The sequence below is a fragment of the Anolis carolinensis genome, chromosome 1 (genome assembly GCF_035594765.1).
Source record: "Anolis carolinensis isolate JA03-04 chromosome 1, rAnoCar3.1.pri, whole genome shotgun sequence".
NCBI classification, from domain to species: Eukaryota; Metazoa; Chordata; class Lepidosauria; order Squamata; family Dactyloidae; genus Anolis; species Anolis carolinensis.
Genome location: NC_085841.1, coordinates 117,936,844 through 118,081,022, shown reverse-complemented (window position 1 = coordinate 118,081,022; position 144,179 = coordinate 117,936,844). Strand labels below are relative to the sequence as shown.

The window sequence follows — 144,179 nt, the reverse complement described above, 5'->3', positions numbered from 1 at the left end:
TTCTGTATTACAGCATGTCTTTGGTACTCAAACTCAGCCAACATGGCTGTTGTGCTTCCCCGAGACAGCAGCCATACAAAAATGTTTAGGGAGGGGGGCAATACACCTGCAGTCTAGTAGTTGGCATTGCCCATGCTATTTTCACCAAACAATCAATGAAGAGTTCCATGCTGTATCTTCAATTATCCTATTGTTCGCTTAAGCATTAATTATCCTAGACATAGTGATCCTGGTTCATTTCATTAAGTAGAACATCTTTCAGATGTGAAGCCAGAAACAGAAGTGAAAGAAACAAGAAAAGGGGGGGGGGGGGGGAATATGCTGTAGTGATTAAGAAAAGTCTCCATCTGTAACTGTGACCTTTGCAGTCAGAAATGACTCAGTGGTCCAAAACATTAAGAAATCAATTGATAGATAAAAGCCCACACAAGTGAAATGGCAGCATATTGGCTTGATAACATGACTCAAATATGCATATGACTACAAACACGGGAAAAGACTGGACAAGAGTAGGTTTCATGCTTGACATTAAATCATGTTATGGAATCCTTGAGCTCAGGAAAGTCTGTTTTGATTATTAGTCACAGAATCTCACAGTCAGTGGCCAGTAGCATGTGCCATCACAGCAAGGGTTTTCAGAGTCCTGATGCCCAGCTCAGAACAGGGGCATCTCCCAATTAATGAAGAGCTTCCTAGTAACAACAAGCAGCAAGGTGTCTCTAATAATGGCAGGCCCTCATAATTGGAAGAAAAGAAACATCAGTACTTGTATATACAGTAGAGTCTCACTTATCCAATGTTCTGGATTATCCAACACATTTTTGTAGTCAATGTTTTCAATATATCGTGATATTTTGGTGCTAAATTTGTAAATACAATAATTACTACATAGCATTAATGTGTAATGAACTACTTTTTCTGTCAGATTTGTTGTATAACATGATGTTTTGGTGCTTAATTTGTAAAATCATAACCTATTTTGATGTTTAATAGGCTTTTTCTTAATCTCTCCTTATTATCCAACATATTCACTTATCCAACGTTCTGCCAACCCATTTATGTTGGATAAGTGAGACTCTACTGTATATCAACCAGACATATGAGCTCTAGAATTGCATGCTGACCCTTTGGATTCATGTCTCTGTCTCACTGATCAAGCTTTTTGTTTCTTTCCTATATGTCCAAGTCACTTGTTGTTCTTCCAAAAAGTATTTTATGATCCTTTTTCTGAAAAGAAATTAAGAATGAGTCTCTTTTCTCAGGATGGTTCACATTCACATATAAGAGTCAGATTTTGGGAACTCTGCTACCAAAATTAGGTGTTCTTTTTTCTACCCAAGATGGATTACCTGCAACAATAAATCTAAGTTTATTTTTTAACCTTACAAGAGCATCATATGCATTTTCATATCATTTTTTCTGGGGCCAATTCTACATGATCTTAATACCTTTTAATTTGTTCTGTCTACATGAACCTGGTTGACTTTGGTTTAGGATTTTTCTAATGGTAATTGTGCCGTCGCGCCTGGGGCTGTACTCTTAGTGAAAGAGGCATGGACGTGACATCTTTCCCCAGGGGATTGCTTCTTGCCCTCCTTTAGGGAAACTGGAACTCCCAAGGACCAAAACACTGTAGTTAACTCAAAAACTGGGTTTATTCTTCACAAAGGGGGTAAAAGAAAATATACATTACAGTCTTTGATTGTTTAAGTCCATGAAGCTTGTCCAAATCCCTCTTTCTCTGGCTGTGAATGCTGGAGCAAACTCAGCCTCAGTCCAACGACCTATATCTGAAGACAAGAGTCTTCCTCTGTTGCCAAAGGACTGATGTGAAGGCGCTTGAGACTCCTCAACGTTGTTCAGGTTGGCCCTGAACATGAAGTGTGAGTCCCAAGGGTAAGAACCTCAGAATTGGTGCTGAGAGGTAACTTTTGAAGGGCTTTTTGAGCCAAGCCTCTCTTTCACGTCCATCCGATAGAGAACTTGCTGATGGAATGAAAAGGAGGAAACACAGTCCTACTCCAGGAAGAGGTGGAGCCAAACAGTTTTGCTGAGTGAGCAATGTAACAGGTACAAACAACATTGATTGACAGATATAAATAACCAATCCAACTACATTTACAGGGTAAGGGCAAAATCAGGCATGATACAACAATTCAAATCTTGAAACTTATAGTTTGACATATAGATGGCGCCACTCGCGCCGTCACAGTAATGATATTTTAATCTGGCTCATTTGAGTGAATAAATGCCACAATAGTTTAAAGCAGCCATCTTTGCTCTACAGTTTCTGTCATCCTTGACCACAGCCATTGCAGCATGGAGATAATATAAATTATAGTCCAACATATTTGGAAGGTGCCAGACAGAAGGTCATGTTTGCTGGAGGTGGTTTATAGCATTGTTTTTAAAGTACTCTATATGGGGCACCAGCAATTGGTTTTTCTCATTTTGCCAGGGACAGGTACCATATTTATGCCATATCATTATAGCATTCACACCATTCTTGGAAACTCTCCATAGACAAAGAGCTGATAGCTTGCAGTCTGCCACTGATCCAAAGACTGCCAAGTTTGAGTAAAAGTAAAGGTTTCCCCTGATGTTAAGTCCAGTCATAACCGACTCTGGGGGTTGGTGCTCATCTCCATTTTTAAGCCGAAGAGCCGGCGTTGTCCATAGACATCTCCAAGGTCATGTGGCCGGCAAGAGCATGGAGCGTCATTACCTTCCCCCTATTGATCTACTCACATTTGCATGTTTTCGAACTGCTATGTTGGCAGGAACTGGGGCTAAAAGCAGGCGATCATTCCGTTCCTGGGATTTGAACCTGGGACCTTTTGGTCTGCAAGTTCAGCAGCTCAGCGCTTTAACACACTGTGCCACCAGGGGCCCCGTGTTTGAATAGCATTGGTTTAAATTAAGCATGTATATAACAAAGTAAACTTCCACTGAATTACGTTCAAAAATATGTGCTCTTGAGATAAGAAATTAAGATCTTCTCAATAATTAGGATTAATTTTGGCACATTAAATCCATTTGGTGAAGGGGGGAATTATGTACACTAAAAATAAATCCAGTTGAATTCAATGAGACCTTCTCTCACATAAATCTAGATAGGACTGTAATTTTAGTCAGCTATTTTCATCCAAGTATATACTTCTCCTCCGGTATGTTAATAGATAAATGTAACTTTTCTTCCTTGTTCAAGTTCAAACATTTTCGTAAAACCACTGTCACAAGAACTAAAAATACTACGGTGGGACTTAATGGCAAGTTGATCACTGTGTTTTAGATTAGGGTTTCCTTTATTACTGGTTTAGATGCAGAGGTCACTACGATGTCAGCTATTATTATACTTTGAGAAGTCTAAACTCTGTGCCTACACATGCAAAAATGACAAGTTTTTAATTATTTGTGTCTTACTTAAGAACAAAAGGTAAAGAAGTTCTTCAAAGCGGGGGGCCAGGTTTGTTTCTTAGGCCCTTTCCACACAGCTGTATAAAATCCCACATTATCTGCTTTGAACTGGGTTATATGGCAGTGTGGACTCAGATAATCCAGTTCAAAGCAGATATTGTGAATTATCTACTTTGATATTCTGGTTTATGTGGCTGTCCGGAAGGGCCCTTAGATTTCAGCTTCAGGAAACACACATAAACCCATATATCTCTATTTATCTCTATCTCTATCTCTGGGCCCTTTCAGACAGCCATATAAACCAGAATATCAAGGTAGATAATTCACAATATCTACTTTGAACTGGGTTATCTGAGTCCACACTGAGTCCATACACACACACACATATATAGTGTATACACGCAGAGAGCGCCAGTGAACAAAGTAGCTATTCAGCAGCACTGTGTGTGTGTGTGTGTACAACTTTCTATCATCGAGCAGTCTGGCAAACTAATTGTCCCCATATGTTTGGACTACATCGCCCAACATCCTTTCCAGCACACTCTATTGAAGGAAGGTTGGTCATAGACCAAAAATAATGGATGATAGTATTTATGAAGGGTGTTATATTTATGAAGGATGTTGAAGGCTATATCCACATTGCAAATGTAAAGCAGTTTGGCACTGCATTAACTGCTATGGCCCAATGCTATCGAATTCTGGAATCTGTAACTTTGAGAGATATCAGTCTGGAATCTCCTTTTTTGTAAATTGAATCCATTGGTTCACAACCTAGTCTTTGCAACAGAAGAAAAGAAGTTGCTCCAACCGTCACTCTTTATCTATTTGATGATGGTTATGATACCTCCTTGCAAATGTTTTTCCTTCACTGGGCTATACATATGCAACTTCTTTCACCATTCCTCATAAAGCTTGGTTCCCAAAATCTCCTCTGGATGTATTCCGGCATGTGCAGGGTTTTGATAAATGGTGATGCTTGGAACTGAACAGAGTAGTCCAGTTGAGAACAATATGGAAGTAGTACTGTTAATTCTCATGAACTAGAGATCATCAAATTATTTTGATAAGGAGAGTTTGGGCTAATTTCCCTCCACACACTGATATACTTTTCAAAAAGGAAGTTGAGAGCATATTGGGTTTTACTTGCAAAATTCACATTATCTGCCTTTAATTATATTAGTAGTAGTAGTAGTAGTAGTAGTATGACACAACAAACAAGATAGATATGCTCGATTTCGTTTCATAAAAGCACAAGTCGGACACTTCCCAAGCGTCTAGGACTGTGTGATGTATTTTCGGATGATGTGCGCAGATCCCAGTAGGGTGGCCTTTTGCAGTTGGCAGTTCGTAATTTTGTCAATGTCTATTGTTTCCAAATGCCTGCTGAGATCTTTTGACATGGCACCCAGTGTGCCCATCACCACCGGGACCACCTGCACTGGTTTCTGCCAGAGTCTTTGAAGTTCAATCTTGAGGTGCTGATAGCGGCTGAGTTTTTCCTGTTGTTTTTCGTCAATTCAACTGTCACCTGGTATGACAGTTTTTCTTTTCCACAACTGTGATGTCTGGTGTGTTGTGTTCCAGAACTTTGTCAGTCTGGATTCGGAAGTCCCACAGACTCTTTGCGTGTTCATTTTCCATTATCTTTGCAGGTTTGTGATCCCACCAGTTCTTTATGGCTGGGAGGTGGTATTTGAGGCATAGGTTCCAGTGAATCATTTGGGCCACATAGTTGTGCTTCTGTTTGTAGTCAGTCTGTGCGATTTTCTTACAACAGCTGAGGATATGATCCATTGTTTTGTCAGCTTCCTTGCACAGTCTGCATTTTGGGTCATCAGCTAATTTTTTTTGATCTTGGCCTTAATTGCATTTGTTCTGATGGCTTGCTCCTGGGCTGTAAGGATCAGGCCTTCTGTCTCCTTCTTTAGTGTCCCATTCATGAGCCACAGCCAGGTCTTCTCCTTATCAGCTTTTCCTTCAATTTTGTCAAGGAACTTTCCATGCAATGTTTTGCTGTGCCAGCTGTCAGCTCTAGTTTGTAGTGCAGTTTTCTTGTACTGGTTTTTTGTCTGCTGTGTTTTGAGGAGTTTCTGATTTGTGACTTCAATCAAAGCAGGTTCTTCACTTTGCTTTACATATTCTGCCAGAGCATGTTCTTCTTCTTTGACTGCTTGTTTTACTTGTAAGAGTCCTCTGCCACTTGATCTTCTAGGCAGATATAGCCGGTCAACATCACTGTGAGGGTGCAGTGAATGATGAATGGTCATGAGGTTTCTTGTTTTTCTGTCCAAATTGTCCAGTTCCGCCTGTGTCCAGTTTATAATGCCAGCAGTATATCTTATGACAGGTATGGCCCAGGTGTTTATGGCCTTGATGGTGTTGCCTCCATTGAGCTTGCTTTTGAGAATTTTTCTGACCCTTTGTGTGTATTCTTTGATGACCACAGTTTTTACATGTTCATGCTTGATGTTGTCCAGCTGTATTTATAGGTCTCTGGCTGGTGACACTTTATTGTTTGGCCATTAGGCATATTTATGCCCTCACTTTCAATGATTTTTCCCTTCTTCAATGCCATTGTTGAACATTTCTCCAAACCAAACTCCATGCTGATATCAGTGCTAAAGATTCTGACAGTGTTAGTCAGAGACTGGAATCAGTTTCAGATTTCCCATACAGCTTCAGGTCATCCATGTACATCAGATGTAAAATTTTGTGAGATTTCTTAGATGTTTGATAGCCGAGATTTGTTTTTTGTAAGATTGTTGGTAGAGGGATCATGGCAATAATGCAAAGCAAAGGGGACAATGAGTCTCCCTGGAAAATTCCTCTTCTGATATTGACAAGTCCATAGCTTTCATTCCCAACAGTTCAGTTTTCCAGTGATCCATCATGTTTTCAATAAAGGTGCCAACGTTTTTACTAATCCCGATAGCGTCCAGGCACTTGATGATCCAGTTGTGTGGGAGTGAGTCAAAGGCCTTTTTGTAGTCAATCCATGTCGTGTGAAGATTAGCTTTTCGGCTTTTACAGTTCTCCAGAATCATTTTGTCAATTAATAACTGGTCTTATGTGCCCCTGCTTTCCCCTGTTTGTTGCCTTTTGTGCCCGTTTGTTGCCTTTCTGTTCATCTGGCAAGATGATTTTTTCTTCAAGATAGTCTTGAATTCTGTCACCTATGATGCCAGTCAGTAGTTTCATTTCAGTTGTTATTTCCATCTGTTCCATTTTGTTCTGTGAGAATTTTCCTTCAAACTCCTTTATCCACCCAGTGTCTTTGTTGTAGTTCTTATCATTTTCCCAAAGTTCTTTCCAGAACTTCGTTGTTGCAGTTTTCTCTGGCTTTATGGTTACTGTGTCTGTTGTTTGGTTCAGACTCTGGTAAAACCGTCTTTGGTCTGATTGAAACAGTTGATTTTGTCTGTACTGAATGATTCTGGCTTCATATCTTTCAATTTTTCTAGCTGTTGCTCTAATTTGTTCTTTCACTATTTCCAAAGCTTCTTCTATTTTTCTGGTGTTCAGCCAGTACTTTCTGATCAGGTATTGCTTGATTTTGTCATTCTTCAATTTCTTCTCTTTCATATTTTTCAGGTTACTTGCATCTAATCTAAGATTTTTGAAAAATTATTATTATTATTATTATTATTATTATTACTATTCCCTGTCTGATTTTCCACCCTTCCAACCACAACTGTCACATCAAATATAGAACAAAAATATCTAGAAAACAAACCCACATTTATTCTTAGTCCACTCGATGACTAAAGCATTTTCTTAAGTACATTTCATCATTCCTGGCTACTTTCCTGGTTTAGCCTTTGACAAAGCTCTTGGAAAATAGGGTTCCAGTGTGGAGAACAGCCAAGCATTAGATAAGACATGAGGTGAACCGTTCCAGACAGCAAATTATAGGGTATCATGAAAAGGCAGTAATTTACTGAGCGTTTGATTTCATATTCCCTTCACCCTCATGGGCTAGTATCATTTGTACTTTCTACCGCAAATATTTAGATGTTTTAAATAATCTCAGAAGTCTAAATGAGATTACTGTCCTTTCTGCTTCTCACTCATGCATTTCAGGAATTCAAGGTCTAAAATGTGGTCCATCCGGGAGTGATTGGGTCTGAGATTAAAACATATTTATTGAGGTTATATTTTCTCCTCTGTCTTTCTCTTCCCACCCAACCCCCCTGTCTTTCTCTTACTTCACATCTCTATGTGGTTCTTAATGCCCAAATTTAGGAGGTACAGAGGAAAAACTGCAATAGAAAAGGAGAAGGCAAACTTTTCTTGCAATGTTGCTAAACTTTGAAACCCACACGCCCCGGTTCATTGTACACAAGCCCTCTGTATTTGATGTACAATGCTACTTCTGAAAGTGTTGGACAGAGTGAAGGACTCACGGACTACAAGCAGCTGGAGGAGCTGGTTGCAGCCCATGCCCCCTCTGAATCTCATCACTATTCTCTCCAGTGCTCAGCATCAGTATTTGCAGGCATATGGTCTTTAGACTGGAGAGTCCCTTTAAGTATTAGGTTAGCAGCTATTCATCATTGGAAGACCTCTTAACTATTTTGTTTTTGCTTTTTTCCTCCTTTAAAAATGGCATCCTCAACACAGAAAAAAGGAGTTCAATTTAAATTAAACTACATGGCAAAATGGAATGAAATAAAAAAGGATCTTGAACATTGGAAAAACCTAAATTTGTCACTATTGGGATGAATAGCGACAATAAAAATGAGTATACTACCAAAACTACTCTATTTATTTCAGAATATCCCAATAATAAGAAATATCAAAATATTCAAAGATTGGAATAAAGAGATAACTAAATTTATATTAAAGAACAAAAAACCCAGAATAAAATATACTACAATGATCATTCCAAAGATGAAAGGTGGATTCAGTCTCCCTGACTTCAAATTATATCACAAAGCTTGTGCTTTGGAATGGGTAAAAGACTGGGCAAATCTGAAAAAAAAAAATCTTGACACTGGAAAGGCATGACCTAAGAAAAGGGTGGCACGGTTAAATGTGGTATAGAAAAATTAAAGCAGAGAAGAATTTTGAGAACCACTTTATCAGATCAGCCCTGATAAAAGTTTGGGATAAATATAAAAGTTATTTTTATACAAAAACACCATTATGGCTGTCACCATTAGAAGCCAGACAAAGAAGGTTATTAGGCTGGAAAAATTGGCCTGCTTATAAAGAAATGTTAAATAGATCAAATATAAATCAAGGCTTACCCCAGCTGAGAGATCTAGAAGAAATACAGAAGAACAATAAAAAGACCTCTTGGTTCCAATATATACAAATCAAAGAATTTTATAATAAAGATAAAATAGTAGGCTTTAACTTAAACAAAGGATTTTGGGATAACTTACCCCAAATAGAGAAGAAGAATATAACAATAAACTAATAGAATGGGCAACTGAAACGGAGGTGATTAAAAACTCAATGTTACAATAGGCAAAGAATATACGGAGACTGAGAAAAATGAGTGAATGGGAGCTAATTTGGATGAGAAAAATGGACTGCATATGCTATAGACCTTAAAGAAAATTGGCTTAACATACTACATACATGGTATCTGACTCCCACAAAATTGGGCCTAATGTATAAAAATATAAATAACAAATGTTGGAGATGCTAAGAACAAGTAGGCTCCTACTTCCATGCAGAATGAAACAAAATTTTAAAATTAGATTTGGAATTGAAGCCAGAACATTACTTATTAGGGCTTTTTGACACACAGGATATCGTCGATCCAAATAAAGATAAACTTTTTACTTTCCTTATTATGGTAGCAAGGATCATACGTGCTAAATTTTGTAAATCAGAAAATATACCCTCTAAAGAATTATAGATAGACAAAATTATAGAGATAAAAGAGATGGATAAATTAACATTTTTAATTTTAAAAAAGTACCGGTAGAGCCGTTGAAGAAATGGACTGGACAGCTATTGGAGATTATATTAAAAATGAACATAAGTAAAGGAAGAAGAGAAAGAAAATGGAAGAGTGAAGAACGGAAGTCAACCCCCCCCCCCCCCTATTTTTCTTTTTTGTTTTTGTTTTTTGTTTTAAATTGTTTTTTCCCTGGCCTGTTGCCAGACCCCCTTCTTTCCCGGAAACCATTTAAACTCCTCTTCCCTCCCCAATCCTGCTCCCAACCCCATTCCCCCTCCCCATGACTACCTATGTCCCCACAATGCTCCCCTACCCACTTGCCTGTCCCGTTATATTCCCTCTAGAATTTTATTTGTGGTGTATTAAAAATTGCATCAATAAAAACTATTTTATAAAAAAAGAAGAAAGGAATAATCACCATCCTTCATTCTCAACCCTGTAATCTGAATGGTACATAGAAAAATACTTCCTCTACTGAATTTAATTCTTAGGCCTTGATATCACTGGACCAGTCAAATTGTGTCAGCCTTAAAAATGGAGCAAACATATCCAAGTAACTATTCTATTCAGAGCTTGTTTGCCTCCCCAGCCTCCCCCGCACACATATTTTTGGTGACAACTTTTATTCCCAAAAGAGCCAAAATCCAAGTGCTGATCTGTGAAGGCAACCCAGATTTTCACAGTACATAGTGCCAGCATTTATTACAATTTACTGCAAGGGGCAATGTTTGGACTAACTGTCTTCATATTGATATAACAAAGCCAGGGCACCATTGTGCATCTCTGTATGTACAGTACAACCTTCATATCCTTGGAACAGGTCTCAAGGTTTCACATGTTTTCTCAAGGGAGCCATGGTGGTGCAGTGGGTTAAACCCTTGTGCCGGCTGGACTGCCGATCTGAAAGTTGGATGCTGACCTGAAGGTTGCCAGTTTGAATCGTGAGACGGGGTGAGCTCCTGTCTGTCAGCTCTAATTTATGGGGACATGAGAGAAGCCTCCCAGCAGGATGGTAACACATCCAGGCATCCCCTGGGCAACGTCTCTGTAGACGGCCAATTCTCTCACACCAGAAGTGACTTGCAGTATGTTCTCAAGTCGCTTCTGACACAATAAAAAAATGTTTTCTCCAGGCATTTTTTAGGTCTTCTAGCATGCTTCACCAGAAATGGTTTATATCAAAAGGGTTAACTATTAACCATACACTGTAAGTCCAGGAATGTATTTCCCATGGGTATGGGAGCCATACTGTACTCCCCCAGAAGCCAGACACAAGATTTGTTTAGAAACTTACAATGTTCATGTTCATATCAAGTACCTATGTGTGCAAACATATATTGCTTTGCAAAAACATTGACTCCTCACTTTGATTTTCCAACATGTCATTGAATTGCAACCTTGAATTAACATGGATTTAATTGGATTTATTGCTGCTCAATGTAAGCAAGTTACTTGACACTATGAAAGTGTAAAATATTTATATTGTGACAGTTGTTGGTTACATAAGTATTCAGCTTCCTACCCTCCAGACTTGGTAAAAATACCTTGGCAGAATTTACAACTGTGAGACTTTATTAGCTTGACACGTCTGGATCTTGCAGTTTAGCCCCATTTTTCTTGGTACAATTTCTCCAGCTCTGTCAGGTTGGATGAAGACTGCTGCAAACAGCCACTTACAAGCCTTGCCATATATTCTCAATTTAAATGAAATCTGAACTTTTCCAAGGAATTCAGTTTTTTGTTTTATACAACTCCGGTGTCACTGGTTATTTGGAGTTAACTGTCCTGTCCCGGCCGCAGGTCTATTGCAAACTGAAATAAATCTCCCTCTACAATCATTCTGTATTTACCGCCATCCATTTTAGCCTCAATCCTGACCAGATTCCCAATCACTGCTGAATAAAAGCTTCCCCACAGTTCAATGCTGCCACCATCATGCATCACCATGTGGATAGTGTCCTCCAGGCAATAAGTGCTGTTGGCTTTGTGCCATATACACAAATTGAGCCCCTGGTGGCACAATGGGTTAAACCCTTGTGCTGGCAGGACTGCTGACCGACGGTTTGAATTTGGGAGAGCGGGTGAGCTCCCTCTGTTAGTTCCAGCTCCCCATGTGGGGACATGAGAGAAGCCTCCCACAAGGATGGTAAAACTTCAAAACACCTGGGAGTTCCCTGGGCAACGTCCTTGCAGACGGCCAATTCTCTCATAACAGAAACGAGCTAAAGTTTCTCAAGTTGCTCCTGACAAGAACAAAAAATCGGTCGAGAAAACCTTTGTCCATGTGTTTCCCAAATTCCAGACAAACCTTGATGTGGGTTTCTTTCAGCAATGGCTTTCTTCTTGTCATTTTTCCATAAAGCTCAGATTAGGGAACGTCTGGGTGATAGTTGCCCCATGGACATTTTCTCCCATCTAGCTGCAGATTCAGGGGCTTTACAGAAATCAAACTTAGTTTTGTGTTTCTGCACAACTGTTTAGATTAGTTCTCGTACAAACTCTGGGATGTTCTAGAAAGAGATGTCTTCTATCTGAGTTCATGTGGCATCATTTGACATGGAGGTGAACTGCATTCAACCCCTTATGTAACTTCCAGACAGTATAGTTAGACATATCACAGGAAAAGAAGTAAATACTTAAGCAGCCCACTAATGTTAGTTTGTTTTTTAAGTAACTTCTGTGACACAATATAAGTACATCATGAGTACATCAAATGGTAACCATGCCAATTAAAGTTATTTCAGTTTCTCAGATACACCATCTAATGAGAGATATTTTGAAATTAAAAATTCAACTAAAACCAGAATTCTTTTTGTTGGGTTTTACGGATTTAAAAAACCATGGAAGAATAATTGAGTATGTGATCACAGCTCACAGAATACCCTAAGGCCAGAAGTGGAAGGAAGTGGCTATTCCATCATAAGAAGACTGACTAATGATAGATTGATGATTATATCAAATTTGTGTTTTAATAAAATATATTTCTTTTAAAAAAATCTCTTTCCATTTCTAGTCATAACATAATAACAAAAATGGAAAAGTCAAAAGTGTACATGTATTGGTGCCAGATACAATAGTATCTAACATTCCCCATAGTTTCTTATTTTCACTTCTATATATATAAAAGGGTAATGAAATTTCGGCCTAGGACAAAACAACAAAACTACACATCCCAGAAACACTAAACTTGGCAGCACAACCCCTCATCCATGCCTCTACGTTCATACAACAAAAAGCTCCAGCTACTCCAGAAAACGGCTAGGCTTTGAGGCTGCAAGGCTATTCACTGCTATTCCACCTGGCCAACAAAGGATTCCCATAAGCCACAGCAACGCGTGGCCGGGCAAAGCTAGTATCTTATAATTTACATTATCACCTGAAGACAAGATGACATTCCTGTCTGCAGATAGAATAGAAAATTCTTCCACATGCTGCCTACAGACGATGGAAAAAATAATTCCCCACATCTGGAGGAGAACAGGTTAGAGAAGAATAGTGTGAAATATAGGGACGCAAATCCTCAACTATTTCCTACGCTTGCATGTGAGGATGAATACTTATGGTAATTTTCTCCCCTAATTATGGGTAGAAATGAATATTCTTCCTCGGGGATCTCTCTGTATCACAACATTTCCAAACAGTTGTGAAAAAAATATATATCTCCTGAGCAGAAAAACACACAGAATCTTTCCCCTTTAAAAACTGTTTTTTTTCCTGCACAAATCATGAGGTTTTGCACCAAAAAACACATTTTTACCACGTACCCTATATATTCCTGTATATGTTTAGAAATCTTAGGGGAGACTTATCCACAAGTCAATATGAGTACTGTACCTTTGCTAATTTTTTAAAAAGGGAACCATCCTCTCATCTGAGTGAGTGTAAAAGGAAAATACCAGCTGGCCCCATGAGTCGTCATTAGCATTTCTCTCTTTCTGTGGAATGGCCTTCAACCTATATGGGAGCCATATCAAAATTCATAATTTTGGCCTCAAAATCTGCCCTTGATTTGAACATGATTATATATGCTAATCATTGCTTTGCAGCATCTCAGGACATTTAAAGTACTTGGAGAAAATTGTGAAAAAATCTTACTGGTCTATTTTTCTCTCTGACAAGGTTTTCTATCAAGAAACCCAGGTTTTGGACTGATATTGAAAAATTATGAATACAGTATGACCCCCATATCTGTGTAACACGTAAATGCAATTTTACTTCCCACATCCAAGAAAATGTTCTAGGTCCTCTGGTGTAATTCTATGGCACACTTCCACCAGAGTTGCATTGGAAGATTTAGACATGTTAGAAAGGTGTTTTCTGTAGGCACTTTCTAAATCCGTCAGAAAGTAGAAATGCAAGAGAAGTGTTCCTTCTAGTCCTTTATTAGGTTCTCCAGAGTGATTCTTTGATATTCTTCCAACAGAGATTTTTCATTTCAAAATAATTTGCTATTATCTGAACTTTCACGTTTCCACAGTAAGTTCAGGTACACACCCCCCACAGCTATATGAGCAATATTGTATTCTTTCTATTCCTAGGGGACTATCACTTACACACAAAACAACTATATGTGACAGAAATATTGCACAAATATGCCAGGTTTTTTTCCTAAGCGGGGTACTTCTTTTTCCAGCAACAAAAGCAAACATGCTTCAGAACTTCTTGCAAAGGTCATATTGTGATTCATTGCTGCTACCGTGCTACTGCTGGAGACACTTGCATTGTCAAAACAAATCTTGGCAAGACACAGACAAGTCACGGTGGCTGCTGATGACATGGATATATCTTAATCCTGTCCCTGTAAAGAAAATCTGGAGAGAGAAATGTTTCCCCTACATTGAAAAAGATGTGATATTGAAACCATGCAAGTATAAAGGATTAAAAACAAAAAACAAAAACAAAATTGCAATACAAAAAATGTGATTTGACTGTATGTGATGTGATTTAAAAGACTCTTGTACCTGTAATACCAATGTGCACATTAAGGTGTGTTTTCACTCAATAGAGCCAGCATCATCAAACTTATGAGGTGCTAGCCTTAGGTGGCAAGTGTATAAACATAAGATGTCAAGGGGAAAATTAGAGTGCTGGAGTTAGGGGCATAGTACGCCTATAAAAGTGAAAAAGCCAATAAAATGCTATACTTTTTTCTGATAGAACGTGTCTCCCTACATCGGCCATCATGACTCTGTTGTCATCTTCTGTCAGAACAAATCTTGACAAATCTGCCAGAAGATGACCATAGAATTGTGTTGAAGGACCTAGAGATTTCAAGACAGAACATTTTGATCAAATTTGTGAATAATCTGCAAAAGTGAAACCTCAAATATGGAGGGCCAACTATAATGCGAGTAGACCAAAGTGCACAATTTCTTAGAGGGAGGGTGCTTACTTAGGCAATCCCTCGTTGTCTGAGTATACTGGCCTTCCAAGTTCTTGGAAGACGCCTGTGTGAGAGTTTTTTTAATGTGTGGAAATCTGTGCACGGTCGATCAACACACAGTCTTCACATAGTGAGTGTCCTGACCAGTAGCATGGTTAACATGACAATGGTGGCTTCTCAATCTGTTGTAGCCTTCTTCTGCCTTCACAGCCATTGTGACATTGTTATCTTCCACCTGATCCGCCGTTGAGGTCTTCAGATTGTGTTCGGTCTGGAACCTCCCCCCGCCCCCCGTCCCCGTCCCCAGGAGTGCATGACTCCAATGGTTAAGGCCTCAGGTTCATTGGAACATGCAAGCTCCCTCACCACAGCAAGGTGACAACCCATTGTGGGGGAGGCATCACTCTTCCACGAGGGACATTGTTCCATCTGATGCTCCACCTCTGCAGCCACCCAGGTTTCTGCTGCATGTCCCTGTGGTGCAGAAAGGTGATAGAATGCCTTCCTGCACTATGGAGCTCTGCAACATGCAGGGCAGAAGATTTTTCCCCTTCTAGAAGCTTTATTCTTCAGTAGCTTTCAGTGGTGCCAAATTTCAACAGCTTCTTTCCATAGCAGTTAGTGTTGATACTTTGCTTTTGGCAGCAGATGGGACTACAGAGACCTATGCTACCGACTATCACTTGGAGGGAAAGGAAATGTAAAAAGTACTATCTGTGACTAGCAAGCTGAGAACAAATATAAGAAATATAAGCACAATGACTATAACAGAAGTAATGATTCTGGCACAATACTCTTGTATGATTGGTTCATCTAACACCTGTAGCAGGTCAGGAAATCATCCACGCTCAAACATGCTTATTAATTACAGTAGAGTCTCGCTTATCGAACGTAAACGGGCCGGCAGAACGTTGGATAAGCGAATATGTTGGATAATAAGGAGAGATTAAGGAAAAGCATATTAAACATTAAATTAGGTTATGATTTTCCAAATTAAGCACCAAAACATCATGTTATACAACAAATTTGACAGAAAAAGTAGTTCAATGCACAGTAATGCTATGTAGTAATTACTGTATTTGCAAATTTAGCACCAAAATGTCACGATGTATTGAAAACATTGACTACAAAAATGAATTGGATAATTCAAAACGTTGGATAAGCGAGTGTTGGTTAAGTGAGACTCTGCTGTTTCAACAGCTTCACATTGGCATTTCCCTCTAAAAGGCTTCAGAAAGCTCCATTGTTTGTCTTGTAACACACTGACCAGCCACCTTTCCAAAAAGTACTTAAAATGTTGCTCGTTCACTTCACTAGCTAATAAAAAGTCACAAAGTCAGTTGCCAATGGAAGAGAAAAACATATCATAATAGGAATAGTAAAGCTGAGGATGTCCAAACATAATGCCACCAAAAGGTTTTAAAATATTAGGAGGAAATATATTTCAAATAGTGAAAAGTGATAGCAGCACTTAGAAAATGCTGGAATAACTGGTCACATACCCTCCAGGCTCCAGCTCTCCCAATTTGGTAGAGACAGTCCCCAATAATCCTCTGTCATCCTGCTTTTTTCATCTGCTCTTAAAATGTCCTGATTTCAATTTCATTCTCCCAGTTTTCTCCTTTAGCTTCATGTTATTAACATTGGTGCTAACTGAATTCAACATGCAAAAATGAATTTCTGCAGCCTCTTCTAGTCTGTTTTATTTCTCTTACTAGCTTTTACCATCTTGTCTACATTGCTATGTGACTTGGCCAGGTGGTAATATTGTTTGCCCCACAGGTTCCAATCTTATCTGTGAAATGTTGGAGGGTAGTTATTTATTTATTTATTTATTTGTTTGTTTATTTATTTATTTACAGCATTTATAATCTGCCCTTCTCACCCCAAGGGGACTCAGGGCGGATCACATTACACATATAGGCAAACATTCAATGCCTTGACATACAACAAAGACAAGACAAATGCAGGCTCTGAGCTGGTCTCGAACTCATGACCTCTTGGTCTCAGCTGGCTTGCTCACTAGCTTGCACCACAGCCCGGGCCAGTTTACCAGCTGTCAGGATTTCTGAGAGTTGAAGGCCAAAACATCTGGGGACCCACAGGTTGAGAACTACTGCTTTAAATGGAAGGAGGAAGCCTAAGACTATTCAAAAATAGGCTGTACTTAAGCAGTGGAAAACTCTGAACTGTGGAATAGGCACACAGTCTCTATATCTGTTCAGAGGCCAAACCCAGCTCTAAATCAAATCCTGTATTTATGTAGTTTGCTAACAAAAGTCAAAATGAAGTTTTTCAAATGTTTTGCTGAAATTAAGATAAATTACACTCACGACATTCCCATTGTCTACTAAGGTAACAATCCAACTGAAAGGAACCAATTTATTCTTGATATATCCATACTGGTTATATATATATATATATCTACAACTGTGGAAGTTCACTATTAGGTTTGCCCTATTATCTGCCAAAAACGCTATTATTGGTACAGTAGAGACTCACTTATCCAACGTAAACGGGCCGGCAGAACGTTGGATAAGCAAATATGTTGGATAACAAGGAGAGATTAAGGAGAAGCCTATTAAACATCAAATTAGATTATGATTTTACAAATTAAGCACCAAAACATCATGTTATACAACAAATTTGATAGAAAAAGTAGTTAAATACGCAGTAATGCTACGTAGTAATTACTGTATTTACGAATTTAGCACCAAAATATCACAATGTATTAAAAACATTGACTACAAAAATGCGTTGGATAATCCAGAATGTTGGATAAGTGAATGTTGGATAAGTGAGACGCTACTGTACTTGTGAAATATAGCCAAACTCCTTTGGCTATATTTGGCTCCTAGTAGCCTTTCAATAAAGACGGTGAGACTATGATTCCAGAAACCAAACCTTTTTCAGTATCAGCTGGATAGGAATCAGTCATTCAACTGAACTTTTCATCTCCCTCCCTCCTATCTTTATCAAAAGCCATCTACTGTTTCAGGAAGAATGAGGGAGAACGCCACAATCCTTCATTTTTCTACCTAGAAATTCATAGTTCAATCTAACCTGGTGTTGTAAAAGCGTGGGAGGAAGTGAATTAGAGCAAAATTAATAATTAAACAGTGAAAATTGATGTGCCAGCCTAATGTAACTATTCAAGACTGCACCCTTTCATATCATTTCACTTGAATAATTGATTTGCAGCAATTAGGTGGCTCACTTGAGTTTTATATCTCATTCTAAAGAGGGTTCTCCCTGCAAGGTATGCCTGTGTTAACGAAAAGAAGTCTAAGCATTTGGTTATATGAATAATGAATCAAAATAGTTATTAACAATTTACCACAGTTAATTAGGTATTTAAGGGTTAGGTGTTTCAAATCACTGCCTCACAAGCTTATGCCATTAATAATGAATGTTACATTAACAAAAGGGACTCTGTCTTGTCCATCACAAAAGGTTGAATACGAAGAGCCAACTCTTTCCATGGAGTTTGACATTAGCCCTTTGGTGACAATAAATAGGTTTGTGGCATGTACCATTCCAGGTAGCAGAATGGACTAAGATTTGCAATCTACATGAAGAAAATTAGTAGGTCAGAAAGAAAGCATGCAGGTGTGTTACGGTTAGATAGGCATGTGTGCAGTTTAACTCCATAACAGTCTCCACTTGCAGTTCAAAACAAAATATTTTTCTGCCATTTTATAAGGAAACTAGCTGTGCCCGGCCACGCGTTGCTGTGGCGAAGTCTGGTGGTATGGGAAATAAAGTATTGAGGAATTGGTGGTAGTTAAGGTAAAGGGTAAAGGTTTTCCCCAGACATTAAGTCCAGTCGTGTCTGACTCTGGGGGTTGGTGTTCATCTCCATTTCTAAGCCGAAGAGCCGGCGTTGTCCGTAGACTCCTCCAAAGTCATGTGGGATGACTGCATGGAGCGGCGTTACCTTCCCGCCGGAGCAGTACCTATTGATGCACTCACATTTGCATGTTTTTGAACAACTTCTGGGTTGTTAGCTGGGGCTAACACTGGGGGCTCTCTCCGCTCCCCCAATTCAAACCTGCGGCCTTTCGGTCCAGAAGTTCAGCAGCTCAGCGCTTTAACACGCTGCGCCATCAGGGGATATTATTTCCTAAAGGTTGTGAATATACAATATTTCTGATTGGTTTTTGTTTGTTTGTTGGAGGCAAGTATGAATGCTGCAATTAGGAAAAATGATTAGGATGTAATGGCCTTGCAGCTTTAAAGCCTGGCTGTTTCCTCCCTGAGTGAATTTTTTGTTGGGAGGTGTTAGCTGGCCCTGATTGTTTCCTGTCTGGAATTCCCTTGTTTTCAGAGTGGTGTTGTTTGCGATATTTTATGTGCTTCTGCTGTCTGTGGCCCTGAGAAAACAGAGGATTTTCCAGACTTTGATGATGGGAATACTTTGTTGGGAGGTGTTAGCTGGCCCTGATTGTTTCCTGTCTGGAATTCCCTTGTTTTTAGAGTGGTGTTGTTTGCGATATTTTATGTGCTTCTGCTCTCTGTGGCCCTGAGAAAACAGAGGATTTTCCAGACTTTGATGATGGGAATACTTTGTTGGGAGGTGTTAGCTGGCCCTGATTGTTTCCTGTCTGGAATTCCCCTGTTTATTTACTGTCCTGGTTTTAGAGATTATATTGTTCTGCATTATTCTATCCCAGTAATTATTTCATATTAAAGAAGAATCTCACTTATCCAACATTCGCTTATACAATGTTCTGGATTATCCAACGCAGTCTGCCTTTTCATAATCAATGTTTTTGTAGTCAGTGTTTTAAATTCATTGTGATATTTTAGTGGTAAATTTGTAAATACAGTACAGTAGAGTCTCACTTATCCAACATAAATGGGCCGGCAGAACGTTGGATAAGCAAATATGTTGGATAATGGGGAATTAAGGATAACCCTATTAAACATCAAATTAAGTTATGATTTTACAAATTAAGCACCAAAACATCATGTTAGACAACAAATTTGTCAGAAAAAGTAGTTCAGTACACAGTAATGCTATATAGTAATTACTGTATTTATGAATTTAGCACCAAAATATCACGATATATTGAAAGCATTGACTACAAAAATGTGTTGGATAATCCAGAACGTTGGATAAGCGAGTGGTGGATAAGTGAGACTCTACTGTAAATACTACATAGCATTACTGTGCATGGAACTACTTTTTCTGTCAAATTTGTTGTATAATATGTTTTGGTGCTTAATTTGTATAATGATGACCTAATTTGATGTTTAATTGGCTTTTCCTGAATCCCTTCTTATTATCCAACATATTCACTTATCCTATCGGCCTGTTTATGTTGGATAAGTGAGACTCTACTGTATATTTCTAATCTTATATTATCTGCTCAGAACTGGATTATATGAGGCCCCTTCTTCACAGCTGTATAAAATGCACACTGAAGTGGATTATATGGTAGTGTGGAGTCAAGATAATCCAGTGCAAAGCAGATAATATAAGATTATAAATGGGTTATATAGCTGTGTGGAAGGGCCTTGAGTCTACACTGCCATATAATCCAATGCAAATTAGATAATCTGTGGAAGAAGTCTAAGTGAGGCCTAAATCTGCCTGTCCCCGAACTGAAACCTGGCTGTCCCTTGGTTGCTAGGCAACCAAGTGGGCAGAGATTAGCCCTCTAAACTGGCAGCGATTGGATAAAAAAAATTATTGCTCTCCCTCTAATTAGGATTTTTCTTTTCTTTTTGTTGTATCAACCTTGAGGCATGGATGATGGGTTGTGTTGTCAAATTTTGAGGTTGGGGGGCCTGTACTTTTGTTGTTTTGTGAATTGCCGTGATGCCATCACTCTTTTATATATATAGAAAGGACTCCAGGCCCCCAACTTAACTTGCAACCCAAGCTGCTACTATAGGTGCAAGTTGGAAATTGCAAACTGATATGATCAGGAGCAAGGCTGGATTATCAACAGTAAAACTAGAAAAAATGCTTCATAGTCCTCCATAGCTAGGAGCCCCACATTGCTGCTGGCACCACACATGTATACATGTGCACATAAATGTCTTCTGGAATATTGCCAAGAAGCAACTCTCCCTATGTTGTCCATGGGCAAGTAGATTTCCCTACCACCTTGGCTTTGCTTCTCAGCTGTTGTATGCAGTGAGTTGGTGCTGCCATCTCTGAGACCCCTATATTTGCAAGGTCAACTGGGACAAAAGTGCTGTGGCTTCCTAGAACCACCTCTTCTCTTAGGCCTTACAGGCTCCAGTTCTGGACCCAGGGGGATTTCTCATGGCCTTGAAGCACAGCTAAATGCCATCTGCCATAGTACCAAGTTGAATTAAACCACAACAGGATGGTAAACTCCATTTAAATGCTACCATAACTGATAGCTGATAACTGCCATAGTGCTAGCCTAGATCTACAAAAGGAGACCCTGTTTTGCTCCAGGACACTACATACTTTAATCTGAGGGTTGTTGTGAGTTTTCTGGGCTGTATGGCCATGTTCCAGAAGCATTATCTCCTGACAGTTTGCCCACATCTATGCCAGGCATCCTCTGCGGATGCCTGCCATAGATGTGGGTGAAACGTCAGGAGAGAATGCTTCTGGAACATGGCCATACAGCCCAGAAAACTCACAGCAACCCAGTGATTCCGGCCATGAAAGCCTTTGACAATACACTTTGATCTTACTTTGACTAGACTAGTTGAGCCCAAGTAATGGAAGATTGTTCCTATAAAAGTCAAATATTCATGTTGATATGAAGGATCTTTTGAGATGCAAACTCATAAGAAAAACAAGAATCCTTTTTTTTCAGTGCCACTGATTAAAACTTCCTAAAGGGTATTAATTAATTAATTAATTCAATTTATATCCTTCCTTTCTCTTGCCAAGGAAACTTGCAAAACTGAAAGTAAGAGCTCAGCTAAAAGTATTCTATACACAACTTGACAAGTGTGATGAAACACCAGTTTAAATATATTCAAAACATAACTTATATTATACAAAATAAAATATCATATTATTTTAAACGCTATCCTACTACCATATATGACTAAAATCAATGAAAGACCTGCCTCAATAAAAAAAGTCTTCACCTAAAAGTGAAAAGAAAGTAGGGAAGGGACTCATTGGATCTGCTGTTAGGAGCAGCCACTGTCATTCTTCGCCAACCATTGCTGTGAAGGTGGCAGGACTAAGAGAAAGCACTCTCCCAAAGATTTTAGGACTCAATTCTGCTCATATAGGAAAATACAAAGATATAGCTAATTAGCAATTGCTGAGGGAGAGTATAAATTGGGTTACGCTGCTCCTTGGAAACTCTTGAGCAAGATACTCCATCTCTAGCATTTGATAAGCCACATTGGGCAAAACCAAATGTTCATCTCAGCGGATTCACCCAAGCAGTCAGCTCCCTCTCCTGGTGTAAATCCTTCCTCAAAAAGCAAGCAGTACTTTGCACTGTAAGGATGAAAATAGGTTCAGTAATTTCAAAGGAAGCCAGGTGTCATCTTTGCCCCCTTGCGTTTGCTGCACACAGCTTGACGTCCATGAGAAAAACAGACAGCTCTTTCCACCGGGAACTTTTTTAAATGAGTGTTCTTACCTTCCCCTCCTCCCATTGTTCAGCCACTTTTACCAGGTGAAGGAAGCACACAGCCTCTAATGAAGTGTCATGCTCCACTCGGTGACATTTAGCAGATGTGGCAAGCGGCTGCCCACATGAAATTAAAGAGAAAATAGACCCCAGGAATGAGTCATCATAACGTAAGATGGTATAAAATGATGATTCACCAGGGCTGGAGGAAAATGGTTTGCATTCTCAGTGGAATTCATTTGTTACTATCACAAATTTAACCGGATTGACTTTAAGACAGGGAAATGTGCAGAAGGGTCTCACAGCAGCTGTGTGTTAGGAGTGAAAGTAATGCCTTAGGGAAGGAGCTTTCAGAAACAAATGAGGTTTTTCCCCATATGGGGGTGGGAATCCTTGTGAAAAGTATTAGTTCCAAACCTGTGAAAGTAGTCAGGTAAGAACGAAGCTACAGCTGGGAAAGAGACTGTGCAATGTGGATGGAGATCTACTTTTCTACAAGCCTAGAGTTCCTGGTGAACAACTTGAAAAACAGTATGATCCTTATAGGGGATATGTTCCCAGATTTCACCTGGATATGTGAAACCGAAGATAATAATGGACTCTATTGAAATGAAGGACTTCAGCCCAATAATACCATAAGCCATGCTATAGGACCTAGAAACATGTCTAAAGAGGACATTATTTTGCTAGACATAGATAAATGAAACTGTGACTACTAGATCCATGAATATGGGAGTCATAGTGTACTCCTCATAAAACATACAGGAACAATAATGCAGGTCATTCCATGCCAGATGGTCTAAAAATTTTAAAGGTTCCCACCATCATCTCTCCAACTTTGTTCAAATTTTAGCTGTAGTATCAATCAGGTGTTAAACTACATTTCCCAAAATTTGATGTCTTTAACTACAATAGTTGCCGATCTAGACCACCTTATCTGACGGGTAGTCAGTCCACGTGCACACGACATTTAAGAAAATGCTATTTTTGGGGTCTAGTAAAATTGAAACTAAATGTATAAGAATAGCTAGTAAATTGAAATCATGTACAGTTTTTTTCTGCTGATTCAGATGAAATTAATTTTAACATTATGGATGCAAAATCCAGTCAAACAAGTTGACTCAAAGTGTGCATCAAAATGTGGCGTGACAAATTTTGACCAATGTTCAGACTGTCACAATTTCCATGCAAACAAAGATACGGACTTGAAATTTTGACCAAGCATTATGCTTGGGCTGGACATAATAGTGCCAAATTTGCAACTGCCCAGCATTTTATTTTATTATTTATTTACCACATTTGTAGCCTGCCTTTCTCAACCCCGAAGGGGACTCAAGGCGACTTACACAGGAACTTGTCCAGTACATATAAAACACATATCCAACATATTAAAATTTTACAAAATTAAAATTAAACTATAACATTAAAACCTAACAGTTAATTAAAATCTATAACCACCATGCAGGATCTCTTCAAATTTGGCACTATTGACACAAATGGTAAAATCTACCAGAGTTCAAAGCCAATTATTTATAAAGAGTCTATCTGAATATGCTTGTGAATAGTATCATCTGAAAGAGAAAGTTCTGCTCTACGAGACTGGTATGTTTTTGTTGTACAATGTGACAATTAGGTATCCATTTAATCAGGTCAACTTGTTATATTTTGTGCATTTACGCATTATACTTTATGCATCCTCATGGTCTTGCTAGTTATTGCATGGCTATTGGGTGTGGCTCCTATGACAATGGGGATGCTGGTTTCAATGTGATATATAACATACTTTGACCTGAGTAAATACTAATTGCCAAATTATTTTACAAGATAAGCAAAAAAGAATGTAATTCTTTATACACAGTAAACATATCCTACACATATCTCCATATATGTGTAGCATCTTTAGCATAAAAACATGTTTGGATCATACTCTGTAAAGAGCAGTTGCCGGTACTTCCAAAACTAAATCATACACATAACAAAACATCCGGTTCTGTGCATTCCTTCCCTATCTACTGAATGGACAGCCTCAGTTGCACTGACTATCCTTAGTGCCCTTTCCCTCGCTCTGCCTTCTACTGTTGCTTTCTAAGCCTGCAATTCCTGCCTTGAAGGCCTTCACCTCTTTGACTTATGGAGAACATGAAAGCAGAGGAAATAAACACAACATTGTCTCGCCATTCAGAGACCAGTGGCACTTAGAACCTAAAGTAATATTTGAATTATATTTACAAACCTGCAAAAAGATTCCAGACATCAAACTGGAACTCATTTGTTCTCTTCCGTATAAATAATAACATACGGCACGTATCAAATAATAAGACAACGTGGATACTTATGTCTGGAACATGGTAACTTTTGATAAAGGAGCCCAGGAGATGACAAACAACAGCTTGGAGATGTAATAATCCCACAGCGGTAGTTCAATTAGGAGAAGTCTCAGTCAGAAAGCCTGTAGTGCTTTGAAGTATGATGTAGCAAAAAACAAGATACAAAATTATAGCCCATGGAAGAAGGTCAATGGAATCATTTAGGTCAATCTTGTTCAAACAAAAAACTTATCTAGCCCAGAACCACTGCGGATAGTGTTGTGTAACCATATATGAAAAGCGTTTTTGTTGTCTTTATTAGTTTAGGGTTTGGCAAGTTTAAAAAGCAACAGCAGACTATTGTAAGAGACAGACAAACAGAGAGGACTAAGCAGATGTGACATAGGAGACCACTAAGAAAGCAAGGTGATATGGAACTTGAATAATGGCCAAGAGGAGGTACAAATTTTGAAGACAGCAATAGTTGTGAAAGGTGGAGGATAGGGAAAGGGTCATTTTTCTTCTATCCCAGGCCAATCTCCTTGGTGAGTGAGAGGTTTAGGTAGAGGAATTATGGGAGGAAAGGATTAAAACAGTGCTGTTGTTCTCATGGAAAATCTAAGCATTATACAGCTGATTTGAACTTGTTGGTGGGGGAAGGAGATAATTGTAATCACAAAGCCAGCACATCATGCTTGCTTCATCTGTCAGCTTTTACGAAAAGTCCCTTTATATTTGTCTAAACATTATTTTTTAAAATATTGTTGTTGTTTATTTATATAGCACCATCAATATACGTGCAGCCTTACAAATAAAACAACAAAAATACCTCCGGAGAAGATATCAGCCTTTCTCTCTCCCCATAGCATCCTCCAATAATTAACTATTCCACAAACCTGTAGAAGAGGGGAAACAGGATCATTCCTTAAACTCATTAGTGAAGGGATTAAGCAATGTTTAATTCCTTCTCTCTTTGAGTTGTTTCTATTCCAGTTAGTTGTAATATAACAACAAACAACAATCTGGGTCCTCTAGAAAGATTCCATTGAGTCACGATATGGATTCTTGCAACAATGAAGAACTGGTATTTGAGTTTGGTTGTGTTCTTTTTCACTCCCCCACCACTTTGTATTTTTGTGTCGTATTTTTTAGATTGCTTAAGGACACACATTTGCTTATTTTCTTTGATTCGAGAAAAAAGAGCTTCTGGGAGTTTTTCTGTATGAAAAATACGGAATTGATTATTTTAGTATATATGTTTTTGTAAAAGCGTAAGCTTGAGAAAAAAAATGCCTCATTGGAGCAAACTCCTTATCCGCAACCACAAGTTGGAAGTGGTATCTGAAAATTTCAGAAAACTTAATTTTACTCCTAAGAATATTCTTCTCTACTCATTTTTACTTCTGCATAATCATAATACAGGCAGTCTCTGGGTTACAAAGAAAATAGGTTTTATAGGTTTGTTCTTAAGTTGAATTTGCATGCAAGTCAAAACAAGTACTTTTTTGTTGTCTCATCCCTATTTGTAACTAGGAGTCATATGTAAGTTGGATTTTTTAAATTTGAGGACTACCTGTATACCAAAAGACTACCTTTGGAAAGAAGACAAATGAAATTGAGCTTTCACACCTGCTGGCTTTGGTTTTCCTCTCCAAAATGAAATGCTGGCCTACAAAATAATGCAACTGTGGTAACTTAGGCTGTTCTTTATTTTTTATTGCAGTTTCATTCAGAGATTCATTCTTCGGTTCAACTCCAAACCATGAGACAGAATTGCATTAAATGCCAACCCAGATTATGCCCTCACAATGCCATTAAGAGTAAAACACAGCAGACCCAATCTACATACAGTCAGCAAAGGCAGATGAGTGATGTAAATAAAGCTGCTTCCCTCCCCCTGAAAAAACATCCCATCATAGAAGTAGCACATTATTTTTCAGAGTTAGCAAACACTCTTTTAGAAGATTTTCCAACAACAATGACAAACAATCACAATGAGGCACATTTTCAATTCATTCCTTTTTTAACACATAGTACAAAATGGTATCAATGCATTTGTTAAAAGCAGATGTTCCCATCATTTGAGTGGATTCAATGCAACTGCTTCACCACTGCCCTCAGTACTTTGCTATTTAGCATGCCTTTCCGAACCCTTTTCCAGCTTGCCACACATTTACTAATGGTTATTATTTATTTCGATTTGTTATTGCGGGAACCCACATGGAAGTTATGGTTCTTCTGAGCCTGTTGTTATTGTAGCAAAATGCATACTCAATTCAGTAGAAAATGCTTGCCCGGCACAAAGGTTCACCACATCTGTAAGGCTTGATAGTTAGGAGCATCGTCCAGAAGAGCAAACAGTCCAGAGGCACACAAACATACCAGACAGCCAGTGTCATTGCTTCAACAGACAGTAATCTTGTTTTTTTGTTATTACACACCAAAAGCGATGGTTTTTTTATCATTTATTTAAAAGAAATCTAAATTTGTGATATTGTGGTTGATCACCCCATCCCATTAATTCAACATGTTTACATGAATAAAGTTTTGCAGTTAATTTGAAAATGAACACTTGGTTTCCACCTTTTTCCTAATTATTATAAGAACCTTGTATATGCCTAGTTACAACTTGATTTTAATCATATGTAGTTTTCAAATCCACCCTTATGAAACGCACCCTCTGCAAGAGTGTGCCCTAGTTACAAAATTGGGTAAAGATGATACATTTTCAAAACACATACTATGATAAAAGACACAGATGAACATTACTACCCTCAATGTCACTGTAGAACCAGCAGATCCATGCAAGCAACAAACAACCCAACAATTGTGCAGAGGACATCTTCATAAAACCCCACTGCATTGTGCATCAGTGCTTGTTCCACCTAGGTGCTGCTACTGGCCCCTGAGGAGACCTTTCAACAACAACAAACTCATCAGGGTTTCCAATTGCTTGATAGTGGAGTAAAAGATCCTGAATGGCACGCTCTTCAATCTAGAATGAGAAAGGAGGCAAAGGAAGGCACTGCTTGTGAAAATCTGCTATGGGACAGAGTAAAAATGTTGATTGAGCCTAGCTTAATGGGAGTCAACAGAATTTTCATTTACTCTGGAAATTTATGCACATTTTCACACACTTAAAAATACCCAAGAGAGATATTTATTTGTAATCCCACACTGGCCAACAGATTAAGCCATTAAGGAAGCAACACATAGTGACTACTAAACGATGGCAGAACAGAAGCCATTGACTACTGAGAATGAACCATTTGTTAGATCAGAGCTTTTAAAACATTTGTTGATAAGAAACCAGCATTTGCAAGACTTATTAATCAGGCTGATTTTCCTTTTTATGAAATACAGCAGAAGCATCTTCTATGGAATCCACTATAAACCACGGTACAACAGATTTGTGCAAATGTCTAAAACCACCACTATGTGACATTCAGAAAACTTTTGTTGCTGCCAAATGTTTTTTGACCCCAACATTGAGCATTTGTCATCGGGACCCACACTTTAAGAGGCAGTGAGTCAGATGACAAATGAAACCACCTCAGTGTAATCTAATCACAAACAATAGGTACATGAATAAGCACACCCCAGGAACAAACTTTTAGTAGGTTGTGTTAATTTTTTCCCAGTGGCTGGAACCAAAGGCAGGAGGGAAAGAATATGTGACACAGACACTGGTAAAATGAGGTCCTGTTGGGTTCCACTAGTATTCTGGTGTATCATGATGACAGAGAGTGGGGTGGTAAAGTCAACAGGTGAAAAGGAAAGGCTGTAACAAGCATAGATGCAGCAAGGAAAAGCAATAGGAAATGCAGAGGATAAAAAGCGAAGGCTGCTGGCTCCATGCAACGTATTCTTCCAAAGTTTGACAGGTGGTGTATGTATGTATGTGTGCGTATGTATGTAACCATGAGAACCTACCACTTTCTTTTCATGGCCATTCCACTGGCAAGGATTACCTCTGTGACCATAAGGAAAGTGGAACCACATCAGTAATGAACCACATGGACGAATAGGATTCCAGCCTTTATTACACAAAAGGGTTTTTGCTTACCTGGATCAAAGCTAAAGGCTTCTCTCTGCTACGGATAAGAGCAGCTTCTTGTTGGAGTTCTTCCTCTACAATTTCTGCAAATGTGATAGGTGTTGCAGCAGCTGGACTCATCAAGGATGCCGCTAACCAAGGGCTGTGAGAAAAGTCAGAAATGCAGGTTATCCTCATTTGGCAGAAAGCACTTTTCTACTCGTACTCTCAAAACAAAACTATAACTTACTTCTGGTTTTCTGGCTGTGCTGTCTCACATGGAGGCTCATTCTCTGCTATAAGAGCAGTGGCAGCTGTGCATCTAGAAACAAAAATATTAAAATAACCGATTAAATATATATCCTAAGGATATTAAAATACAATATACCAACATAGTGCCACTTAGTGAATGAAATGTATCATTGTAGTGTTTCGTTTCACATATTAAGAACTAATATTGTATATTATTTCCATAGCAGAATAAGCAGCTGTTTTAACTTTGGAAGACAGTAGTTAAGACAAATAAGGCAGCAGAATAGCAATTTCCACTGACATACATTCCAACTGTATTCATGTTATTTATTTATTTTTCATGTTCTTATTTTGATAAGCATTCAAGACATGTGTACTGATTGACCCATGTATGAAAAGCACGAGAATAGGATTGACAGCCAGTCCCCTTACTTAATTCATCAATATTCTACTTTTATCCCAGTAAGGCCACCAAGGCAGTTTACAATATGGATTAAAACAAGATATATCTAATCTTTAAATGGTAGAAATGATATTTTTACCACAAATTTTAAAAATCCAGCTAGAAAATATACAACATTTATAGATATAAATCATCTTCGCTACCTCACTAAAATGAAGTAATGAAGGAAAACCACACCTTTGCTCCTAAACTGGCAGGTTATTAACTTCCCTATGACATTTTATGAAAAATTGTATGTTTCTATTGTTTTTTCTGTACAGAAGTCCACTAGCACTACTGTTTTAAAGCTGAACTGCCTAGCTTTAAATGCTTGTTACTATATGGTTTTACAGATAATAGTAAGAACAAGAATAACAACTTTATTTTTGTATCCCGCCGCCATCTCCCTGAAGGGACCCAGGGCGGCCCACATGGGGACAAGCCCAATCAACACAGATTAAAAACACAGATCATTAAAAATTAACAACATTAGACTACATAAAACAACATCATTGACAATATCTGCAAGAGTAGTATTCTAATCAATAGCATTTAAGCTCTTTTACCTCAGGGTTTTCTGAGCTGGTGCATCCTCCATCATTTTAGCGTAAATTTTTCCAGAACTGGCCCCAGCAGCTTTTTTCCCCTCCATCAGGAGATCACGGAATGACTTTGGCAAAGCAGGCTGCCCTGGAGAGGCCCTTTAACAGAAAAAGGAATGAAGTCTCCAGCACTTGCATTTGTACCTTTTAGCACTGCATCCAAGTCACATTAAGTGACAATCTCGGTAATTTATTTACTCTAGTTAATTAAGATGGTACATCTATTTATTACCTTGCTGAGTATGTCATTTAATGTACGCGCTTAATTTATTGTGGGTAAATCACATTACCTGAATTCATTTAAATTCATATAATTTTCCACATTTAGCTAAATCGGTCTTTTAGGGGGAAGAAGATATACCACTTTATGACGAGTCTATATCAAATGTGAAAGCTACCTCTAATGCATTCACATTTGATACATCCTTTACTGCTCGGGGTTGATGAGTTGAGGGTTTTTTTTTTTTGTAACTGTCACATCCTTTATGTGCCAAAGATTATACCAAACCTGAAGACAGTTCTGGTACATGTGTATAAAATATTTGAAAAGCCAATCTTAATGAAAGCAGAGCCATTATCAGCAGCAATTCTGCAGTTTTAAAATGCCTTTCCTTCTTGAGGCCTCTGTCAAAATATAGACAAACATTAGGATATATTTTAAGGAAAAATTCCAATTTTCTGGTTTTTTAAATAATGGTAGGTATGCAAAACTACAGATGTAGCACATCTCAGCATTTTATCCACTAACAATGTTGTTGCTGATGTTGTTGTTGTTGTTGTGTGCCTTCAAGTCATTTTCAACATACAGCGACTGTATCACATGATGGATGGATGGATGGATGGATGGATAGATTAGTTCAGAGGAAGTCTGCACTTAAAATCTGAGGCTGAGAGCATGTAACCTGCCAAAATCACCTAATGAGCTTCCGTGGATGAATAGAGATTCAAACCCTGGTCTTCTGGAATCCTAATCTTGCATTCAAATCATTATACAGCACATGCTCTTCCCTAAGAATACTATCAAACTCTACAAAAAATTCAATACTTATGCAATACATACATTTAGTTTTACAAGTAATGTGGAATAAATGCCATTTATGAGACGTTAAATCTGATAAGTGAAATTGGCACTCAGGAAATTAATAGCACATCCAGACTGCCAAGATGAGGGAGAAATGGCAAGCATAAACACTAGGGAGTACACACGTAGGTGCATCTTGAAAGCTATATTAAAATTGAAGGCTATGTTAATCAATGAGGGATTATATCTATGTTCAGTTATTCTGTCTTCACCCCTCCATACTTTTAATGATATAAGATCATTTATTTCCACCAAACGAAGGTTTCTGGCAAAAAGACCCAAACATGGCTCAAGATATATTGAATCTACATGTCAACCAAAAAAGAAAAGTTCCAGAGGTCCCACACCCATCTGGCATTTTGTCTTGCCAGAGGAGCTGCTGAATTTCCAAGACAAGTATCTCGTTTCACTGCAAAACAAAAGTTTTGGAGACTGCCACACACTGCAAGCACGGAAACCTCAATCTGATGCCAAATGCATGCATAAGAGTTCATTTTAGACTTCTTAAGAGTAAGAATTATGCCATAACTCAACATGTTTCAGACAAGCCCAAAACCCTGTCTCTTCCTTTTAGCCAGTCAAGTAAAAAGTACTTAATAAAAACTGTAATAAGAAATTGTCATCAAGCCAGAAGTAGTAAAGTATACATTTCATAAGGGTCTTAAAATGCTAAAATAAATCCCATTATCCAAGTAGCAGGCTAAGCATATTCCTTTTAAAAGATATAGATTACATACTAATTGCTTAAAATGTTTGGTGTTGCCACTTTCTTTTTTTTTCAGCCAGAGGAATTTTGTGAAGGAAGTTAATAGTCATTTATGTCTACATAAAAAATATTGTATGGCCAAAGTATGAACAGACAATGTCAATAAACTGCAGTGGATAAACTGGTTATATGTGAGAGTAAAGTGATGCTCATTTGGATAAAAAAAAGACAAGAACAAAAATCAATAAAAAATCTTAATGAATCAAGGTTTTCTCCAAATTTTATTTTTCATTTATCCAACTATCCCCGACCACATTTTTGATTTCCTAGTCTAGATTCAAAAATAACCTCATTTAAAATTGTATACTTTACATTACATGAAATAAATTTTTGCTTCATTGTTTAAAACTAGAGAAGTACTACTATGAAATTTGTTTGTCAAATAGAAGGTTATTTCAACATGGACTTAACTGAAAAAATAATAATTTTCTAACAGCTCAATTTCCATAACTGCAGCATATTGATCCCTTTTTTTTTTTTTTTGGCAAAGAAGGCCCCCAGGAGCCATGATTCACCTTGTATAACAGATGACAAAGTCCCCCTGCACTGTTTAATATTTAAAATATATTAAAATGTTCCAAAACCAAAATTGATTTTCTGGCCACCTTGAGTTTTTTGTTCATTTCATTATATTTTGGCTCTCTGTGTGGCCTCCGGAAAATCACTGGGGCAGAACACCCACCAGTGGACATGCCAGACTTGCCCAATTCCTAAACAGTGACAAATAAAAGTATTACTCTAGTTCCAAAACTACAAAAAATTGAATATCATTGAATGTTTCTTTTAAAAGTAGTTTAACCAAAGCCAAGTTGTGGAACTTATAATTTCAAAAATTTCAATAAAAATCACACTGGACACTAGGGTACAAGTATTCTTTATAAATTAAGTAAAAATACAGAAATATTGTATCTATCATTCCAAGTTTTGTTTTACCACTCAATTTCTGATACAATTGTTTTTTCTTCCATGTTGGGTTCCTATCTCAGCCATTTAAAAGAAACGTTTTCATACTGCTCTTCAAATTAACTGAAAGTGGCTCAGGTTTGTTCAAATGGAAATTATCCAATTGTAAGAAGCCTGTCAGTGTCTCTCTAATAAAATACATCTACTACATCCAAGTTTATTTTATTCTGTTCTACTGTTAGCAATGATAAGTGGGAGGGGGGGGGACATTTCAAAATCATATAATGCATATTATGGAACGATGTGCATCATTACATTACACATATATTCTAACCCTTCTCTATTTCAACCGCCAGAAATGCTGATTTTTTAAAACTTTTGCAGCAACACTTTAAAATAATCCAAGTGAAGATGAAGACAGTTTTATTCAGACAGGCCCTTGAGTTTTAAATTATGTAGCTGTATAGTGTCAGCCTACCCTAAAGGCACCAGATTCCATCTGATCTTGGAAGTTAAAAGGGTCAGTCCTGGTGCAGTACCTCGATGGGAGACCACCAACAATACTGATTGATGTAGGCTATATTTCAGAGGACGAAACTGGCATAACAACTTCCGAGTATGCTTTGCCTAAGAAAATCCTAAGTATCTATGTGAAAAAATGCTATATCATGTCCGGGAAATACTGGCTTCTGTAAAAAACAATCACATGTGAATTTTGTATAGAATAAGTTCTAAACTAGTGGTTCTCAACCTAGGGTCCCCAGATGTTCTTGGTCTTCAACTCCCAGAAATCCTAACAGCTGGTAAACTGGCTGGGATTTCTGGGAGTTGTAGGCCAAAAACATCTGGGGACCCCAGGTTGAGAACCACTGTCCTAAACTGTGAAGATTCTTGTTAGTACAAAATTCTTCACGTCAGAATTTAACGAAAAAATGTAACGATTTTTTTACTTTTAAAAATATGTTTCCATTTGTACCTTGTGTGTGATTGCAATGAAAATGGCTATTGCTATGATGGGATAACTAAGAAAAAGTCAGCATAATGTTATTGTTTGGGTGTTGACCTAGGATCTTTTAAGAACAGGATTTGAATCCCCATTCAGCCATGGAAATCCACTGGGCAAGTCCCACTACCTCAGTCTCAGAGGAAAACAATGGCAAACCCCTTCTGAACAAATATTGCCAAGAAAATCCCATTATAGGTTTCTCTTAGTGTTGCCATAACTTGGAAATGACTTGAAAGCACTCAACAAGAAGCATTGGGAAAGTACTGTAATAAAAAACCTGCCACTATCGTACTTTTATTTTTTTAAAAAAAATCTATGGTATAACCAAACTCTGAATACTGGGCACACTCTGAGGTCTGGGTCTTTCACATAACAAAGGTACTATTGCAAAGGAGCGAATGCAAAAAATGGCATCAATTTGTGATAAGTTTGCCTTACGGCCTCCATGAGTCAGAAATTATATGAATCTTCACAACAACAACATAACACAGCTCAGAAAAAAGTAAAAAAAACTATGACTAACATCCAAGCAATAGGGACATATACAAGTAACTTATACAACCTCAGAAAACTGGACATATATTTCTCAATGTTGTCTACATCAAAATTTAGCAGTTCTCCACTTGGTTTTTTTTTTTTTAACTTACCTGGAAAGGACAAAGTCTGAACCTAAAACATTCTGCACGCAAATTATGCCCTTTGCCACTTCTGCTGTTAAGTCAAAATAAATGTGAGGCAATACTTTTAGGCTGAAACAAGGCCCATTTTAAAATTTAAAATATATTCCAATGTATACTAATATAATCAAAACCAAAACAACATACCAGATATTTCCAGGTTTTGTAGTCTTGGGGGATGTAGGCAGCACAACCATATCTGACACAAAATCTGGGCTACTGTCCTTTGCAGCCAGGGCAATAAGTTTCCTTTGCTTCTGAGAAAGTTTACTCCCATGAGGAGTAGGTCTACTAAAAACAGAAAAAAGTGAACTAGATGATCAAGCCAATTCTAGAATAGAGTATAAACCACATATTCTAAATTAACAAATGTAGAAGAATCACGTTTCTCAAATCTCCGTGAATTTTTTTTAAAAAGAAAGCCATTAAATGCTACACTGACCTATGATTTCACATTCATACAAGCAATGAACATTGATAATGAGGCAATGCAGATTTTATTTCATCAGCACCAGGTGCAAGAGAATTGACGTTTCAAAACAGTTATTTAAAAAAATGTTTGAATAGGCTTCAGGATATTAAATGTACAAATTACTTTAGCACAATTCACTCTTAAAACTTATTTTGTTAAATGTCATCTTTTACTAACCCTGAATTTATCTTTGGCAAGCTTCCACATTTTTGCATATTTTCTTCAATTTCCATGATAGTTCTTAAATCCATAGCAGGAGGGCTGGCAGGACTAAATGAAGAAAAAAATTATAACCTGTTACTTTTCAAGGCATCCATTTTTACTTATATTTCAGATGCCAAATACTACTAAAGCCTTCTATATCTTGCATACATTTTGAAACTGGATGTATAATTTATGTCCACTTCCTCAATTATGGCAAACCGCAAATAGAATGCTTTCAAACAAACTTTTTTTAAATTCAGGAAACACACACCAAGTATACATTTAGGTCTACTGTCAATGCTATACAAAATATGTTTAAACCCAGCATTTTAGTAAATATGAAGTTTGGTTATTTTTCTTTTAAAACCTACTGCAAATTAGATCCTTAGATGGCAAGTCCAACTTGCAATCTGTACACAGCTAAAGTTGTAATGATGTCTACTGCAGATGGGGGGTGGCAGTGAAGGGGAGGCAGCACACTCAGCACAGAACCAGATAACTGCTTCTAACACAATGATCACAACTACCACAACATTATCTGGCCATTTGGGTTTCCAGAAATCATGTTAACAACTAGTCATTTACAGGCAATGCCTTTTACATGGAAAGGAGGAAGCTCACATTCCAAAGGCTTGTCACACCACTTGAAAAAGGAAAATCATCCTGTGTATCAAGTCTTGCAGATTCTAATTTATTTTCAGTAAATGTTTGATAGTTTTACCTATTATATATATCAGATATACTTGAGTATAAGCCCACATGAATATAAGCCGAGGCACCTAATTTTACCATAAAAAACTGGGAAAACTTATTGACTTGATTGCCAAGGGTGGGCAATGCTGCAGCTACTGGTAAATTTCAAAGTAAAAATAGATACCAATAAAATTAGATCAATTGAGGCAACAGTAGGTTAAATGTTTTTGAATATTTGCCGTATTTCAAAGAAAAACAGTAAACTAGCTCTGTAAGTGGAAAAGTAGGGCCAACAAAAACAGTATGGTACAGTAGAGTCTTGGTTATCTGACTTCCACTCATCCGGCACTCCATATTATCTGACAGATCTTAGCGGCGAGAAGGGAGAGGGAAAAAGAGAGCGGATGAGTGAGTGAGAGAGGGAGGGAGGCAGACTGCAATGGCGACAGTGGAGGTAGAAGCAGGAGCCTGGCCACCTCTTCCAGGCTCCTCTTTTTGCTGCTGCTTTTTATTTATTTATTTATTTATTTATTTATTTATTTATTTATTTGACTTGTATACCGCTACTCCCAATTTGGCTTGGAGCGGTTTACAGAAGTAGATTAAAACAATACAATTAGCTTTAAAATATCAGTAAGGACAGACATAGCCCCAAGTTTTTCACCCATCGAAAGCTTGTCGGAAGAGAAAGGTTTTACAGGCTTTCCGAAAGGCAAGTAGGTCTCGGACAGTTTGAGTTTCAACTGACAAGGCATTCCATAAATAAGGGGCTACAATCGAGAAAGCTCTCTGCCTAGTAGAAGACAAATGATAAGTCCGGATATTAGGGACTTCCAGCAAATTTTGGTCTTCGGACCGAAGTAATCTCTGGGGTTGGTAGGGGGATAAGCGGGCCCTCAGGAATGCCGGCCCCAAACCATGTAAGGCCTTAAAGGTTAGTACTAGCACCTTGAAAGTAATCCGGTACTCAATCAGTAACCAGTGCACCTGTTGTAGAACTGGGGTGATACGCCACCTCGCTAGCACCCCGGCGAAAAGACGAGCCACCGCATTTTGCACCAGCTTCAGTTTCCGGATCACTGCCAAAGGAAGGCCAATGTAGAGGGCGTTACAGTAGTCAAGCCTCGAGATAACCGTCGCCTGGATCACCGTAGCCAGGTCGTCCCTAGATAAGTAGGGAGCCAGTCGCCTCTCTCCCTCACCTGCCCTCTTTTTTCTTCTCTCTCCTCCTCAATGAGACCCAGCCAGTGAATGAGAGAGGGAGGGAGGGAAGGCTGCAAAGGCAACAACCGCGTTAGATGCAGGAGCCTGGCCACCTCTTCCAGGCTCCTCTTTCTGCCTCCGCTGTCACCCTTGCAGCCTGCCCTCCCTTCCTCCCTCTCTCACTCACCTGCCTTCTTTTTCACTCTCCTTCCTACTCGCTAAGACCCGGCTAGTGAGGGAGGGAGGGAGGGCAGGCTGCAAAGGCGACAGCGGAGGCAGAAGCAGGAGCCTGGAAGAGACAGCCAGGCTCCTACTTCTGCCGGCGCTGCTGTCTTCACTGGCTTACTTTGCTCCCTCGCTCATCACCAGGCCAAGTCTTAGCAGCAAAGGCGGTGGTGGCAGTGGCGGCAGTGCAGCAGGACCAGGACCTAGCCTGGTGAGTGAGCAAGTGAACAAGGGAGGGCAGGTGAGTGAGGAGAGGCCTATCCCTCCCTATTATTCTACAGTTTCGCTTATCCAACATTCTGTCCGCCCGTGAAAATGAAGTAATGGCGCCGTTTGCTATTCTCTCCCAGCTCTTCTGTCCTCCCTCCCTCCTCCCGCCAGCGTGTGCGCTCTGGTCTTTTCGGACGGGTCTGGGTGGAGGGAGGGCAGGAGGGAGAGCCACAGAAAGGGGAGGGGGGCCCATTTTGTTAAAGACATCCCTGACTGAAGTAAAAGAAAAAAATGTGTAAAAAGTAGGAAATGCGGAAAGCTTCCCTGCACCCTTTTCTCCTCTGCCTCCTCCTCATCCACACTCTGGAGGACTTGCCTGATGTGGTTGAGTTGGCCTGTTTCAAGTGAGGCGAGAAGCAATGCCGCCTCCCCTGTCAGTACCCTCCTCCCTCGCGTTCAACAGTTTTAAAAGTTAGGTTGGGCTCCACGCGCTGCTGCATGAGCCTGTTAGTGACATAGCTATTCTAAGGGTGGGGGCTGCTCCATGCGTGCGCAGAGAGCAGTATTTGATTTTTGGGTTTTTTTTAGTAATTTCCAAATTGTTGGTTTTTTTTGGGTGTCTAAACACAGTCCAGATGACCATGTCTTTTGTGGCCAAGTTTCATGTGTTTTCGATGTTTAGTTTTGTTGTTTACCTTAAAGCAGAAACTAACATAATATTTTTATATATACAGATTTGCAAAAACCTGTAATCAGATGAAAGGAAAATTCATATATAAAATTAATGTATATAAATAGATAAATACAGATATATAGGTACATAGGTATTGCAAAGGCTTGCAGAGGGAAATATATCTGTAGGAGAGATTAACAAATATTTCAGGGGGAAATGCTTTTGTAAGATTAATGAATGGTTTGCAAAGACTTCAGGAGAAACATGCATATGCAGAAACATATTTATAGATCTATAAGGCTTGAAAAGGCCAGTGAACACTTCCAAGGGAACAAAAATGCACATACCAAAGTTAATACATTTAGATACACACAAAAAAGCAAGAAAATTGGGTGGGTTTGAAAAAGAGCCATACAAACAAGGGGGACATGAAATATATCTCCTTCCCTCCCTTTTGAGTGGAAAAGAAAACATGTTGTTAATGGAGATAAGAGGAGAGAGAAATATATCATATATTGCAAGCAATGGCCCCCAGGCTTCGCTGCCCAGCCTTCACCCCATTATAAGCCGAGGTAGACTTTTTCAGCTCAAAAAAGGGCTGGAAAACTCTGCTTTTCTTCGAATACAGTAGAACCCCGGTAGTCCGAGTTAAACGGGCGGACCTCAGCTCGGTCAACCCGGAACACTCAGATTACCAGGGTTCCTCTCCGTTCGGCCGCGGCTTAGATCCAGGGGAGCTTGCCGCTTCTCTGGGTCCAAGCACCCGCCCAACGGAGAGGAAACTTCTCCCTTCAGCGGGCATTTGGGCCAGCCATTAAGCGGGTGAAAGGGGAGGGCCGCAAAAGCCCTTCCCGTTCACCCGCCCGCCCAAGCCTCGGCTCCTTCGTCACGCTGGGGGCCGGCAGCACTGGCGCCCAGCGTGGCGAAGGAGCCGGCCATGCGTGTTGCTAGGTAGATAGCAAGCTACCTAGCAACACGCACAGGGCACTCGCCCCTTGGGAGGTGCCCCCTGCATGTTGCTAGGTAGCTTGCTATCTAACTAGCAACATGCAGGGGGCACCTCCCAAGGGGCGAGCACCCCGTGCGTGTTGCTAGGTAGCTTGCTATCTACCTAGCAACACACACACCTAGCCAGCCAGCGAGCAGGTGGCAAAGGAGCCGGCCGTGCGTGTTGCAAGGTAGATAGCAAGCTCGCCCCTTGGGAGGTGCCCCCTGTGTGTTGCTAGGTAGCTTGCTATCTACCTAGCAACATGCACACCTAGCCAGCCAGTGAGCATGTGAATGGGGAGGGCTTTTGTGGCCCTCCCCGTTCACCCGCTTGGATTGCATGAAGGCTCGGACGAGCGGGGTTATAACTGGGATCATGTAACATTTCTCAGGTGAAAAGAGGTTGCAAGCAGAAAAAGTTTAAGAAGCTCTGAATAAGATGATATACCTAAAAGATCCGCCAACCCAGTTGGAAGAGCCTGCAGAGGTGATTTTGTTATCAGGAATGCACTGTGGAAGTGATATTTTTTGTGCTGATGTTCCATCACATGTTTTCATGTCTTTGTTGGCATGTGGAAATGCACTGGAAACACCCATTTTCACCTGAAATCAAAACAGACTACCTTTAAAGAAGTGACATATACATTTAATAGACAAGAGAATAATGAAGCCCAATACTATATTTTATCTACATCAGCTAAGATCCAAAAGCACTAGTTTAAGCATCTCCAAATGTTTGCACACAATCAGAAAGGGGTCGTGTTTGCGCATTAACATGTTTCAAGTCCCACTAATTTAAGTGATGCTCTCCACTTTGATATACAGTAGAGTCTCGCTTATCCAACATTCTGGATTATCCAACGCATTTTTGTAGTCAATGTTTTCAATATATCATGATATTTTGGTGCTAAATTCGTAAATACAGTAATTACTACATAGCATTACTGCATATTGAGCTACTTTTCCTGTCAAATTTGTTGTATAACATGATGTTTTGGTAATTAATTTGTAAAATCATAACCTAATTTGATGTTTAATAGGCTTTTCCTTAATCTCTCCTTATTATCCAACATATTCGCTTATCCAACGTTCTACCGGCCCGTTTATGTTGGATAAGTGAGACTCTACTGTATATTATATTTCTTCAATTGTAAGATTCCACTGATTGTAATTCAATATCAACTGCAACAACAAAAATCAAACTTGTGATTCTACACACCCCATTTTTAGAGAGGTTTATACAGGAGAAAAAGTGTATTTTAGAAATGAAGAAATACATTAAGGCAATGACTCCATATTGCACAAAGATTAAGTAAGCAGAGAAGTACCATCATCACAATACATTGACCAAGTCTGTATACATTTCACACATATTACTGACACAGCACCACTAAAATTCAGAATACCCCCATACCACCTCACCAGATTCATATCTTACACAAGATAAGGCATTTTTATAAAAGAAAAAACTACTAGTTTGGTTCCTTTGTCTCTAAATAAAATAAAAGTTATGTATTATTTGATTAACAAGCACAGAGGCAAAAACAAATGATCCACCTGGCTCTAACCTCAATCTTGTCTGCATGGAATCCTGCTGTGAAGTCCGGAGACTGCAAATCTCTAGGACTGTTCGCTCCCACATAACTTCCTTCTGAATCAGACATCAGCATCTCAGGAAGAGATTCAACAGAATTGGTTTTGTCCAATTTCAGTATTCCTGCACATATAAGAGGGAAAGCATCATGAACAATCTTTTAAAAACAAAACTGATGCCATATTACAGCAATATAAAGGGGTTTATTTTGCAAAGAAAACTTGTTTGGGGGGAAGTGTGCTACCCATCTGCTTCATCCTGAAAGCTGCAGTCCTACATATGCTTGTATAAGTAATCGCCTCAATGTATGACTATTGAAAGAAAACCAGAATATGGACTTAGCCCAACAATTTGTGTCTCTTTCATGGCTAACTGCAGATTTTAGAGAATTTTGGATTTGCAGATAAGGTATGCACAACCTCTACTATATATCTTTCTATGAATATTTAGTTGCACTATCAACTGTGTCATTTTGTTCCCTTCTCCTCTCCCATCATTCATCCATTTGGATATGCTGCTACTTCTTGACTATCTGCATATCTTTACAGCTGTTTATGACTGTATCTATTTCCATGAATTGTGATAATATAGTCAAGCCACAGTAATGTTCAAGTTGCACAATGCAATAAAAGTATTTTCCATGTTGAAGTCTCAGTTTATTGTATTTCTTCATGGACTACCGACAACAAAGTCTTGAGCACAATAACAGAGGGAGGGAGGGAGGGAGGGAGGGAGGAGATTTTAGCAGCACTTATATATGCAATAGCTTGGTTAAGCAAACGGACAGTCTATTTTTTCTTCAAACTGAAATAGCTGTCAATGGCCTACAATACAATCTGCACAAAAGAAGTTATTCCGTCCCAACGAGCTTTTAAACTTTAAGCTTAGTTGCTATCTATCACCAGATGATGCAACCAATTTGCCACACTAGACAGTTAAACAATTGCCAGGTGTTGAGCTAGTGGTACCACAGTAACTATCATTACTACAGATCCCGGGTGCCCTAGAAGTTTTACACATTGAAAAATAGTAACACAAGAGCATTCACTGTATGACAATGTATGGACAGATGCATGCAGCCACTGTCCTTAATGTGTACAGAAGTTAGACCTTTCCCATATTTAGATTAATGTCTTCCAGAATTCATCCTGGTACCACAGAATTAACAGTAGTTAAGAACTATGTGTAATGAATCTAACCATTATAAAAGACTTTAAAAGCAATGCACAAATTGTCCTATCTATAAATCTGATTTGCCACTAACCTGTGGAGGATGGACTCTGGATAATATCTGACAGATTATATCCTCCTGAGCTGTCTGACCGTCTTCGTGGCTTCTTTTTAGCCTTTGCTTTGGCTTTTTTGAGAAGAGCTTCCCTGATTTAAATAAAAAACACATTTATTAAGACTTCACTTTACTTTTTGAATTGCGTATCTAAATATGACTACTTTTAATGTGATATTTTCTCCAAGATTAAAATAATCTTTTTCCTGACTTTTAAAATACATGTCTAATTGATGCCATGAATTAAAGATTACTTGTCATTCTAAGGTTATTTCATTGCTTATAGTAGCATAGAATCATAGAGTTGGAAGAGACCTCACGGGCCACCCAGTCCAACCCCCTGCCAAGAAGCAGGAAAAATCACATTCAAGCACCCCCGACAGAGGCCCATCCAGCTTCTGCTTAAAAGCCTCCAAAGAAGGGGCATCCACCACACTCCAGGACAGAGAGTTCCATTGCCAAACAGCTCTCACAATGAGGAAATTCTTCCTAATGTTCAGGTTGAATCTCCTTTCCTGTAGTTTGAAGCCATTGTTCCACGTTCTAATCTGCAGGGCAGCAGAAAACAAGCTTGCTCCCTCCTCCCTAAGACTTCCCCTCACATATTTATACATAGCTATCATGTCTCCGCTCAGCCTACTCTTCTGCAGGCTAAACATGCCCAGCTCTTTCAGTTGCTTCTCATAGGGCTTGTTCTCCAGACCCTTGATCATTTTAGTCGCCCTCCTCTGGACACTTTCCAGCTTGTCAACATCTCCCTTCAACTGCGGTGCCCAGAATTGGACACAGTATTCCAGATGTGGTCTGACCAAGGCAGAATAGAGGGGTAGCATGACTTCCCTGGATCTAGACACTAGACTCCTATTTATACAGGCCAAAATCCCATTTGCTTTTTTTGCTGCCGCATCACACTGTAGGCTCATGTTTAACTTGTTGTCCACGAGGACTCCAAGATCTTTTTCACACGTGCTGCTGTCAAGCCAGGCACCCCCCCCCCCATTCTGTATCTTTGCATTTCATTTTTTTCTGCCTAAGTGGAGTATCTTGCATTTGTCCATGTTGAACTTCATTTTGTTAGTTTCGGCCCATCTCTCTAATCTGTTAAGATCATTCTGAATTTTGCTCCTGTCTTCTGGTGTTGGCTACCCCTCCCAATTTGGTGTTGTCTGCAAACTTGATGATCACACTTTCTAACCCTTCATCTAAGCCATTAATAAAGATGTTGAACAGAACCGGGCCCAGGACAGAACCCTGTGGCACTCCACTTGTCACTTCTTTCCAGGATGAAGAGGACTCATTGGTGAGCACCCTTTGGGTTCATTCGCTTAACCATTTACAGATCCACCTAACCGTAGTTTTGCCTAGCTTGTTTGCCAGAAGGTCATGGGGGACCTTGTCGAAGGCCTTACTGAAATCCAGATATTCTTATTGTTCTGCAATTCTTGTAATGTCACACAGGAGTGAATATTCTGTGGCCCTTCAGGTTTTCACAGATTCCTACAGAGTTTTGAAGTGGGATTATAGAATGTACTGAGAATTTACAATTCCCAGAAAAAACACAGAACAAAACTTCCATGTCTCAAATACTGGTGCAAGAAGGGTATAATTGACAAAATTGAGGACTGCTTCTTTGCAGCATCCAGATAATTTCTTTAACACATCATGCTCTCTCAAAGCAAAAGACGCATTAACTACAACTATTAAAAAGACAGTAACTCTAATTTGTATAAGTCTGTTCTGTGCACACAAATCACCTTACTCTATTTATCAGAAGAAAAAGAATTCTTACTGAGAAGTGTGCTCTGTACTTAGTTCTTCCTTCAAAAAGACAAACGTCTCTCCCTCCTCAGGCTCCAAATAACTTATATCAGGGCCATCTTGATATGGAGTAATTACTCTTCTGACCATAGCAGGGATCTGCAACATCATAAATTCCTTTTTAAGCTGCACACTACGAAAGCCTTTATCCAAAAATCTGAAATCCAAAATGCTCAAAAATTCAAAACTACTGACATGCATAGCAAAGATAGCAACACATTTGTTTTCTAATGGTTCAATATACAAAAACTTTGTTTCATATGCAATTGTATTTAAAATTATCATCAGGTTATGTGTATAATGTGTGTAGGAAACATAAATGAATGTCATGTTTAGATTTGGGCCCATCACCAAGATATTTCATTATGTATATGGAAGTAGCCCAAAAATCTAAAGAAATCCAAAATTTCTAGTCCCAAGCATTTTGGATAAGGGACACTCAACCTACACTAGATTCAGATGCTCAAAGCTTCTATAATTTGAAGTTTCAGTCACAATTTAAAGTGTGGTAGGACAGAGAAGCTTTCCATGCAGCATTTTTAAAGGCACATATTTACATATATTATCTACTTCATAAAGACATTTGACAGAGAAAGGCACAAAAGCACCTCCACAAGCTTACATTTGCTAATTAAATGGAGAAAAAGCCACAAACTGTATTATGTTTTATTAATCCATTACATCAATTCAACTACACATCATTAATTTTTACAGCTGTATTAAATAAGGAAACACAGTAGGATATTCATTGTAGTGACTACAACTACTAAGAGAACAAAATGTCTCACTGACTAGACTTTGATTAGAAAAAAAACAGATCAAAGTATCCTGTATTTGTTATATTTCACAAACTGCCTTCAATTCCATTTTTGGGACAGATAAGTGAGGATGTAATGTTAGTACAAGCAAGAGCAGCAGCAATGATGATGATCAGGAGAAGGAGGATGAAAATGAATGACCCCTCAGAATCTTTACAGTTTAAAAATAAATTTTTAAAAGGTTTACACTTGCAAGACTCTCCTGGCATTTGCAGCTTCATTGGGACTATTCTTTAACATGTTTTTAGAAACATACAAAGACATAGCACTGCAAAATGGTTAGAAAACAGAATATCAAGAGGATTTTCCCCTCCATAAAAATAGAAGATAACTGATAGCACACTTCATGGGCTGTGCATCCAAACATGGGCCCAAGAATAAACATTTCACAATTCACATTAAAATTTGGGTTGTTTCAACAAATTCTGATAGAACTTACCGCTTTCCTGTAAGCATCAGAAAGGTCTTTCAGAACATCATCACTTAAAACATCCAGAGCCCTAAGACAAATAAGACATTAAATGCCAATTCAGTGTTAGGGATGGGCAGATCAATTTATTTTGGATGCGTTTCATTGCTCATTTTTCCAGTCATTAGTCCAACTCAGCCTGATTCCATCACCATTTTCTATTCTTATTTAAAGTTCGCACACAACATTGCTTGCATTTTTGTAAATACCTTTCCTCCTGTACACATTTTTGGTCATAATTTTCCAAATGCATACACGTTGCACGAGTATCTAAAAAGAGGCTTAGGACCTCTTCAGATGAGCAGGGGAAAAGCAGAGGAAAGTGAAGGGACCCATACTCCTTCTTCCCTACTGTCTTTTCCTGTCTTCTGGAATAGTCAGCCATCCTATGTCATTCCCCGTCATCTGGTGTGCTTTCCTCATTTCCTCCCCATTTTCTGCAGTCTTCTCTTCATTTTCAGGCACTGGCAAAACAAATTCCCACGGGCAGCCACTGGAAGTGGTTGTGCATCATAGGATGGCCTCTGTGGGACTTGGTTTCACCAGAACCTGAAAACGGAGGTCTTAAGGCAGCCATTTTCAATAGGAGCACCAATATTAAAATTAGTTACCACAGACTCTCTGCAATAAACCTTATGCAAAAAAAGCTCTTCCTTCAAATGGGTGCTCTGGCCCACATCCTCAAGTGCCCGAAATGAGAAATCGTACTTACCATGAAAGTTCATTCTGGGATAGCAGGAGGAGCAATCCACTACAACTGTGTTTCACCCCCATGCTCCAACGGGAATGGCAGGATCTAAGGTTCTTTTCCAGTGTAGTCATTAAGACCCTGCCCCATTTTCCAACAGCTATTATCAAGCCTTAACTAATGTTACCAATTGAGAACCAATTCTCTCTTCCAAGTGTTAACTAATTTTCATTTGTTTGTTTATTTGTGGGAGGGCCTGGATTGCTCCTCCTGCTATCCCAGAATGAACCTTCACTGCAAGTACAACTTCTCATCTTTGGGATGGCTAGGAGGCACAATCCACTACAACGGGGACTTACACACATTTGGAACCACTGCCTTGAAGCTGCTGTTTTTAAAATGGCAGTTGCATCTTTCTGAGAGAGGTATCGTTGCTACCACAATGTTCTTCTCCACTGTGGAGGCATTGCCTCACAGTTCCTGTTTTCAAGATGGCTGTTGTTTTCAAAATAACAGTTGGAACTTTTTGGGAGAGCTTTCATTGCTACTGCAGTGTTATTCATTGTAGAGGCATCACCTCTGAGCTCCAGTTTTAAAAATGGCTGTTTTCAAAATGACAGTTACAGCTTTTTTGGGAAATATATCATTGCTACTGCAATGTTCTTCTCCAATTTAGAGGCATCACCTCTGAGCTGTTTAATTCTTGTTTACGCTCATCCTCAGTGGCCCACTGAGGAGCAGTCAACGGGGCAGCTTGTTTCTTCAGCTGCCGCCATCCCTCGATCTACTTTTCAGCTATCGCTGGAACCAAAATACTTATTCCTCTTTCAATCTCTCAGCCTCCAAAGGTATTTCTGTTCTTTAAATCAATTTGTTAAGGAAGAGAGCAAAGCACGTCAGTTTTTTAAATGGCAGCTTTTTTCAAATGACAGTTGCAGCTTTTCTGGAAAGCTATCGTTGATACTGCAGTGTTCTTCTCCACTTTGGAGGCATCACTTCTGGTCTCCAGTTTTAAAAGTGGCTGCTGTTTTCAAAATGACAGTTGCAGCTTTCAGGAGAGATATCACTGCTACTGCAATGTTCTTCTCCATTTTTGAGGCATCTTCCTTGAGCTCCAGTTTTCAAAATGGCTGCTATTTTCAAAATGACAGTTGCAGCTTTTCGAGAGAGATATCATTGCTACTGCAATGTTCTTCTCCACTCTGGAGCCATTGCCTCTGAGCTCCAGTTTGCAAAATCGAGTTACAGCTTACCAGGAGACCTATCATTGCTTATATTTCCTAATTTCCCCCTTGTTATTTATCCTTTTAAGTTTGTCAGATTGGTTAGGCAGGATTGAAAAAACTGTTGGAAAAGGGGGTGGGGTCTTAATGGCTCAACTGAAAAAGAACATTGGATCCTGCCATTCTGGTTGGTGAAACCCAGTTGTAGTGGATTGCTCCTCCTAGCCATCCCGAGAATGGCTCCTACATGTTGTACATGCTCTGGCCCAAAAAGATGAGAAAGTGGCAAATTCTTCCGTTCTTTCCCAGGTATCAGCAAAGGAAAACGAACAGGTGGAAACTCTTCTTCTACTTTTAGTCACTGCCTTTGTGTCAGGTCCCTGTTTAATCACTGACCTGTGTACAATTCAACCCAGGGATTGGGGGGGGGGGGGGGGGAACAGGAGTATCTGATGCTTCTCTACAATCTGTTTGTACATATTATTTTCATATAGTATGGATTTTAATTATTCTTCCCTAAAGTATGCATTCTTTGAGTGAAGCTCTGTGCCACACAATTTAGGAAACTGTTTCTATTCTCATGTCTGTTCTATTTTCCTTGTTGGCATAAGAGATATTACTGTGACAAACTTGGAGAAATATTCATACTGAATGAATTTTTCATCCACTCTTACTCAGTGGAGGTACTATTCAGCTGTGCCCAAGTAAAGAGAAATGAAAGGCAATTATGGGACATTCTTCATTTTTAAAATTCAGATTCTAAAAAACACATGCTGTGTTTATAATGTAACTGAGAGAATAAAATTCTAAAGTGATGGAAGTAAACAGCGATTGCAAGGCTTAGATCATTAAATGCCCTAACAAGAAAACCTTTTCCCCAGGACCTAGCAACATGCAGGCAAAAAAATTCTGATGCTATAACAGTACACAAAATATGGTGCAGGTGTGTGAAATATATATATTTTTAAAAAACTAGCAATTGACAAGCATAAAGACTCTTCAGATATATGGTTAATGCAGCACTGAATGTTGAAGAGACACACAAAATAAAAGAATTTTGTCAATTTCCGCTCATCTAAGTCCTGCCAATTTCAGCTCTCTATTCTTCTGCTTTAGCAAAACTCTATCATACACACTCCACACATTAATTTGAACTTTTTTATTCAAGGTAGCCAAACTAGGAAACTGTCTGTATGAAGCACACAGAAAGAAAGCACAAGCAACTAGATGGGCCAAAAACAAATCGGACAAAGAATAATGAAAAGGACAAGAGATTTCAAGGAAAAAATAACAGGGAGAGGAAGAAACCATAAAAACATGTAATATGAAGCTGATATAGGAAAATGCTGAAGATTTCACACAGGAACCTTAGTCTTTGTGTATCCCAATTGCTAAAGATTAACCAATTTATATACTACTGTATATGCAAGACACTGCTACTTTTACAGAAGAACCTCAAAAGCCTTTTCCCAACCTCTGCTTTGAAAAATGCTTTAGAATCAGATATTAATACTTTACAAAATGAAATCCAGGAAATATATATAAGGGCAACTTTCCGGATTGCAGCATACTACAGCAAGGCCATGTAAAACCACAATACATTCTTACCTCATTTCGAGTATAGCTGCCATGTTCAGCACTATGAATTCTAAGCAAGACTGTTTCAGCTGTTCAGCATTATACATGGCAGAAAACTCCAGAAGCTCAGCAGCATTCTTTAAAGTAACTGAAATTGGAAACAAAGGAAGGCTATCAAGACAGCATGACAGAAAGCTAAGACTAAAGGAAAATAACATTCTCCACATACTGTCAACTATATATCACCAAGTGGGGTCTTAACAGCTGCACAGTGAAAAGTAAGATATAGAACCGAGAACAATGTATCTTTGTTCCGATTCTTAATCTTATAGACCAGGGCTTCTTAAACTTTTCCACTCGCGACCTGTTTTTGTCTGATAATTTTTTACATGACTCCAGGTATATATTTAAAATACGTTTAAAAAGCAAACATTTGCTGATAATAAATCAGCATTTGCAAGGCTTGCTAAACAGGCTGATTGTCCTTTTTATGAATTACAGCTGAAGCATTTGTTGCAGCATCCACTGTAAACACTGCACATTGTTGCTAACAGATTTGTGTAAATGTCTAAAACAGCTACTAAATGGCATTCAGAAACCATTTTTTTCATGACCCCAACATCAACCTAAGACAGTTGTTCTCAACCTGTGGGTCCTCAGATGTTTTGGCCTTCAGCTCCCACAAATCCTAACAGCTGGTAAAATGGCTGAGATTTCTGGGAGTTCTAGACCAAAACACCTGGAGACCCACAGGTTGAGAACCACTGACCTAAGAACCATATTTGGGGTCGGGACTCACAGATTAAGAAGCAGTGTTTTAGATGATGAACATCTTCAGCACAATTTGAGACATCCTAGGTATTTTAAGAATATACAAAATGTAATATTTTCTAAGAGATAATAGGAACAAGTAACATGTCTTCACATATTACAAAATGCTACGATATATTACAGCATCCTGAATAATATTTAGAGTAATATTGTGAAATAAGGTGTAACTCACGTTTTTCTGTAATGGCCACTTCACAGATTTCTTTCAGTCGTGACATAAGCAACTGGTCAGCTACCACAAGAACATTGCAGATGAACTCCACATTTTGAGATTCTGAAAATCATTGGGAAATTTTATCTAGAACAAGCTTTGTTTTCTTTTGAGTCAGTTCACTTCTCCCTAAATGGTTTAAAGTTTCCAATGTGCAAGTTTCTCCCCAAAATTAGTCTGCCTTCACTGTAAAGATCATACACACAAAATTATTTTGCTCCTTACTTTAGTTTTCTGCAGGCCTTTATAACATTTCTTTACAGCTTGTTTATTTTAACTTCTTTTTTTACCGTGGGTTGTATGTTGTATGTATGTCTATGTGTTAAATGTTTTGATACGGCTGATGGTCTAATCAATAAAACGTTATTTGATTTCTTTACTACTTCCAATATCTACCTCTACCCTTCAGTGGCAGGTCAGCCTCCTGCCTCCATGATTAGCTCTACATTTTAGCAACTAATCTAATTTCTAATGCACTTGCAGCATGCCATTATCTTGTCCACCTATTTTAATCCATTAAGCTGCCCCTTGGATATCAGCATTGTACTTTTTCCTTTCCTTTCCATACTTTATCTCAAATAATTCTCACCAAAGCTCATCTTCAAGCACTCCAAACCCAACTCTTCTATGAACTCCGCAAATGCCAAGGCCCTTACCCTTTACTGCAACAGCTTCATCAGTGTAAATATAATCCAGGATGACCTGAAGAATGTCTGAAGGGAATGGCATTTCCAGAGATGCACAGCGTGATGCCTAGAAGAAAGCAAGAACCAGCAGAAAATCCTTGTAAACCTTCAGGAAAGGGATCAGATAGTAAAACACAGCAATACCACACATACAATAGGATTATGATGAAGTAGTAGTAGCAATGGCAGCTGCTACTATTTTCAAATAAATTAAGATAATCAGTATAGAGTGCTTACTCTCCTGCAGTCTTCATATATAAATACATGCCTATGATATCATCTTGAAAACCAAGACATTAAGAAGTTCAGGGGAACATTTCACAAATTTCTGATAGCTGGGCAGCCTTTCTTCCTGGACAGCTGCTAGAAACACCTACATTTAATACTTCTGGAGGGATTTGAGGAAGGAGAATGATTCAAGGCATATCACCCACTCTCAAAGTAACCCATCTACAGTATCTCTTTGCATGATTCCTGAGCTAAAGCAAGAGAAGCCCAGAGGCAATGACTCAATTACACCAAATGGAGATATCTGATATAATTACCTACTTCCAAATGGAGTTGACTGGAATAAACAAAGGCAGGACAATGAATCAATCTCATTCTTTTATGCGAGCAGAACTAGTTGCTTATTGTAGACCTTTGCCTTAAAAGATATTTTACAAAGAAGGCTTGTTGCACCCTTTTTCTTTCACGCGAAGGCTAGAAAATAATCTGTTGATCCACATCCAGCATATTCTTGGTCTAGTTTACAAAGGTTTCTTTTAACCATTCTGATATTGGATGCATTGCCACTTTCTCAATATTACAAGTCCCAAGCAATTCGGTATTACAAAAAAAAGGATGTTGTTCGGAAATGCAAACTGCAATAATTTACATTATGGGGTGTTGTGTGATTTCCGGGCTGTATGGCCGTGTTCTAGCAGCTTTTTCTCCTGACGTTTCACCTGCATCTGTGGCTAGCATCTCCAGAAGATCTTCTGAAGATGCCAGCCGCAAATGCAGGCAAAATATTGGGAGAAAATGCTGCTAGAACACAGCTATATAGTTCGGAAGCCACATAACATCCCAGTGATTCCGGCTGTGAAAAGTCTTATCACCTGAAGTTTTCTCTAACCAAATCAAATCACTGAAGCATGTAATCAAATACTGTCTTCACTGACTGGAAAACACCACTCCTAGGAACTAGAGATATGAAAGTATCAATAACTGGCTGTGGCATTCCAGAGTTTTGGAAAGAGACTTTTCTGTTTACACAGAGATGTCAAAGATCTGGTTTGGAATATACTGGACACAAAGACACACTCCACTGGGTTGTTGTATGTCTTTCGGGCTGTGTGGCCATGTTCCAGAATGCTTCTGGAACATGGCCACACAGCCCGAAAGACATACAACAACCCTGTGATCCCGGCAATGAAAGCCTTCGACAACACACACTCCACTATTAAGCTCCAGCACCTTGAATCATAATATGTTCAATTAAAATTTCACCATCAACAACGAATGTGCAGTTAATGTTTCACTGTGTGCTACAAGGAACATACAACTTAGCTATGCTCAATTAAGAACATAAAAATATTTGTGCTCATTCTGCACTATCTTATCCATATCCTAGTCAGACTTTGGACTTCTGCTTTTATGATCTTAAATAGTTTTTTTAGTCCAACAGCAATTTCCCTTTTGTAATTAATTTCTTCCTCTACACAACTCTCAAGTAACTACTCCTACACAAATTAAAGAGGAAAAACAAAACCATATGTCCATATGTCATATTGATACACTTACCTCAATCCAGGAGTTGCTCAGCATGCTGTGAAAGTAGTCTGAAAAGGAGACAAACTTCATTTTGACATGCATTAAAAATACGTAACTATTAATAAAGTAACAAAAATACTATACAGTAGACCTACCAAGTCTTGCACAGAGAACACACTTGTGGCATGGGAATTCCTTTCCATCTATAGATTTCATGGTGACATCACAGAGGTATGAACTTTAAAAAGAAAGAAAGAATGCCCAATTTAAAGAGATAAATTGGTAAATAATAGATTGGTTAACCAAATGTACTCCTTATTATGCTTAACTTACCACTTTAAGAATTTTTTTAGGTACTGCAGAGGGCAGAGGGAGGCGCTAGATAGAGAAAGATAGGCTATTTTACAGTGAGAGAGGGGTTTGAAGGAGTAAAACCATTTCCTATGCTTTCCTGTTATTCCCTCCACTCATGTCACCATTGCGGGAAAAAACCCAAGTTTATGAAATAAGAAGCAGAAAGGGGGAATAACCAGTGAAAATGGGGAAAATTGTTTTCCTCCTTCAATTTGCCCTCTGTAAAATAAACTATTCTTATGTGTCTAGTGCCCCCTTTTGGCTTCCACCCAGATAATGGAAAAAGACTTTTATTTATTTTAAAGAATATTAGAACTATATAACTACAAAATGGACATTGTTCAACATGGTTCATGAAGGCAACCCAATTTGGAAGTCATGAAATAGAAGGCTAAGGGGCCCGCGCTGTGGCGCAGGCTGTTGAGCAACCAGCTGCAGCCAGTGCAACAAATCACTCTGACCAAGAGGTCATGAGTTCGAGGCCAGCTCGGAGCCCCGTGTTTGTCTTTGTCTTTGTTCTATGTTAAGGCATTGAATGTTTGCCTTATATGTGTAATGTGATCCGCCCTGAGTCCCCTTCGGGGTGAGAAGGGCAGAATATAAATACTGTAAATAAATAAATAAATAAATAAATAAATAAATGGTACAATCTTGATAAAAATTGTATTTATCTTGAATGCTCTGTAGAATAATACTAAGAGTGGATGAATAAAGTGTATCTTCCACTATCCAGATTGTACTTTCTGATGAGTAAGATGAGCAGAAAAACTGAGAGATGAATAACATGAGTTGAAAGAACAGGAATAAGGGTAAAGCAGACTACAAATAACTAGCATCAGTGATTCCTTGATCTTTGTGCATGAGTTCCAGTGAAACCTGTTTTATTACAAAGCCTAATGTAAGCTAAACACAAACAATTTTGGGAGAAAATAATTGTCTTCAGTGTAATATAGCTCAGAAGTTATATCCTTACATCTATCTGTATCTTCTAGCTCAAACATAATTTTGCATGCCTGATACAAAGTTCAGGAAAAGATCAAAATGTATAAAGAAGCTCTTATACATTTTATAAAGAAGATAAGGAAGAAGGAAGAAGTGAGGACAAGGGCCAAGACTACTTTTCTCTCACAATCTTTTAACCATGCACCTGGCTTTTTCGAACTCACCATTTTGCCTGGTTTAACTTTGGTTTATTTCCACTTTTTCTGTTAACAACATTAACCCTTCCATTTTCTATTCTGATTCCATCCAGCCTGAAACAAAATAAAGCTATTAATACATATACGGTGCTCAAAATGTATTATATTAATAAAAAATAGCTGCAACTTTAAGTATATCCCACTGCAAAATAAGAAGAGAGTAAAACAGACAAAAATCCTCAACGTCTTTTTTATTTTAAAATTGTAATACACCCACCATACATATTACAAACATATACACATATACATAAACAACCCGCCACCACAATACCATCACCTCTCAACCCACTGTCAATTACAATCAGTTATAATATTTTATCATATTTTACTAACCAACAAAGCATGAGGAAGACATCTGCCAATGTTTATCAGGAATTTTACTTATTTTTTCAAAGATGACCATGAACAGGGAAGGGAGTTTACTTTTGCAGTCTTTAAGAAATCCAACTCTCTTCACAAATGTCACAAAAAACTTTCACCACAAAACTCCTAAAATGCAATCAAAGATTCCTTGGAGCACATGACCAGAACATTCACAGCACTGGGTTTGACCTTTTCTATAATCCCCACCTCAAAAAAGTGCCAGACTATTTTATTGGCATTTTTGCTATGATTTAGGGATGAACAGTAAGTAGTTTGTAATTCACAAACTGCATTTCATAACGTAAGGTAAAGATTCCAGTTTAGGGCCTAAATCCTGTTGTAAGTTTTGGATGAAGTAGCCACACACACACCTAATCTAGATCAGCATTTATAATTATTGACTAACCATTCAACAGCAAATTAAATTGGTATACGCTATTCAGGATAAATCAACAGCATCCCAGAAAGAGTGTAGTTTTCCAAGCTACTGTTTGTATTCTAAAGCAAACATTTAGAAATAAACTCATATAGAATGACTTTGACAGTAAAGAAGAGTTATGCCCTTGTACCTTTTCAAAAAAAAAATCCTGCCATGCAATTGTGGCCATGTCAGTAGCTGCGAAGCCACATTCTTGAAATGTTTTTGCAAAGGTAGAGTCTTTCTTTTGTACCATGGACAAAAGCGCTTAACACAAGGCTTTTGGAACAAATACACAGAGATACATGTTGTGTATTTGTCCAAGTATGCGATTGACATACCTTGAACTTAAACTGCCAAGTCCAAATTTCTTTGCAGCAACCTGTAGCATTTTGATGAGATTTATTTCTTCTCCAACACCTTTACATTTCTTAGAAGCAGATTTTGGTTTACTTTTCTGTTTTTTGTTTGCTAGCTGCTCCTGGTTATTTCGGTAAACCTCAAATGCAGACTTACTATTATCATCCCCATGAAGAGTTATTGTATTCAAGTTTTTAATTAAGGTGTCTTCATTTTCTTCCAGTCTTTCTTTGTACACCATCTTGGGCCGGTGGCCATGAACAAGCAGATCACAAGAGTCTGTGTAAATGTATTGCAAAAGGTACATAAGCAAGTCTGGGTGAAGTTTTTCAACCACAAACAAATCACAACCAACATCATCTTCCTCTTTACGGTAAAAGTCAGTAGAATCCAGCCAACTGTGATCAGACGCAAAGAGTTTCCGGAAAAAATCAGAACGCATCGCCAAAATATACTTGTGTGCAGGGAAAGCCCTTGTGCCAACCTGGAAAGTCACATCATGGATGGTGTCCATAACTTCTGCTTCTCCCAACAACTTGCTAAAATCCTCAGGAAAGCTAGATGCTGACACGCTTGGAATTTCATACAAGCTGTAAGACAGAATTATATGGGTATGCATTTACTTTTAGGTTCTATCCTATTAAAAAGGTCCTCTCTTCTCAAATATCACAAGAAACATGAACTCATAAAACAATATGTTGTTTTTCTTGAGTTAACTAAAATACAAACTGGGCATTTATAAAACACATATTCAGAATACTCATGTACATGAAATCTTTGGAAAGAGGGGGCTTGGAGGAATTTAAGTGTCTTGGATAATGAATCTTGGACACTAACACCAGCAAGCTGCTAGCTCTAACGTAGCATATAGCCTTCAATTTGCAAAGTGTCAGCTACAAGAAATCAAGACCACCACCATAACTCACGTGCCAAACTTTAATGAGACAGGATTTTAACGGATGTGCCAAAAGGTACAAGTAAGAACAATTCCTTTAATACCAGCACTGATTTCTCTATCATTTTCAGATAAATTATTTTCCCAAGCAATTGAAACTTACCTTGTTTTTGGATCTGACTGTAAAATGGCAAAATTCAAACCATTGGGATCTGTGGCAACACTGACTGCTCTGTGAACAAAAGCAAGCTTCTCAAGTCGTATCCGTTCACATATATTGTTGGCATCGTAAGATGAAATGTCATTTGAGGAATTCTGAATGTTTGAAACTATCTCTGCTAAAGATAGAGGTTAAAATAATTAGATGACAAGCTGAAGAAGCAAACAGAAAACATTTTCTACAATAATCATCTGTTTCACTACAATTACAGATTTACTGCTTAACACATGATGTGCTTTCTCAATAGTATACCTAATCTCATAAGAAGATAAGAAAAGACCAACATTTGTTTTTTATGAAATGGTTTGCAAAACCACCATAGTTATTTTGCAGCATGATTTTCAAGATGACTATATTGTAGGAAAGTCAGGTTCCAGCAGAGACTTACCAGTGCTCATAAAATTGTAGTCTGACTGTTACAGCATATGAAATAATTTCTTCACAAATCACATTATTCAAAAAAGACCCCAAGACTGTAACAGAACGTAGGTTTATTTTGTACTGTCACACTCTCAACAACATTGTTTTAACAAAAAAAATCCTTATTCCTGAAAATGTTTGCATGCTACCTCAATGCAATAGATCAGTGGTTCTCGATTTGTAGGTCCCCAGGTGTTTAGGTCTACAACTCCCAGAAATCCCAGCCAGGTTACCAGCTGTTAGGATTTCTGAGAGTTGGAGGTCAAAACATCTGGAGTCTCACAGGTCGAGAACCACTGCACTAGATAGTACCAACTGCTAGTTAGCTTAACATGCAGAAACAGTGCACTTTTTCTCCCAGCTCCAACAAAAAGGCTGGAAAACATGGTCTGCAACAAAACAAGATAGTTTTCTACAAGTTCCTTGAAGAACGTGCACATGGGAATTTTTTACCTTTTGTTTACTTGAATAAGGTTACTTGATTTTATTTATTTGTATATCTTAACCTTTTGGGGAGTGGAGGGGTGGGTAAAAACTGTATGATCAGAGATTGAGACCCAGAGCCACTTAAGTGTATGCTCTCTGAAAGTGGTAGTTTTGTCAAAGTTATATATTTGTAGAAAATACATGCCAGCCAATATAATAAATGTAAGATATGCTCATTATGAAAATAGCTGACCTTTCTTTTCTGAGTTTTTATTTCCATCCACCCACTTTCCTTTGAATGCTTCACCATCCTGTGTAATGAACATCATTTCATTCCTATTTAGAGAGATATCAGACATGTAGACTTGGCGGCCATAGATCCACCGGCACTGCTTCATAGGATTGTTAGCAGATTTCCAGCAAAACACCTAAAATGTTAGTACAAAGTGGAGAAAGGAAGAGAGACCATTATAGGTTTACCCATATTTACAGTAACTGTCCTTCCTATGCTAGTAAGGTGCTTTAAACTAAATGTTTTCTGGACTTCATGGTTTGTTCAAATGCATGTGCATACAGATTTAAGCAACAACCAATTTACCTATCTATTTACTACCAAAAGTCTTATTTTTAAAATACAAACCTTAAAAACTAGATATATTCTGTTCACCTATGATCCTATTAATTATATATTTTTTTAAAAAATAGTAATGGGACCACAATTACCTTTCAATGGACCACTACCGAAACAATTCATTTGGCTATTTTAAAGACTTATTGTCTTATTGTTTGCCTTCAAATCATGTCCAACTTATGGTGACCGTAAGGACTATCACATGGTTTTCTTGGCAAGATTTGTTCAAATAGGGATTTTCTTTGCCTTTGTCTGGTTCTGAGAGAGTATTGACCTGTCCAAGGTCAACCAGTAGGTTTCCATGGCTGAGCTTGAGCCCTGGTCTCCAAAGTCATAAGGCGATACTCACCACATAGGTTCTCATTTTTAAGACCAAGAGATATAAATACTTTACAATAACCAAAGAAATTATTTTCCCTCATTCAATTTTTCTTTCCAAAAACCCTTTGAACAATTTTCTTAGAAACTTCATTTACAGTAGCACTACATATCTATGTACAGAGCCAGTCTTGTGTGCTTGCTTAAGAACTGGACTGCAGCTCAGGAAATCGGGGTTTGAATTTCCTCTTGACTTGGAAACCCACTAATGATAATGAGGATGTTGATGATGATGATGATGATGATAATAATAATAAACTTTATTTATATTCCACCCTATCTCCCCAGGGGGACTCCGGAAGAATTCCAACATACAAAAAGGCAAACATTCAATGCCTTAACAAAAAAAAACGTAGCGGCAAAATAACTGAGGATAACCCCACATGTAAGACGTAAAATTACAACCTAACATCAATAAATTAAACAAAACATAGGCAAACAAAATTATATAACGACATAAAACCGAAGCACGAGACATCTATATTGATTTATAGGGGCCAACCAAAGTTCACAAAATCATGTGGGTTGATTGTGTGGCCAGTGATCAACCACTGGGCCAATATGGACTAGCAGGGCCCAAATACAACAATAGTTCTCAATCAGAGGTCCGGTACTGATCTCTCATTATTGAATCCTCCTCCTCTCGATATGTTAATGAGCAATGATGAGTCTTCAGTTGTTTTTTGAAGGAGTGGGGGATAGTGCCATCTTTTTTTCTTTAGAGAGGGAGTTCCAGAGGTGGAGAGGGGGGCGATCATGGAGTAGGCCCTTTCCCTCATTCCCATCAGCCTCATTTAAGATGGGGGTGGGACCGAGAGCAGGGCCTCCTCCGCTGATCACAGTGCCCGAGCTGTTTGTAAGAGGAAATGCAATTGGCCAAACAGCCTGGGCCCAAGCCATTTAGGGCTTTAAAGGTAATGGTCAGCACTTTGTATTTAGCCTGGAAGCGGACCAGCAACCAGTTAAGGTGCTGCAACATGGGAGTGGATCTCTCCCTGTATGGGGCTCCCGTTAGTAATCTGGCTGCTGATCTCTGAACCAGTTGAAACTTCCAAACTATCTTCATAAGCAGCCCCACGTAGAGAGCACTGCAGTAGTCCAAATGGGATGTGACTAAGGTATGGACTACCATGGCCAGATCTGGCATCTCAAGGTATGGGCACAGCTAGTGAACAAGGTTTAATTTTGCAGAGGCACTCCTGGCAAAACCACTAGGTAAGTGACATTTTCTCAGCTGCAAAAGATAAATATTAAAGCCACCACCCCCCCCCCCCCACCCCACACACACATCACTCAGGAACATGTTTTGCTAAGAAAACCTAATGAAGGTTGCCATAAGTCAGAAATCACTTGAAGGCACATGACAAGAACAACGCACACAAAACTTGCAAGCATTACAGCTGCATATATATTTTAATGGTAAGTAAAACTTACCCTTCCAGCTTGATCCAGTGCAAGAATACAAATCCTCTGACCTCCATTTTCTTTAAGGTGTTGAGGATCCACTCTGTAATCTAAATATCCTCCACTGACAAGGACTTTTTTTAGATTTAGTTGCCTGAACAATGACGACAGAAAGCATCCTTATTTTCAGCAACATACATCTTTTTAAAGCTTTAATTTTACTGTTTTGTATCTAACTGCAAAACATTTTGGATGTTAAATGCCTGGGGGGAGGGGGCGGGGCAGAACATGACTCTAAAAAAGGATTTTCCCAGGACCTAAACAACCTTGGCATAAAATGCCCTTTAAAAACTGTTTTGGCGGGTCTGAGAACAAAACAATGTTTGATTTTTTAAGGCAGATGAGGGCTAATGAAAATGGCTTAACATCTCACAATTGTCCACATATGTTTTACAATAACAGAAATAACAAAAAAGTGGAAGGCCAACACAGATCCAAGAATCGTAACACATTATTACCCTTTGGCAATTAAAACTCCTGCAAACGCAAAACCTCATGTGTAGATTTCTCTGAAGAAAAGCACTCACTTGGAAGCAATCTTCTTGCACTGATAGTCAGTAAGCAAATAGGTATCTCCTCTTTCTGTAACACAAACTGTGGCACCATCGCTTGCAGTGACAAAAGACATAGTTATGTCCTTATGATGCAGAGCAGAGACTTGGCGAGGAGAAATTACACACTTCTCTCCATTAGGATCTGACAAATAACCTACAATGTAAAAGAACACCCTCGATGTCAGATTCATGAAGTTCTGAATTATTCTAATAACTCTTTTCTTATTAGAAGCGAAGCCAGGGGGGAAGTTTAGGTTGTTTAGCCAATGACAAAAAAATTATTTATCAACTTAGGCCAACATAAAAAGCTGCTTTATACTGAATTAGAGCATTGGTCCACCAGCCCAGCATTTTCTCTTTTGGTGAGCGGTGTTCCAGGGCCCTTCCTGCCTAGATCATGTCAAACAAAGAACACAACAAATATGCAGTAGGTGTAAATGCTGTAGATTTCTGAAATGCATTATTAAAAGACTAACACAATGGTTTGTTAAAGCATGATCACACCATGCCTTGCTTAGCATATGATTCTGAACCCAACTCATAGGAAGAAGCAAAATAAATATAGCTGTATTTATGAATAAAATTACTATTTTTTATTTGTACAGCATACTTGCTTGGGGACCCGGCGATGCCCGGGTCATTTGAGAATTGTATTATTTGTCTTTTAATGTTATGTATTCTGTTTGGAGTGGATGAAGTACAATTTCCAGAATTGTGGCTGAATCCTTCCCAAACCCTGCCAGTATTCTAAGTTGGCCATTTTGGGCGTGTGTACCAGGTGTGGGGCAGTACTCTCTGGATGGGGGTGAACTACTGCAATTTCCAGATTCCCGGGGCATTTGCCCCGAAATATCTATCAGTATCCACAGCAGGCAATATTCAGTCTGTTTGGTAAGTTTGGTCTAGATTCGTCATTGGCTGGGTTCAGTGGTCTTTGGATGGAGATGAAGTACAACTCCCAAAATCAAGGCCCTTTCCCAGAAACACCTGCAGTATGTTCAGTAGGTCATGAGGCTTCTCTGTGTGAAGTACGGTCCTAGTGCATTGTTGGTGGGGGTCAGTGTTTATCTGGCTGCAGGTGAACTATAACTCCCTTTTTCCCGAAGTTGTCCAATATGTTGTATTGGTTATGGGGGCTCTGTGTGCCAAGTGTGATGTTCATTCATTGCAGGTGAACTATAAATCCCAGTACCTACTACTCAACTTCCAGTCTAGTTCCCCTCCAAACCCAACAGTAGTCAAATCTGGGCATATCGGGTTTGCATGGCAACTTTGGCCAAGAGCCATCATTATTTGGGTTAATAGCATTCTGGGTGTAGGTGAACTACAACTCCTCTATATTCCCCAATATGAGTGACAGTGCTCTGACTTGATGCAGGGTGAACTACAACTTCCACCATGTGGAGTTAATCCCTAAACTCCTCCAGTAAGTTTAGTTGCAGCTCAGTTCTGCTCTGTTTTATATGCAGAGAGATTGGGGAAAAAAGGGCAGTGGGTGGGGCGGTGCAAATTCACAGCAATGGAGAACCCTGGGATGCCTGCCTATGGTGGAAGAAAAAGCAAAACCTAGGATGAAACGAAAGCATTCCTTGGGTGGTGGGCTGTAGTGTTTGGGAAGGACATTGGCAGGGGCTGGGCTGCATGTTCATGGTGCTCGCTGTAACCGCAATGTCAGTGGAAAAGAGTGACTTGCTAGATTTTTAACCCAGGAAAACATAGCCTGTTTGTGGAGGCCGGAGGCTGTCTGTGTGAGCAGACATCTGTGCCACATACACACATACGGGCTTTCGCTTTTATTATGGATTTAGATATACAGTGTTCCCTCACTTATCGCAGGGGCTACGTTCCAGGACCTCCCGCAATACGTGAAAATCCGTAAAGTAGGGACACTATATTTATTTTAATAAATATAGTGTCCCTCCCTCCCTCTCTGATTCAAAGCATACCTTTAGTAGGTAAAGTGAATTAATAGAATTGACTAGAGACAGACCCAGGGGAAATGACAGGGCTGTATAGCAGCAATATAATAAGAGGGAAGTTATCATAGAAGAGTGAGAGCACAATTTAAATATTTTCAGACTGTGCATCTTATGTTTAAATCACTTCTATAAACATGGCAATATTATGAATACTACCCTCCACCAAATTAAGTTCAGAAGTAAGATTCCCTCTCTGACCTAGTTGTCCACCATTCAACCCTATTGTGTACACTGCTTCTTTGGTCCACAGCACTGTATGAAACCTGCCAGCAGCCACACCAATCACCGTTCTTCCTTTAAGATTTTTGGCTTGAACCTGTATAAAAAAATACACAGATGCCAGATATGAATTAGTACATTCAGGATAATGCATATCTACAGCAGCACATGCTACAGTTTAGGGGAAGAAACCACATCTTATTAGGAATATACTAATATTTTCCATCACCAAGTTATTAAGGAGGACACATGGGGTCATGTAATGACACTCAAACCCAAGAATTTTCTTCTGAAATTCACCAAGGAATAATGCGACTTTTAGTCATGGGTGCCACACAAAAATCATTTAAATTGTCTTTACGGTGCTCTTATTGCTGAAAGCTGCTTTTAAAGCAATTTGCTGCCCTGCTACAAATCCTATGAATGCTTTATGTTTTTCATACTTTATATTTACCATCTGACAAGCTTCCTTTTAACACCTAAGCCAAAAGCCCCCAAATGCTGCTTGTTTAGCAATTGAGCCAAAGGCCGTTTTTGAAGTCCATGGTATGAAGAGCATGAAGTAGCTTTAGAGGATAGAATTTTAAGCCTTGAAATGATTTTCATTTAACTATAACTTACATATTTTTAAAATGCGAGGTAGTTAATATATTAAGATAAAATCTTAGGTACAATTATGTATTGCCCCATTCTTTATCACATTATTCAGAGAGCAAACAAGATCAGCAATTATCACTACTCATCCCCAGAAAATATTTTTCTACAGTCAGGGTTGTATTTTGTTTATTTGCTAAAACCTTTGGCCTGTTGGGGGTATTAATGTATCTGCTGCTTAGTTGAACCCTTGGCACATAAACCTAGCATGCAAAGCACACATATTTTATAGCACTCCCACACTGCCATTGCCATTTGTATAGATAATGCATGCATCTGCAGAAGAGAGATCTATGTGAATAGAACGGTACATATATAAGCCTTCATACAAGCCAGATACTTCATGTATTCGGCATGTTACATACTGCAGCCTCAATCATGTACACTGGTGAGCACACGAGAATGCAAACAGGTTACTCTCTCTTGAAATACCATGCACTAGTTATGCTTTGGAAGATTTATTGCTCAGCTTTATTACCTGTCTCAAGGAATCAACCAAAGCAAGAGTTTGATGACTCAACCCTTCTAAAAATAGTTCCTACTCCTTGGCTCAGACTGTCACAGGATGCCACATAATGCTCTTCAAAATTTACTCTTCTCAAATAAAGGACAGCACAGCAAAGTTATGAATAGGACTGAGGAAGACACAGCTGAATGGTTATCCGGCAACAAACAACCTGACACCACTTTTATGGAGCCGCAAATATTCCTTTATCAAGTGCAACAGATACCATCTAGTGATACTGAGGAATACACATACATGAGAGTGCATCCATATGCAAGGGCAAGTACACACATTTACAGGTATCCAGCTGTAGGTATGCCAAAACGAACCACTTACTAAAATGTTCATATTACCTGTCTTGGAACATTGCAGTTTGGAGGAGGAGGTAGAACCCCAAGTTGATGAAATGTATTGAGACCAAACGTGTACACACATCCATCTTCCGTCAAAACAAGTGTATGATCTTTAGCTGCTGCCACTTGAGAACACTGATGACCCAGCAAGCTCTCCACCAGCCTTGGAATCTAATGGAGATTAACAAAGAATTACATCTGTATCTCGGTCATGTGTCATTCAATTGCTGTATATACTTATGTATAAGTTGACCTCATATGTAAGTCAAGTGCAGGTTTGAGGTCAAGATTATACTCTGCCTAGGCATTTATAAAGGCCACCGCAAAGAGTAGAGGAGATTGGTGCTTCTTTCAGGTTCTTCTGGAAGGGAGAAAGATCTTGCCTTTTGCTACTCTACTTAGAGAAGAAGATGGTTTATTCACATTGACCCATGGATACGTAGACCCAGGTTTTTTTGGGTTGATTTTTTAATTAAAATTTCTAAACTTATACATAAGATTTTCTGGGGAGGCTCTCCTCTCGCTTCCACCCCCGTCACAAGCGCGGTTGGTGGGGACGAGAGAGAGGGCCTTCTCGGTGGTGGCCCTCCAGCTCTGGAACTCCCTCCCCAAGGAGATCACGCTGGCACCCATCTTGTCCATTTTTTGCAAAGAGCTAAAAACGTGGATGGTTCCATTGTGCTTTTGATTAGACGGTCACCAAGGAAACCTTGGCCCCAGTTATGAGCTATGACCTAAAGTCTTGTCCTTGTACTTTACTATTGTTACCTACCCAGAGTTATAGTGTTCTACTTTGTATGCCCTCTATCCCTAAATTTTCCCATCTGACATCTGTACTTTATCCATCAGCCCTGCCCTCACAATTGTGTTGCACTAGCCCACTCACCCGAGCCCAGAAGCTATTTAATATTCCATGCTCACTGGTTGTTGTTGATGACTGTTTTTATACTGTGCCATGTGTTTTGTGTTATATTGTTTTATTATGTTGTTTATGAATTTTGATGTGTCGCATTTTCACTATGTTGTGGGGATTTTCCCCATGTAAGCCACCCCGAGTCCCTTCGGGGAGGTGGAGGCGTGATACAAAAATAAAGTTGTTGTTGTTATTGTTATGATGATGATGATGATGATTATCATTATCATTATGAGTATATAAGGCAGGAACTTCACTATTCTAATAAAAGCAAATGCAAAGCTATGTTATAAAATGATACTTTATGCAAACTGCATGCAGTGTTGCTTTTAGACAGATCACAATAGTATATCTTTGTTTATACTGATCTTAAGCAAAATTCCTTTAAAATGTACTATATCTCCTCCAATCCAGGATGCTTTCAAGACACTTTAAAACAATAAAATAGTTCTTTCATTGCAACTGATTTTAAGGTGAGAGACAAGGTACAATAAATGTTTTAAGACTTGTTATTTGTGCAAAACACAGCTATTTTAAACACTAGCTAGGATTAATATTAATCAAGATTCACTTTTAACTAGTTTTCCAAGTTGGTTAAAAGTGAATCCTATTAACGAGTCATAATAATCATCAATATTCACACTACTATTAACCAAGAAATTAAAACGCCATTCATCAAAAATGAAAATACTATATCATACTCCCACTCTTTCAATCTGGTACAAAGACAGTATAATGAAGAGTATTTGCTGGTACTATGTCATAAGGTATGTGTGTAAAGATCTCCACAGGTACTCATGATTTTAAACCTTGTTAAAAACAGCACCTGCTTCCACTTAAACAATAATTGTTCCTAACACTGCATTGGAAGTAGCTTGTGAAATATTAATAAATTGCTCTTTAAAAAAAACTCAAATCCCCAATGGAAACAGCAGTGAGTCAGAGACTACTTCTGAAAACCAATTCTCTTTTTAAGAAGAGGCATTACTTTTGCCATACCAAGCAAGTCTGTTCATCACCATGACCCAAGCGTCCGCCTTGACCATGTCCACAGGTATAAACCTGTCCTTTCTGGGTTAGAAATACGGAGTGAAATTTACAGAGTACCACCTGAGGAGAGAAGAAAATAACGTAAATTCAGCTATGTTGACTAGTCTGTGGAGCATTCTATAAATACAAGGAATAGTACTCTTACCTTTTCCTCTAGATAGAACTTTTTTCTCTTAGCTGTGTTTGTTCTAGCCTACGTTATTCCAGAAACAAGCTTCAAGGGTAATTGTGTGCTAAAAATATTTAAGATATTTCCCTTTTCACCAATGAGAACATTGTAAACAATGTTTACGAAGGTTGAGGCAAGCTGTAAAAAAACAGTAAAGCTACAAAATCCGATGAGCCACAATTCATGACCCGTGAGTCCAATCTTGTGCTTTGGTTGCTAATTTTCAATTTCATATTTCTTTGACTGAAGCCTGATCATCTTTCCATTACCATCTGTAACGGATTTGACTTACTAGAGGAAAAGTTAGTGTGTGGCCTACTTTGAGAGGTTGGTTTGCGAGCAGCCATTTTATAAAAAAAGAACCAGGCAGACATTTTGTAGCTCCTTTCTAACAGAAGCTGGGGGAGGAGCTAGATAGTAGCTATTTGCATGAAGTGGCCTGATTGGCCAGATGCAAATAAACAGATGCTAAGGCACAAGAGAGGGGCGGAGCTTAAACATCCATTACAGTAGTTATTCCTGAACATTCTAGTCTGTTGGGAGTTGAGCTGGAAACAGTTTATTTATTTATTTATTTATTTACTATATTTATACCCCGCTCTTCTCAACCCCGAAGGGGACTCAGAGCGGCTTACAGATTATGGCAAAATTCAATGCCGCATTATACAACAAATAATAAATATAACATATCAAATTATAAAACAATTAAAACATATACATACAATAAAACATTAAAACATAGTTTTAAAGGAGCAGATGTTCCATCAGGCAATGAGACAAAACTGGTGTCGCAGTGCCAGCATTCACTCGAGAGGGCCCAGGTGAGTCAAGGACCATGGCCGGAAGAAAAAATGCCAGTATCTCTGTGCTGACCCCAGGATGCTGAAACGGAGGTGGGTCAAGATGGAGTCTGGCAGCACGAAGTGGCCAGAGTCCCCAGGAGCTGAGCCAGGGGCAGCAAGGGAAACAAACACTGCCCCTTCCCTCCAAGCCCCTGGTGATGGTACCTTCACTTCTTGCTTTGCCTGAGGCCCTGCAGGCGACATCCTTTTTATGCTCCAGCCTCTGAGCAGCAGGTGTTGCTTGCTGGCTTTGCAGAGTCAGGGACACAGTTCTGCCAGGAGTGAGTCCCCAGGAGCTGAGCCAGGGGCAGCAAGAGAAACAAACACTGCCCCTTCCCTCCAAGCCCCTGGTGATGGTACCTTCACTTCTTGCTTTGCCTGAGGCCCTGCAGGTGACGTCCTTTTTATGCTCCAGCCTCTGAGCAGCAGGTGTTGCTTGCTGGCTTTGCAGAGTCAGGGACTCAGTTCTGCCAGGAGTGAGTCCTCAGGAGCTGAGCCAGGGGCAGCAAGAGAAACAAACACTGCCCCTTCCCTCCAAGCCCCTGGTGATGGTACCTTCACTTCTTGCTTTTTTAGTTAAGGAGACCTCAGCTGATTCCTCAGTTAAGGAGACCTCAGCTGATTCCCTGGAGTTCAACGAGTGTGATAGCTGGGATAGCTATTGGTGATTTAGGCGATCCCTCATAGTTCGAGGATGATGGTCCTCCATTTCTTGGAAGACGCCTGTGTGTGATTTTTTTTAATGTGTGGAGGTTGATGCACGGCCGGTCAACACACAGTCTTCACAGAGTGAGGTCCCAGCAGTGGTGTGGTTAACACAACGAGAGTGGCTTCTCGGTCTGTTGCAGCCTTCTTCCACCTTCACAGCCATTGTAACATGTACCATGTTATCCTCCGCCTGCTCCGCCGTTGAGGTCTTTGGGTCTTCGGATTGTGCTTGGTCTGGATCCTCCCCTGTGGCCACTCCTGGGAGTGCATGACTCCAGTGGTTGTGCCCACAGGTTCATTGGCAAACGCAAGCCTCCTCACCACAGCAAGGTGATGGATCCTATTAGACTTTTAAGTGTCCTTAAAGAACTGGATTACACAGCCGATTCTCTACATAAACGAGTGGAAAATTGGAATAAAAATCAGATGAAACTTGAGTGGAAGAGAACTTTCAGAGCCATTTCATAAATAAGATCAATCTGCTTCACAAAGGGCTACCTCCCACAGAGGACACATTGAGGGAACTAGAAGCTTTCTGGCCATCTAGTGACAAACTTCTAGAACTTTTTGTGCCATTAGAAATGGAAGATCTGGAAAAGACTCTAGCTGCAGCAAGACCAACTACCTGCTCCCTTGACCCTCCCGGTTGGTTAAGGAGTGCTGGGAGGGACTACGAGATCCCTTAAGGAACATCATTAACAGCTCCTTGGAACAAGGAATTTTCCCAGAGTGTCTTAAAGAAGCAGTGGTTTACCCTCTTCTGAAAAAACCATGTCTAGACGCCGCCATACCTAGTTGTTTTTGAGCAAGGTGGTTGAACGAACAGTGGCATGACAGCTACAGCAATTCTTAGATGAGACTGCGGGCTTAGACCCCTTTCGATCAGGCTTTCGTTTAGGTCATGGGACAGAGACTGTCTTGGCAGCTATTACTGATGAAATTCGTTGTCAGACCGGGGCGGATCAGTGCTATTGGTACTCTTGGACCTTACAGCTGCATTCGACACCGTGGACCATGACTTGCTGATCCATTGATTGGCTATGTCTGGTATATGAGATTTAGCTCTAAAATGGTTCAATTCATTTCTCCGGGACCGGAGACAGAGGGTGGAGTGGTTAGGCCAAAGCTCTGACAGCTCCTGCCTTTGCTGTGGAGTTCCCCAGGGTGCTATCCTTTCGCCCCTGTTATTTAACATCTGCATCTGACCACTTGCTGGACTACTGCGGAGCTTTGGCATAGAGTGCTACCAGTATGCAGATGATACCCAGCTACTCTTGCGTCTCGAACCTGGGACAACTACGATTCCTGAGAGCTTTAAGCTGTGTTTGGAAGCAGTGATGAGTTGGCTGCGAGCGAGTAGACTAAAAGTGAATCCCGCAAAACTGAGATACTCTGGCCCGGCCAGCCACCAGAGTTAATCCAGTCACTACCTGATTTTGATGGGGAAGTTCTGGTTCCGTCTGCTACTGTTAAAAGCCTTGGGGTTGTGTTGGACTCATCACTGACAATGGAAGCCCAGATCACTGCCATAAATAAGCAGGCCTTTTTTCATCTTCGCCAGGCAAGGAAATTGGCATCCCACCTTTCAACAGAAGCATTGGCAATGGTAATCCATGCAACAGTCACCGCTAGGTTGGATTATTGTAACGCCTTATATGCCAGTCTTCCGAAGACAAAAACCCAGAAGATCCGAATGGTCCAAATTGCAGCGGCCAGGCTGCTAGCGGGATCATCTATAAGATCCCATATTACACCAATTCTGAAACAACTGCATTGGCTACCAATAGAACATCGGATCTCTTACAAGATACTGATCCTGACATTTAAAGCTCGAAAGCCAAGGACCATTATATCTTAGGGACCACCTCATTCCTTTCATTCATCAGTGGTCACCTCGATCCTCCCAGGAAAATCTCCTATACATACTGGGCCCTAGGGAGGTACACCTGGAAGCTACAAGGCATAGAGCCTTTTCAACCTATGCTCCAATTCTGTGGAACTCGTTGCCTCCATATGTTAGAGAAATGTCAGAATTGCGACCTTTTGTAAAAGTGCTCAAGACTTGGCTGTTTGGTTGTGCATTTAAGTAAATCAGATCTAATTTGCCAAATAGTCACTGTTAAATGTTTTTATATTGTGGAATGATATTTTAAATTGTAAGTCACTCGGAGCACCCTGGTGGAGAGTGACTAATTAAGAAATAAAGTGAAGTGAAGGTGACAATCCATCAAGGGGGTATTGGTGATAGCTGGTTAGCTAAGACCTCAGGAAGGACCAAATGTCCTAGTTTAGGTTTGAAAAGGCAGTTTAGTCAGGACTTCAGAGTTTGGTTCAAGTTTTAAAAGTCAGTTTTTGAAAGTGATTGTATTAAAGGCTTTTGGGAAGGAAAGGCCAAAAAATTTCATAAAGGAAAGTCACACAGAAATGTTTTGAAGTAATAACCTCTTAAGAAAGCATTCAAAAGCCATTTGGAATCCTTCAAGCATTTTGTACCATATTTATTTTCCTGAAAACCATCAAGCTTATGTGCCTCAAAAGAGTCAAATAAACAAATAGTTCCTGTTTCATTATAGAATAATTCTTAATCTCATCTCTAAGCCTCAGCATAAATAAAGCAAGGTTCCTCAAAAAGTGGCAGCAGAAATAAACTCCCCCTGCCTTATTGGTAAGTTCACAGGTGCCTAGTGTGTTACATTTAAGATGGTGGCAGAGGAAGGGTATTGAAATCCCCTCCCTGTCAGAAAAGTTTTGTGCCTCTTGTGTGTGTTGCACTATCAGTATTTAAGATACAAGCATACAATTGCAAAATAATTCGCTTCTCATTTCATAAACGGGCTGTGGCGCAGGCTGAAGAGCAAGCCAGCTGCATCCAGCTGCAATGAATCACTCTGACCAGGGGTCATGAGTTCGAGGCCCGCTCGGAGCCTATGTTTGTCTTGTCTTTGTTCTATGTTAAAAGGCATTGAATGTTTGCCTATATGTGTAATGTGATCCGCCCTGAGTCCCCTTCGGGGTGAGAAGGGCGGAATATAAATGCTGTAAATAAATAAATAAGTAAATAAATATTTCATACACATGTATATCCATGTAGTTTTGAAGCATATGGCAGGCTCACTGGACGATCATGACCCATTGGCTGTTGAGTTACCTACCATCCAATATTTGCTGGGATTCTTGCAAAGAATGCCCAACTACAGAGACCTTGGTTTGATAGAGCAAAGGTCTTACAAACACACACAGGATGATTCTACATAAAACAGTCATGTGTTCAGACATCACAAGTACAGAACACAACAGGAGAAACTGTTCTCAAGTCATGTGCTGAATGATGGAGATGGGAGTACTAGATCTAATCTAATGACCTTAAACCTATAAGTTGTTCGCTTCACTTAAGGGAAAGGGGAGTCTGTTCAGGAACGCTCTATAGAGTATTTTTTTTTCCATACAATATCAAGGATCACATACAAAAATGCCAAAGAAAATGTAATCGCAAACGAAGGAACAAGGAACACACTTTGTACTACCAATACTGAAGTATATTTATTAATGTCTCAATTACCTGTTTAATATAAATACCACTCCTGGGAAAAAGATCCACCAACTCAGGATGATGTTTACTCTGTTGACTGCCATGACCCAAAGTGAAATTTATATTGTTTCCCCAAGTGTAGACATCTGTAGGATCTGAGACAAAGGACACCCATTTATAACATCTAACCTATGCAAGCAACACATTATTTTAACATCACTTCTAATTTCTGCCTTCGCTCCATAGTCCAGAAAAATATCTGGCATATTCTGCATATTCCAGAAGACTATGAATCATCAGGGCATACAACCTAAAAAAATCTAAATGCATAAATACATTCTGTAGGCATTTTAACAGTTACATTTACATCCCACCTTTCCTCCAGTGAACGCAAACTAGTGTATATGAACCCTTTCCCTCTTAATTCATCTTCAGCACAACTCTGATTAATCAGCCACTTTGAGAGAGAGAGTAACATGCCCAAGATGACTAACTACAGACTTTGGCTCAGTGGGGGCTTGCACTTGAATCCCCCAAGTCCAACACTACAAACAACACATCAAACTGGCTTCCAATAAAGTAACAAATTAAGTGTCCCATACTTCCAACAGTATCAAGATGTACATCGTAGCAAATTATATTCCAGAGCAGTTATCACATATACACATGCAGAAATGTATATTTACACATATACAAGTATAAAAGGTAAAGGTTTCCCCTGATGTTAAGTCCAGTCGTGACCAACTCTGGGGGTAGGTGCTCATCTCCATTTCTAATCCGAAGAGCCGGCGTTTTCCATAAACATTTCCAGGTCATGTGGCCGGCATGACTGCATGGAGCGCAGTTACCTTCCCGCCGGAGTGGTACCTATTGATCTACTCACATTGGCATGTTTTCGAACTGCTAGGTTGGCAGGAGCTGGGGCTAACAGCGGGCACTCATTCCGCTCCCGGGATTCAAACCTGGGACCTTTTGGTCTGCAAGTTCAGCAGCTCAGTGCCTTAACACACTGTGCCACCAGGGGCCCCAATATACAAGTATAGGTGTGCGTATTTATACATATGTATAATACATGTGCACATACATAACCAAACTAAGCAGTATAGTTATACAAATGGACAACATTCTCTTCAAAAAGATATTTCTCATTTGCTAACCCAAGTGGTCTGAAAATGGGGAAAGGAGTCTCTGCCAGCTAATTACACTAATTGTCTTTGTGGATCTCCCCTGCATGCAGAGAAGTGGCTTAACCTACTATATAATATTTAATAGGATAAATGAGTTGTTGTGCTGTTCTGTGGCTTTAAATAATTTCTGATTTATGCTGATACTTAAGGCAGGACTTGTTCAGATAGTTCGCTTTTGCCTCCCTCTGAGGCTGAGAGTGTGCAACTTGTTCCAGGACACCCAGTGAGTTTCCATGGCTGAGCAGAGATTTGAACTCCAGAGTCAACATCCAATGCCCAAATCACAACACCAACATTGTTTCTCAGGGTGCATATATATACCCAGTAGATTTAGTGGAATGCATTTTCTACCACATGTATTTTCTTCACATACACACACAAGTTATGTTTACATGTTCAAACAGCTGAAATGAAAACCAATATATTGTATTACAACCTACCTGAATTTTTGAAAATGACATAGGAAGGTCTGTCCTTCATTACAAGATCCAGAGCAGACAAGCCTTCTTTATCCTGCACATACAAGTTCACGCCATGCTAAAAGGAAGAGAGAGAAAAGATAGAAAATATAATAGTCCTGTTTATATAAAGTCACAATTTTAAAATAATCTTCTGGTTGTGAATGATAAAAATGACCTACATGCCCTACAACTTACACTTTATAGCTGAAAAATTTTTTGACTATATAGGTGGAAAAGATATTGTTCCAGTTAAAGGACCTTTTCTTTGTGCATCTAGCTGAAAAATACAGATTTCCCCAGTTTTTATGTCCTGCTTCTTATGCTACTTTTAATTCCACTTTTATGGTTGTGTCAGTGGTCCTGTTTTATGCTATTAGCAATAGTTTTACATTCTGTATGTTAATTTTAAATATTCTCCTTGAGAAATGCATTAAAAAACATATATTGAAGGGCACGATACAAATATATGCTACCTTGCAAGAACTATTGTCAAGACCTGAATCCACGAATAAGAGAGAATCTTATTTCTGACTACACATGGGCTAGAAACATACAACAAAAGAGCATTGGAGGGGCTACAGAACCCGCAAAACACTTCTGGATAGAGTAAGGATGAATAAAACTGTGAATATTAAGTCTGTGAGTATCTTCCTTTACATATATTTACATCATAAATTCAAATAATGAAATAAACTCAAATAATTCATGAAAAAATCACCCAGTAGGTTTAATTCTATGACTCTCTTTACTTTTAAAAAGTTCTACAATGTGATGTTTCTCTATTAAAAAATTTTTCTAACTACTTAACACAAGTGGGTCAGTGAATGCATTTTGCAGTGCTCTACTGGAAAATACACCTTTAAACTGACAAAAGGGTATCATTAGGGAGTGCTATAATTCCTCTAAGCATCAAGAAAAGCAAGAACTCTCCATAACTGTGTGCCAAATCTTGAGCACAGTTGGAAAACAGTTTCTTCCAGTGTTTCTAAGATACATCACAACATGAATGAGCCCTCATCTCAACACTTCAGGTCAGAACAAGGGAAAAGATAAAATGACTTATTTTGACTACAATTGCTAAAATCCATCAACTAGGATTCATTTATTGTCCAAAAAGTAAGTTTTCCATATTCTAGAGAAAGCCAGGGCTATTTTCTTCCCAATCCCCCAACCAAATTACCCTTGATGTTATATAATGTTATTGACGAATAAATGTCAAACAATGAGATTTGTCTTAAATATTAATCGACAGAGCAATCTAGTTTGACTTTCATATTAGGTGAAAAGAGCTAATAAAAAGTACAAGTGGATGAAAGAATGATTGGATGGGATTTAGAAGCAATGTAAGGTTTTGCTTATTTATTTATTTATTTATTGCTAGCAACCAGATATAATACATTTGTATTGCATTAATAAAAATGGCAAAATACCAACCTTTAGTAATGACCATGCACAATCTATATGGCCATAGAAGATGCCACGATGCAAAGCTGTCCATCCTGATTCCTTATCTTTTGCTGACAAATCCACTCCATTTGTTTCTGCTAGCCAATCTAGCACTCCTTTCTTTCCACAAGAAGAGGCAAGATGGAGGGCATTCCTACCAAAGGTATCCTTGCTTGTTGCTGCATTATAGCAATGAGAAGTGAGGAAGGCCTTGATCTGGCCTTCACTTCCTCGGGTCACAACAGAAACAATGTCCAAAGCATGCTGCTGTGATCGACATTTCAGAGTGCAGTCTGGCATCAAAGAACTCATCTTACTCTTTACTGAACTGGTAAACCCTTCCAAAACACACCAAGGCAATCTGGTTTTGCCCCTTCCTCATAGGCAGTTTAAGCTTTCCAGGCCTTTCATTCAGTTTCAGATTGTAGCCATAGGAAACATTGTGCTGTTTAAGGCTTGACACTTAAAAAAATAAATATTTTTCATCAGTATAAACTTTGAGTTCAAGTCTTCATTCTTTTATAAAATATTATACTTTTGTCCAGAAAAATAAGATAGAAGGCAACCAAAGGAGTGGGGAGGGGGATTCCCCCTCCACACTATCTTGTTCTTTTAGATAGCCATAATTGCAAGAGAGACCTGGAAAAAAAGAAGTAGATACATCAAATTAGTAATTAGTTAAAATATCATTACTTTCAGCAATGTTGCAGACTTGTAAAACTATGTTTTCATAGAGAAGGAGATGAGATTACTAAGTTTACTATGTACGAAGCAGAATCTATATTCCATACACATTAAGAAGACAGCATATTGATACTCAATTTTCACGAAAACCAGACAGAAGCCCTCAGAGATGTAGGAGGAAGCTTAAAATATGTGACTAGAAAACTAAGGAATCCCAAAGACCTAAGAACATGAGGATGGGGGTTGGGTCTGTTGCACATCCCTTGTTTCTTCCCAATACATCAACCTGTCTTCCCTTACCTCCTGTCATTTTACTTGCACCGTATTAGTAGGAGCCACACTCAGAGACTTTATACCACAATATGATGGGACAAACTCAGATGAAATGGAAAATAATAAGATCTGAGCAAACATGTGTGTCCATCCTATTCATAAGCAATAGATTTCTGTCATATTTTCACTACATATATTATTACAAAACCACACTATATAGACGATATTCTTCTACAATTAGGGGCTAATGTCATGAAGCCTATTGTGATATAAAATCTGACTGTGTTTCTACAAAAGGTACATTCAAAACCTGTTTGCACTTTTGCCTCTATCTCTTTGAGAGGGATTTCATATATTGTTTAACTAGTCAGAATGTAAAAATACGTAGCTCCAGAGATAGGTCATTTGACTTTTAAGGCAACATGAACCCTAGTTTTCCTCTCTGGCCTCCTTACTTCAGCAAATCCATCTCAGCTGTTCATGCACAGACAAAAATTGACAATTACAGGTGAACACCTTGAGACAGCCCTAGATTTTCTGTCTAGATTTAACAAAAAATACTGTAAAATTGGGACATCTGAATTACATTGAAATTTATGGAGATTATAGTATGAAGTCTAATAGTATAACTAAATAATTTGTTTAGGACTCATGTCCATCAAAGCCTTGTCTGTCTTTCAGAGCCTCTTTTGAAACAAATTCTAGATGAAAACTTTACCATTTGTAGCTGATGGTCACATAAAGTGTCTATGCACATGTCCACATCCACAAATTAAAAAGGGACACAGAGTTCATTAGAATCCAGAATGATCATGTTTTTTCTTCCTGATTACCTTCTGCACCCTTTTTAAAATTTATCCAGCATCACACATAAATCTGGTTCTATTGTTTTTAACTACATATTTTTACTACACATTTAATATTCTTAACTTGTAAAATGGAGCAGATGCTTTATAATATCCATATTAGGTCTGAAATTAATGGCTGTCTTGATTAAAGTATGCACTGCTTTTCAATGTTCATAACAGGCAACATGCTAGTGCTAATAAGGCCGTCCTATCATTTCAACCTAAATCATTCAAACACTTGTGTTTGTCTTTATGAGTAAATTAGAAGATTAATCCAATTGAGGGGAGGTGGAATTCCTGTACAAAAAGGACATCCATCCGCTCAATTCAGCAGAACCACAACAGAGAGCAATTCAAGGAATTTGAGTTCTATGTCCTTCATGCAACTTTGTATCTTGACCAGTTCTATAGCAACTAGACGAGGTATCATATTTCTTCACATAGTCACCATTGCATAACAGTCGTACTTCCATAATTCCATATCACTGAGTCATAGCAGTTAAAGTATGCCAAACCGCCTTAAATATACAGTGTAGATTCACTCTCAGACTAAATCAAAATTACAGATAGTAGGCTAAGATAAGAGACATTAACTTGCAGCCATCTAGGCTGCAGTGGTATAGCAATACCTTTTGAAATTACATGGTATTCCCCATAGCAATGTCTCTGAGGAAGTCTAATATTGTGGAAGCTGTTTTCTATACAAAAAAATCCCAAAGTTTTAATACTGTAGTTTGCATTTTTTACTAATAGCAAATATTTTGTAAAGGTAACTGATCTAACTGCCATTCAAGTCCAAGTGCTAGTCATTATATTTTGAGTATATTTCAGACATTCAAGAATATGACCAGATTATTTTCTTCATTACCAAAAGTGCTAAGTCAACACATGCAAAGATCTTCTGAAAAGCAGAAAACCTCTTTGTTTTATTGTATTGGGGGGGGGGGGGGGGGGGGCATAAAATTTACTGCTTGTAATTGCCAACTACTGGAATATTATGTTAACAGGAGCCACTAAAATTATTAAATTCACAGAAGAGGTACAAAGAAGAGAAATTAGAGGCAGGTCAACTTTGGTCAGAGTTCTATTTTGGACCTTGTTCTAAACTGAAAGTAAGCTGCTGGCATCATGAAGCAATTTTGACTCAGCAGTTAGTTCTCTCTTATCTGTTACTTCACAAGCTGTGAAATAAAGATACACAAGTTCAACACCCAAGTATTCCCTGGATATCTATTTTAGGTAAGCCAGGTTGCATTTTGTTCACTGAAATTAGCATTAGGTCACTATATCACAGTAATATATCAACATAATTCTTAGAAAAATGTGCAAAATTAACAGTATGTAATTCTTATAATCAATAAATATGTTAGGTCCACTTATTATACGGGTTCATCTAATGTGGTTTCATTTATACACAAAAAGCTTTGAATACCAGAGAATAGCTCAGGAAGCCCAAGAAAATGCCTAGCGAAATGTTCTCAAACAGCAGTATAGTATACACTGGTAATCTTGACACAATACAGAATTTTTCCAGTCAATGTTTTCAAAGTAGAACAAATAAAAAGACTAAAAATAAAGTAACTAAATGAATTTTAATCATCCTTCCAACCTTAACAATGGTAAAACACTGGTGCGCAACAAAACATACCAACAGGCCTGAAATACAGGGCCGCTGTTGGGTGAAGCAGGAAATGCTTCTGCCCAAACAGGTATAAATCAGGTTCAATCACTACAACCTGTTTTCTTTACAACACAGGTGATTAAAAGCTTATTGTAAAATAAATTGATTGACCCTTTGCTTGATATCTTATAATTTCATGATACAACAGTTTTAAGATAGCAGAAAGAAGTAGTTTTGACTTTACAACCTCCATTTTATCCATATAATGTCAACTAGTAGATTTATTTAATGCAGTTAACCATCTCCATGGAAGAGGTCCCAGACAACAGAATGTCTGCATAGATACCTACTGTGGTCAATTTGCCTTGTATATATGTGGATGAAACAACTCACATTTGCACTAACTTCAATGAGATGGATGAGGCCATGTCACCATCTTCTTGTGGATACTTTTCAACATATGTCAAGCTGCCTATAAGATTGAAATCTGCAACCCAAATAATGCAATTTACCAGGCTAATCTTCTCAAATGTCAGGGGTCGCCTTATACGTCGAGTGCTGAAACTTCCGAGCCGGACTGAGAGTCAGGGAGGAGAGGCAAGGGAAACGAGGCAGAACCCAGGAGGAGAATGCCTTAATTGCTTTTGTTTCTTTCCGCTTCAGCAAAAACACCTGGAGGGCCGAAGTTTGCCCGTGCCTGTTCTATATTATAGAATTAATGCATTGGCCCCACTTTAACTGCCATGGTTTGATGCTATGGATTCATGTAAGTTGTAGTTTGGTGAGGGCCAGACCTCTCCAATGGCCTTGTCAATTCCACCTCCTCCAAAGCTTCACCTCGTTGTGCCAGGATCCTGTGGTGAAGACCTCTGGATCGGGGCGGCAGGGGCAGGGGCCGCCAGCGGGCCTCGCTAACTTTCTGGAGACATACCGGGCCAAAACCTCCTCCATGCTTTGCTGGAGAGGGCAGTGCCAGGAGGGGGCAGGGCAGGCCCTGGGTCATCCTCAGCTTGTCCTCCTGGAATAAGGATAGGGATGCTCACCCCATCCCAGGAGGAAACTAGACATGCGGTGATTGTCCTCCAATCCTCCTCCCGAATACTCCTCCCTCAATCTTTGGGCTGTCCTCTCAGCATTATGGAGGGCTCTCAACTACTGCATGCCTTCCTTGAGCCGTCCTCCCGGCTCAAGCACTGGGAGGAGGGGAGGACACACGATAGCTGAGAGTGATCCAGACAGCTCTCAGCTGCTGTGTGCCTTCCTCCCCCATCCTTTCTGCATAAGGGTGTGGCAGGCCACTGTGTCCTTATGCCGAGAGGACAGGGGAAATGAGGAGGGCCTGAGGTAAGTGCCCATGTATCATCTAGAACATAAGAGTTCCCTCTTCATCTCTCTAAAACACACCGTGTGCCTGAATGCATTAGACTAATATACTATCATGCTTCATGTTTCATAAGGTGTGATGTAATTCCCAATACTTGGTGCAGTCTGTCACTGACGTCCAGGTAACAGTTCCCATAAACAGAATTAATGGGTGAAATCAATCCAGCCAGATTTTTTGATCTCAAACCAATACATGGTATTGTGTCATGTACAATACCTAATACTAATAGCATCCTTAACTAAAAATCCATAATGGTCCAAAATTCAAAAACTTTTGCCACCAGGCATTTGCCACTAGCCTTCCTATCTACGTAGGACTGGCTAGAGAAGTCTATTCTTTATCAGCCCTTTATCATTCTTTATCTTTATTCTTGCATTGATTATTGCAGCCTGATACAAAAAGTCTATTTGTCCAGCCATACTTCATCATTCCCTCAATGCTTAAAAAACTTTCAGCTAGACAGAAGAAAGAGGACTGGACACACATAAAATGACTTTGTACAAAGAAGTTTCTTTCTCAAAGGCTTTGTTAATAAAGGTGTGCCTGTACAATTTTTAAGTCCTTTACCCCAGCTTGTTTACTGATCAGGCAAATAATGTGTGTTTCAAAGACCATTGTCCAAGCCTATCAACAGTAGTACTACAGTATATTCATTTATTTGTCCTGATGACACACTAGGAATTCTAAAGTCTGAATACTACACATTTAGGCTTTCCAGGTGTGTCTATTTAAAGTGTCAACAACTATGCAAAAGAATAACATAACCAGGCATTGACACAGGCTCTACCCCTCTTGACACCCAAATGTCTACGAACAACAGGAAAGGGGCAGAGAAGGGACAGTAAACAAAAGCTTTCTCACTAGAGCCCCGCAACAAGGAGCAGAATACTAAACAGTTTTCATCAATGTAAGTGCTTGTACTCTACAGCCCTCTGAAGCCATCTATAAGGCTATAGAGCTTATTATTAGTGCTATAGTTTATATGGCTTATGGACCAGAAGACAAAATATGAATCAAGATTAATGATGGTTAAGACAACTTCCCTGCTTCCTGTGTTCTGAGATACTTTCTACGTATCTCAGAAAATAAAAAGTACTGTATATCAAAGGTGGTCAACTTTATTCTGACATCACAGCAATGAAGAGCAAATTGTTAAATTGTATAGAATGTTTATCAGGGACATATATACATTTTGTAGTAAAAATTGAAACAAATCACAACTATTATTTTCCAGTAAAAATTAGATTTTCCCAGAAGAATGGGAAACTTCATATACTACTGTACATACAACATAAAAGCAAAGAGGTGGATAAGGTGATTCACCTGGAAGACGTTTACAGGAAGAAAATCATTCAGCCTTCCAGATGTTATTTGATAAAAGCATCCACCATTCCTTACTAGATATGATGGCTGGTGGGAGTGAGAATCCTACAACAGTTTGGAGGGTCGATTCACATCCTTGCATTCGACCCAGAAAAAGTGCATCACCTCCTCTATTAGAATATCATTTATTTATTCTGCAATACAGTATCCAGCACACAGAAAAGTGTTGACATGTTTTAATTATTGTGGCTAATAAGACAACTTATTAATTGGCAGGTCTGAACAATACTATGACAATATCAAACTCATTTACACAAAGATTTAAAGTAGGGCAGGCAACTACAGGTGCCTAAATATTGTTAGACCGGTAAATCCACCAGTTCTAGCCAGATGTGTACTTTGAACCATCCAAAAGCAATGGTGTCATTATTCTCAGGTTGATAATTTGAAGAATTTAAGCATTCAGGATAAAAGAAGCTCTGCCTGGTATTTTTAAAATTTTTGTGCATGAAACGAGGTTTGCGTACTGTGAACTATCTGAAAGCAAAGGTGTCGTTATTCTCAGGTTGACAATTTGAAGGTGCCAGTATCTCAGTCATCCAGGTGGACAATAATGACTTTTAGAGCATTTCAAAATTCAATATAAGGGAGGCTTGACCCATAATTTTATATATGGTATTTTTAATCGTTTTGTGAATGAAACAAGGCTTGCATACTGTGAACCATCAGAAACCAAAGCTGCCACTATCTCAGGTTTTCTTGGATCACTATTTACTGTTTTTCCTCCTCCTCCTGATATTTGCGGACATTACTTCTTGTCTTCCAGACATAATTCTACAAATTTCAACAAACTAGATGAAATGCAAATGTTAAACCCATATCACTATCAAATGAAATATAAAAGTTCAACTCATACAGCTCTACTTTCCCCAAACTGGCAGATCTGCACCTGTTGAATGTCTGCCTCCTACAGAGCTGTCCAATGCCCAGTTGAGAAGGAACATACATTTACACGAGTCTAATGCACCATCGAACCTAATGCACACCTCAAATTTCAAAATCCTGAAACCAAAAAAGTATTTGCTGCTAAACGTAATGTACAGCAGCAAAAGGTGCACTCTTTGTAATATGGTAATTACAGTATCTGCCTTAGAATTCCTTCTCTGAAAACAAAAGTGCTGGAATATCAAAGTTTCCAGAGATGGAAAGGAAAATCTTGGGGTGTATCTATGCTGTAGAATGAATCCACATTAACTTCATTGGTTCAATGCTATGGTTTCATGGGGGCTGTAGTTTGGGAACATGGAGGCTGCCAAAGAATGCTGATGCCTCACCAAACTAAAAATCCCAGCATTGCATAGCACTGAGCCATGGTCATTAAATTAAACATGACATCCCTCAAATTGGAGCTCCAGGTGCAACTCCTGAAATAGCTTCCCCCTTTGCTTTGGCTTAGAACTAAGATTGCCATATACAAATCTAAGTTTGTATACAAATCTAAGTTTGGGTAGGTAATTTAGCCAAAAAGGGTGACATTAGATCTGAGTAAATACGGTATTTCTCAGATACTACAATGCAGAGACTTCTGGAGAAATTCAGTGTTCCCTGCCTAAGAAAAGGGCAGTAAGCCTTGCTTATGTAAGCAATAGCTGACATCCTGTCTAGCATTTATGATGATGAAATCTAAAGCAGGACTTTTTAGACTAGACTAGATCTACACAGCTATATAATCCAGTTCAATGTAGTTAATCTGAATGGCTCAGTAGAACTGGAATTTCATTTAATTTATTATGTATTTGTATTTTCACTGTGTGTTGTATGGCATCGAATGGTTGCCATTTATGTTGCAAGCTGCCCTGTGTCCCCAAGAGGATCTGTGACGGGAATAAATAAAGTTGACTTGACTTTACTTGAAAGAAACATGCAGAACCAAATAAACACTGGCCATGGCTAAATGTTATGAAATTATGTAGTTTTGCAAGGTCTTGAACTTTCTCTGCCAAAGCCCAGGTTTTGCAGAACATTGAGCCATGGCCATTAAATTTGAAGTGACATCCCTCAAATAGGAGCTCCAGGTGTATCTGGGCCCTTCCAGACAGGGCCTATATCCCAGGATCTGATCCCAAATGTTCTACTTTAAACTGGATTATATGAGTCCACACTGTCAGATAATCTGGGATAAACAGAAAAGCTGGGATCAGATCCTGGAACTTAAGGCTGTTTAAAAGGGCCCTCTGAAACAGCTTCCCCTTTTGCTTTGACTCAGCACTAAGGGCCCTTCCAGACTGGCCCTATATCCCAGGATCTGATTCCAGGTTTTTTGTTTATCCCAGATTATCTGGTGGTGTGGACTCATATAATCCAGTTTAAACCAGAAAACTTGAGATCAGATCCTGGAATATAGGGCCTGTCTGGAAGGGCTCTAAGATTGCGCAAGTCAAATGGGCATCCTAATTTTGACAAAGTAATTTAGCCCAAAAAAGTGAGGTTTAGACTAGAGTTAATATGGAAACAATTTCGCCTCTCTGTGGACTTTGTACCTTCCTCAGCTTGGAGACTCATCTTTTTGGTCACCAGCATATCCTTAACAGCTGTTTATTTCTATCATGTGATGGCATCATCCAGATAATTATACAGCCAAGCTACATGAATGCTCAGGTTACACACTGGATTAAAAGTGCAGTATTTCTGATTCTGAAGTCTCAGTTTATTTTATTTCCCCAAATCCTTATACAGAAGAACCGAAGGATGGGAGGTGTACCTTCGTCAAAGGTACACTTACAGCAGTCCTGGGCAACCTTGGGTTCTCCAGCTGTTTTGGACTTCAACTCCCACCATTCCTAACAGCCCACTTGCTGTTAATTTTTCGGGCTGTATGGCCATGTTCCAGAAGCATTCTCTCCTGACGTTTCACCCACATCTATGGCAGGCATCCTCAGAGGTACTGAGGTGTTGGAAACTAGGCAAGTCAAGTTCATGTATCTGTAGAATGTTCAGGGTGGGAGAAAGAACTCTTGTCTGCCTGAGGCAAGTGTGAATGATGCAATTGGCCCGCTTGATTAGCACTGAATAGTCCAACAAAGGATTTCCCCAGGAAGGGAACAGCCAGGCGTTGAAGCTGCCAGGCTATTCAATGCTAAATAGATACCTACATAAAAACTCTAACCATCACCTAAGTTAAAAAAAAAAAAAAGCACAATTAAAGGCCTGACAGACCTTACCAAAAAATCTGCGAACCTCACCTCCTCTAAGGTGAACACAACCACCCAAACTGGGCTCTACAGGTCAATGGATACTCCACCACAGACATCAAAAGAGTTGCAAAACCAAGAACAAGCCACAAGAGTAAAGACAAAGATCCACACAGAGGAAAAGTGTTCTTACCATATATCAAGGGAACCACTGACCGCACAGGGAAGCTGATGAAGAAACACAACATACAAATTATCTACAGACCCACTAAAAATTCAACAAATGCTACGTTCAGCAAAGGACAAGAGGGATCCTCTCGCATCTGCAGGACTCTACCGTATACCACACAGCTGTGGACAAGTCTATATAGGGACCACCAAATGCAGCATTGTGCAAACACGAATCAAGGAACATGAAAGACACTGCAGACTAATCCAACTTGAGAAGTCGGCCATAGCAGAGCACTTGATAAACCAATCTGGACATAGCCTATTATTTGAGAACACAGAAATGCTGGGCCACTTTAACAACCACCATGTCAGACTACACAGAAAAACCACTGAAATCCACAAGCATGTGGACAATTTCAACAGAAAAAAGGAAACCATGAAAATTAACAAAATCTGGCTACCAGTATTTAAAAAAAACTATAAAATCAGGACAGTAAATAAAGAGCAACACTCAGAAAACAGGGGAATTCCAGACATGAAGCAATCAGGGTCAGCTAACACCTCCCAACAAAGGATTCCCCCTGGCAGGAATCAGCCAGGTCTTGAAGCTGCAAGGCCATCATATGCTAATCAAGGTGATTAATTACAACAGTCACACTTGCCTCCAACAAACAAGAGTTCTTTCTCCCAACCTGGACTTTCCACAGATATATAAACCTCACCTGCCAAGTTTCCAAGAGAACTCACAACCTCTGAGGGTGCCTGCCATAGGTGTGGGTCAGGACAGAATGTTTCTGGAACATGGCCACACAGCCCCGAAAACTCACAGCAACCCAGTGATTCGACAACACAGTTGGAACACCGCTTAAATCGATGAAATCCTGGGAGTTGTAGTTTTGCAAGGCATTGAGCCATCTCTGCCAAAGAGGGCTGGTGCCCCTCCAAACTACAAATCCCAGGAGCCTTGTGCCATGCTGTTGAAGTGAAGATGCACCCTGGGCCCAGCCTCCCCACCCCCGCCTCCCCTCAATACTCACCAGTCGCTAGATGAATGGACTCGGGCGGTCGTCAGAAAGGCAGCGGGGGCGGGCGGGGAAGCTCATTCTCAGTGGCGCCGAAGGGCTCCGGGCCCAGCCAGGAGGAGAAAGAGGAGGAGGAGAAGGCCGGGCTGGAAGCGGCGGAGGCAGAGACCACTTCTTCCCAGTCTGACAGGGCCCGAGAAGGAAGCCGCCACGGATGCAGCCCAGCAAGAGAGGCGGCGCCCAGACCCGGAAGCAAGCGACCACGGGATTGGCCCAGGCGCGGAGTCTCCCCAGCGCCGATTGGCTGGAATCTGCCAAGAGTCAAAAAAGGGACTGAGAGGGGAAGGGAGGACAGGAGGAGGAGTTAGGCACAGAAAAGGGGCGGGGCTTACCCTCTCTTCAGCAGCTCTGAATCCAAAGGCTCCATCACATTCCGTTGCCATGGCTACCGCCTGTCTTTATAGGAGGCCCCAAAGCTTCCTGGCCCCATGGCAGTGAAAGGAGAATGTAGAAGTATAAGGAGGCGTCTAGATTGAACAGTGAATGCAGTTTGACATCACTATTACTGTTCTGGCTCATTGTTAATGGAATCGTGAGGTTTGTAGTTTGGGAATGGGCCATCACTCTGGCAGAGAAGGCTAAGAATTCACACATCAGAAGAGCTGCAAGGCCAAGAACAAGCCACAAGAGTAAAGACAAAGATCCACACAGAGGAAAAGTGTTCTTACCATACATCAAAGGAACCACATTGGCCGCATAGGCAAGCTGATGAAGAAACACAACCTACAAACTATCTACAGACCCACCAAGAAAATCCAACAAGTACTATGTTCAGCAAAGGATAAGAGGATCCTCTCACCTCTGCAGGAGTCCACCATATACCATGCAGCTGTGGACAAGTCTACATAGGGACCACCAAACGCAGCACTGCCCAAACATGAATCAAGGAACATGAAAGGCACTGCAGATTAAGTCAACCAAAGAAATCAGCCATAGCAGAGCACCTGATGAACCAACCTGGACACAGCATATTATTTGAAAACACAGAAATGCTGGACCACTCTAACAACCACCCTGTCAGACTGCACGGAGAAGCCACTGAGATCCACAAGCATGTGGATACAGCCCGGAAAACTCACAGCAACCCTATAAGGAGACATCTACATTGTACAGTAAATGCAGTTTGATACCACTTTCACTGCCATGGCTCAGTGAGATTTGTCGTTTGGGAATGGACCATCACTCTGGCAGAAAAGCCTTAAAAAACTTGCGAAAACCACAATGTCCAGGATTCCATAGCATTAAGCCATGACATCTAAAGTGGCGCCAAACTACACTCATTCTACAATATAGATGCACCCAGTGACAGAACAGGCAGTCCCCAAGTTACAAACAAAATAGGTTCTGTAGGTATGTAAATCGGAGTAGGTACATTTTAAGTGTAACTCCAGCCATACATACAGGGGAGGTTGAGAGAGAGGGAACTGAATAATTTATTACAATCAACATATCGGATAAATACATATGGCTGAAGTTACACTTAAAAATGTATCTGTTACAACTTACATACAAATTAAACTTACATACAAATTCATATATACATATATATATATATATATATATATATATATATATGGCTGTGGTTAGGTGATCCCTCGTTGTTTGAGTGTGATGGCCTTCCAAGTGCAGTGTCTAGGTACGTAGATGACTGTGGAGTCCTATTCTTTTTTTTAAAAAAAAATATTTTTTATTGAAGTTTTACTTTATAAGATAGAGTAAATTAACATCGAAAGAGTGAGAACATTTGATTCTATAGAAAGTGGGAAAACTGAGATTTAAAAAGGATCAAAAAGGGAGAGAGAGAAAACTGAAAACCTAAAACAAAGCTAAAATGTCCATATTTATATAAAAAAGAAAAAAAAACTGAACAAATGGCGATATAAAAATGCAAAGTACTTGGCAAAGAAATACAAAGCAAAAAGCTCACTGTTTCACAACCTGTTCACAAGCCACCAGCAATTGTGAACTGTAGTTAGGGAGTCCTATTCTTGATACGCATTGCAAAGATGTCAGAAAGGGGGAGAAATCTTTTTTAAAATCCCACCTCTGACACCGATTGCGGAGATGTGGAGGACTTCCTATTAATTAATTATATTTATATTATTGCTGCCACCACTTATTAAAGATGTTTATTTATGCTGCCACCAGACGTAAAAATGTTTATAATGCGGCCACCAGATGTTAAGGGGATTATCAACTCTTGCCACCACTATTGGAAGATTTAGCCACTGGTTATTTAGAGAGGAGACTTTTAAAATTTTATGTTTCTTCTTTCTTCTTGTTTATTCTTGATGTGTGTATATATGACAGAGACTGAGATGTTTGAGAGAACAATAACGTTTATTGAGGCACAAGCTTAATGGTTACAATTCTCACTTAGAGGCACTTTGATTGACAGTTGCAAAGCTAGAATGAGGTGATTCAAACTTCTTAAAATGTCACTTCGTTCTTTACTACTCTAAACTGCAGTCACCCTATGAATTTCAATCACAGCCTATCTGTTCCTTATCTGGAAACAGACTACCTTAAAATAAGCCACCAAACTTATTTTAAATTGACTCAAACTGACCAATTGAGTCTCCCTGATCCCCTAATTTAGGATCAGCCTTTCCTGAGCTTCTACAGAGCCCAGACTGAGTTTCCCTCCAAATTCTGCTCTCTCTTCAGCTAAATGCAGTTGGCTCCGCCCCCTTCTCCATGGCAACCACTCATGAGAGCAGAGTAACTGAAATACTGACTCTTTTAAAACACAGTTAAACATGACTTTTAAAACGAGGTTAAACATGACATCTGTAAACTAAAATTCATACTTCTTTACACGCATGTTCTTTCACAGTGAGGACATTGGTTTCCAGACAGACGGCAGTCCCAGTCAGGGTTGGCTTGACGTGCCTTCCTCTTGGTACGTTTCTCCCTTTCACCCTCTATTCATGCCTTTTCAGATTCCACAGCACTGCTAGTCACAGCTGACCTCCAGTTAGAGCACTCAAGGGCCAGGGCTTCCCAGTTCTCAGTATCTATGCCACAGTTTTTAAGGTTGGCTTTAAGGCCATCTTTAAATCTCTTTTCTTGTCCACTAACATTTTGTTTTCCAATTTAGTAACTGCTTTGGGAGATGGTGATTGGGCATTCGGACAACGTGGCCAGTCCCGCTGAGTTGATGGCATAGGAGCATTGTTGCTTCAATGCTGGTGGTCTTTGTCCGCCTGTCTTCCCAAGAGATTTGCAGGATTTTTATGAGGCAACTCTGATGGAATTGTTCCAGGAGTTGAGTGTGATGCCTGTAGACAGTCCACATTTCGCAGGCATAGAGCAGGGTTGGGAGGACAATGGCGTTATAGACAAGCACCTTGGTATCCCCATGGATATCCCAATCCTGGATAGCATAGGGAAGGGTTAACACCCTGTGGTGTTTCTGTCTGTGCCCCTGTTCAAAAGATTTCCCCTCACTTTCTGTCCCTGTGATAATTGGATTTTGAAAAAATTGGCTTCTTGTGGAAACAAGGGTTTGGTGATAAAACTGGAGACCCCTTTTCTCCATGAGAACTCTTCCTAGAGTGAATTTCCCTTCCAAGGCATAGATTTCTGTCACTTCCTGTAGCCTTTTCTTAACTAGGAGTCATTTGTAAGTCGAATGTTTGTAACTTGGGGACTGCCTGTATTGTTATTGTTGAGTGTTTAACCTTAAAGCATTAGAAGTGGGTTAGTTTTTAATTACATCCACAACACACAAATATATTTATTTATATTATTTACTCACCCACTGAGAGAATTCAAGGCAGCTAACAATTCCACACTTTGGGCGTAGTTTAAAAAATGGTATGTAATTAAAGTTATTGTTTACTGTGTAAAACATTATCATGCTTTTGTGTCTCATGCTGGTTTGAACACATTCAGGTTAATAATACTGCATGAATAAAATACAACCTCTTCCCAAAGACAATCAAAATACCTAGAAATAGCAAAAAAGGGGAAAGTCTCATTGCTACCAAAAGGCAAAAAAAACAAAAACAAAACAAAAAAAACACCCTTACTGTGATGGAACTGTATTAAGTCCCAGCTCCTTTTGTTAGGCTGCTACAGTTTGAGAATAGTCACTTTTCTGTTAGATTTACAAAGGTGGATTTTAAGGAAACCCCTCCTAGTTTGGTTCAATGAGTTTGCACATCCCCTTTTTGCCTGGGGAAAGAGATTCATCTTTAGTTTAGGGTTATTAACACCCGGAAATCTTGGAAGCAAGACGTGTCTGTAGTTGGTCCCAGCAAGATCCAGGCTTGGACAAGTCATTTCAAGCAATTAATTAATTAACTAACTAACTAATCTGAAAGCTCATTCGACTATACTGATCTACCACTGGTCAGTGATAGTCTGTAAGTTTTCCACCACCTTCAGCAAGGTGCCAGGCCTCAATAGGAGGGACCTATTCTCTCAGCCTCCGGCCTGATCACCTTGGGCATTGGGCACCCCACAGGCCCCTCTATCTGAGAAAGTGAGCACAGGAAATTTTCATCTGTCCGTCATCTCCAGATTAAACCACTACCAGCAAATTTAAGAACAACAACTTACCTTCAAACTTTAAGTATGGACTTTGTTGTGGGGAAATCAAGATAGTGCCTGGGTGGAGATAGGCCCAAGACCAATTAATAAATTGTTGTCGTTTCTTGAAAGCAATAGTGTGGACATTGATTCTGTAGGGTTCCTTCCTCAAACAGGAAGACAATCCAGCACCCCCCAAGCTGATTGAAAGTCAGGACACGTTAACGCTAAAGACATTTAAAGCAGCTCGGGTGCGACAGCACACTTACAGTGATGACATTCGTATTGAAAGGGTATATTTATTTAGCTCTCTTAATTATAACCTTACACCATTGTACTAAAAGCTACTGAAATGCAGGTGAAAAATCCCATCCACCATTTTATCCCCATCTCTGTTTAGATTTTGGGAAAGAAGGAAACAGCTGCATGCACCTTGGAAAAACCCATGCACCCACCCAAAAGCAATGAGTGAAGTCAGAAGAAAGATACACGAAGGAATGTGGAAAATGAAGGGGAAAACTTTAATAAACACTAAGATAGACTTACTTAATCTCATCAACAATACTCTGCAATAAATATCAGAAGCAGATGTGCATGACTCATGAATATTATTTTCAAGCAATGCCTGCCAACAAGAAGGAATCTCTTACAGGGATAAATATGTACGATATAGCATTAGACAATGATTTTGGTAATGCTCAACAGGACTGAATCCTATTGTTAATCCCAATTAGAGCAGACCTATTAAATAGGTCGATCCATTTCTGCTGGCCAGATAAACCCTATATCTGTTTTCACGTGCCTCCCGAAAACGGGCAAGCAGCCGGATGGCATTTTTGGACAGCAGCTGGAAAATACGGCTAGATCTGGCTCATTGGCGGCAATGGGGCGACTCCCTGGGCTCCTCCTCCCATCATTTTAGGCAATGGCATCATTTGTCCTTATATCCTTCCTTAAGACCCGGATTAAAAAGCATCAGAGTTAAGATACCACTCTTTCTACGATCCTTTCCCTTTGGTCCGTAGAGGAGACCTGGGTTTAATGCTTTGTTAAAGCTGTTTCTGCTCTAAAGGATACAGGTGCTGCAGGAGTGTGTGCTCTCTCCCTGAATCAAAAAGGTTCAAGAGAGAGGCCAAGCTAGAAGCCTTACCAAAAAATACACTGAAGCCAGGACACAACTGTAATGCCAAATAGGGGAGGAGGAGCTGTGATTGGCTGCCACGTGGTCTCATTACAGATGGGAAAACATGATGGCTGGGCCCTTGACATTATGGTCATCCAGTAGAGACAAAGAAGCCAGTTTGGCCAAAGTAAAATGGCTAAAACGGAACCGTGCACAAGCCTACTATGGAATCCTCGGAGTTTGCAAGAGCTCCATCAAAGAGTTCTGGTGCCTCACCAAACTACAATTCTAAGGATTCCATAACACAGAGCAGTTAAAGTGGGATCAAACTGCATAAATTCACCAATGTTGCTGCCCCCAAACATTTCAGAGCTATTGCCTTTGGCATATATAGTTACAACAACACAGAGACATTAGCCATCATTCTGTAAGCAATATATGAGGATTCTGGATGAATGGATTTTAATCTTGGACATTCTTAAAATTTTATATAATGTGATTTTATTTTGTAATGCTATCTGTTTTATATGAACTGTTGTTTTGTAGATTGTTTTATATGAATTGTTGTTTTTACATTGTTTTTAGGCATTGAATTTTTGCCTATTTACTGTAAGCCGTTTTGAGTCTCCTTGGAGAGAAAGGTGGGGTAAAAGTGATGTAAATAAATAAATAAATAAATAAATTTTCAGACAGGGTGCAGATGGGTTATTCACTCGTCTTGCACTCCATCATAAAAAACTCACTTCCCAGCAGATATTAAGCTGCTAACTGCTGTCATTTATTGTTGGAAAAGTAAAGGTGAAAGGAAATAACGCCTTCTTGCTGTGCTCCCAGGAACAATAAAAGGTCGATGAACTATATTTGCCAGCACACCTTCATTTCTTGTGCCTTCTCCATTTCCTAGCACTACTCTAAATCTATTTATTTTTACAAAATTTAAAATGACTAGGATAAAAATATTAATTGGATTCCACAAGCTATAAGGTAGATGAAAACCCAGGAGGCCTCTAGAAAACCAAATCTCTGGATACCAAAAAAAAACAAAATCCCACTGAAATTACACATTTTACATGCATTTGAAAATATGACCTGATTCAACATTGGAGAAGGTAGAATGGGAGAAAAAATAATATTACAATTATTAGTTCTTTGTCACTAGTATTTGATCCTTATTGCTCCTTATTTTGTCCAAACGTTCTCACATATTTCTTCCACTTCCAGGTGTCCAAAAGTAATGCATGAAAGTAGCCATAGGATTATGATTTACACACGACTATAATTAAATATGAATTGGATCCAAAGTCCACTAAGACTTTCTTCTAGTATAATTAGGAGATTAGCCAAAGCATGAAATATTTTGGGAAATAAGTTAGGAATAAAGAAAATGAATGTCAATTATAAAATATCACTAATAATATTTTTAATTTTAAATATTCAAACACAACATGTTTGGTAAAGAAAACCTTGGTGTGTTTTGCCACTAGATGATGCTGTTGAGATATATTATTTCAAACTTCACTGTAGATATAACCTCCTATATAAAATATTGTTATATTTCACATTTGCTGAATTGTTGAAAATGCTTATAACTAGAATCTCTTTTCTGTTTGTAGATGTAAAATTAAAGATAAATGCTATAGCAAAAATCATCACTGAAGTGTGAACTGGTATTGGCTGGTTTTATTTATATCAAACCCTCATATGCTGAACTTGAAATATAGCCTTTCTTCCAGATCTCAACAGATTTCAGCTTTCCAGATGCTAACACTGCAGTGTTGGCTGGTTATTTTCCCCATGGCGTTATATTCCTAGGGATGCAAATTGAATAACCACTTCTATAGAAGGAGTGTTTAGTTCTCATGTAATTGTTTAAAAAGGAAAAGTTGCATTTATACAAATAAATGTGGAAATACTCTGCAATTGATGGTTGCTTTGGTTTATTTATTGCTTCTGATACAATCACATCTACACCACAGATGTGATGCACAATGCTGAGCTAGCTTGAAAGTAGTGAAGGAATCTTGTATTTTCAATAGCAAAATACTGTAGATTAAATATAGAACAAATATGAGTTCTCCACAATAGAGAATCGCCTGCTATTTTATTTATTTATTGTATCAGAAGTGAACTGAGGGGAACGTTGTAATGTATTTAAAAACACAACAAAGTTAAAACTTGGCATTATAATAGATTTCCTTTGACAAGACACTGGCCACTGGTATTGCTATAAGAAGGTCCTCCATTGTTCATGTGGCAGGGCCCAGACTTCATGGTAATAGGTGGTCGGTGGTTTGCTCTTCTACACATTCGCATGTCGTGGACTCTGCTTTGTGGTCCCATTTTTTAAGATTGGTTCTGCATCTCGTGGTGCCAGAGCACAGTCTGTTCAACACCTTCCAAGTCACCCAGTCTTCTGTGTGCCCAGCAGGGAGTCTCTCATTCAATATCAGCCATGGCTTGAGGTTCTGTTAAAGGGACTGCTTAGAGGACAATATTCTGAATGTTGAACAAAAAGCAGTAACACCTGCATATTTATTGCTTTAAAACAGTTTCATGTGAGTTTAGGCAGGGGAACCAGAATATACCCATTGAAATCAATGGAATGAGTCCATTAGCATCATAGAATCATAGAATCATAGAGTTGGAAGAGACCTCATGGGCCATCCAGTCCAACCCACTGCAAGAAGCAGGAAATCGCATTCAAAGCACCCCTGACAGATGGCCATCCAGCTTCTGTTTAAAAGCCTCCAAAGCAGGAGCCTTCACACTCTGGGGAAGAGAGTTCCACTGCTGAACAGCTCTCACAGTGAAGATGTTCTTCCTAATGTTCAGGTGGAATCTCCTTTCCTGTAGTTTGAAGCCATTGTTCCGCATCCTAGTCTCTAGGGCAGCAGAAAACAAGCTGGCTCCCTCCTCCCTATGACGTCCCCTCACATATTTATACATGGCTATTATGTCCCCTCTCAGCCTTCTCTTCTGCAGGCTAAACATACCCAGCTCTTTCAGCCTCTCCTCGTAGGGCTTGTTCTCCAGAACCTTGATCATTTTAGTTGCCCTCCTCAGGTCACCTTCCAGCTTGTCAACATCTCCCTTAAATTGTGGTGCCCAGAATTGGACACAGTATTCCAGGTGTGGTCTGACCAAGGCAGAATAGAGGGGTAGCATGACTTCCCTGGATCTAGACACTATACTCCTATTGATGCAGGCCAAAATCCCATTGGTTTTTTTAGCCGCCGCATCACATTGTTGGCTCGTGTTTAACTTGTTGTCCACGAGGACTCCAAGATCTTTTTCACACGTACTGCTGTCAAGCCAGGCATCCCCCATTCTGTATCTTTGCATTCCGTTATTTCTGCCTAAGTGGAGTATCTTTCATTTGTCCCTGTTGAACTTCATTTTGTTAGTTTCAGACCATCTCTCTAATCTGTTAGGATTATCATCCTACCACAACTCAGATAGTTTCAGTGTATCATTATATTCGTTCTTAAAAGTTATGTCCCAAACTCTGATTTCAACCTGCTCTATTGTACCATCCTATGGTACCACACCATGTGCCTGTTTTCCGTGACTTTCTGATTCCAAGCTATTAATGGGTAAAACACACCAATGGCCTGCAAACCTGCAATGTTCCTATTACCTGCTTTGGTGTAATGGGTCTCTTCTATCTCTGTGCTGGCATGCTAGCAGATAAGTATCATCAAAGAGTGGGATTTTCCTCCTCACGCTCCACTTCCAACTCCCAATCACTATTCCCAAACTGGTGTTTTCCTTTTATTTTTCATTTTTTTGCTTTTAAATAGTGGAATTTCATTACTGTGCTAAAATTTTAAAAAAATAAGAAACAGAGGTTGTGTGAGAAGGCAGGTTTATCATAGTGTGTGGAAGTACAATCACGGGACCACACATTGGTGAACCAGTGCAATTGAGCTAATGAGACTAGGTGCGATATCGAGGGTGCTCAAAGCAACATGTATCTGCTATCAACAGTAAGGTAATTGGAGTGGAATAGGTTTGTGCAATGAAGTCCTATGACTGAATCTAACCTAATAATCGGGATACCATATAATTTGATGGACATATCTAGTATCCAGTTGTGACAGAGTGGATGTGTATCTGTCTGGTTTGCTTATATCTCATCGTATCTGCTTGTTTCTCATAAATACTCCTAGCTGCATATCTGCTCTGGAATGCCTTTTTTGGAATCTGAATCTGCTCTTCACTACTCATATTTCACCTGTGCTCAATTGGGTGGGATACTATTTGTCTGCCATAAAGTGCAGAGGACAGCAAGGCAAGATGATCTTCTTGAATAGTTCAGTCTGTAGGAAAGGAGCAATGTCCTATTGTTTACAAAGCTCATGGAACAACAGACTTCCTTTCTTTTTATAGAATTAAACTGGAACTCAAGAAGTTGCATATCTTAGTGATATTAAGGTTGTTGTATGTTTTCTGGGCTTAGTGATATTGCTGCTACTGAACACCTATTTTTAGAAACAGCACAACTGGCTTCATTTCCATATATAACAACACAGAAAATAAAGCCCAGCTCACCTAACATGCTCAATTCACCTAGAATGGACAATGTGCTGTCCTTCAACCAGTCTTATTAGTCCCATCCTTCACCCAGTGCCTTGGACCGCAAGAAGATCCAAGGGAAGCATATTAGAGGCAAAGATGAAGTACTTTGGCCACATAATGAGAAGTCAGGAAATCTTGGAAAAGAGAATGATGCTGGAGGAAATGGAAGGAAAAAGGAAGAGGGGCCGACCAAGAACAAGGTGGATGGATAGTATCCTTTTTAAAAAAATAATCTTTATTAGTTTTAACAGAGTAATAAAAAGCAAAGTCCCAAATTGGGAAAAAAGAAAAGGAGAGAAAAGGTTAAGAGAAGAAAGGAAGGAAATGTAAAAAAAAAAAAAAAAAGAAAGAAAGAAAGAAAGAAAGAAAGAAAGAAAGAAAGAAAGAAAGGATTTTAAAAAGTGAATATAAAAATGACTTCTCGGCAGTTTCTTCAAGGTAATTTGCCTTTTCTTTCTTCCTTAATTTCTCCTTGAATTCTAACTCCTTTTCTTCTTATTTCCTTCTCCTTTCTGTTGAGGTTATCTTTCTTTCTCTTTATATTTTATCTTTCCTTTTCCTTTGTCATCTATTTTTTTCTTCCTTCTCTCATCTGTCCATTTTAGGTTTTCCATCATTCTGTCCCAATTTGTTTCTTTGATTGGTTCTCCTTTATTTTTTGCTAGTAAGAAAGTCAGCCTGTCCATGTTACGTATGTCAAGCACCTTTATCAACCAATCGTCTTCCTCTGGGGTTTCTTCTTTCTTCCATAGTTTGGCATAGCAAATCCTTGCCGCTGTTGTTAGTAAGAATAATAAATTGTCTTCATTATTTACTATTTTTATTTCGTGTATCCCTAAAAATGTTTCTGCTTTAAATGGTATTCAAATCTCTAATATTTTTTTCTAATTTTTCCTGTATCTTTTTCCAATATTTTTGGGCCTTTTCGCACGTCCACCACATGTGGAAATACGATCCCTCTTTCTTTCCAGCATTTTATATTTGTGTTTTTGTCGAATTTCCCTAGTTTCTGGCTATCCTTCCTAAGAGTGACAGTTTCAAATTTTCCCAATTTTTTAGGTCCTTTTTAATATCTTTCCAGATTTGTATGTAATTATTTTGTAATAATTGTAGATTTTTTGGTGTTAATATGATTCGCAAATACTTTATTTTTGTTTCAATTTGGATATTCCATTTTTTCCTTTATTTTTTCTTGTTCCTTCTTTGTTATGCTTTTCGTTATTGCTTTTGTTTTTTCCATATTGATTTTAAATCCCGCTACCTCCTTTATCGTTTCAAGCCATTTCCCTATATTTTTTTCTGGTTCCTCCACTACACAGATAATATCATCTGCGAATGTTCTGACCTTATAATATTGTTTTTGTAAATTTGCTCCTTTTAATTCTGGTTTTTCCTTTATTTTATTTAAGAGAATTTCTAGGGTTAGGATGGATATAAGCGGTGAAAGGGGGCATCCCTGTCTGGTTCCTTTTTCTATTTTTATAGTTTCCGATTCTTGTCCATGTATTAGTACTTTTGCATTTTGGGTTTTGTAAATAGCTTCTATTATATTTTGAAAATAATACCCCATATCCAATTCTCTAATTATTGTTTTAAAAAATTCCCAATTAACATTGTCGAAAGCTTTTTCGGCATCTAAAGCAAGGAAGAGGACTTTTTTCTGATGGTTTTGTTCATAATATTCTATTAAGTCAATTATCGTTCTTACATTATTGCTTTGGTGTCTTTTGGGAAGGAATCCCACTTGTTCCTCCTTTATCCATTGGAATAAAAAGCCTTTTAGACGCTCTGCGATTATATTGCTGAAGATCTTATAATCTACATTTAGAAGAGATATTGGCCTATTGTTTCTAATTTTTTCCTTGTCTGATTTTTCTTTATGTATTACACAGATAGTTGCCTGTTTCCATGTTTCAGGCATTTCCTGAGTTTCTCTCAGTTTGTTCATTACTCTTTTTAGATAGGAGGTTAATTCTTTTTGATATGTTTTATAATATGCTGCTGATAATCCATCTGGCTCTGGTGTTTTATTTGTTTTTAAATTTTGTATTGCCTTTTGGTTTTCTTGATCTGTTATTTCCTTGTTTAAAGCTTCTCTTTGAGTTTCTGAAATTTTTTGTAGTTTCTCTTTACACAAGTATTGAGTGACTTTTTCTTTGGAAATTTGGTCATTTTGGTAGAGTTTTTCATAGAAGTCTTTAAATTGCTCCCTTATCTCCTTATTTTGTGTTAGCGTTATTTCCCCTTCTTTTATTTTTGTAATGAGTCCTTTTTCCTTTTTCCTTTTTAATTTGTTTGCCAGCCATCTCCCTGGCTTATTTGCATTCTGAAAATAATCTTGTTTTAGGAATTTTAATTGGTTTGCCCTTTCCTCCATTTCCATATATTCCCTCTTTTTATTTTTTGAGGGATTCTAATTTCTTTTGAGTTTCTTTATTCTTGGGATTGATTTTTAATTTCTTTTCTTCCCTTGCCATTTCATCTCTTAGTTGATTTATTTCCTTTAATTTTTCTTTTTTCTTAATTGCTTTTTGTTGAATAAAATTTCCTCTTATTACCGCCTTACTTGCTTCCCATAACGTATATATGTTTGTTTCCAGTGTGTCATTTATTTCAAAATATTCTAGTAACATTTTTCTATTTTTTCTATATCTTGTTCTTTTCTTAATAGATTATCATCTAGTTTCCATCTCCATGTTCTCTCCCCAAATTTTATTTTTAATTCCATTGGACAGTGGTCCGAATCCTTTCTTATCATTATCATTATTGTATCTACATTTATTGCAAGTGATTTCGATATCCATATCATATCGATCCTCAACTAGCTATTATGCCTGGCTAAGAAGAAGGTGTAATCTTTTTTGGTTTCATTTCTTTCTCTCCATATATCCTGCATGTTAAATTCTCTCATGATATTTATCATTGATTTGGGCAGATTTCCTGTATTTTTTTATTTTTTCCCTCTTTTATTTAGATCTTTGCTTCTATCTTTTTCTCCATTTAGTCCCCCTTAAAAACCCCTAGTATTACCAAGAAATCGTATTCCTGCTCCCTTATTTGGATTTTTAATTTATTTGCAAATATTGTTTTAGAGTAGTTTGTGGCATAGATGTTACAAAATAATATCTTTTTTCCTTGTACTGTTATATGGACTCCTATAAATCTTCCTTCGATATCTTTAAAGGCTAAGTTGGCTGGAATATCTTTATTTACGTATATGATCACCCCCTTCTTTTTTTCTACTGCTGAAGCATAGAAAGCTTGGCCCAAATATTTGTTTTCTAATTGTGCTACTTGGCTTTGTTTTATATGTGTTTCTTGTAGGGCTATCACATGTAGATTTTTCTTTTTTAATTTATTAAATATTCTATTTTTCTTAAATTGCGAATTTAAACCATTAATATTGTTTGAATATATTCTTACTTCATTCATGGTGCGTTTCTTCTTGTTCTTCTTTTTTCTTTTCTTCTTCTTTCTCCTCTTCCTCCTCTTCTTCTAGTTCTTCCTCTGGTCTTTCATCGACGTCCTCTAAATTCATCACTTCCATACTTCCTCTTATATTCATCCTGTATCCTTCTATATTTATGTTCTCTTTTTCTGGTGACTCGGTACGTTGTTTTTTTGGCTTTTTTCTTCCTTTATGTTCTCCTTCAGTCTTCTTTCTGTCCAACTGTAATTTCTGATAAAATTCTCTTGCTCTTTCTTCAGTTGTAATCCAGTGTCTTTGGTCCTTGTATGTTGCCATTAGGCCTTCTTCTTTTTCCCATCTGAAGCGAATATTTTGTCTTTTTAGTTCGTCTGTTAGAAATGTGTATTTTCTTCTTGTTGTTAATACTGATCCCGGATTCTCTTTTAAGATTATTACTTTTTGTCCTTTGTAGAAGACTTGTCTTTTGCTGTTCGCTTTTAGAATTTCATTCCTCGTTGTCTTTTTTATAATGTGGACAACTATGTCCCTTGGTGTTCTATTTTTTCTTGTGTAATTTGTATTGATTCTGTATGTCCTATCTGTCTGTTCTTGTATCTCTTATTCCGTGCACTCTAAAAGAGTTATTAATATTTCCATTACTTTCTCTCTTATAAATTTCCCTGGTTCTTCTTTTATATTTCTTATTCTCAATTGGAACTCCATCTCTCTTGCTTCTATAGCCTCCTGTTTTGCAGTTAGTCTTTCATTCAAAATTTTTAGTTTTTTTACTTCATGTTGGGTGTTTTCTTGTGCTTTCCTTATTTCTTTCTTTTCTACTTTCAGCTCTTTAATTTCTTCTTGTATATTATTTATTTCTCTTTTCATCACACCCAGGTCCTCCTTGAGTTCTCTCTTTAGGTCTGACATCTGTTCCTGTGTTATCTTTAGATAGACATCCTGTTTTTCCTGGACCTTCTGTGACTTTCATCATTTGCCTCATCATCTCTGTTAAGTTGGTCTCTTCTGTTAGTGATTGTCTTCTTGGGAAGGTTTTGTCTTTGCTCTCTCTATCTGGTTTGAATTTAAAGGTTGACATCTTTCCTTCTCTGTTTCCTGTCTTCTACTCTTTAGTCTTTTTGTCCTCTTTCAGTTTCTCCTATTTGCTGTGTTATTTCTTCAATTTTCTCCCATTCAGTTCTTTAGGTAGATTGGGATCTCTAAATATCCTTCCTATGTCAGCTATTATATCCGGTCTTATTGTCCTTTATTATTTCCTTTATTTTTCTTTATTATCTCTCCTTTGTTTTGTCTCTAGCAGTTTTCTGGTTCTTTCAGTTACTTTATTCTATTTATTGTATAAATATATGTATGTTTTAATCCTGTTGTTGTCAGTTGTTATTGTTTATTTATTTATTACAGAGTAGTCAGTCTTACTTGCTTCTTTTTCACGTTGTTTCTGTCTTCCTTTATCTTTCCCCTCTTTCCTCTCAGCCCCAGTCTTCTTTTTTCTGTAACTCTCATTCAAACCCCTTGGTTCGCAAAGCCTTTCTGTCCCCTTGGCATTTGCCTTTCTTTTGCCCTCTTTTTGTCTCTTCCAAATCAGCTTCACTTCCTCCTTCTGCCTCCTTCTGCTCTCAGTCTCTTCTCTCTCCAATTCTCGCGTTGCTAGTTTCTCCCTTCTCTCTGCGAATCTGAAACAATAAGTACTATCTCATTAACAGCTACCATTCTAGCCCATTTAAATCCTGAAATTTTGAATATAAAATACAAATAAAGCAATGCAAAAGCATGTGGTCAAAATGTTTGAATTGTCTTTGTTCTTATAGAGAATGTCTATAAAATGAGCTATCATTAGTACATGATACCAGAGCAATTGTCTAAGATTTACAAGAGAACGCTGAATTTATGTTGAAATATGAAACAAAAGATGGGATGTTTTGGGCTTGGGCATATGTGTTGGGCTTGTGAAAAGGTTAAAGGGTATTGGGTCCAGATACATACTTTGATACAAAGAATTTTCAAAATTCATATTCAAATTTTCTCCTAGGACAGGTGGGTGTTCAACAAGAAAGGGATCATGGAATAATATATGACAACAATTGCAAAATTGTTATACGCTCATGGAACAGTGGTTTAGCGTCTACTACAAAAGAATGGCTATTAAAACTGAATGATTTAGCAGAAATTGATAGACTTTATAAAATTATTAGTAATGTTTTTTCAAACATTGGAACCCCTGGTTGACTTTTGGGGGGGATGATGAAGATCAGATGATGGTTTGGGAAATTAGCATCAGTCAAATAAACAGAAGAAGACAATTTTTCAAGTAGAGAGAGGTGGGTTTGCAGGATTCAAGATTCACATAGAAAAGCTAGTTGGAAGTCATCCCTCCCTTTTTTTCTGTTACAGTACTTTCTGTTTCTATTTTCTATGTAGATATTTTGGTTTATTAATAGACTGTTATATATGTGTCTTCGAATCACCCCATGAATTCCACAGGGTTTTCTTAGGCAAGGAATATTTAAAGATGGTTTTGCAATTTCTTCCTACAGCAAGTATTTTTCTGTGATCTCCTATCCAAATACTAAGTGGCACTGAACATGCAAAGATTGTAAAATCAGACTGAATCTGGTGCCTTTGAGATATGTAGGCCCCTGTTAGTTGGCCAGTTGATAATTTTTGGTTATTTTTACTGTTTGATTTTTTTCTTTTTCTAATATATTTTATTCCAATTATATTCCATTAAAAATAAATAAAACTATTCTTTAAAAAACCTCAATCTCTATTCATGAAACAGTTCACCGAAAACCAACATCAAGAGACATAGCTAAAGGATGTAACTGATAGTGTTATATCCAACCCTAACTTTTTTTTTCATCAGCAGCCTCTTGTATCCACTCCAGCCTCCTGTATCTAGAGGGGAACAGCAAAGAAACATCTTTCTATTTTCCTGTAATAGGAAACACCGCAACAATTATCATCAGGGATCTCCAGCACTTCCTGTGTAGATGGTATCATTGATCTTTATCCACCCTCCACTGACTAAAAAACATATGGGTTCAGGGAGCTGCAACTGAGACAAGTGGATTTGGGATGGAGGGTTATGGTCAAGGAATACTTGATAGTGAATTCCAACCTTCATAAGAAAAACAGTGAGGTATGATGGTATAAAGTCAGCTGTTGCATGCTGACAGATATATCCTTCCATCAGTGAACTGAATTGCATAAGTAATGTGAATCAGAACACTTTGTTCGTGATCAAGGAATAGCAGATAGAGGGAAACATCTTGATGAACTTTCCAGCATGTTGCAATCTTGTTTTGAAGTCCCTCTGCTCTAGAATATCCACAAAATTATTCCAAAGTTGTTGGGGTTTTTTTTTTGTTTTTGTTTTTTTGCAAACCAATAAGATATCAACTGATTAGAAAATTCTTAGAGTGGTTCTAAGTCTTTGTTTGTTTGACTTTTGTTCCACCTTCCTACCAAAACTGTCACTTAGAAAAATAGAATCATAGAGCTAGAAGAGACTTCATGGGCCATCCAGTCCAACCCCCTGCCAAGAAGCAGGAAAACCGTGTTCAAAACACCCCTGACAGATGGCCATCCAGCCTCTGCTTAAAAGCTTCCAAAAAAGGAGCCTCCACCACACTCCAGGGCAGAGAGTTGCACTGCTGAACAGCTCTCACAGTGAGGAAGTTCTTCCTAATGTTCAGGTGGAATCTCCTTGACACAACTCTTCAACAAGATTAAGAACAGGGACAAAACACAAAAAAGTTATTTGAAAAGAATTAAGCATACCACAACATTAAATCAGTACTGAATTAAAATGGCATTTAAAAATAAGTGTCAGCATCCTAAATAGCACTAATGAATGCACAGTCCTTGTGCTACGCAGTGACTGCCAATCCAATCCAAACAATCCCCACTTACTGGACAGTAAATTGTGATCAATGCGGTTCTGTTCCCATCACTCGGGATTCTGCAGATTGCCATTTCCCCCGCCTCATGCAAGTGATCTCCAGAGCAACAGTCTGAAAACAGGGCCCTTGTCACAGCTACCCCTTGTGCCAGAAACTGCAATGTAAAATGGGACCATCAGACAGCAACTGCCTAATCAATGGGGACCAGGCCCCACACAGTGGAGATTGGGGGACTTTTACAGTTCCTACATAATAGTCTAGGATCATCATGTGCTCCACGAGTAAGTAGCAATCATGAGTGTGTAGCTCTGGGTGACACATTGGCAACTGCCATACAGGATTCCAGCCATATTGATTTTTTAAATCTTACCACTCGTCCTTTAAAAGCCATTTCTTGGCAATCAATCAGTGCTTCTCCCATCAAGGTAGTGATGCTCTAGATTGAGCTACAATTTTCTAATGTTAAGTTTTCACTGGAAGAATGAGAAACAGCATAAAAATAGGACACTGCACTGCAGACATGTTTATTTCTTTCATCAAAGACAGATGGAATATAACTTTTTAAATCCTTTATCTACAAAACTCAGAAATGCTTCATCAGAAGAGTCACCCAGGGTCCAATCAAACGCCTATCTAGTCCAACAGTCTAGCTGAAAGCTCTGTCTAGCAACCAACAAGATGCCTATAACAAATCAACATCTACTAGGAGATCTCTGGGAAATGTGTGTTAAATAGGCAAAGGTTTACTTCTTTTTCACTGTTTAACATCAAGGAGAATGTTTCCCATGCCCAAAATTGTATTGCTAAAATGAAGAAGGCCACATGGGGAGCACAAGATTGTAGACTGGTGATCAGAAACAGATTTTATACCTGGCTTAGACCACAAAATACGGTAACCACTTGCCACTTATGTCCCTGACAATTGGCTTACAATGACATAGTGCCTCGGATACTGGAGGTAATATACCAATAGCTATATTCTCCCCAATTTGTGGAAATTCTTTTTAAAGGCAAACTTTTAAACACATCCATTGTGCCATCTAATATCTAATGACTCGCTGTATTGTTTTGAGATGTCATCTGGCTTTGTATCTTTGTGAAGGCTTGCATGGTTTCCTTTGCCCTCTGCACCATCTGTTACAGATATTTCTACTCTGTAGAAGGATATTCCAGTGTGTTCTCAAGAATTCCTTTCCCAAGCTCTTTTAGATGCATGGTTGCACATATTTGGTTAGCTGTGTGACCTGTGAAGAATTTAAAATCACATGCTTTGTGTGAAGTCTTTGCTTCTCACCTTTGCTGATGCATTCCCCACTTTACTTTCTTGACTTTAACAGAGGACATGCAAGAGCTGTCTAATGTGTGGACTTTGCAAAGAAGATGGAAAATTAAACCCCACAGTATAATGGTGGAGCGGGAACAATATTTGAGAAGCAAAATATCTTTCTTGTAAGGCTTTTTCAAGCTGTAGCTTTCCTCTGATGGAAGAGCATCAACACAGGAGCCTTTGGGATAAAAAAAGGAAAGGCAGAGAGATATATTTTAATTATTTCCTCCTCTTTTCCTTATTAAATCTCTGTATGAATTCTTATGCTTCTATTGCAAACTTCCATTGTCTGTTTCTGGGTCAATTTCCTCCTTCTAGGAAGCCAGTCCATCTTGTCTCATCAAAATAGGTTCAGCATCTTAAGGTAAAGGTAAAGGTTTTCCCCTGTCATTAGGTCTAGTCGTGTCAGACTATGTGGGTTGGTATTCATCTCCATTTCTAAGGTGAAGAGCCAGCATTGTCTGTAGACGCCTCCAAAGTCATGTGGCCGGCATGACTGCATAAAGAGTTGTTACCTTCCCACCGGAGTGGTACCTATTGATCAGCAGGAGTTCCCCCACTGCCTGGATTCAAACTGCCAGCCTTTCAGTCGGCAAGTTCAGCAGCTCAGCGGTTTAATCCATTGCACCACCAGGGGTTCCTTCAGCACCTTAGACAGCTCTTATGAACTTTGTGTATATGCCAAACTTATTTCAGCATTTCTACTCCGCCCTTCTCACCCATGAGGGGGACTCAGGGTGGCTTACAAATATAAAACACATATATAAAACAATTACAATTCATTACAGGATAAATTAATTACATTAAAACATTCAAATAACATTCATATAAATACATTCAAGATGCATTCAGAGTCCAATCCGGGTCTGTCACTATATCTTAAATCATAGTGGTTATAGTTGATGCTGCTTCTATTGTTCAAAAGCCTGGTCCCACAACCAGGTTTTCACATTTTTTATGGAAAAATAGGAGAGAAGGGGCCTGTCTGACTTCATTGTCAGGAGCAAACATATTTCAATGACATCAATCATATTCACAGACTTTGTGTTCGAAAAAGACAAAGCAGAGGTAAAAGACATCCAAGAACTTAATGTTGTAAAAGGAGAACAATCTCTTTTGATGCTGGCCATCCCTGTCATTCAAGAAAGCTTTAAAATGCACAGATTCTGAGTTTTGCTTGAAGACACAAAAGAGTTTGGCAGGGTAAGAAGTCAAACAAGTTGACATTCACAAGCAATATTTTATGGGCTGAACAAGATCTTCAAAGAGCTATTTGACTGAGGGCCTGCCTGTTTCCCTCTTTCATGCTATGCTAGTAAATTCCATGCTTGAAGACAACGTAAAACACAAAAACTAGGGGAAATAGAATGTGTCTGTCTCCATATTGCTATTTATTTTTCATGGCTCCAGGAGGAATACTATTCATTTCAACATATAGAAACACAACATAGTTTAGAATAAAGATGCATCAGCCAGTGAAAAGCTAGCTAGTAATTACTTGTTTAATTTTCTTTTATATGGCTTATTGCTCTTCTAGTCATTCCTTTTGAATTGTACCATATACATCCTGGAATTTGGATATTTGAAGTTGAATCAATTTAGCCTTTCAGCTGGCAGAACTATTGGATATACTCATGTATAGATAAAGGTTTCCCCTTAAGTCTATCATGTCCGACTTGGGGGGGGGGGGTGCTCATCTCAATTTCTAAGCCGAAGAGCAGGTGTTGTCCAAGGTCATGTGGCAGGCATGACGGCATGGAGCACCATTACCTTCCTGCCGGACATGTGCCTATTGATCTACTCACATTTACATGTTTTCAAACTGATATGTTGGTAGAAGCTGGGGCTAATAGTGGGAGCTCACTCTGCATCCCGGATTCGAACTGCCATCCTTTCAGTCAGCAAATTCAGAAGCTCAGGAATTTAATCCACTGTGCCACCGGGGGCTCCATACTCATGTTTAAATCTAGACATTTTAATCAAAAATCAAACCAAAAAAAATGGCTTCCACTGGGCAACACAAACTTTCCACCTCAGAGAAATTGCCTCATCATATTGAGGCTTAATGCAGACAGTCCTGTTCTTCTTGTGCAATGAAAGCAAAGGCAACCCATGTTAAACAAATCTTGCCAAGAAAACCCTGACATAGGTTCACCTTAGGGTTACTGTACATTGGTAAGGTTTTAAAGGTTCTTAATGAGAAGTTTCAAGCCTAGGGTAACAGTATTCTTTTCTTTTTTATGACTGGAAACTCTCCTGTTCCAAGTGAGTGAAGAAGGAGCCATCTCCCAACCTAATGCTCACCAACCATGTTACACCAATACTTCTAGAATTTCCAATATCACAACTGTACTGCTGATGAAAATTGTAGCCTGACACATCTACAGGGGAAGGCTGGAATGAAATAGACATAAGAATATACTAACTACACAGAAAGGAAGTGGAGCCCGCGGTGGAACAATGGGTTAAACCCTTGTGCCGGCAGGACTGCTGACTGAAAGGTCAGCAGTTCGAATCCAGGAAGAACGCGGATGAACTCCCTCTGTCAGCTCTAGCTTCCCATGTTGGAACATGAGAGAAGCCTCCCACAGGATGGTCAAACATCCCCAGGGCAACGTCCTTGCAGACAGCCAATTCTCTCACACCAGAAGCGACTTGCAGTTTCTCAAGTCGCTCCTGACACAAACATTAGAAAGGAAGTGATCATTAGCTGTGCAGAAGAAGTAAAACCTGGCCATTGCAACTTGATAATTTTAAAAAAAAACTTTTGACATATCTGTTGGGAATCCTATGCTCTAAACCCAGCAGGGGCATACTTTCTAGGAAGTACCTTACATTTTTTACTTGTTCTACAAGACAGAACTTGTTACCTGCTGTACTCTGTGAGTCATACACTGGAATGCCTGAGGAAAAAAAACCCCAGAATAAGGATTTTGTTGTACAGAGGTGGAAAATGGCACAATAGTAGGAATTAATGTTGTGCGATACCTGTTGCCTATCTGCACCTTTCCACAGTAGAGCCATCAGCAGCTATTGATGGGCAATGCCTCTGATCACGTCACAGTCCTGGGACCTTCTTTGGGCAATGAGGTTCAGGCACTTTTGTGTCAGCTTCACTCCCCTCACCATTTTCTTTTTAAAAATTGCAAAGTGCCTTTTTAAGAAAAAGAAAAGGGGGAAGGGGAACAGTGGGAGTGCAGAACTACACCATCCACCCAAAAGTGTGGCTTCACACAGCTGAGCTGTTGCAGTAGCGCAATGCCAGTGGCTATGCCATGTCTCGCATCTCAATCACAGTAAGTAGTTTCTATGCTGCATTATGGGAATGCCGTGGAATAGTGGAATAGCAGCTTCTGTGCATTAATGTTCTAAACCAGCAGATCAGGGGTTCTGACTGCCTTATTTAGGCAAACGCAGGGAGAAACTGTGTTTTTCTGTTGTGCTAATAAAGCAGTTGGGAAGACTAAAAGGCAAATTACCCAGAGCAGAGCTTTCTGGAATTACAGTCTCCAGAATCCCATAGTCAGTATGGCCACTACCTCAAAACAATATATTTTCCAAGCTCTGGTTCAAATCTACATTCTCTCTAGTTATGCTTTAAGGGTGCATCTACACTGTGCACGTAATCCTGTTTGACACCATTTTAACTACCATAGCTCAATGTTATAGAATCCTGGATAGTGTATGTTTACAAGATCTTTAGCCTTCTCTGCCAAAGTGTGCTGGTGCCTCACCAAACTACAACTCCCAGGATTTCACAGCACCGTGTCATGGCAGTTAAAGTAGTGACTGACTGCATTAATTCTACATTATAGCTGCACTCTAACTTGCACTTAGTCACCTTCCTTTTAGGACTTGGTTCTTCTGTAGCTTGGTTTTCCATGTTCCCTGTGGGCCCCAAAAAGAGAAGAACGCTGCAGTCCACAAAGGCTGTGCCCTCGATCTGCCAGCGCAGATGTTCTCTGGCATCAGTTGCCTGTCAACCACAAAGGGCCTTAGTACAGAGCTAATGCTCAGCAGGCCAAGATCCCAACAGGACGGCATTAATGGGCTTTTGTCTAACTAGGAATCCAGCCTGTGATTATAGATAGGCAGCTGGAAAAGAGAGGTCACCACAGTCAGCCAGCATTCAAACAACTCACTCCTCAGAGTGTTTCCTTTTACAGTAAACTGCCAATTGCAATGCATTTTTCCACACAAAAAAGAGGACTCTGTTGATAAAATTGTTTTGTAACGCTGTTATGAAATAAAGTGGCTAGATCACTATGAGCACATGGCCAAACGATTACTCAGAAGCTTCTAAGTGGCAGAAAAAGATCTCCTGAGGGGAGATTATAATATGCAGTACTTCAGTATTTTCAAGTAGGCCTAAATAACCTAAAGGTACCCGATCTTAGACACTAAGCAGAGTCAGCCTGACAATGAATATCAGCTATTGTAGATTACATTTCAAAGGAGGGAACCGCAAACCACTTCTGAATATTCCTTGCCTAAGAAAACCCCATAAAAATCATGGGTTTGTTCTAAGCCAACATGGAAACTTTGAAGCACACACTTTGAAGTAACAAAGAAACTTACAAGGCAGGGTAGGAGTTAAGGGGATGCAGAAAATCACCTGCCATGTCATGAAAGACAATCTGTTCAACAATCCACACAAAAGAGGAAACAAACAAGACACATAGGCCTCTTCTACACTGCCATATATCCCATGATCTGATCCCAGATTATCTGTTTATCCCAGATTATATGGCAATGGAGATTCATATAATCCACTCCAAAGCAGATAATCTGGGACCAGATCCTGGGATATAGGGCAGTGTAGACCCAGCCCCGATGGCGAAGTGTGTTAAAGCACTGAGCTGCTGAACTTGCAGACCGAAAGGTCCCAGGTTCAAACCCCGGGAGTGTCGGGAGCGGCTGCTGTTAGCTCCAGCTTCTGCCAACCTAGCAGTTCGAAAACATGCCAATGTGAGTAGATCAATAGGTACTGCTCCAGCAGGAAGGTAACGGTCCTGGATTTATACATGAATTCAATCTATATATAGAATAATAGAATCATAGATTCATACAATCATAAAGTTGAAAGAGACCTCGTGGGCCATCCAGTTCAACCCCCTGCTAAGATGCAGGAAAATTGCATTGAAAGCACCCCCGACAGATGGCCATCCAACCTCTGTTTAAAAGCCTCCAAAGAAGGAGACTCCACCACACTCCATGGCAGAGAGTTCCACATGAGTATGTGCTAATTCAGACCTGTCAGAAGAGAGATTTCCTGAGGCCCCTTCTATACTGCCATATACAATCCAGATTATCTGCTTTGAACTGTATTATATGAGTCTACACTGCCATACATAGTTCAAATCAGATAATTTGGATTTTATATGGCAGTGTAGAAGGGAACAAAGAAACATACTGCCCTCCTCCTACAAAACGGTCTTGAGCAGATGTAATATTTTAATGTGTGGGAATATCATATTTTCAAATAGGGGGATACAGTTTCTTTTAGTGGCTTTTGTCCAAACTTCCCTTCCATTATATATATTTTTTCTGCATCTTCTGTGAAGATGAAGCCTGAGAACCTTGAAATCTAGTACAATCAATACTGTGCCTTTTTGGCTGGCCTAATAAAAGTATTGCTACAATACAGTTTATATTTTACACTTTGGGATTTGTTTTTAATGCTGATTCATTGTAGGAAGGACATACTGTACAGATGTTAACTTGTTTTGAGAGCAACGGTAGGAATGAGCTGGAAAAAGAAGGAAGGGACCCAAGAGACAAAAGACTTCTGGGAAGAAAAAGAGTGAAGTCATCTGGTAAATAATAAGTTATGATTAAAGGCAAACCAAAGCTTAGACATCACCAAGAATTCCCCATCCAGGAAACCCTTTCTGAGACACTGTCTAACCTGAACAAAAGTTGCTATATATCATCTGGGTTCAAATCTTCACTCAGTTGGAGTTTATTGTTATCAATTGGCACAAGTTGTTTTGGTCTTACAGCAACCATTTATCATCATCATCATCAGTAGTAGTAGTAGTAGTAGTAGTAGTAGTAGTATTCCCCACTTTTTCTCTCCACTTGGAGAAACCTCCTGGACAGCCTCTCAGACAGTTCTGCTGAAATCCTGCAAACTCTGGGCCACGTTGCAGGTTGCGTGTCCCTTATCTGGAAATCCAAAATATTCCAAAATGGTCTACACGGGTTGCTGAGATAGTGACATCTTTGTTTTCTGATGATTCAATGCTGTTTCATGCATAAAAGTATTAACAACATTGTATAAAATTATAATACCTATATGTGTATAAAGTTTATATGAATCATAACCATCTCTCATTAGGTACATATATTCCAAAATCCCAAACGCTTGTCGTCCCAAACATTTTGGACAAAGGATACTCAACCTGTAGTGGCTCTCAGGGGGTCACATCCTCTAATTATAGTTTGGCCAAATTGTGATAACCTCAGTTCGATCATTTTGGCTTCTAGAAAGAGTTTTAGATTGACTAGCTCTGTGACCTATTTATTCATCATTGTGGCAGTCCATGATATTCATAGCACTCTCTTTCAGCACTAAAGGAATGTATTCATTCAGAATTAATGGCTTGCTGTCTTTCGATCTATGTGGTATGGGCACTCTCTCAGCCCAAACTACTTTACAGGGTCAGTCTTTTGTTGAGGCTCTTTGGCAGACAAGGCTAAAGACCATGTTAAATGACAACTCCCAGGATCCCATAAACTTTGAGACATGGTAGTTGACGTGGTGTCGAGCTACATTAATTCCACAGTGTAGATTCATCCCAGGTCTCCCAGTTTCTTACACCAACACCCAGATCACCTACACCTTTATTTTATTTTAATTATTTTAAAATAGATATTTTATTGATAAAAGGTAAAGGTTTCCCCTGACGTTAAGTCCAGTCATGTCTGACTCTGGGGGTTGGTGCTTATCTCCATTTCTAAGCTGAAGAGCTGGTGTTGTCCGTAGACACCTCCAAGGTCATGTGGCTGGCATGACTGCATGCAGCGCCGTTACCTTCCCGCCGGAGCGGTACCTATTGATCTACTCACATTGGCATGTTTTCGAACTGTTAGGTTGGCAGGAGCTGGAGCTAACAGCGTCTGCTCACGCCGCTCCCAGAGTTTGAACCTGGGACCTTTCGGTCTGCAAGTTCAGCAGCTCAGTGCTTTAACGCACTTTGCCACCGGGGCTCCTTTATTGATACACCCATTCAATAAACAAACTTCTGCCATACAAGTCTTGATTACTATCTTAATTATTCCAAAAATCACTTTATCTTAAATGACACTTTATGTTTTCTTTAGATGTGTATCACCTGTTTCTCATGCCCTTACAATTGTCCGGAGAGCATTGCGCCAGGACATTGGAGGTCAGGGGTCCCCAAATTAAGACCGTGGGCTGGAAGCTGTCATCCAAGATCATGCTGTCTGGATGTAAATGAACTACAACTCTCCCAAATCAAAGTCAGTTTCCCCCATTTGCTGGTCACGGGAGTTCTGTGTGCCAAGTTTGGTCCAATTCCATCTTTGATGGAGTTCAGAGTGCTCATTGATTGCAGGTTAACTATAAATCCCAGTACCTACAACTCCAAAATGTCCAGGCTAATTCCTCTCAAAAGCCACCAGTATTCAAATTTGGGCACATTAGGTATGCATGCCAAGTTTGGTCCAGATCCATCATTGTTTGAGTTAATAGTGCGCTCTGGATGTAGGTGAACTGCAACTCCTATAAATCCCTCTGAAGACCTCCAGTATTCTTTGTTGGTCATGAGGGTTCTGTGTGCCAGAGTTTTTTAAAATACTGGTAACCAGATTTTGTTCATTTTCATGGTTTCCTCTTATCTGTTGAAATTGTCCCCATGCTTGTGGATTTCAATGGCTTCTCTGTGACATGATAGTTGTTAAGAGTGGTCCAGCATTTCTGTGTGTCCAGGTGGATCATCCAGTGCTCTGCTATGGCTGACTTCTGTGGCTGAGTTAGTCTGCAGTGCCTTTCATGTTCCTTGATTCGTTTTGGGCAAGGCTGCGTTTGGTGGTGCCGGTGTAGACTTGTCCACAGCTGCATGGTATACAGCTCCTGCAGAGAGCAAAGTATATTATTATTATTATTATTATTATTATTATTATTATTATTATTATTATTTGAAACACAAGATGAGTCCACAACAGACATTCTGCTGACTGTTGAATTTGACCACACGTCGGACACTTCCCAGATGTTTAGGACTGTGTGATGTATCGGCGAATAATGCGAGCAGATCCCAGCAAGGTGGCCTTTTGCAGCTGGTAATTTTGTCAGTGCCGATTGTGTTCAAGTGCAGGCCAAGGTCTTTAGGCACTGCACCCAGTGTGCCGATCACCACTGGGACCACCTTGACTGGCTTGTGCCAGAGTCTTTGCAGTTCGATCTTTAAATCCTCATATCGTGTCAGCTTTTCCAGTTGTTTCTCCTCAATCCTGCTGTCCCCTGGGATTGCAACATGGATAATCCATACTTTGTTTTTTAACACGATTGTGAGGTCAGGGGTATTATTATTATTATTATTACAGTGGAGCTGCATGCCCGGCTGGAGCGGAGGGAGGCCAGCCAAGGCGCTCTCTGTGCATCCCAGGCGCGAGGGCGCCAGCTGCCCGGGGAGGCGGGGTCCTTAAGGCTCGTCGACGGCTGCCATTGGCTGCTCTGGGCGGGGAGGCGGGACAAAGGACCAGCACAGGGAGGCAGGGAAAGTTGTTGCATGCGCCACGCGCTCTTTTCACTCGGCGCCGGAGTTTGCCTGGGACCGGACGAGGAGGAGGCGGAGGAGGAGGAGGCCAGGTGAGGAGGAGGAAATAGAGAAGGAAGGAGGGAGGGAGGGAAGGAAGGGGGTCCGGCTTTTGCCTCGGGGCTCCAAACCCACGCCCCCCTCCAATCCCAGAGTCCCCCTTCCTTGCAAGTAGCTGGCGTGCATCTACACTGCAGAATAAAGGCACTTGAGCCACACTTGAACTGCTCTGGATCAAAGCTATGAGATCCAGGCGATTGTACTTTGACAAGGTCTTTAGCCTTCCCAGCCCTACAGCCGCCCAGGATCCCATAGCCTTGAGTCAAGGCAGTTAAAGTAGCGTCAAACTACATGCTGTGTGTTGTCGAAGGCTTTCATGGCCGGAATCACTGGGTTGCTGTGAGTTTTCCGGGCTGTTGCAGAAGCATTCTCTCCTGACGTTTTGCCCACATCTATGGCAAGCGTCCCCAGAGGTTGTGAGGTATATTGGAAACTAGGCAGATGAGGTTTATATATCTGTGAAAGGTCCAGGATGTGAGAAAGAACTTTATTTGTTGGAGGCAAGTGTGAATGTTGCAATTAACAGCATCTTTTTTGAGAACGCAGAAATGCTGGACCACTCAAACAACCACTATGTCAGACTACACAGAGATGCCATTGAAATCCCCACGTGTGTGGGCAAATTCAACAGAAAGGAGGAAACCTTGAAAATGAACAAAATCTGGCTCCCAGTATTTTAAAAAAACTCTCTAAAATCAGGCCAGTAAATAAAGAACAACACTCAGAAAATGGGAATTCCAGACAAGAAACAATCAGGGCCAGCTAACACCTCCCAACAATGGACCCCCCAGGCAGGAATCAGCCAGGATTTGAAGCTGAAAGGCTTTTCAATACTAATCAAGGTGGCCAGTTGCAGCATTCACACTTGCCTCCAACAGACAAAGAGTTCTTTTTCCCACCCTGGACATTCCATAGATATATAAACCCCTCTTGCCTAGTTTCCAACAGACTTCACAACATCTGAGGATGCCTGCCAGGCAAAACGTCAGGAGAGAATGCTTCTGGAACATGGCCATACAGCCCGGAAAACTCTCAGCAACCCAGTACGGTCATTATAAAGCAAGGGGTGGGGATTTCCACTTTTGCAACACTCAAGCGCATGTGAAAACTTGCCAGAGTGCATTGTTCTGTGTATGTCTGTCTGTGCATGTATCTTGGCAGCGTGGATCCTACAGGGCTTTCTTAGGCGAGGAATACTCAGCAGTGGTTTTGCCAGTTCCTCCTTCTGAAATCGAGGCTACAGCATCTCTGTAGTCACGGTGGTCCTCCATTCAAGTACCAACCAGGGCTGACTCAGCTTAGCTTAAAATTGATCAATGTGTGTGATTGTTAGCTGCCTTCAGGGAGCAATAAATAGAAATAATAAATGATGTAAATTTGCTGCCAGTAAAATGTAGAAGGGAAATTTCTTTATGAAAATACATTTGAATCTCTAGATCAGGCATGGGCAAACTTCGGCTCTCCAGGTGTTTCGGACTTCAACTCCCAGAAATTTCAGCCAGCTTACCGGCTCTTAGAAATTGTGGGAGTTGAAGTACGAAACACCTGGAGAGCCGAAGTTTGCCCATGCCTGCTTTCGGGTGAGTAGCAGTAGGTTTTCTGCTCTAATCCTCAAAGTCCATATGGGCTTGAAATTCCTTGAAAGAGTTTGGTAAAGAGAATGCAAGGATGGATTCTGTATGGATTGAGCAGAGCATTTTCAAAGACATTGGTTTCTAGGCATCTTATTTTCCTATTCAAGGGATACAAGAGCGGAAGCGTTTCTGATGTATACAGTCTGGACATTCAGATTGTTGTGTGTGGGGAGAGCCAATAGAGAACTGCAAATATATTTTAACATATTGGCATCTTGGCACTTTTTGTTATCCTGCCTGCCAACAGAAAATATCTGAACTTGGACAAAACTTGGACAAAACTAAAAGTGCATCTACACAGTAGATTCCCTAAAACTTAAAAGAAGGATTAAAATCCACAACTGAACTTGGAATGGAAAGGGATAAATATTTCAAGATTATTTTTATTCTTGGTTTGCAGTAAAGTTGAAGAGGGCATTGACAATGAGTAAGAATTATGATGTTTACAGATTGAATTGTATGTGTCCATTTGTTGCCAATGTGTGTCCAAAAGTCAATGGAATGTCTGTGATATTATGACTTTGAAATGCCTTGTGAGCAAGGATGATTGGGGTGTTTTGTATGAAATAGATGCAGTCTTGAGTTCTGGCTGCAAACATTTGTGTGTGTGGATAGTAAAGAAATACTAGCAACTGTATAAGACATCGGCTATACTGGTCCAAAGAAAGGTGACTTTAACACAATGTTTTCAACAAGGGACAGCCAGGTGCCTAGCAAGACAAGAAAGGGGACTTCAATCCTGTGTGTCTCTAAAATCAAGAATTCAGAGAAGAAACTGTTTTAGTCCATAGAGGCGTTTTATTGGATGGAAGTTCTCTTACTCAGAGATAGAGAAAGAAAAAGGAATGAAGGGAAAGGTCATGCTCCTGGAGGAGTTCATCAGATGTCAGTAGGCTGCTAGAAATGGACCAGATCTCTTTTGCAAGGCAGAAAGAGCAGGATAATCCAAACCAGTTTATTTCTCAGGCAGCGTGGTGGGACACAGAGAAAGTTGGAATATCTTCCCCAAAGGCATCCAGTCCAACCCTCTGCCATGAAGGAAATAAAAACACTCCCCACAGATAATAATAATATATAATAATAAAACGTTATTTGTATCCCACCACCATCTCCCCGAAGGGATTTGGGGCAGCTCACAAAAGCACTCAATAGTGCAACAATATACAGCCTCTGCTTAAAAACCTCTGGACAAAGGGGCTCCACCATGTTCCAAGGCAGCAGCATATTCCATTGCCTAACAGCTCTTACCATCAGCAAGTTCTTCCTAATGTTTAGGTGGAATCTCTTTTCCTGTAGGTTGAATCTACTCTCCATGTCTTAGCCTCTGGAACAGCAGAAAACAAGTTTGCTCTTGTCTTTTGAATATTTAAACATGGCTCTCACCCTTCTCTTCTCCAAGCTAAGCATGTCCATCTCCCTAAGTCACTCCTCAAAGTGCTTGGCCTCCAGACTTTTGACTATTTTAGTCACCCTTCTCTGGACACGTTCCAGCATGTCAGTGTAGTGCACTTTACTGAACACAGTATTCCAGGTGAGGTCTGACCAACACAGAATAGAGGAGTGGTACTATTACTTCTCTTGGTGTAGACACTATACTCCTATTGATGCAGTCAACCCCAAATGAGTGGTTGTTCTACTTGGGGAGAGTTTTTTTTTTTTTTGGCTTGGCAGGCATGCCCTTCAAGAGAGGAATGACCTTGAGGAGTGTGGATTTGTGTTAGAGAAGGAGCAAGAATGGAATAAGCCTGAGGATACAGACTGGTTTGCTTTGAGTGTGATGTGAGTTGCTTCTGTGGTTTCTATCCTTCTTATTTTTTTCTCCTTTCAGAGGTGTCTGGATTTGAGAAGGCGGAAAAGAAGGACCTCAAGATTGCAAGGGTGGGGAAAACACAAGAAGGGAGTGCTCTGGACACTTTGGGAGGAGTTCCCATCTGCATCTTTGGTGCTGCTGCTACCATATTAAGGTGGTCTCTGCTGGAGAGGAAGGGAAGGGCTTCCTTAGCTCCTTCCTTTTCTCAGCGACATTGGATGCACCCAGAAGCGAACCCCTCTTTCCCGCCTTTCTATCTCTTACCTCCTCAGCCTGAGGCCGGCACTACCATCGCAGCTGATCCGGGAAATCAGAGGGAGCACCTGGCAGGAGAAGCTGTGTGAGTGCGTCTCCTGGGAGAGGCGGTGATGCTGGGGTGCTCTATTTGGGGCTCTGCACCCCCCACACCAACCAGGGAAAGGAAAGGAGCCGAGTGGCTTGAACTGCTCCTCTTGCTCCTGCTCATCTTCTCAGGCTGGGTTTTGACTCAACAACCGGTCAATTGCCCCCGGGCTTGCGAATGCTCTGAGACAGCCAGGACAGTGAAGTGCATCAACAAGAATCTGACCGAGGTCCCGCAGAACCTGCCTCGATACGTCCAGAACCTCTTCCTCACTGGCAACCGCATCCGGCACCTTGTGTCGGGCACCTTCCTCTCCGAGCCCCACCTGGAGCTGATCAGCCTCAACCTGAGTGGCAATCTGCTGGAGACGGTGGATGCTGAGGCTTTTGCTGGGCTGCCGGGCTTGAAGCGCCTGGACCTGAGTGACAATGCTCTTGTCTGGATCAGTCCCAGAGCCTTTGGCAATGCCAGCAGCAGCTCCTTGGAGGAGCTGAACCTACGCAACTCCCTCTACAATGCCAGCCAGGTGGCAGTTGTTGCTGAACTGCTCCAAAAGGGAACCCTCCTGAACTTGACGCACCTCGACCTCTCGAATAACAATCTGGTTTATTTGCCGACCAGCATCTTCTCCATGCTGCCCAACCTGCGGCAGCTGGATGTGCACAACAACTCCCTGGTGGGCTTGCACAACGTCTCCCTCTGGGGCCTCCGCCAGCTGCAGAGCTTCAACCTTGGGGACAACTCCCTCAAGTGCCTGAGGAACAGCACGCTTGTGCAGCTCCACAGCCTCCCTTGGCTCTCCAGGCTTAACCTCAGCCACAATCCCTGGGTCTGTGACTGTAACATTGAGGACATGGTGAACTGGCTGAAGGAAAGCAACCTGGTGGAGGCCAAAGGGTCTATCAAGTGCTCTTCTCCTGAAGAGATGCAGAACAGCTCCTTGGTGAGCCTTGACCTCTCAGGCCTGAATTGCCCCGAGCCAACAGATGACCTGACTCAGCTGCAGACTTCTTATGTCTTCCTCGGGATAGTTTTGGCTCTCATTGGTGCCATTTTCCTCCTGGTTTTATACTTGAACCGAAAAGGGATCAAAAAGTGGATCTACAATATCAGGGACGCCTGTAGAGATCACATGGAGGGATATCACTACAGGTATGAGATCAACGCCGATCCCAGGCTGACACACCTGAGCTCCAATTCAGATGTCTGAAGAAGCTCTCTGTGGAGAAAGGCAGGCCCAGTGCACAATAGCCGTGCATGAGATGTAGACAATTAGCTTTATTCCCCCACATGCTTGCTAGTACTATCCCTTGTCACACTTTAGAAACATCACAGACTTACCTGTGCTGTGCAGAGAATTATGCCTACCTATGCCACAAAATGCACACGTTGTCTTTGCAGTGATGGTTATGATTATTATTGCCCACAGTCAGCTGTGCATGATAAAAGGCTGTTTATTTAAACAAAAAAACCTATTGCGTTTATGTCTCCCTGCCTGTTTGCTTTACAAGTTGCTACCAGTCCTTGCTTGGAGATTTGTCAGCATAAAAAACAATAATAAAGGGATATTTTTATCTTCTTACTGATGTTCCTAAACCATGAAGGTATGCATATTAAGAAGTACCATTCAACAAAGACTTCCTCACATTTTGAGGGTGATAAATGTTTTATGTATCTGTACCCGTTTTTTTGTGCAGACACAGGGCAAAAACTTCTATAGACTATATATGTATTCAGAACTCACCTTTAAAAACTTTGTAGAAAGGGAAAAAATTAAATGCAAGCATGCAAATGTTTTACAATTTTACACAGCACGGGGAAACTGATGACCTCAGTACTGTTTTTACTATTAGTAAAAGGTACACACACACTTGCAATTTACATGAAAACAGGATTTTTTAATGGAAAAGGAATAATAAACTGTATAAAATTCTCTATGAACTGAGTTTGAACTGTGAACTAATTCACTAAATGTTCTTACAAGAAAATCTGTTTCACTGAAGTTAGCTATTTTAATATACTATTCTGAAAATGAAGCACAATATAGAATTAACATAGTTGCTAATGTGATAAAAATATTCCATTTATGAAGATGTTTGCTTGAGAGCATCTTTGCCAATGTAGATTATCTCTCAGAGAGACTATCAAGATAAAAAGCTATTCTGATTAAATTAAATTTAATTGCATTTAATTGTCTATTAAATTGCATGTGAATGACCATGTTTTTCATTATACAGTGTCATTTTTCATATTCTGTATCTAGCAATGCCATTAAGTGTATAGATGAAGATCTATTAAATTGCTGCTGTATTTCTCAATGGACAATTCTTAAAGGAGATACTGTTGTCGGCGGGCCTTACTACCAAGTAATAGGCATGATCTGTCCAATGTTATTTAATCTGAATATATTTACTCAAAAACAAGTTCCAGTGAGTTCAGTTTACTCCAGCAATCCTAAAGTTCCAGGCATTTTAGTGTGAGATAATTATATGCATGGTTAATTCTCTTCTTTTCAAGTCAGCTAGCCTTAAAATGTGATTATCCTTGAGTGGATCACACTTGACATGCACTAATAGGTTGTGGCTATAAAGTGCAAACATAGCTTAACTTCATTCTTTCTTGGCAACTTTATCCATGTTTTCTTGATGTGATGGCTTCCTCCCGAATGTGCATGGAATGCATGAATGTGTTGTTGGTCTTCGTCTTCACAAACAAAAGATGGACTTGTAAAGTACGGATGCTACATCTTCGTGATGGGATGGAAGGCTCACATGAGTGAACATGTTCCTGTACAAAACAGCCATGTTGAGAAGAGTGCCGTCTAGTTCAGCATCACCCTCAGCATGCTAATTTTCTATGTTTTGGGGGTAGAATAGTTGTTTATATCTTTGTTTTCAACCTTGTGAGCATTCAGCCTTGTGAACCTGCCCCACAGCCTGAAGTCTGAAATAGCTCAAAAACCCAGTCTACTGCTTCCTCTGATGTACATAAGGCCAAAGTTTTGAGTAAACATGCTTAGGTTTCTTTGGTGATGTGATCATTTACAATCTAAACGTTCACGTTAAATTTTCATTCTGTAAATATATGCAGTGTATACAGAAGACCTCAAATCTACTCAAGATATGGTATTTTATAGAGACAGGTTTAAGTGTGCTTTTAATCTATGCATAGCTACAGCTGTATGTGACTTGTGTTACACACTTTTATAAAGAAAATAACTAAAAATCACATCACATTTTCTTTGCTGCAGCCATTGTGATGGCACTGGATACCTAGTGAATATATTGTTCTTACAAGCAAATTTAAATATCTAAACTGTGAAGCCAATCACCTCTTAACAGAATTCTTAACAGATTAAGCTGCTTTATCAATTTTGGGTAAGCTGCGTAATAGGTCCGAAACTATAACTTACTGTCGCAACATAAGACAGCAGTGCATGGTAGTGTGAAAAACAGTGTCAGTACTCCAGTGGCACTGTTCCTAGTGTTTATATTGCAAACTGATGCCCCCAGTGGCACAATGGTGCAGGCAGGATTGCTGACCGAAAGGTTGGTAATTCAAATCCGGGGAGCAGGGTGAGCTCCCGTCTGTCACCTCCAGCTCCATGCGGGGACATGAGAGAAGTCTCCTACAGGATGGTCAAACATCCGGGCATCCCCTGGGCAACATCCTTACAGACGGTCAATTTTCTCACATCAGAAGCAACTTGCAGTTTCTCAAGTCATTCCTGACACGAAAAAAATTGCAAACTTCTGTAAAACTTTATAGCTGCCATCATTTTCAGTGGCCATGATACTTCCCAATCTCATGCTAGGCACACCTAACCTTCTGCTTTTCCTGACTAGTACATTTTTTTATTTTAGAATCTACACCATCTTTTAAGAAAATTGGGTCTATGCTAAAGGTATGCTTTAGTTCTAAAGCTATGGCTGTGCTTATCGTCCCTGTCTTCACTTTGTTCTGATTCTAATATAAATATTTCCGTTATACACAGTATGAGCCATTTAATGTTTCAGTGCAGCAAGACCCAATTCAAGATAATATTAAGAATAGTGTTGAAGATATTAGTTGTTTTATAGGATTTCCAAAAATATTGCGCTGCTTATAATTCCAGGTTTTGCTGTGCTTTGTTATTAATTCCTGCACTGATATTTTCATTTGCAGAGAGTAACCGATGCCAATTGGTTTTTCATTCCAGTCTTTGCACTCCTAGCAAGAATGCAATGTGAACTTTAGATTGTTCTATGTAAAACATGTACCAGGCAAACAAATGTATCTGTAAGCAGATGTTAAAAATAAATACAGTGAAACATCCCCTTGCTGAACGAAAGCTTTGAATAGTGTAGTATGCATGTGTGATTGGACGGCTTGGAATTAAATAGTCTTTCATTAAAACGCTCAGCAAATGTACACTTTCTAATGAATAAATATTGCTCTTGTGCTAATACCTGCCAGGTTTAAATGATACTAGTCTTTGGAAATAATCTAAAATGTTTGTTTCGGGTTTTTAAAAAAGTGTTCACTTTTGTTTTACAACAAAGTCCTGTCTGTTGTTTTGCTGTTCTTTTCTTAATGTGTGAGGCATTTGTTTATAGCATCGTCCCCAGAAGTGTTTTGAGAAATAGTCGTTAGACTAATATTTTATACAGCTTAGTATATATTTTTATATTGTGCCACAGAGAGCTTTGTTATCTCATTGTAAAACAGAATGATAATATACAGAGTAGAATTCCTGAAAAAGCTGTTTATAGTTTTCCCTCAGAGTACAGTTAGAAATGATTTATTTATGTCTTTTTCCCCCTCTGGAGCTTGTTTTTGCCAATGCTGCTCAGCATGGTGTGACACGGTGAATGTTTCTTTGACAGGTGACAGAGCTTAGAGAGGTTTATAAGATGTGTAATGTCAAACAGGCAAGGGAGTTGTGTTTTTGTAAAGTCTTTTGTCAAACCTCTATACCACATAGATGAGATAAAATGCATTAAAGAAATCAGACTCATTTGTTAATTGTCATATGGAAAAGCACCGCTGCTGTGCATGGCATCAGCATTCCTAATACATGTCCTTAATATATGTTCACTCCTAAGGTATTTGCAATAGGAAAGAGATAGATTCCATGTTTATAGTTGCCAATCCATGAGCAGGTATATTAATAACCTGCAGGTGTTCGGGGCAACTTAAGGAATTTGATAAATCATTTTGTGATTTTCTTTAAAAAATTACCAGTTCTTTAAACTAAACTTGTTAAATCTGCTATACTGTGACCTGCTTTTGTGGGTTGCTTTGCCAAGATAAATTATTTTGCTAGGATAACAGGTTAAATGGAATCCTATAGTTAGGAAATGTGGCAGTCCTTTTCCTATGGTGCTGTAAATACCATCCACCCAAACTCAATAGATAGAGATCTATTTCATGATGGGGTACGGGGTTGGCAGTACCAGTTATTCTTTGGACAGTACATACAACCATTTCTCCACTTGCTTTTTACAGCACAAATGAATATTTTTGCGCAAAACTTGAGTCACATTAGGGAGTCCACACACTGTTACAGAGGTGTGCTCCATTTTTATTAGGCTCTCAGAAATGCTGTCCAAAACAAAGTGATGTTCTTGCTTTTATGTTTCAAACCATATGCTCCCCCTTTTTAAAATGTGACACTACCCCCATTTTAATCTAGTGATGGTGGCAAGTGAAGAGAAACCACTGAATAAAATTCAAAAGACCTATCATGATGTCCCAGGCTATATTTAGTTACATTGTGTTCTTAGGAAACAGTAGTAGAGGGATAGAAGACATTGGTAGTTGGTTTATCTTAAGTTAATCCATTTTCCACACTGAGTTTTTTCCCATCCCTGCAAGGTGTGGTTTTTGTAGTTATTTTTCTATCCTGTCAGTTTTGTGTGGGGTTTTTTTTTGTTTGTTTTTTGTTTGTAAGCAGTTGCACTCAACACCTTTTTACATGAAAAGTATCAGCTCTTTTGTGGAGCTACAGTCTTTTCCAGACCTGATCATCTGCAATTTGCGTACTCCCAGCGATTTCCCCCAACTTTGTTTCTTTCCTAGAGCACTAATTGTGCCCACATAATTATTGTTCAGATGCTCGGTCGATGGCTCCAATAGCAGATACCGAATAAAGCAGCTGCATTTAGATGCAGCAGTTGTCCGGAGCTCAACCCTAGAACGTCTTCCAACTCCCAGAATAGAGAAGAATAGAAGGCAGACAAATCCTGCTGGCTCTGAACATATTACATCTTCCTCTGTTGTTTTGCTTTTTTTCCTCCTTTCACCACCTGGCATAGCTGCTCACCAACAGCGTTCAAGCCATTACATCCACATCTTTATTTTAATAACTTTCCTACAGTTTCCTCCCTGCCTAGGTATTCCCTGAGAGAGAGAGAGAAAGAAAACCCTCATGTCTGTAGGCTCTTAATAAGAACTCATCATGAGCTAGCAATATGCAAGTTCTCTATTTTTTTAACCTCCCGCTTAAAATTTGATCCTCACCCCACCCCCTTTGTCCCTGATCCATTGCCAACAAACTGGATAAGCTGTTGGCTTGGCTGCTGCTCGATGTTTATACATTTTGTTTTAAGTTCCTCTTAAGTCATGACATTTAAGGAACTCAGTCAAAGCTGGTGGTGGGATCACAACCTAACTTAATGCTTTTTTCTTCTTCTCTTTCTTCGGCAGTTGAATGCTCTCAAGCTACAACAATAACTCTGTGCATGTGAGGAAGGAAAATAAGATTGGGTAAGAGAACATTTGCAATCCCAAGCTTCTGAGTCTCTTTGTATAGCACAGAAGCAAGGCTGAGCTGATTTTTTTTTTTTAAAAAAAAGATTATTTACCATCATAACGGTGGCCTTGACAGTGTCCTTGTCAACTATGAGGCCTCTAACCTGCTTAACTGAAACAGTTATTTACTTGATTTAGACAACACTCTGTCACTATCATTGACTTGTTGCGTGACCTGGTGTGTAGTGGATTCATTTGTAATAACATATCTCTGAGCTTTTGCACAAAATAAAAGAAACCTTTGGTTTGGTTTTGGTTTTGCTATTGTTTTTCATTCAAATGTTAGAAGTTGTAATGAATCTGCAATTACAGTGGGCCTTTGGTATCTGCTGAGGTTTGATTCCATGAATACCCCATGAATACCAAAATCCTTAGGCACCCACATCTCGTTATACAAAATGATGTATTAAAATGGATTATCGCCATGGATGGTTGAATCCATGACATAAAATCTACGGATTTGGAATGGGGCAACTGTCTTGAAGATTGAGTAGTATACAATAAAACTGTAATGATGAGAATTGAGAATGTTGTCGAGAGCAGGGGAGAAAGGGAACACAGCCCAAGGTTTGAGTCCTTACTAATGAGAAACATCATGAAGGATCAAAATTTCGGAACTTGGTTTCGTAGTCAATCCAGAACCACCACGCAGCATGTCTACTGACCATGATTGTTGCAGACTTTGGTGAGTTGCTTTCTAAAATAACATTTCTGAACTCTTGAAAGGGTTCAGTTCTTTTGTTTTTCTCTGTAGCAGCGTGGTTGCTTTGCCTTATTCAGTATCCCTTACCAAGCAACCAGTGCAGACTTCAGAATGGGATTCTTTCAAAAGCAGCATTTTATGGGTAGCAGGTGCCAAACAGAGTGCCCTTTTGCGTTTAAAAAAGGGTTGCTCCTTCCAGCCTGATGTATGGTAGTGCCATCAGTGTGTGAACTAGAGGGTCTTGATATTAACAGTGGGATATCAAAATTGAATATTCTTCCATTAGTTCAATTTATTTATTTATATTCTTCCTCCGGTTCTTTTCCATTGCATGTTATTGGCTCCCATTACTATCCATCATATAAACTGATACTCAAAATCCAAATTGCCTCTGTGCATATGATCTTTATGAGTATTCACCTCAGTGTGTTGGTTGTTTATTTTCTACTGTTTGTACTTCAACTTATGAAATTTGAGCTGTATTTATTTGAGTTTGAATGCTCTTGTGCTCTCTTTTGCTCTGTGCATATATCTCTGAAAATACATGAATTTAATGTATTTAAATAATAACATAAGCAGGTGTCCCAAAACCTAGGACATGCTTCAAACTGGTGTGTGATGGTGGCATTAGATCAGAGTTATTGTGAGCTGAGATAAGTATTTCAGAAAATGAAGTCTTTATGTGGCATTTAGAAACCAAACACTAGGCTTGCAGTATACAGATAATCTCTTGGAAGGTTTTCAAGAGGGAGTTACTTCATTCTAACATTTTTGTATCTCTGCAGTGACCACATCAGTTTTCCAAGTCATGTGGTTTGAAGAATATTCAAAAATATTCTTACCTCAATTATTGTTGTTATTATTATCTTCATTTATACCCTGCTTTTTCAAATCCATAAGGAGACTCAATGAAAATCCAATTGATTTCAATTTGTTTAGCTTGTTTATTATATGGAGCCACTGGTGGCGCAATGGGTTAAACCCTAGTGCCAGCAAAACTGCTGAATGAAAGGATCTTGATTCGAATCTGGAGAAGCAGAGTGAGCTCCCATCTGTCAGCTCCAGCTTCCCATGTGGAGACATGAGAGAAGCCTCCCACAGCATGGTAAAACATCAAACATCCAGGCATCCCCTGAGCAACGTCCTTGCAGACAGCCAATTCTCTCACACCAGAAGTTTCTCAAGTCACTCCTGGCACAAAAAAAAATGGTTTAGGTATGACTAAGTCTGCATCCATGCTATTATCGCCCATGTTCTTTTCGCAGTTGTGGTGCAATCTGCACACAACTTGCCCAAACAAGCCTTCTGTGGTTCCACAGAAATTGTACGGATATCTCATGAAATCTGAGCAAAACATATCATGGAAGATAAAACCAGCAATGGCTGTGAGCTGTAACAGCTATGAAGATAAGATGTAATGGCTGTGAGTTATGACCAGCTTTCAGGAACAGCAGAAATATGCAGTGGGAGAGATCTTTTGCCCTCATGCCTGGTTATGGGCTTCCCAGAAATATTTGATTGGGATTAAGAAATAGAATACTAGATTATATAGAATCGAAGTGGTAAACCTGTGGTCCTCAAGATGTTGGTCTGATGCTCCCATCAGACTAGTTATGACAGGCAATAATGAAATGTATTAAAACTTCGTAGTCCTATAAAATCTGTCCATTCCTTAGACAGGGCTTAGAATCTGTTCCAGCAGGATTCTTCCATTCTTACTCTTAGAAGCATTTCATTCAACTTACTTGATTTGTTAGCTTGAATTGCATTCTTAAGAAATATTTTAGTGAGAAAATATAATTTAAGTGTTGGTTAATTATTGAATAAATGGGGCACAATCCTGTTGAAGCCCATGGAAGCTATGCAGAAGGAGTCACAGGCCTGTAATGAAAAATCATTTTTCAATATTGTATCTGTTTTAATGTATTTTGGGGTGCTGAATTTAAAAAATGCAATAAAACTGTCATACCATACAGCTTTATTTCAAAAATTTCAATACTAATTTAATTTGATCACATCTTGCAGTGTAGAAATTGTCGAAAAGGTGGTGAAAAAGCTATATGTTGGAGAAAATTTGAGGTCGTTTTTGGATGTAGAAGACCAAATTCCTATAAAAACAGCCTACATTTTTAAAAAATATTTTATGACCCTCAGTTTTGTAGGCCTGTGAATTCTTCCATAGTTCTTGGGCTTTTAAAATAGTTTTTGCCCAGGATAATGTTCCAGTGGCTTGTATCCACAGTCTTTTTTCACATGTTGCAAGAATGGGATCAATTGATCGCATACTTGGGAAATGATTGTCTTTTTAAAAAATCTTTGCACACCTTTAGAAATGATGCATGACAATATAATATTGAGTGTCTGAAAACTCTGAGCATTATAGTTAATGCCAATATAGTCTTAAAAGATTATTTTAAAAATGCATAAGATTTTTGAGAAACTCTTAGGCATGCAAGATTCAATAATAATAATAATAATAATATGTTATAAGAGAATATAAGCATGCATAACAAATAGCTAAAATGCGTAAGAAGATGCTAATAGTAGAAAGCAGAGGTGCCATAGATCTCTTCACTTATTCTTGTGGTTGACATCCATGACTTGAGTAGATCTGTCCCTTGTGGATTATGTTGGACTGGAGTTTTGAATCTAATATATTTTAAAAATGTAAATAAAATCATAGTGATGCATGTTTATATAAACTGTTGTAGATAAGGGTTGTTGTATGTCTTTCGGGCTGTGTGGCCATGTTCCAGAAGCATTCTCTCCTGACGTTTCGCCCACATCTATGGCAGGCATCCTCAGAGGTTGTGAGGTTCTGGAACATGGCCACACAGCCCGAAAGACATACAACAACCCTGTGATCCCGGCCATGAAAGCCTTCGACAACATGTTGTAGATAACTTTGTATAGAGATTGCTGGAATAAATTTTTAAAGTAAATTAGCAAGTGTCTAAATGGCTGTTGTCTATTTTGTTCTCATTTTTGTATTAAAAAGAAAATAATGCTTAATTTTTCTATAAGATGCAAAAAGCCCAGCCCAAAGAAGCATGGAACTTCCTCCTGTCCAAAACCAGAGTGCGGAACATTGGTCCTTCAGTTATTTTGGATTGTAATTTCCACAGTGGTTTACCATTGCCCTGATGGGAATTGTAGGCTGAAACATAGGGACAACTAATTATTTATTTTTTTATTTTTTTATTATTTTTCCATACTTCTATCCCACCCTTCTCACTTTGAAGGGGAGTCAGGGCAGCCTCACAACCGGCAGCAATCTGATGCCCGACATACAAATTCAAAAAACACAATTACAATTAAAATCAAACATTAAAACATAAATTATTAAAACAACAGTTAAAATCACACAAGTTTGAAATTGTAGTCCAGAATCAGTCCATTAGTCAACACTTAAAAAAGTTCTTACTTATTGCACTCCTATAATTATTGCTCAAGTGCTTGGTCCCATAACCATGCCTTAGGATGGAGGGGGCTGTTCTGGTTTCATTAGGGAGGGAGTTCCAGAGATGCGGGACCACCACTAAGAAGGTCCTGTCTCTCGTCCCCACCAGTTGCGCTTGCGCGGGTGGTGGGACTGAGAGCAGGACCTCCCCCAATGAACCCAACCTCCAAGGTGGGTCATAATGGGATATACAGGTAATCTGGGCCAGAACCATTTAGGGCTTTATAGGTTAACCCCAGCACTTTGAATTGTGCTCGGTAGTAGACTGGCAGCCAGTGGAGCTGATGTAGCAGGGGGGTGGTATGCTCCCTGTATGTCGCTCCGGTGAGCAATCTGGCTGCCATCCGTTAAGACTATTTGAAGCTTCCGAACAGTCTTCAAATGCAACCCCACATAGAGCACATTGCAGTAATCTATTCGGGATGTAACCAGATCATAGACCACTGTGGCCAAGTCAGACTTCCCAAGGTATGGGGCGCAACTGGCACACAAGTCTTAATTGTGCAAAAGCTCCCCTAGCCACCGACTAGACCTGGGGTTCCACCTCTCCTCAAAACGTGGACTTCCAAAATAAGTGTTCACTTCCATGCTGGAGCAAAGCTACCAATATATCAGAGTTCTTTGGCCTATGAAATGTATTTATTTAATTCTTGCGGTTTTTCCTGCTTCTTTACCAAGGATCTCAAAACAGTACATACAGTTCCCTTCCCTACTTTCAGACGCCTTTTACAAACCATGCTGAGAGAGACGGGGCCTGGAATCGTGCTAAGACACGATGCTAGCAAGTGATGCTTTCTTTGAGGTTTCAGAGTACAGTACATTCCCTTAGGCCAGCCAGCCATTCTGCAAGCACAAACACATAGCCATCTCTCTCACTCTGGACACGGTAGCCAGGAAGGTCATTGACTTCTGCGTAATGGAAGAAAACAAGGCTATAGCGCACAATGTGCCATTCATTGCTCAACTGTTAGATTCACACACCAATGCTAGCCCTTGAACAGTGGTACTCAGCCTGTGGTCCTCCAGGTGTTTTGGACTTCAGCTTCCAGAATTCCTGACCTTTGGACAAGCTGGCTAGGGCTTCTGAGAGTTGGAGTCCCAAACACCTGGAGGGCCACAGGTTGTGCACCACTGCCATAGAGAGAGTGGCTGAACCAAGGTCATCTGGTGAGCCTTTAGTCAAACTTTGGACTGCCACTCTTGCTCTGACTGCCCACTCACTGAATAGTCATGAAGTTTGTGGTAGTTGCCTCCAGTCCCAAAAAGCAGGAGATATTCTGAAACTCAGTGTGACTTTGCCACCCTCTTCCTCAACAAATTGCCTACGCATACTGGATTATGAGATTTGTTTTTCTTTTTAATTCCCCATGTATTCTGTCAGCGGGGTCCCTCTGGTGCACTCCTCAGACTATGTGCACGTATAAAGGCACTAATTAGAAGGCAGCCATTATGAAAAACCTAATCCCATTGAAATCGTATTTAATATCAGGAAGTCAATTTTTCAGTTTACATTGTAAATCAACCTTCTAGTCCCCCTGTTTAGCTGCATGTAATTAGTTCTCTTTTTTCTAAAAACTTCTAATTCCTTGAGGATTAGTGTGCACATTATGTATTTATGGCATTAACCAAAGGATAATTGCCTCTGGTCTCTACAGATCTTTTTTTTTTCTTCAATTCTGTTGAATTATAGGCATGGCCTTCAGGTACGTTGGAAGGTGTTTGCACTTTGATTTACTAATTTTCTCTCAATAGAACAAAGCAAAAGGGGAAATGTCAGATGTGTGCCAAGCCTGAGTAGTTGCCTTTGTTTTAAAAACACACCCTATCACTTTTGTTCTTTACCTTAAAGGATAGTGTTACCCTTTGTTATACTTTTTTTTCCAAAAATAATTTCATAGATGAGTTCTTATAGATCACAGTTAGAAAAGATCAGCATTGATAATCTACATCGGCTACTTAGGCACATCCTTAATTGTGCATAAGTACATAGTTGTACATATGTAACTAAGGAACATGTCCTCATCCAACTCACCAACCCACCTAAACATCCAGCAGCCAAAACAAGTAAAGGAGGATGCTTTCACACTCCCTCCGCCAGCAAGAGTGCATCTGCAGCCCCAAATGGCTTATTTTGGACCACTCGAAACATCATTCCTATCCTGTGTGTAACCAAAGCTCAGAATGCTGCTTTTAAAAGTGGCACTTTAATGTTAATAGTTACAGCACTGTACTTTGTTTATAAAAGAGTCGAATATTACTAATTACTTTAAAGATGTCACGTTAGTAGCCTGCTAATGATAGATTGGATTGAGTACTGGACTACAATTCTGGAGACCAGACATGGAAACACCTTGGTGAGCATGGGCAGGTCACACTCTCTCAGCCTCCAATGAAGGCAATAGCAGCCCTCCTCTGAACAAATCTTGCCAAGAAAATGGCATGATGGGTTCACCTTAGGGTTGCCATAAATTGGAAATGACTTGATGGTACATCACCACAAATGCTTATTAATACAGTAGAGTCTCACTTATTCAACACTCGCTTATCCAACGTTCTGGATTATCCAACGCATTTTTGTAGTCAATGCTTTCAATATATCGTGATATTTTAGTGCTAAATTCATAAATACAGTAAGTACTATATAGCATTACTGTGTACTGAACTACTTTTTCTGACAAATTTGTTGTCTAACATGATGTTTTGGTGCTTAATTTGTAAAATCATAACCTAATTTGATGTTTAATAGGCGTTTCCTTAATTCCTCCTTATTATCCAACATATTCGCTTATCCAACGTTCTGCCGGCCCGTTTACGTTGGATAAGTGAGACTCTACTGTACTGGTTTTCTTCGTTGTTACATTATTGTTGTTACTTTACCATATAATTTAATAAAAATGTGTTAAAAATAACAAATGCAAGATGGGAAGTCTAGACTCAAGGATGATCATCGGTCCTCTAAAATACCTGATACTTCAAACCAGCACAGTATAGTGGTTTCAGTGTTATAACAGGACTCTGGAAAAACATTTACACATTACACTTCTTAAAAAGTGGTGATGCTACTACATTCCCTTGCAAAATCAACATTTTAATGCCCTTGTTGTTCACACAATAAACATATTTCAAGCAATGTTCTGGCTTGTAAGACATTGCTTCCTAGTTTTGAATGCCAATGCTTTCTGTAGATTAGGACTTCAAAATTTGAATGTGAGGGCCTGGTGGTGTTCATCTCACTTTCAGGTAATATACTGACGTTCTCTTTACAAGTGCTGCATTACTCAAGGTCAGCTTATTCACTGGCTTTTTGATGGACATTCTGCTTGACCCCCTGGCTCAGAATGTCAAGGGAGAGCAGTTTACATTCTCTGAGAATGAGCTAAATGATGAGAATATCCAACCCAAGTTAGGAATTCACTTGACATCTTGAAAAAATAGCAGAAATAAATAATTTTTATGTTTTGTTTTATATCATTTAATATGCTTATCTTCCCAAATGAAAGCCAGTGTGGTGCAGTGGTTTGAACATTGGACTATGACTCTGCAAACCAGGGTTCAGTTCCCCTCTTGAAAATGTACCGGTTGACCTTGAACAAATCACATATGCCCAGAAAAACCCATTATGGATTCACTCTAGTGTCATTAAAAGCTGGAAACAGCTTGAAGACACGCAATAGCCACAAATTTTCCTAAACTTGACAAAGCACTCTGAAATAATGGTGCAAAATCTTACTTGGAATAAGAAAGACGTGTATGTATATACATCAGATGTTTGTATACCCACAAAAATGTCTGTCTGTCAGCTACTAGAACTGCAAGACTGGCCCTACAATTAAAGGAAGCAGAATAGCTTCTTCAAATGGCAGGTGCTAAGGGGCAAATACAAATAAGGAGAATTGCATCATGGTGTGTGTCATATGGCTTGCCCTATGGCTTTTAGATTAGCCTACTGGCATCTGGTATCATGGAAGATACTGCCGCATTACTAGTGCTGAAGGAAGTATCTTATCAGTGTATCGTACCTGGGTGTACATTATGTCTTTTGCCTTAGACCTCAAAATTATTGGCATTGTGACTTTTATATCAATGGAGTAGTGAACCTGCTCTGAATTTAAAATTAGCCCCAAGATCTGTTTCAGTTACTATTCTTCCTATTCTGTCTCAACCCAGTATAGTTAATGTGAAGAACAAAAATCTATTCGGTGTGGGAATCTTAGAGGAAAAGTAGGAATCTTGAGAGTTTGTTTTACAGTTAATGCGGTAATATTATTATGGGTAACATACATCCCAAAAGCATCTGAAACTTTCACTACATAAAGAAAAAAGGATGCATTAAGACAGGATTTCAAAAGCTCATAAGGAACAATATAGATTTCTAGGTAGATATTTCTTAAATAATGCACTAGCATCAAAAAGATCTGACTTTTGATAGAACTTCTTTAAACAGCTTTTATAACTTAGAAGATTGGAGAAATCTGGGTTTCTACATTTATTTCTTTATTTACATCAAAGTTACTAATCACCATTCTGCTGAAAAAGGAATTCAAAGTGGTTTACAATAAAATAAATGGAACACAACCCTAAAACAATGATTAAAAGTCAATCTAGAAGCCAACACAACTGAAGCAAGGAGACAGTATGGTGTAGTGGTATGAGCACTGAACTATACAATTGGAGACCAGGGTTCAAATCCCCGCCTGCTCATGGAAGCCCACTGGGTGACCTTGGGTAGTCAGTCACACTTTATTAGCCTCAGAAGAAGGCAATGGCAAACCTCTTTTGATAGGGTTGCTTTAGGGTTGCCAAAGATCAAAAGCAACTTGACAGGACAAAACAATAATAATTAACCACTGCAGAATGTACCAGAAAACTCTGAAACAAACTATGGGTAAAAGAATTAGGAAATAAAATATCAAAATGATGAAAAAGCTACTGAAAGCAAAGAAGCATTTATCAGCCAATGAAAGATATGTCTCAGACAGTTCCAGATGGAAAATTTACATCTACATTAGTCACCAGATGGTTCCTGAACGTATGGACTTAACACAGTGTTGAGACGTGAAGTGATGAAAAGGAGAAGAGCCTGAAATGTGCACACATGAAGATGTTGAATTCTACAACTTAATACTAATTCCTGAACATACTCCTTTTTTGCATACTAGCATGATCTAGAAAACCTATGGTATCTACAGGAAAAGTCATTCATGGACCTCATAACACCCTAGGACTCCATTTTGGGGCACTTGAATTTCCCCCACAAAGTCCCTAGAACTCATAATTAAAAAAATTGTGGTTCAAAATCTCAATGAAAACCCGGTCAAAAACTACCCAAGCCACAAACCATGGCAGTTTGATTCTCCTGTAGGTGTAGCTATAGAATTAATGCAATTTTACATCACTTTAACTCAACATTATAGGATCCTAGGAGTCTGGTGAGGCACGGGGATTCTTTAGCAGAGAAAGCTAAATATGTGATAAAATTACAGATCACATGATTCCATGACATTGAGCCATGGCAGGTAAAGTGGTGCCATGGCTCAATGGGAGTCCCCAAGGGGAGATGGAATGTGATATAAATAAAGTTGACTTGACTTGCCGAACTGCACTAATTCTGCAGTGCAGTTGCTCCCTTGGTCCCCACAACACAAATGCATCCATATTTTGATAATTACCACAAAGGTAAGTGTCATGGCATCTAATATGGCTGCTGGAGAGTTATGAGGAAATGGAATCCTCCCCGGCACCGAATTCTCCCATCCCAGTCTGAAGTAATTTTAAATTACAGGTATATGGGTAAAAGTGCTCCTGTAATATGCATGAACAAGGCTATGTGGGGTTTAAAAGATGATAAACATCTGGGATTCATGTTCATATCAAAAGGATTACCTAATAGATTTTCTATGCAATGCAGTTCATTCTCTTCAGATACATCCAGATTTGTGACTATAAAAAGAAACAGTATGGGCAGACTAACCATTCTGTCACACACCTTTGCTCTAGTTCGGCACACCTTTCAATGCTCTTCTGGCAGTTGTTATTGTACTGTACTATATTGAATTTGCTTTCTATTTATATAATGGAAATGTTTCAAGCTATATTAATTTTAGGGGTTATCGCTCAGAGCTTTTTCATTTAACTACAAAAAGAGCTGTTTCACTGCTGCTTTAGTTAATCTGCAAACATGAAAACAACGCATTACCATTTCAAATCAGAACACACAAAGAATAGATATCTTCGAGGAAGACTGCATGGAAATTGAGTCCAAACAAGTAGGAGAAACCTATACATAACTTTTCTGTAGTAAAAGGAACAAATGATTGTTCAGGATGTTTTTATTCACACAGAAGTGAATGCCCTGTTCAGGACTACTATCCTATGCTTATCTGTGTGTGAATGATGCTAGTGGGCATATATAGAGTTATCATGTGAAACTGGATAATTATGGCAATTTTGTGACATCCAAAGGTCATCCTCGATTAGACTCAGGAGTTTGTACTTTTGCAACTTGAGAGACAATGCTGTTATAAGGAAATCAGCAAGAAGAATTCCAGGTATTTGCATGGTCATTTCTTGCATGTGCAACTGCATGATATTATTATACCTTCAGTCTTTTGCAGGTGATATGTGTAAAAAAAATGTTCTTTAAAAAATATAGCGACTTTGTTTAGAACAAGATTAGGCAACCTGTATATTGGGAAAAGGTATTTTCCTCCCTCCCTACTTCAACATCCATGTCGCAATCCAATTTGTAACACATGCACACTCTGCTTTTTAAAACATGTATTAAACGATTATAGGAGAACTAATCCCATGATCCCCATTGTCTCTCTGGTTTCATATTTACAATCAATTGTTGATAAGCACACACTTCATCCTAGGAGCAGTCGTTGGCACAGTCCAGTTCCTGGCACACTTATTCATGATGGTACACAATAAGTGGAAGCTATCAACTGCCTCCCTTGGCACTCCTATTTTCAGTCCATGGGGTTTTTTTCTTTTTAAAATTGAGAACTTTTGTTATATTTGCATAGCAATTTACATAAATGTATGCTGACATCGGGATTGCCTACACTAAGCAAAAGAATGGACTCACCTCGAATCTATCACTGACTGTTTCCAATAATGCACAATGACTTCCACTGAGTAGCCCAGATTTTTTAGCTTTCACATGATTTTGCCCCACTCCGGATTTTTTAGGAAGTTGGAGGTATTCTGTGGCTACACATAGTTTGAACAGCTAGATTGGGCCCATTTCAGCCTAATCACTTAACCAGATAGACACTGCTGCAATCATCCTTTCTCTGAGCTGATCAGTAGAGAGGAAGCAGATGACCCATCCCTGTGTTAATCGGCTCTTCCTTCTTACTGGTAGCATGGTCACCCTGTTTTGGCACCAGCAAACATGATTGTGATGGGCAGACACTCACAAGGAGCTCCATGGCTGGTGGAGAACAACACTGAAGACAAGATGACCTTCCAGCAGGACCAGTTGGTCCTGAAGCAGCTGGATGCTGTATACCGAAGCAGTTTGTTTGTGATGGATATAAGGTAGCTCCTGGGCAGATCTACACTGAAATAAACTGACATGACTCTAGCCCAGATGTTCTCAACCTGTGGGTCCCTAGATGTTTTGGCCTTCAACTCCCAGAAATCCTAATAGCTGGTAAACTGGCTGAGATTTCTGGGAGTTGTAGGCCAAAACACCTGGGGACCCCCAGGTTGAGAGCCACTGATCTAGTCAAAGCTTGGAAATATCATTCCTGGGGCATTCAGATATTTCAACTGCTCAAGCTTCTAATGTTCTATCCTGTCAGCCCACAAAGCTCCATGGTGCAGGTAGGTGCCTCATTACCTTCTCATACCATGGAGAAATACCATGGTTGCCACCAGTTTTTAAATGACAATCGGGTTAGTGATTGGGCTCCAATGACAGCAACCAAATATGTGTAGCAATGGCAGTAGGGCAATATGCCTATCCCAACTGAGAATTCGCTCAACATTGATTTAAAGTATGGGCAAATGTATAATTGCCTTTCAAGGTATTTCTCTTCTCTTCATACTTTTATCATGCTGCCCTGATTTGTGATATACAGTTTCTTTTTATAGCACCTGCAACACCACCCAAAAAGCCATACATCGATGGTATTAATATTTAAATTGATGAGTCTATTTTGTGGATTTTAAAACTTTTTCTTTAGATTATTAGACCTACAGTGAACATGGGAGGTAATATTTATCCAGTAAGTGTAATTTTAGTTGGACAGTAGGAATAAATAAATTACCATACTAGAGACAGAAGATAAAATGTGTAGACATTTTTTATGCAAAAGAGAGGTATAATTTTCACATGTTTTCTCCCAATCTGCTTTTGTGCAGGCAAAACAGCCTGTCAAATAGATTATCTGTTCCTCCTTTGAGTATCATTGAAAGCCAATTAGCCCTTTTATTGGAAAGTCATGTTTGTTGTGGGTCTACAAATTGATGTTTTGTGCAAATAATAAAATAAAACACAAAGAAAAATATATATCAGCAACACACAGCAGACATACATCACAAGCTTTTATCCTAGAGCTGTATATATTGAACTTCATAGTTTCACACTGATGTGACATTGGGGGCTGTCCGGTGGTGGTTGGAGTGCGAGTGATGGGCAGGCCCGGTTCTTCATTGACGCCGCTGAAGCCGCGGCTTCGGGTGCAGCCCTTCCTGGGCGTGCCTGAAGTGGCGGCGGCGGCAGCGGCAGCGACCATTGGGTCGCTCGCCGAGAAACCAGGAAGTATTTTGTATTCTTGCGATATTTCGTGAGATCTCGCGAAATATCTGCGAGATCTTGCGGAAATCTCACGAGATCTCGTGGAAATCTTGCGAGATCTCACGAGAATACAAGCTACTTCCTGGTTCCACGGCGAGCAACCCAACGGTCGCCCCCGTCACCACCGCCGGTAAGTTTGGGGTGGGGGGCGTAATTTCGGGGGAGGGGCGTGCGGCCCTAGGTTGGCTTACAACCTGAAAAAATCTAGGGCCGCTCCTGGCGATGGGTGTGTTGTTTTTGTGATGTGTGCTGGGGAAAGCATGTAATTTTGTTGTACAATGACAATAAAGTTATTCTAGTCTATTCTACAATTAGGCAGAATTAAATTATTGCCTTAAGTAGCATATGCTGAGGAACAGAAGTCTCGTCTTTGCAGATACTTTTGTCACATCTCCAGCTCTTCCATTCTGGTACAGCAGATAACTAATTGTATCAGCAGCCTCCACTTTAGGACTTCAGATATGTTTTGGGCTTCTGTCACTAGACTGTGTGCCCACTGGCTATGTTAGTTGGGGTTTGTGGGAATTCAAAATTCAGGAGAGCAAAGATTGATAAATGGTCTATGCCAGTGATCCCCAAACTCTAGTTCTCCAGGTATTTTGAACTCCAGCCTGCTGAAGCCTCAGTTTCTTTGGCTAATGATCAGGGATTCTGGCAGCTGAAGTCCAAAAAATCTAGAAGGTCACAGTTTGGGAAACATTGCTGTATGCAATAAAGCTGTTCTGTTTCCTCTTACATGACCCTGACACATGGCTGATACCGGAGAGAAACTCCCTCCTGGCCACACAGAAGACTGGACAACTTGGAAGGTGCTGAACAGACTGTGCTCTGGGACCACTAGATGCAGAGTTAATCTTAAGAAATGGGGCTACAAAGTGGAGTCCATGACATGTGAGTGTGGAGAAAAGCAAACCACAGATCACTTACTACAATTCAGCCTGAGCCCTGCCACATGCACAATGGAGGACCTTCTCACAGCGACACCAGAGGCACTCCAAAAGTGGCTAGCTTCTGGTCAAACAAAATCTAGTATAATGTCAAGTTTTTAACTTTGTGTTTTTAAAAATAACTGTACCCTCAATTCACTTCTGACACGATAAATAAATAACCCTGACACAACCCTTCAGGAGTGGTGGAAAGCACTATTCTGTCATCAACACAGAAATAAGATTCCAATGCCAACTCTAGAATGCCGAGGAGATGGCTACTTTGCCTCCGATAGCAAATTGTCACTGGTTTTCCATATCTACAATCCACTTCCCCTCTTGCTTGCTTCCCATCCCTATTACATATTGATTTCACTAAATCAATTACTCCCCTTTATCTGTGGATAATACTGAACCCTATTGAAAGGAATGACTTGCATTGGAAGTTGTCATAAAATTGCCTTGGAGGAATTAGAATATTTCTAGAAAAAGAAACTTCAACTTTGATTTACAGTGAACCTATACTTATAGTTTTTCACTTGGGGGTGGCACCGGAGCCCCCGATGGCACAGTGGGTTAAACCCTTGTGCTGGCAGGACTGATGACTTGAAGGTTGGGTTACTGACCTGAAGGATGCTGGTTCAAATCCATCCCACGGACAATGCGGATGAGCTCCCTCTATCAGTTCCAGCTCCATGTAGGGACATGAGAAAAGCTTCCCACAAGGATGGTAAAAACATCGAAAAAACATCCGGGCATCCTCTGGGCAACATTCTTGCAGACAGCCAATTCTCGCACACCAGAAGCGACTTACAGTTTCTCAGGTCTCTCCTGACATGAAAAAAAAATATGTGGAGCTTCCAGTATAATTAGAAGGCTAAAATGCAATGGACAGATCTTCTGGTTTTGCCCATTTATTTATTTATTTATTTATTTTTGACTTACCTTCCAGGAACAATGCACCAGTGAGCTGAAAGAAAGTAAAGGCATTTGTCTATTAACAGATTAGGGCAAGGGGATAAAAAGAATGAAACACTTTTTACAAATTTTTAATCACTTGGAAATCAGGTAGAAAGGTTAAGGTTTACAAAGAAGATGGAGCAGGCTCTTACAGAAGTTGCCAGTTTATTGTATTCCCCAGTGCTTAATTTTACTCAAGTTGGAGCTATTGTCCAATTACAAATTTAATATAGCTCTAGTGCAAATGTCAATAGCAAGGCTATGCACATAGCCATGCACATTTATTCCTTCCATTCTCTCTCCATGGGAAAAAACAAAGAAACACTCCGCAGTTTCACCTCAGGCAGCTGTTGGCACTCTTTGGCAGAACATGTGTATGTGTGACTGTGTTTTCTCTCACCCCCTTTTCTTACCCTACAATACTCATGTATCCTTAATATGGCTGTTATTAGATGTTGGCTCTTCCAAAAATACTCACTGGCCTTAAAAGGACGCCTCTGCTCTCCATGTGAAGGGAACTCCTGCGTGAAATCTTCCAATAGTTGTGAGTTTCAAAACAACTTCTGTAAAACTCGTGCCATTTCATGTGCTAATACTTCATGTTATGTCTGAGCAACAGCAAAGGGGTTTTTTTGGAAAAAAAAATAACTCTGTCCAGTTAGTTTGCTCCCATTTAATGAGAGGGAGAGACAGAAAGAGGAAGAGGTTTAGGATTCATGAATTATCCTGACATTCTCTGACCAGTTGCTGACCAAAGTCCACTCATTACATATATGTGCTACATAATGGAGGAAACTGTTCCCTTTGAGAATTTTATTTGTTTAAAACCAGGTGGGAATTGTGTGGAACTACTAATGGTACTGAAGTTTAACTCCCAACAACTCAAGCCAGCATTATTAGAAATTCTGGGAGCACCTTGAAAGCCCAACAATTTCTGCTCCTAATTTAAAATAGAGTCTTTCTCCTTTATTTGAATTCTATCAGACTTTGTAATGTAATCTAACAAGCAGAAAGGAGGGAACAGGTAATTTACCTGCAAAAGGTTTAACAGAACAAAATCTCTGAAAAGTATTTCCTTTGGGCAAGAAGACACACACAATTTCAAAGCAAGTTACACTCCAGTGTGGCACAACTTTTCCCCTATTAACATCAGCATCCTACATTTTATTTCTACTTTTAAAAATAAATTCTTCTAGTCCTAGATTCATATTCACCTTATAGCTTACATTTTATTTCCCTGTTTTGAAATACATTGCAGTAAGGAATTGAATTGTCTCAGAATGGCATCCTATTGAATTAAAATATGTAATTTATATTTAGTTTAAAGACCTACTTAACTTAAAGGTAGATGTATCTGAGTAAAGCGTTCAAGAGACCATACTGGAGACAAGGAAATGTGGAATTAGCCCTTGCCAGAGAACTTCATCTAAAATTTGAAATTACTTACAAGACATCTAAAATCCACAGTAAGCAGCTACTCTTCCTCTGTGAGCATCCACCTATCTATACACCTGTCTACTCTTTATCTGGCTTTTTCTCATCTCCTTTCCACCTGTGAGCATCCAGTTTGGTTCTCAAGAAAATATAATAGAGCTTACATTGCACTGACAACTCTGTAATGATTGCCATGACTTTGCATTGTGTGCTGGTATGCTTATAGCTCTGTAAAAAAGAAGGAAAGGAAAGAGAAAAAAGACCTTTGCTCTCTGCAAGACCACAGATTATGGAATTGTAATTCACCTAGGAAACCTTTGATAACAGGAAGCCACCCCCCCACCCCCCCACCCCACCCCCTAACAAGATTAGCAGGACCTCATAGAGAATTATAATATATATATATATATATATATATATATATATATATATATATATATTAGCCTCAGCTATTGAGGATACCAATTGACTTCTTCAGTCCTTGCCTCTGGAGAAACTGATTGATATCCACAAGTGTGCAAGCTAAAATATAAATCAGTCTCAAATGGCTGCTAAATGCCTGTTTTCTCCCACTTCTTCCTAATTTTTCATATTCAAAGGGAAGTTGCCCCATCTCCTCCTTCCTTTTCAGCCTCACCCAAGGATATTCCAAGGGGAGCGGGAGGAGACTGGCTTAGCATGATGCTATCTGTGAGTGTTTCCTGCCCATATTTTATTCCTGGAGCTCCTGGTGTCGCAATGGATTAAACCCTTGTACCAGCAGGACTTCTGACTGACAGGTGGGAGGTTTGAATCTGGGGAAAGCGGGTGACCTCCCTTTGTCAGCTCCAGTTCCCCATTCGGGGACATGAGAGAAATCTCCTACAAGGATGGTGGTAAAACATCAAACATCTGGGTGTCCCCTTGACAATGTCCTTGCAGACAGCCAATTTTCTCACACCAGAAGTGACTTGCAGTTTTTCAAGTCGCTCCTGACATGAAAAAAAGCCAATCTGTTTCCCCTTTCAGACACCTCAATTAAGGAGGGGAGGGGAAGCCACTATTGCACCCCCTTTAATTTGTGCATTGGGAGTGGAGTGCCTCCTATAGGACACCAATGATACAATGTAAGAACTAGAAAGTTATGAAGGGGAGACTGAAATTCCTAAGGAAGTTATGAAAGCCTAACCTAAAATTGCACGTTTGTAATTGGTTCATATTCATGATTCCGATGTAGTCACTGTTTTCGGGAATATGTCGAGTTGGTGAAAGTTCCCCAATCATTAGCTTCTGCCAGTGACAGGGGTCTGTTCCCCAGTTGAACTGACGTTCCCTACTGTGAGCAATCTTCAGTACAAAGGGAATTGTGACAGGGACCCAGCTTCTGGATGTTAAATTGGAGATTATTTGTACGAGAGGGTGGAAACATTGGTAAACTGCATCCTGAACGATGATAAACTCCTGGAGGAGAGATCCTAGTTGCTCAAAGTAGCTGCTACCTGGTAAGTGAAGATGAGTGGGTGTGGGGTCAAGCTGGGAGGCACTACTTATCTATGTAACTAATGTGACTAAGTAGTCAAGTAGGTGTTATAGAATCGTGGCCATCATCTGAAATGCTGTTCTGAAAAAGGAAGAAAATAAAGGAACCCTCACCATAAAAAACATGACTTAATGCTTACAGTACCATGTATGAATGTATGCATGTAAATCTCCAAATATTTGTAACACCCCCACAAGTGATATATGCTGCTGGCATGATCAATCTGTAGTTGATGCACTACTATTAACCAACTGGATTCCAAAAGCTCTGTTAATAGTTGCTCATAGGTACAATTCTAAAAACAGAACATCCCTATTGATATTTGAGGGGGGAAGATGCAGTGTTGTTACCAGTAGTTCTACTCCTGTGTTAGCATGCACCTTAATTATGGGAGACTGAATAGAAAGGTGTCATTAAGAGAAAGCATCATGGCTAAACAGTCAATTATGACAATAATGACTCGCTGCTGCCTTTTTGTCTCTTGAACTAAACTGGTCCTTACTGACTTAAACAGGCTTTACACTTCATTTCATACCCACGTATCCACACAGAAAGCACGCCAATGAAGCTTTTGTTTGAACAAGTGCCATTTATGCCTGGGTAACAGCAAACATTTCTCCAGATGCACTTGAATTTTGTGTGCACCCTGGAACTAGAAATATATTGTCCCCCCATTTGCTGCACAGTAATTGCATAAAAGCAAACCACAAATAATTTGGTGGCTGGTCCTGTTATTAAAATATCCTGGCACTTCATAATGGAAACTTATGTGGACAGGTGAAAGGAACAAGGAATTATGTCATTCATCATGAGAAAAAAGTGACAAGAGAACAGACAACTGAAAAACTAGAAGTTGTTTCTCTAATTCTATGTCCTCTTGGACCATTGGGCATACTACTGTGATAGCATATAAACCTGAAGATAGGAGATGTTAGGACTCTGCCTTCATTTCTCTAGAATAATTCATTTGAAGATTAGTAAACCAGAAGAGTATTTAAATGATGGAGGACAATAGAAGGACTCTAGCAGATTTGATGTTATGACTGAGAGAAGGAAGCTGGGTCATAGAGCAAATACGTAGGAAAGGTTGTAAGCTTAGGAAAAACAAAAGAAATGCAAAGAAAATGCAGTTGTGCTGTGGACAAGAAAGGATTATACCGGATGTAGCAGTGGGAAAAAGAGAAATCTAACCTTTTGTTTGGAAAATGAATATAAAACTGATAGTTGGGTGTTGCCCCCACAAACCAATATGATGCTGAAAGAGTTCTGAAGACAGTTGAATGTTTTTACAGCATCAGGTGTTAAAATCCTCCACTCAAGTACACATCCAAGTTAAAACGCCTAGTGTAGCAAGAAACCAAAGACCCAAAGACAGGAGGGGAGTTCTCAACCCATTATCCATCTTCTCCATAGACAACTTTCTTACATTGTGACTGAGGGCCCTCAGCCACACAGCCATATAACCCAGAATATCAAGGCAGAAAATCCCACAATATCTGCTTTGAACTGGGTTATCTGAGTTCACACTGCCATATATTTATTTCTTTAGGACATTTATACCCTGCCTTTCTCAACCCTGGAGGCTTGAGTTATATTCCAGTGCAAAGTCAATAATGCCGGATTTTATTCAACTCTGTAGAAGGGGCCTGAGTAACACATTTTTAACCCAACTCAGCAAAAATATTATGCTGCCATCCAGCCATTTCCTTGTCATGGTTAAAAATAAAAACAGAATGAGCAGCAGGAAAACACAAGGAGATTGCAACTACATGACACTGATAGACAGCTTATCTCACATGGCATCATAAAACTGTGTGGCACAAAACAAAATATAAGCAATTTAAGTGCTTATCTCCAAGAAGTTATACAATGGGGCCTTGGCATCTACCACGGTCTGATTCCAGGGCCCCCACCCCACGCAGCACCACCTGTGAACACCAAAATCTGTGGATGCTCAAGTCCTATTATATATAATGGTGTAGTAAAACAATGTCCCTTATATGAAATTGAAGAATCAAGGTTTACTTTTATTTGTTTGTTTAAATTTTAAGGCATGCATGCAGGAATCCATAGATATAGACTCTGTGGATATGGAGGGCCAACTGTAGTCTACAATTTAACACAATAGATTATGAGGAATGGCTTATTTGAATATGGAAAAAAACTAGTTGCTGATCATCTGTAGGGCTTCATAGACATTGACAGAGAAGATATTGGAAATGTAAAAGGCAGTATTGAATCCCCCTGCTGGAGATAAAACCAGAGTAATCAAACAGACAAAGCAAAGGCTGAACAACAAGCACTATCCCCACACACCTCACCCCATCTCCACACATACACTTTTTAGCAGATAATCAGTTTTCTGTTTTTAAAAAATGTATAAAGGAAGCTTTCCAATTATATTATGTTGAATATCTTCTTGTATGACACTGAATATTGTCCATTCTCTATTCCTTTTTACTAATCTATACCTTTTCTCTATTAGATCATGTATTTGAACTAGTATTGTAAATAACGAGAGAACAGAATATAGGTTAGAGTAATACAGGAAGAGTATGTATGTGGAAAAGCAAATCAAACAGTAAGTCTGCAAATATGCCAACATGCAATGCATATTTTTGCATTACTTTGCATGAGTACAGACGTGCAAAGATTGCTAGCTCACAGAAGAGACCTGTAGGATATCCTTAATGTGGGCTTTGAAATTGAGACTTTTGTGTAGGCATGAAGCATGGTCTGAAGGAATCAGAAACTGTCCCAAAACAAAGAAGAGTTGGGTTTAACTGTACCTGGCTGGGAGAATGCCTGAAAGCCCTAAATCTATTTTGTAGGGTTTTTAGATCCCTGAGTGTCATTGGCAAAATTGTGCTTGCAACTGACTTCTGACTCAAAGGTGAACATCTCATGGGGTTTTCTGGGGCTACAAATGTATGATTCACCCAATATCACCCCCTGTGGATTTCCATGGCCAGGGAAATCCACAGAGTCGTAGTCCAGTGGCAGCACTCAAACCACAACACCACACTGACAATGAAGTGGTTTATTTTTCTGTTTAATTCCATCAGAAAATTTTAAAGGGGGATTGTAGCTGAGAAAGAAAAATAAACTCCTTCTACACAGTGTAATAGTTACTTCCCTAAAAAAAATCCCAGCCTCCATAACAATGAAATTTAAAACTACCTGAGATCATGATTAAATACTAAACAAATCCCATGGCTTCTTGTAAATTTACTTCTTAGGCACATCTTAAATTCTTGGAAGTGTCTTCTAGGGCCAGGCTGTAATGATCTCACAGTGACAAGAACACTGTAACAGGGTGAAAAGAGGGATCCGCAGCAACTTCACCTGGAATTTATCAATGCTACTGCTTGGATTATCCAAACAGAATTGTTTTGGAGGGACATGTGCAAGCTTTCTACTTTGACAAATGCTGCCAAAAGCATTTATTGTCAAAGAGTTTGGTTTAAAAAAACAACACTATTCTGACTATGTTTCCCACCTATGTACACTTTTCTTTCAAAAGGTTTTGCTATACCAATGCCAAAATGTTTTCAGGCAATAAAACAATAATTGAGAAGGAATCTCTTCATTCTGCATGGGAGATATTTTATCTGGGCATCTTTGTACAGAAGAAACTCTAGAGACTACATAAGAGTAATACATTTGCAAGCAAGTACGTACATGCTAGGGTATTAATTTGAGTTATTTAAATACAGACCCATTAGAGAGCTTTCAGGAAGAAATATAATACATCCCTTAAGACTGTCCATGCTTAACAAAAGACA

The 144,179-nt window shown here is 39.4% G+C and overlaps 2 protein-coding genes across 5 annotated transcripts; one reads left to right on the top strand and one right to left on the bottom strand.

Moving 5' to 3' along the window:
- Positions 1-26,307: 26,307 nt before the first annotated feature.
- On the bottom strand, positions 26,308-84,462 carry ibtk (inhibitor of Bruton tyrosine kinase). Of its 3 annotated transcripts, none has more exons than XM_062981346.1 (29): positions 84,224-84,462; positions 73,680-74,330; positions 72,225-72,321; positions 70,628-70,752; positions 65,299-65,409; positions 63,387-63,557; positions 61,854-61,971; positions 59,650-59,830; positions 59,093-59,216; positions 56,903-57,077; positions 55,747-55,921; positions 54,670-55,278; positions 53,515-53,601; positions 52,150-52,232; positions 52,025-52,062; positions 50,210-50,306; positions 49,515-49,616; positions 48,542-48,659; positions 44,993-45,053; positions 43,707-43,834; positions 41,897-42,009; positions 40,607-40,755; positions 39,487-39,641; positions 35,021-35,113; positions 34,519-34,659; positions 29,903-30,037; positions 28,893-28,964; positions 28,673-28,805; positions 26,308-27,601 (listed from the first exon to the last, which is right to left on the bottom strand). In XM_062981346.1, the coding sequence occupies exons 2-29, from the start codon at positions 74,001-74,003 to the stop codon at positions 27,476-27,478; spliced, it is 4,041 nt and encodes a 1,346-aa protein (XP_062837416.1). In that variant the 5' UTR covers positions 74,004-74,330; positions 84,224-84,462; the 3' UTR covers positions 26,308-27,475. The 3 variants fall into 3 exon arrangements, with proteins under 3 accessions (XP_062837416.1, XP_062837408.1, XP_062837405.1); XM_062981338.1 differs by having other exon boundaries at positions 34,519-34,662; positions 55,747-55,918; XM_062981335.1 differs by having other exon boundaries at positions 34,519-34,662; positions 84,224-84,461.
- Positions 84,463-111,904: 27,442 nt separating this feature from the next.
- tpbg (trophoblast glycoprotein) lies at positions 111,905-122,835 on the top strand. Of its 2 annotated transcripts, XM_003215690.4 has the most exons (3): positions 111,905-111,997; positions 115,467-116,943; positions 122,479-122,835. In XM_003215690.4, exons 2-3 carry the CDS (start codon positions 115,817-115,819, stop codon positions 122,480-122,482), a joined length of 1,131 nt encoding a protein of 376 aa, XP_003215738.3. In that variant the 5' UTR covers positions 111,905-111,997; positions 115,467-115,816; the 3' UTR covers positions 122,483-122,835. The 2 variants fall into 2 exon arrangements, with proteins under 2 accessions (XP_003215738.3, XP_016853721.2); XM_016998232.2 differs by lacking the exon at positions 122,479-122,835 and having other exon boundaries at positions 115,467-117,373.
- Positions 122,836-144,179: the final 21,344 nt, after the last annotated feature.

Excerpts from the sequence above, each read along its gene's own strand:
- ibtk (XM_062981335.1), bottom strand. The coding sequence starts at position 74,003 with ATGAGTTCTTTGATGCCAGACTGCACTCTGAAATGTCGATCACAGCAG. Across the intron at positions 52,063-52,149 it reads TGTTCTCTGTGCAAGACTTG|ACTACTTTCACAGCATGCTG; the intron begins GTAGGTCTACTG and ends TCTCCTTTTCAG. Across the intron at positions 28,965-29,902 it reads CCAGCTCAGAAAACCCTGAG|ATGCACAGCTGCCACTGCTC; the intron begins GTAAAAGAGCTT and ends TTTTGTTTCTAG.
- tpbg (XM_016998232.2), top strand. The coding sequence starts at position 115,817 with ATGCTGGGGTGCTCTATTTGGGGCTCTGCACCCCCCACACCAACCAGG.